Source organism: Cupressus sempervirens, chromosome 11 (assembly GCF_028749045.1).
Source record: "Cupressus sempervirens isolate cs-2001-9-10 chromosome 11, ASM2874904v1, whole genome shotgun sequence".
In the NCBI taxonomy this organism is placed as follows: domain Eukaryota; kingdom Viridiplantae; phylum Streptophyta; class Pinopsida; order Cupressales; family Cupressaceae; genus Cupressus; species Cupressus sempervirens.
In genome coordinates this window covers 647,781,072-647,925,250 of record NC_143128.1, presented here as the reverse complement: position 1 = coordinate 647,925,250, position 144,179 = coordinate 647,781,072, and the positions used below count along the sequence as shown (strand labels likewise).

Here is a 144,179-nt window from a genome sequence, read left to right as displayed (position 1 = left end):
TATGAGTTATACTTACTAAATTTACTTAGTGGTTTGTAATTAGGACTCTAAAACTCAATTTTTATATGCAACTCAAAGTCATGTTTGTTCATATGTTTTTCAACAATTATAACAATGAAGATTCTTGAGAGATAATATTGGAAGATGTTTTTCATTGGTTTTTTTATTGGTGTAATTTTACCAAGTTGTTCAAGGTAAAATTTTGGGTTGTGTATGTTTGCTCTTTTTTGTAATTTTATATCGTTTTTTATTTATAACAATTTTACTTTCTTATGCTCTAAGTTATAATTCATGTATGTGTTGAAAGGATGCTTGCGAATTATTTTAGATGTCCAAGAGTTTTGACACAGATTGTAGGTTTAGATGATCTTATAATTTTTTAGTCCTAGTCAAATTTTGGTTTATATTTATAATGGTGGCATCCTAAATTGTAAGCACTTACAATTTTCATTCTTATTTGGGTCATATTCTTGTGTTAATGTTTCCACACCCATCATGTTTGACCATACCTCGATTTTGTGCATATTTTCAAAAACCTCATCTCAAAATTGATCCCCTACCTGAAACTTGACCATTTTTCTTTCATAAAGAGTGACCTAGTTGTCCCCTACCTTAAGAGTCACCCTTTACATGAAAAATATGGAAAATTACATTATCAAACTAAAAGAATGAGAAAATATACAATGGATCAATCCTTATAAAAGGAGATCAAAACCTAAGAGGTAAACATTTAATAATTAATATAATTATTAAATGTCCCTAATGCATGCTAGGGAAATCTTAAGAAGGAAGTAAAGTTAATTTAATCAATATAATTAAATTTAATACTTTAACAACCTAGTCATCCCCTACCTTGAGAGTCGCCCCTTAGATGACAAATGGGATCCACATTTAAATCAAATGATGGTCTTTTGATTTTAAGTGAGATTTCAATTCTATGTCAACCTACTCTAAGATTTGAGAGCCAAAATGGCTAGGTGAAGTATAAGTACACGGTTAAATCCCTCACGTTGGCAAAGATCAATCTTCAATCTATCCATCCATTAACATTTCAGTCCAACAAATTATCATTCAAAACCAAGCACTCAAACATTCAAGGAGAATCTAATTTAATTCAAGCTTTCAAGCATGGATGATATGTCTAGTAATGTCTCAATCCTAGCATGTGTTAAGTTATTCATGCTCTTCCTATTCTAGATCCAAGGTTGAGACTATACCAAGACAACTTTCAAGCATCTTCATAAGAAATTTTGACAATTATGAATGTATAACATCTTGTTAATGCTTTACTACTAACAACATATTTTTCCTTTATGCAACTTCAATTGGATTTCAAGGTTAATTTTGATATATGGGTTTGACTAAGGAAAATAACTTTCTCCCACAAATTTCCTCGTATCATGTATGCACATGATATGGGATGTAGTTATGGATTAGTGCATAGGAAGTGTTAAAAGTAAAGGATCTCTGATAGATAAACAATTACAAATATTTGTCTATTAATTCTGAATCAAACAAGTAGAATAAATTTACTTATCTTCTATGTATTTGTAGTAGGTTCTTGAATTCTTCCTTCCTTAGCACTAATTGCTTTTACTGGATCAATGTAAGAAAAATGTTGAGAATGATAATAGCAATGATATTATATTGTGAATATGATTCTATAGGTACTTGTATGCTTGTTGTTATATATCCACTGCAGTTGAACGATCTCAAATATATATTCAATGAACAGCCATGACTCTGAAGAGTCATGCCTCTACGTGGCCCAAGGGCCACATAGGGACATGCCTCTTCAGAGGCATGTTCAACGTAACTATTCCATGTTTAGTTTGCCCCATAACACAAGGCATAATCACAATGTTATTAATAGTGCCAAGACACGGGTTGGAAACTCGACACAAAAAGGAATATATATGACGCGGGTTATAGCACCCTGACAATACCATCTATTGAGTGTAGCAAGAAGCCTAGCGTTAATCTTTAGTCATGGGTAATATAAAGCCTGATAGTGATATCTATCGTGGTTAATATGAAACCCGACAACAAGGTCTATCATGAGTAATATAAATCTTGACCACTTAAGTTGGTCGATTATAATGCATATATATTGTCACAATTTTATATACATAACAGGGATGTATGTATATGTACATGTATGCATACATCAGTATGAATACATGTATGTATATATATGTCTCTATCATGTATATCAGACAGTGGTGCATAGATACTTCTTTGCAATGTAAGACAAATATCAAAGTCAGAACACAAATTGCTTATATCTCTAAAATGTAATTACAAATAATAACATCATAGAAGATTTAGATTTACTTCTCTTGACACTAAACATCAACAGGAAGGTCTAACAATATGTCGTAGATCCTCTACATCTTTATCACTTTTTGGTAGAGAAATGGCACTTCCCACCATTACAGCCAAGTCTAGTAACCCCCACACTCTAGGTTACCCTTGACAGAGAATTAGGACAAGGAAATTGTGTTCAGGTCATTTAGAATTTTTTTGCTTAGATCTAGTCCCAAGTTTTGACTATTACTCCATTATTTATTTGCATATGTTCATTACCCTCAAGTGCATTCTATCCCTCCCTATTTCTTCATTTTTTCAATCTGAATTACACCAATTGGTCATCCCATTCTTAAAAAGGGAGAAACCCCTTACACACATTCAACATTTTAGTCTTCTCAATCCTATTGGGTAGTTTCTCCTTCCTAAAATAAAGAGAAAATAAATCTAGGGTGTGAGCTTGCTAGCTTGATTACCCATTAGTGAGCTTTATACCAAAATCACACTAAAATCAATCATCTTTTCTTTCATTACAATTATGTGTGTATGACACTCTCCCTCCCTATTTTTGTTACCCTGTCTACTTATATTTGTATCTCCTCACGCTCTCTCTCTCTCTCTCTCTCTCTCTCTCTCTCTCTCTCTCTCTCTCTCTCTCTCTCTCTCTCTCTCTCCCCATCCATCTTCACGCTCTCCCTTTGTCTACTTATATCTCCCTCCTCACTCTTCTTTGTTATATACTTATTACTATCTCTGCTATCTCTCCATATAACTCTTTCTCCCTCACTCTTTATCTCTGTCTCCCTATTTCTCTTTGCATACATCTCTCTCTCTCTCTCTCTCTCTCTCTCTCTCTCTCTCTCTCTCTCTCTCTCTCTCTCTATATATATATATATATATATATATAATGAGGAAAGGAGACAAAGAGTGAGGGAATTGTATGTAGAAGAGGGGAGATAGATACTAGTAAATATGAGACAGAAGGGGTAGGGAGGGAGAGAAAGAGACAAATGAGAGAGAGGGAGAAGATGTATGTATATGTACATGTATGCATACATCAGTATGAATACATGTATGTATATATATGTCTCTATCATGTATATCAGACAGTGGTGCATAGATACTTCTTTGCAATGTAAGACAAATATCAAAGTCAGAACACAAATTGCTTATATCTCTAAAATGTAATTACAAATAATAACATCATAGAAGATTTAGATTTACTTCTCTTGACACTAAACATCAACAGGAAGGTCTAACAATATGTCGTAGATCCTCTACATCTTTATCACTTTTTGGTAGAGAAATGGCACTTCCCACCATTACAGCCAAGTCTAGTAACCCCCACACTCTAGGTTACCCTTGACAGAGAATTAGGACAAGGAAATTGTGTTCAGGTCATTTAGAATTTTTTTGCTTAGATCTAGTCCCAAGTTTTGACTATTACTCCATTATTTATTTGCATATGTTCATTACCCTCAAGTGCATTCTATCCCTCCCTATTTCTTCATTTTTTCAATCTGAATTACACCAATTGGTCATCCCATTCTTAAAAAGGGAGAAACCCCTTACACACATTCAACATTTTAGTCTTCTCAATCCTATTGGGTAGTTTCTCCTTCCTAAAATAAAGAGAAAACAAATCTAGGGTGTGAGCTTGCTAGCTTGATTACCCATTAGTGAGCTTTATACCAAAATCACACTAAAATCAATCATCTTTTCTTTCATTACAATTATGTGTGTATGACACTCTCCCTCCCTATTTTTGTTACCCTGTCTACTTATATTTGTATCTCCTCACGCTCTCTCTCTCTCTCTCTCTCTCTCTCTCTCTCTCTCTCCCCATCCATCTTCACGCTCTCCCTTTGTCTACTTATATCTCCCTCCTCACTCTTCTTTGTTATATACTTATTACTATCTCTGCTATCTCTCCATATAACTCTTTCTCCCTCACTCTTTATCTCTGTCTCCCTATTTCTCTTTGCATACATCTCTCTCTCTCTCTCTCTCTCTCTCTCTCTCTCTCTCTCTCTCTCTCTCTCTCTCTCTCTCTCTCTCTCTCTCTCTCTCTATATATATATATATATATATAATGAGGAAAGGAGACAAAGAGTGAGGGAATTGTATGTAGAAGAGGGGAGATAGATACTAGTAAATATGAGACAGAAGGGGTAGGGAGGGAGAGAAAGAGACAAATGAGAGAGAGGGAGAAGATAAGATAGAGAAAAGTGATGATAGGATAAGGGATGGAGGAGAGAGGCCAAAGATAAAGAAATGTGGTGAGGAAATTTAGGAGAAAGGGAGAGGCAGAGGGAGGAGGAGAAAGGGTGGGTGAGAGTGAGATTAAGAAAGAGAGATGGAGGTACAAAGGGAAAGAGGTGAGAAAGAGATAGAAAGGAAATGAAGGAGGAAGGGAAAGGTATGTACAGGATAGAGGTTGGGAATGAGGGAGGAATAGGTATGTAAGTATTTGGTGTCCTTTAATTTTATGTTTCAAGTGAGTTGGAGTAAGGAAAAGAAAAGTAAAATCATTTTTTGACACTTACTAAGAAAAAAATGGTGTATCCTCTACTTCTATATTTTGTGTGACTTGAAGTAAGTGAACAAAAAGAAATTAGTGCATCCTTTTATTTTTATTTTAAACTGATAAACTTTACATCATCCATTATAGTATCACTATGAATTCTCATAGCATAAGTGAGGATGAGGTTAAATCTGAGCCTCAATAGATTGAAGTTAAAATTGAAAATTGTGTCAAACTATGCACTTGATGCAAGTGTAGAATTAAAAAGAGATGGCCATGAACCCAAACCACTAAATTCATTTTGAGTAAAAATATTAACTACCCCTCTACAAAACTACTCAAATGTCTTAAGGTTCTCTTTGATTTTGAGTATCCTCATAAGAGAATTTGCAACCAAATTGTATTTCAAGCCTAAGGAATCTAGGGGCACTAGGTTGTAGTACTATTACTTTTTTAAGGTTGGATATCAAGACAACATTACTAGAACAACTTCATATCCAAGGAAAAGGTGTAGATGTACGTGAGAATTTGGAAAAAATGTTGAGCTATAGTGATGAGATATGTAAGGTGTGAGGTGGTCTAGGTGGTGAAGGAAATGCACCAAAATATATTTATTTAAGGTTGAGGGTTCATTAGAGACATGGATCTACTTCCACTTTGTAGGCCAATTATACAAAGAGTAATTGTTTCTACTTTAGGAGTAGTAGAGACATGGGGGGAAACAAAAGGTGACAATTGATACTCCTAAGCCACTAACATAGTTATTAATGTGCAATTGAAGGATGTGGGAAATAGTGTTATTGCCAATTTATTATTTTCTAGCGACATTCCATAACACATGGACCATTATCCCTCTTATAATGAGGTGGTGGCAAAGATAATGCGAGCAAGGCAATCAAAGAAGACTTGAATCGGCAAGATGTTCAATTAGTTTTGGAGAATAATATTAAGAACTACATTCCTAAGAAGGTAGACCAAGAGTATAGTCATTATTTGGGTGTGAACTTTCAATTGAAAACCTAGAACATTTTGTGTTCTCAAGTCTTAGAATTGATGGGCTCTCAATTGAGTTTTATCAGATCATGTGGTAGTATAACAAAGATGATTTCTATCACCTATATTTAGGTGCTTTTCACGAAGGTTCTTTAGGACCTAATATAAACAAAGGTTTGATTAAGCTCCTTACAAAAGGAAAGAATGAGAGCACTATCTCAAGTTGGTGTCCTATTACATTGTTGAATACTTCCTATAAAATCATAGCTAAAGCCTTGGCTACAAGGATAAAACCTATTGGTAGAAGATTCATTCTTGGCAACTTGATGTTGGCCTAGGAAACGAGTAAGGCCGACAAAAAGTCAAAAATGCTTTGTTGGTTAACTTGAGTTTGATATTTAGCCTATTACAAAATGTGATGGAGGTTTACATTTAAAATGCTAGAATGGTTGGGCTTTGTTCACAAACTTTTGTAGGCATGTGTAGATGCTCTTTTAAGATGCCAATACCCAGTTATTAATAATTTTATCCTAGAGTCTTTTCCTCTTCAACGCCCAATCAGACAGAGTTGCCCTATAGCTCATTTTCTCTATGTTTTAGTTGTGGATGCACTTGGTTATTTGCTACATACATATAGAGAAATGAGCTTGATACATGGCATCTCCATTCCTAACAATATGGTTTCTCTCAACTCTCATTTTGCTAATGACACTGTGCTCTTTCATTTTTGGTGCTGAGATTGCTCATTCATAGATTGATTTATCGTTATACAATTTGATGTTGTGCCTCATTAAATTCTTAAAGTTTAGAAACTAATTCGACATGGTCAAATTACTCACTATTTGGGCATCCCTTTTGGTCTAGGTGTTTCCCTTGTTGATATGTGGTGTTGGTCTATCACTAAACTAAAAAATAAACTTTACAATTAGGGCAATAAATTTTTGTCTCTGACTTGCAAAATTCAAATGTTGAGCTGCATTTTATTAGTCTCACATTTTTTTTCCCTCCATATTGGATGCCCTCCAAGAAGGGATATGAGGATCTTAATAAAATTATCCGTCAATTCATATTGTCCAATTGGGATGGGAAAGTGGTTTCAAGGCTTGTTCCTAGTTACATTGTATTCAATCCAAAGCCAAAAGTGGCTTGAGTCTATTAGATCCAAAACTTGCAAATTGCTTTTCGTCGAACTTCATGGATCTCCCTATTCCAATCCAAGCTCTCAAGTGAGGGTTGTGCTAGGATCTCCACAATGGACTTCCAAAAGTGGCTTGAGTCTATTAGATCCTAGGAAGTCCATGAAGCTCCATTTATAGCAGCTAGGTAGTTCAACTTCTTTATATTTGATTGTTTTAAGTTTTAAGTTTTAAGTTTTACTTTTAATTTTTTTAATTCAACTTTGAAAATTAAATTTTATAATTTAACTTGATGTCAAAATATGTTAATTTAATTTTTTTTATAAATGTAACAGAACTCCTTATTGGCAGGGATGATTGATGCGGTTTCCATCTCTGGTGCGGGGTTTAAAGCCTCCAATAAGTATGAGTTGAGTGGCCCCCTCTTACTAAAAATAGTTGAGGAAATGAAACTTGAGTTGGAGGACCATAGAAAGATTTAGAGTCAAAGGAGGTGTACCATTATGATGGATGGATGGACGGATAAGAGAAATAGGACTCCTAAATTTTCTTGTTTCTAGTGGAGGTAATTCATCATCCTCTACTTCTCAAAGTTTAAAATTTAATGTATTATTGAATAACTAAAGTGTGGTTTTATTGATTGTTCAATGATAATTATTTTGTTTTATTTTCACTTCTAAGATCCACCATGTTTTTGAAGTCTATAGATGCTTCCTCACATGTCCAAAATGCAAAATACTTATGTGAGGCTATTGAGGAAGTCATAAGAGAGGTGGGGGAAGAAAATGTTGTCCAAGTGGTGATTGATAATGCAGTTAATTTTGTTGCTATAGGTAGAATTTTAACTTTCCTAAATTTTTTATTTTAGTTTTTCATTAACTTTTGAAATCTAATAGTTTTTTCACACATCTAAATTTTTAATTGTTTAGTAACTAATTTAAAATTGTTGCAGGTAAACTTTTGATGGAGAGACACCCAAGAATCCTTTGGACTCCATGTGCGGCCCATTGCCTCGACCTCATGTTAGAGGATATTGGCAAGATTGAATGGGTGAAATCGTGTGTTGATAAAGCCAAAAATCTTTGCAAGTTCATCTATAATCATCCTTTGGTCCTCAGCATTATGAGGGAATACATGGAGGAAAAAGAGTTGGCTTGTTCCGATATCACAAGATTTGTCTTTAATTTTATCACACTAAAATCTTTGTTAAGTTCAAGGTTACCTTTGAGGTGCATGTTTGTTGGTCCACAATGGACTTCCTCGTCCTTTGCTACCACCCCTACAAAGATAGATGCAACAAAATGCATCTATGATGAAGAAGGTTTTTGGGACCCTTGTAAGGAGATTGTGTAGGTAATTTAAATTTTAAAAGCTTAAGCTTAAAATTTATAAATTAATTTATCTCATATATATTTTTGTTTTATTTTCATTGTGTAACTTCAGAAAGTTTCATCATTCACTAAATTGGTTTTTTGTTTGATTGTCTTGTAGAGCACTAAGCCCCTTGTAGCCCTCTTACGAGTTGCTAGCAGGGAGAAGCCCACTATGGGCTACATATATGAGGGCATGGATATGGCCAAGGAGGTCATTACAGCCAAATATGTAGGAGTTGAGGACAAGTATGGCCCTATTTGAGACATAATTGATAGGAGATGGCAAAATCAGCTTCATAGACCCAACCATGTAGTAGCCTATTACCTCAATCCAACATATCGTTTCTGTGATGATTTCAAAGCAAATGAGTAGGTTCTTAGTGGCCTCTACACTGTGATATCGAAGATGGCCACTAATCCGACAAATATATTGCTTGAGACGGATGTTTATAATAATGCATCAAGGCCCATTTTTTTAGGCCAAATCTACAAAGAAGGTCGTACAAAATTGCAGCCAAGTAAAAATTGCAGCTTAAGCTTTATACAATATGCAATGATGCACATATATAGTTATACTTCTAATTTCTAACTTTCTAGCTTTAAATGTTGAAATGATATTAATATTTTTTTCTTTTCCTTTTTCAAAATTCAAATAGATGGTGGCAAATGTTTGAACCTTCAACAAAAAAACCTTCGACAAATTATCATTTGCATATTGAGCCAGCCATGTAGCGCTTCTTGATGTGAGCACAACTAGAGCATGTTCAAGCACATCCACTCGAAGAGGCGTAACAGGTTGTCTGTGGAGAAAATGAATAAACTAGTCTTTGTACATTACAACTTGCGCATTAGGACCAAGGAGATTTTGGCTAGTGACACCTCTCTGATTACTCTAAAGGTGGTTGATCCAGAGTCTGAGTGGATCATCGAGGCTATTGATCAGGTCTTTGATTATGAGGACCTAGAGTGGGTTGACAAGGCAAACAGAAAGGTTGAGGTCATGGCTAGGGTAGCAAAAGAGTAGAGAGCTACAGTTGATACTAGTGGCACTACCAGAGACTACAGTTGATCCTAGAGGCACCTCACAAGTAGAGGTTATGGCTAATCAATCATCCAAGACGTACCTTAGACGCCTTACTAAGAGGCATATTATAGATTACACTGAGGATGAGGAGGAGAAGCCATAGCTATAGTCTTGTTTTAACTTTTTGCTTAACATATGATTGGAACATTTGATGATGATTATTGATGTGATGGATTTCATGGATTTGATATACATTTTGATGGGTTTCACGGATTTTATATATCTATATTTTCTATTTCCTTCAGCGATTTAGTAATTTACCTTTGCACTTATGTAATCAATGTATGTTTATGTATGTGATCAAATTACCTTCTATTCCATGATGTTATTGTGTCTTTAAGCTTTATTCAAAAAATAAGTGCATGGAATGTTCTTTAAATCCTAAAAAATCTCTAAATTTCAAGAGTTTTGTCACTTTGCCGAATCATTGCCGAGTCCCTAGCGAGTCCGAGCCAAGTCACGAGTCGAGTTACCCTTGTCGAGTACTAGTCTCATTACTTTGCTTTATGCTCTTCACAAGTTCTAGGTGTGCGAAGTTAGCCTAACAGCTACTAGGGCTTTTCCCCTACATACAAGCATAGAAAGTTTTTCCCAACCATTTTCTGTCTGTTGTAATCTTTGAAAAACAAATCCAGAACGCTAGTTTGTTTAAAGTTTATTTTGTAGTAGAGTTCAGATAGAAAAATGTCCAGCCCTTTAAAAACTGTGAAAACTTTGTTGAACAAGTAATTAATTCTTTAAAACAACAAGAATATACGAGAAATCATTAATATCTGTAAAATGGTGTTTAAACAGGCAAATGAAACAATTCCCATTCAAGTGCAATTTTTGCATCTGATTTCAGATAAAGGAAACTCTTAACAAGCTTATTAATATATCTTGAATTGAATACCAGATATTAGTATTCACCTTAAATGCAGAAATACGTGGTATACTCTTTAGGTAGGGCCTGCACTTTTCAATTACAAAGTAAAGGGAGAGACAGGAGGATAGCCAAGAGGAGTCTTTGAAAATGTGAGATTTCCCGTCAAAGATTTAAATGAGGAAGATTCAACAATAGCAACTGGCTCAATCTGCTGGACTTTTAATGGCAAAATCTTATCACCCTCAACCCTACCTGTCAACTCAAACTGCAACCGTACAACAGAGGACTTTGTTCTCCACTCCGGCCAAGTTTCCATATTAGATGTATCGTTTCCAGCTTTCTTCTCTAGCTCAAATTGCACTTTGACAAAGGTTGCTGCTGCAGCTTGTGCCTTTAACAATTTTATTGTTCCTTTCTGTTGGGGAATGGGATCCAAAATTGTCCTCAGAAGTTCTTCAATACCGCGAAGTTTAGGATCAGAGCCATTAAGTGATGGTAGAGGCCACATCCACGTATCATTTGGGCCAAGTGAATTGGGATCAACCTCCAATGACACTGGAGTCGGTAACCCTTGCTCTTGGCGAAATCTCAATTCAACAGATCCAGGGGCTGGCTTCTTCACCTTCAACTTACTCGATGTTGAATCTGGCCCATTGATGGACGATGCAACAAGTGAAGTTGGACCTACAATTCGCAGAGACAGGGGTTTCTCCTGATTGCTAGAATCACGCCTTAACTTTGTGGCAAGTTCAATCAGATTGAGAGCAGGATTACCATCCTCGGTGGCAGTGCTAATGTGTAAAGGCAAATGGATGGGTTGTCTTAGGCTCAACTCTCTAGCACCTACAACAGTCACCATAGCTCCATCTGCAAGCATTACTTTCCTTAATGCCCCAGCTTCCACATCATGCTGAAAACAAGATCAGATTATAATATCAGTATGTTTCCGTCGAGAGATCAATGTATCACCTTTTACTGTTCATTCTTATTTAAAAACTTCCAATGTATTGGGAAAGCATGACAAGAATACAATATTTGCCAGATACTCATTAAGCCTATTGTTAGTTCAGACTGCATAAAACTTCGAGAATATTAACAAATGTGACATATATACAATAACGGTGACCAAATTAGAGCAGCCAAAATGTGAGAGATCAGGGAAGAGTTACACGGACTGAGATATATCTGATCCAACTTTTACAGCTTCATTACAATATGAATATATAGAGTTTGAACTAGGAATTCAAAAATAATAATTGTCGCAATAGGCAGGCCAAGATCGATATTTGAAAGTTGAAACATGAGTTTTACCGTAAAAAACAGGGTTTCAAGCATTCTCTTATAAATTTAAAAGGGTTTTGGAAAATTTCATGACCATGATTGTAAGGTGTCCAAAAAAACAGCAACCAGGCAATCGTCAAACCAAATTGTTGTAGATGGATAAGGATATCATCAAATAAGTTGTGGACTAAACAGTTCCCATAGTAGAGCACCCCACAAGTGAAAGACTAGGAAGAGTGATCCTTGCTCTTCATCCAAGCCACAAGAAAAATTTACAGCATTGCTGCCACAATAATTGCTTTTTAGGAGAGTTAATATAGCCAATTGATTGTTATGGTTTATACATGAATGAAAAAATGCATTAAATTCCCAACCATCAACCATGATGAACAAAAAAACATGGGATACTCGATATCATACTTTGATACGTGTACATCAGTGTTCCCATCCGTGTGCTTACGTTTCCTAGCTATAATGATTTATAGATTGAATCCAGGAGAAATCATGCAAAAGCTTATCAGCTTCAACACTCTAACTGTAAGAAAGCTAGATGACCGTTTGCATTTTAATTTTGCAATTACTTGCAAATGTCTTTGTAATTCAGGTTTGTTTCAGGTTGAAAAGCTTTAGTTGGCCTTCCATTAATTATTAAATAGCTTTTGCAGGAGATCTAATTCACAATAAGCTTGATGTTTGGCTACAACAAAGCTCCACAATTTTCGAGTATCCAATAAAAAATGAAAAACGTGCCACAGTACAAATCAAAGTAGGGAGTGTATACCCATATCAAAGAAACTGATAATTCATAGTTTTATGGCAATGTCACCATTTTGGGGGTTTTTCCTGGTAAGCCTTGAGGCAGAAGGCTGACCAAGAGCTCATAGATTCTAAAAGGGGCTATAGTGTAATGGTATGGAGAGCACTTGTAAGGTAGACAAAGAAAAAATGATTTCCTGTTTTAATGAATAACGGGGTATCCCCTATAAAAAATGTATCCTCAATGAGCACGCAAAACAAAAGATGCATAATAGGAGAAACTTATGTTCAACTTTCATAGAAAAAGGAATACACATAGCTTCAAGACAGGTTGCAAACATTTGATGAAGCTGTAAAACGAACACAAAGAATAGTCCAAATGAGAGACGTTCAGGACCAACATTGACCAAACAAAACAAATCATTGAAAAAAGTGGAGGAGCATAACAGATTTCATGGTACAAAATCTGGGATAGCATATCCTCGTCGTGGGTGTGAAAACTTTTTCGCTGCACATAAATACCTAAGCATAAAATATCCAGCAAAAGGATTGTGCACATACAGGTACGGAAAGGCGCATATGATCGGCATCCTGTATCCACAATTCCAGTGGCCCTGCCAGCTGAAAAGGGGATAAAACCGGCGCAAATCGCTCCTCTTCTTTCATCAGTCCATTCTCAGGCTCTTCTCCTGTTACATGTGTAGAGTCTTCCAGAAACTTCCAAGATTTTACTTCTTCGGATAGCCTCAGAGGAATTACAGTCTTCCCTATCTGTACATCAAACTCGTACAGCGTCGCGTGGCCAAACATCGGCTCAAGTTTATTTACATCCGCAATCTTCACTTCCTCGGCATTCCAGCCCATTGATCGTACGATTGAATCCGTCAACTCCTACAGAAGCAACTCAATTAAAACCCTATCTACAGGAATTAGATTAATCAAAGCCCTAACTATATCAATCAAGTCGATTAAAACCCTATCTAAAACAACGCAAAAAAACATTCAAAAAAATCCAGAATATCAATTACAGAACAAAGAAGCCCACGCATTTGATATTTCAAAAACTTAGCATTTTCATTTCAAGCAAGATCCGAAGAATAAGTGAAAGATGAAACATACAGAGACGGCGTTGGCAGTGGCGGAAGGGCCTAATGAAGATTGTTCCGATCGGCCGATAGAGAGAAAAACAATGGCCATAATTCCAAAAACTTGTTGCCTCCATGGGCATCGAAATGCCATCGCGCCTAGAAATAACCAAGATTTTCTTCAGGTGGAAAACTTCAGCGGAAAATGAGCCTCTGCGAATCGAACCTGCAACCGAGATAAAAGGACCTTCAACTTATAATACGGGAAAGAAGAATTTTACGAAGTTTCCTGTATTTGAAACGTGGCGAACACTAATCGGAGGAAAGGATATGATCTGGCGATCATTTCTATTCGTTGAAAGGTCTACCCATTGATCACGTGGCAAATAGAGTTTTTTTTAAAGAAATTTATATTGAACAAAATAAATAAAAGAAGTCAAAGGACCCTTGGTCTACTGGTGAAGTTGAATGGCTCACAAAGAGCCCACCAAGGATCAAGTATTGCTGAGTGCAAGGTCCAAAGACATCAAAAAGAGATGAGGCCATGCTCTTCAGTCTTTGGCTCTTAGACGAAGAGGTTTCAGGTATGCGTGGGCCCGTATCGGGTACCTAAAACGTCTTTGTGGATGACCTCCATCAAAAAAAAAAAAACAAATAAAAGAAATACAAATAAAAGCTATCAAAGTAGCCGAGAAAAATGAAGAATCGAGTCACAATTACGTAGAAGTTGATGAATGACCTCTTTGTTCTTTTTGCATAACTTTTGGCACCTGGGAGAGATGAAATGCCACCTAGAAAAATACATCAGAGTAAAATCTTAGAGTACCAATTGCATGATGAAAATTGTTAGAGAACATAGCAACACACTTGTTTTTCCACAATGCTTTTAATAACAACCTGCCTAATGGAATCAGCAATTTTAATACTTTTTGACATATAGGCAATCTCAAAATATATGTTTTGGGACACCCACTAATCTTTTATCAGTGCAGCCAACATCTTGCCATTTGTTTTTAATAGCAGTAGAACCAACGTTTAGGCTAAACATGGAACACTCATTCTATAATCTTTTATCTTATCTTTTTATGTAGGATGATAATTAGCTTTTCTAAATTTTCCACGTGTTTATTATCTTATGGATGAGCTCTTTACATATTTAGATAATTTTTATTAACATTTTTTATTAAATAGAGTTGAATTACATAAAATAGTAATGGTCTAAGATAGAAGATGTACATGTAAAAAATAATAAGAATAAGATACAATGAGGAACAAAAGTCTTAGTCATCTTTCTAATTAGCATGCAACATATACATCATTCTCAATTGTTACATCTGTAATATCAAGAATTTATGAAGTTGTTTAGAATAGTTGACATTTCGCTCATGCAACTATAGAAATTGGCACTTGATTTCGTCCAATCTTTTATTGTTGGCATCATTCATTTTCAGCTGAAAGCACAAAAAAGTCAATTGTAACATAATATCATAGTAAAATTGTAGCGTTTTCACTTCCTGATACACAATATGATTAGAAAACATAATAACACATCTACTTTTCCAATTATGTAGCAAAATAGTGTGTCCCACATAATCAACAATTACATCTTTATGCAAACCAATACCCAAAACAACTTCCTTCCAGTTCAAAGCACGGTCAAAAATAACAAGGACATGATCAAATAATGCCCTCCATTTCATTTTGGCCCAAAACCATCCCCAAAATCCGTGTTTTTTATTTTCATTTTGTTCACAAAAAGGACATTTATTTTTATCAATCTTCAAATGTTTAAATCTGTCTCCAATAGGTAATTTCTAGTGTGAAAATTTTCATGCCAAGAATTGTGCATTAGCCTCAACTCTAGATCTCCATATATGTAAGCTTAAACTCCTCCACCTCATTTATATAAACTTGCAAACCCATTTACTATTAAGTCTAGGATTTAATCTCATCGTAGGCAAAAGATTTAAGTAGATTTTCTTCAATGGAAAACAAAAAAAAAGGAATTCTCCCCAACCAGGCCCAATCTTTGAAAAAACTAAACTGAAAACAAAAAAATGAATTCTCCCCAACCTTGATTACTCTTATTTAAACCAAATTGGTTCCAAGTAGTATGGGAATTGGTTCAAACCAATAAGCTAAAACTCCAAATATCACTAAATTACTTCACTCCTTTCTTGAAAAGGTAGTGTGTATGTTTTGGAAAGTTGACTGTTAGAGGTTGCTCGTGGTATTGAATATGCTTGTTCCACAAAATGGAAGAAAAAGAAAAGTTAAACCCATGCTTGAAAGATTCCTTCCAAGTTAATAATTAGCAAACTTGTCACCAAGCCTTCCAAATAGATTGCAAAGGAAATGGAGTCTTCGATTGAAAGAAGGGGGCCATCAAAATCCTATAAATCTAGCCAAAATCTTCCATTTATTTTGAATAGCAGTAGAACCACTGCAATGATGAACTACTATTTCCAAGTCTCCTCCCCATTCATAGCTCTAATTATCCATTTAGTTGATCATCTTGAGTTTTAGGATCCAATAGCCCCAACCCACCTTTACTTCTAGGTTGTATACAATGTAACCAAGAGGAAGCTATAAAACTTGGCTTCCCATCCCAATTAGACCATTAGAATGGCCAAAATATTTTGTTTAAATCATCATATCCCTTTTTAGAAATCATCCAATGAGATGAAAAGTATACATGAGAAGACATAAATATGTAGTTAAAAGTTTGCTTCCCCAATTAAAAATCTTATTTTTTAGTTTAAGTAGAAACCAATGTTAGAATTCTTTAGAATAACGGGGGGGGGGGAGTGTGAATCAATTATTCAAGGTCCAAATGTACAAATAAAACTTTTCATGAATTCATAAAACATTCATGTATGTGCATGCATCCAAGCAATCACTAAAACTTGTTGGTTACTGTTAACTCAACTTGCAAAAATGTAAACATGAAACATAAAAGATTCATCAAAACACTTGACACAATGATTTAACATGGAAACCCAATTTGGGAAAAACCACCAATAACATGCTACTCCTTTTCACTCTTCTGAAGTGATGCCCTATGAAAGGCCAACCCTATTAAAGGTTACAACACACACTGTTAAATGTGACCCGGTTAAGGGATTTCAATCACCCTATTAGAAGTGAGCCTTGTTAAAGGACTTTAGGCCATTCACTTGGAATGCTACCCGGTTAAAGGATATTCAAATAACTGTTAGGTCAACCTTAATCCAAAGGATTTACCCTAAATTGATACAATTGTTAGAGAGTAACAATAGAGGTTTGATCTAATACAATTGACAACTTCTCTTGCAAATTACAGATCACTGTTGAGTCCTCAATTTTGCTTGGCTTTCATACTTTCCATTTCTGACAGCTTGTTTACCCTTCAAGCATATATCTCCTTAAGCCTTCTTGCTTAGCACGCCAATGCAGTCACCTTTTAGGTCACTTGATGAAGCAGAGTCCTTGACTTCCTCTCTATTATTTTCCTTGTCTTCTTTGACCTTCTCCTCTCTTACTTCATGACCATACATTCCTATAAATAGGAAATTAAGATACTTTTCCATTTTCCATCATCCATTTTAGGGTTTGAATAGATTAGGTAGGATACAATATATCTACCTCATATTCCACCTTTCTTTTAGAAACTTCTAAAATCCATTTGAATTCACCTAAAAACAATTTACCTCAAATTATGTGCTACCAGTTCATCAACCTTATCTTCCACCTAGTTCACAGACTTCAAGAAAACAAACTTGTCGGCTCAAATTCGACGAATCTTTGATCTTTTTAATAATGCAATAGCTCGACATTATCAATCTTCTAATGCTCGGCACATACTACGTTGCTCGGCATCAACTGTGAATTCCTCAGCATCAACTAAAATTTACTAATGCTCGACACATATTGTGTTGCTCAACATCAACTGTAGATTCACTCGCCTTCAACTGTTTTACTCATCATACACTAGAATTTTCTTTTACTCGGCTCCAACTGATTTTTTACTCGGCTTGCACTAACTTTGCTCTACACCTACTATCAACTTGATCAAGCTTGGCAGTTAGTCTTTGTGTAACTTGTTCTTCTAAAGTTTCTAAGTGTAACCAACCTTTGTAACCTCAAGTAGATTATCAATACATCATTTCATCATTGTCTTAACTAATCCTTGTACTTCATTACATAATCATAACTCAACCTTTCCTCTAAGTGTTATTGTTACATCTTATTGATTAAATCCTCTTCATCAATCAACTAAGTGATAGTACTTGAATCATATAAGCAATTGTCTTACCAGCAAGATAGCAGGTTTGACATTAGTGACAAAACAATGATTGGAACAATCTCCCTCTTTCAATAATCTTTTTCAGCAATGATCTTTTCAATCAAATCTCAACAACCAATTCCACATTTTAGCAACAGAAACTCCCAAGCCAAAGGGGATACCCAAATATCTAGTAATATAATTATGCTTAATTTGTTTCCAATCCTTTAGAATCAAAGCATAACGAACATTGTGTTCTTTCATTTTTTATGCAAACTTTGTACCCTCTACCAAACATACTCTAACTGTAGTACAATGACATTCATCAAACTTTTCCACCAAAGGCAACAATATTTGTTTCTTTCCTTCCACCCAAATAGTATAGTGATTTAATCTACCATCATGCAAAGTTTTTCTATCATACTACCAAGGTATACCCAAAAGGATATGACAACAATCCATAGGCAATTCATCATGATAATTTGTAGTTTTGAATTTCACAAGGCATTGTTCACTTACAAGTAATTATGCTCCTTCTGGATCCAAGCAACATGGTAAGGCTTAGGATGTCTTAATCTCTGCAACCACAATTTGTTAACCAATTCTTTTGATTCCAAATTTTCTAAACTTCCACTGTCAATGATTACTTTGCAACATTTTCCAGCGATCTTGCATCTAGTTTCGAACAAGCTTTTTCTCAAAATTGGTTCCTCATCAACTTCTTCATTCCACAAAATCCTTCTTAACATCAAGATCTCACCATTTTTAAGTTCATTACGTGTTTCAACAACTTCTTCACAAGCTAAAGTATTTATGCTATTACCTCTAATCTTCTTTCTAGAGTCAGTATATTCAAAGGCCCTATGTCCTTATTCACCACATTTGCAATAAGTAACTTTAAATCAAGATCTCTCTTCTCTTTTTCCACTATTATGATTCCTAGAGTAACTAGTATAGCTATGTCTAGAGTAATTCCCTCTTTTAGAAGGTTCATCTTTCCATCCTTTATCTTGCATTGTGCTATCAAATCTGCTACTTTCTACATAGGTTCTATCTTTGCTTCTTTGAAATTTGCCACCTCTTCCTCTCTGCCTTTGATCATGTCTCTTTGAAAACCTTTCTTCATATTTTAAAGCAAATTGATATGCCTCTTCCATGCTATCCATCTTAACATAGTTGATCTCATCTTGAATTGATGCTCTCAGGCCATTCAAGTATCTAGCCACTTTCTCAACTTCATCATCAACATGTCCAGATCTAATATCTAGCTTGTAGAATTCCTCAATATATTCCTTCAAACTCATGTCCTTTTGTCTCAAAATTTGCAATTTTCTCAATAAACTAACTTGGTAGTCTATTGGGAGAAACTTCTTCATCTTTCTAAGCATCTTCATCCATGTTTTGATCTTTTCTTTTCCTCTCTTTTGTCTGTCACTTTGCAAATGATCCCACCAAAGAGATGCATGACCTTTCAACTTTGTGACTACAATCTTAACCCTCTTATATCAGGAGTACCTTCATACTCAAAATAATTTTCCATCTTAGTGATCCAATCCAACAATGTATCAGTCTCAAGTCTTCCATCATAGTGAGAAACTTCTACAGTAGGTCTAGAATTAGCTTTAGACAAAACTCTCAAAAATCTTTCCTCATCTTGTTCAGCTTCATTTATAGGTTCAGGATTAGGTGTTGTCTCTTCTTCATCACTAACATCTTCAAGATGTACACCTCTTCTTTTTGTTGTCTCTACAGCTTCAAGTTTGGTTACAATCTATCTCAACATATCCATTATAGCATTATCAACATTTCCTCTACCATGAAATTTCTTGACAATAGTTCCTAAAAGATTGTAACCTTCTATAATTTATAGGTCATATTTTAGATCTGCCACCCTACAACCAATCCAATAAGGTTTTCCATGATCCAATCCACAAGAAAGAACTTTTCTAAATCCTAACTAACGTAGGGACAGGCAAATTCAAGAGAAATGAGTCCAACTTAAACCCACTTACATCCCCTGCTTCGAGTTACATATGAAAGAAACATATAAATTAATTAAACAACATAGAACAAGAGACCAGATTTCATGTAACCATATGATCTAATCAACTTTCATAACAAAGATCCACACATGCTAAACTATGAGGCCTTTCGAGTTACAACCATATACAAAGAATTATGAAATCAAGTCCAAACTCCCATCTAGCCTTCTTCTCTAGGATCTTCTCATGATCTATCTTCTACCTCATATCATCTACAATAATTATTTCCTACATCAATCCAAGCTCTTTATATAGCCAGTTAAGCCACAAGTCGGCTAGTTAGACATTTAATTGCATTATACGTCCTCCTTGGAAGAGTAAATCAAAACCATCACAAATATGAAAGAAACTTAATAAAAATTCATATTTAGGTCCACACATGATCCAAGAACATGTCCCTATCTTAAAAAGATCTCATTTCCTTATACGAAATTGCACAAAATGATAATTCCACACATTTTTGTGAAAACTGCCCGAATATTTATGTCAGAGGAAAATGACGATATCTCCTAGCTATGATTGAATTAGGACTTGTACTTTGAATTGAAGGTAGTACTCTAGGTCATCTATAATCTCTTAAGTGCACAAAGGATTGTTCATTAAGGATAAGTGTGCATCATTCCCAAAAGTCACACACAAGAATCTGTCGTGAAAACTGACAAAAACTTGATACATTAGCAAAATGGCCATATCTCCCAAACCATGATGAATTAGGACTTGCACTCTTAATCATAAATAGTAATCTAGGCCCTCTTCAATCCTTAAAATTCTAAGCCTCTGAATCATTACGCAAAATTAGTTACATTTCCCGCAACAAGCACACAGAATACAAAAAATATAACTCTAGCAACAATGCCACTTTACAAACAAAGAAATATTTTTGATTGATGCAAGATTGCTTGAAGACCTAAGTTGCTCCTGCATCAACATAGTGAATCATCAACAAAGAAATTGTGAATGAAATGAATTGGGGAACAAGAAATCTGCATCCTTGTCCACTTGTTCTAATTATGTTTTACTGCAATTAAATGATTAAAACCCTCTACTAGGCTAATGAACAAAAAGGGAGAGGGAATCTCCTTGTCTCATCCCTAAGAAGTGGGATAAAAACACATGGATAACCATTAATAAAAATAGACAACTTTTTTCCTTTTAATTAGGACATTATCCATTTACACCATTTTATGTTATCCTAATTTAGACATAACTTTTTCTAAAAAACTCAATGATATGTTTAAAACATATCATAATATTACGAGATTGAGGCTTGCACTCTACAATTGATGTCATTAGTGTGTCGCATATCCTTCATATACTCTAGTTATAGGTGGAGAAAGTTGTGGTAAGCTTTTGGTTGTGTGTTTTTATGATTGTTTTTTAACTAATAGCCCTGTGATTATTTTTTTATCTAATAGCCTTGAGTCAGTGGTTCTTTCATTGGCTTGTTTGTGTGTTTTTTCCTCTTTGAAATTTAATCCTAACCCTTCCCATTTTTCTTCCTTATAAGCTCTGCATGCATGAGACACCAATAGTTTGAATGAGTGTCATCTAGGTTTGAATAGGAGAATCTCTATCTATTGTGTGATTTCGATGGCCACCTCTTCAAATAATGATAACGTTGAAGGATTCATAAAGGATAATAATGAGGATTCATTAAAAATCAACCCAAAGATAGAAGCCATGGCAAGATTTCTTATAAGGTTGTGGTTGCAGAGCAATTGTTGCCCATTCTTGAGTCAGCAAGATTTGAGGGTATATTTGATAAAGTGCATTATGTAGGAGACCCTGCCAAAGAGTCCAACACTAATGGAGATAGACCAGGAGTTAAAAATGGACAACATGCATTCGACTCAAGTTTGAATCTAATAGGGAAAGTAAGGCCCTAGTGGAGAGTATGACCCTTTCCCTTTCTCCAAATGATGACATAATTCAAGCAATAAATTCTGAGTGGAGCATGTTAAAGAACATTGTTGTTTTCTGTGCCTGTAAGGAAATTAAATTTCAACTAGATAGAATTTTTTTTAGATCATTGGATAAATAATACTTGTGGAAAGAAGATGGTATTATTCTGAGTTTCAGTTGTATGTTTCAAAAAGGATTATTTGTTATTTTTTTCAAAAATCATGATATGCAAGAGAAAGTTTTAAGGCGAGAAAATTGGTATGTTGGCCAAACCATATTTAATGTCATCCCATTGTCTCCAAAGAATATGGCCGACCATATTCTCTACTATGCTTCCCCTTTATGGATTGAGTTGACGAGTATCAATCCTGAATTCTGGCCCTTTATTCTTTCAATGCTCAAACCTCTAGGGTCTATTTTGCAAGTGGAAGACCAAAATGCCACTCTCCCTCTTCTTAATGTCAGAATCTTGATTTATTTGAATAGTGATGTTGTTCCTCCTAAAATATTTTTTATTAAATTTGAATCTAAATCTTTTAGTTGGGATTTGGTTAAGTTAGGAGATCTAGGTGTTCGTGTTCATTGTAAAGTCAATGGACATACTAGGAAAGATTGCCCTTCTCTTTAAAAACATTTTTTTAAAAACTTGTTTCCTAACCCTAATTTAGGTTGAAGCTTCCCTAAAGGAGACATTATTAAATATAATATGCATAATGATGGTAACCTTAGCCTAAATACGTCAAATGTTAGTCAACAGACAATTAATAAAGATGATAACAAGGAGAATATTGATTAACTCTTGAAGAAATTTATGCTTCTTACTAACCCATTGTTTAAAGATGATTTTGAGGTAAGACCTGCAAGTTCTTCTAGAAATTGGGAAACACCAAACCCCTTTTCTTGTCAACCAATCTGAAGGCATGTTCAGAGGGAAAATGTTAATCCTAAAAATTCCCCAACCTTAAATGCTCAAGAGTTGGCTCTTTCTAGCATAATCTCTATTGCAATTTATAACAAGTATAAAAAAATGCAATCTATTAAAAAGAGAAGGACCTACAATGGAAACCCCTCTCATGTTATGGACAATATCATTGAATCCCTAACTATCCCTTTAGAGCACATAAACTTGGAGGAGAAAGATGACAACTCTATAGAAGTGTTTGGGAAGAAAAAGAGAAAGACCTATGAAAGTACAAACAACACTAAAATTATTGAGAAATTGAATTAAGTTAAAAGCTTTGATCTACCTCTACGCTTTGATAGATTATGCAATAATTCCACCCCCAAATAAAATTAATTTTATGATGTTTAACATCCACAACTAGAATGTAAGAGGGCTTGAAATGCCAAAAAATAAATATGTGGTTAGAAATTGGTGTAATAAAATTCATAAGAAAGACTTTATATGCCTCCAAGAAATTAAGGTCACTGGTTATCATGCCTTTAATACTCATATTTATTAGGAATAAATAGCCATGGTAGATATAAAGGAGTGCTGACCATTCTAATTGGACCTCAATGGGATTAAAAAATTATTAATGGTGTCTCCCCCTATTGCTATAGGGGAAGGAAGATGAGAGAATAGAAGTCCAATAACCTAAAAATCCTACCAAAAGTACACATGGAAGCAACCATAGGATTGCAACACAAGAGACAACATAATTTAGATTTACTAATTTATTATACAACTTGCATGGTAAAATATATGTAAAACATCTAATATTCCTGAATATGAGGCCTTCCAAGTTGTAGTCTAGTACCATGAATTACAACATTAGAGTTCAAGCTCACAATCTTTAGATTTTCCTATTATTTCCTACTAATCCAACCTTCATTCTACCTTCCTATATATAATCCAAGCTTCTTATGTTGCCAACTAGACCACAAGCCAGTTAATAAAGCATTTAATTACAATATAGATCATGTCTTAGAGGTGTAAGACATAACCCAAGTAATGGGCATCAATTTTTCATGCACTCTCGAGGGTAGGTCCAAACGCAATCAAGGAGTTGACTCCCAACTGCACAAGATGCCACATCATCATAAGAAACCACACCAAAAGAAATAGCATGCCTCACTAGATGAAAATAGTAGGAAAAAGAGACTGAAAATAACAATAGAGAACTCAAAGAATATGAAACATCAACTTTTACGCTCTTAGGGTAAGGACTGAAAATAGGTCGTAAACAAGATTTAATCACACACAACACAAAACTCAAGGCATCAACAACTACTTTGCAAATAAAAAAGTGGTACAAAAAAATATGAAATGTTTTTAGGCAATGGAAGATTTCTCAAAGACCTAATATGCTCTTGTATAAAACATCTAAGGTAACTAAATAACTAATGTCCACATCAGATAACCCCAATGCTCTAACTAAATCATAAAGATCCAACTTATATTGTGTTATCCATGCATTGTCTTCAATTAATTTATCTTTCCACTGAATAAGATATTCCATGTAGTCTTTTCCTCTGGTACACTTATTTACTCTACTATCCAAAATATTCTCAATGTTGTGAGCCTTTTTCTTAGGATAATCTAGGTTATCTTTTAATTCTTCATCTACTCCAAAGTACTAAAAGATGTTTGTGATATTGAATATTGGTGAAGTATCCATGTCTCTAGTTCATTCAACTTCAAAAGTATTTCCATTGTCAAACTTCCTCATAATTTTACAAGGAACAAACTACTTTGTCTTTAGCTTACTAGAGGTACCAACTAGAAACATGTTCTTCTTCAAATGAACTATTACTTCAAATCCAATCTCAAAATATTTATATCTCATCCCTTTATCTACTCTGTATTTATACTCAAGGTTACTTTTCTCCAAATTATTCTTTACTTCATCATACAAAGTCTTCATAAAATCTGCAAATTCCTCTACTTCGACATTTGTCTTTATCTCAGTATTTAGATCTCTCAATTTAATAGTTTCTTCATGATTTAATCCATTAACAGTCTCAAAAGGTGTCTTCTTGGCACTTTTATGCATAGAATTGTTATATGTTAACTTTGCTTATGCTAAGATCAAATCCCAATTGGTAGGCTTACCCCCAACCAGAAATCTTAGTAAGTTACCTAAGCTTCTATTAACAACCTTAGTTTGTTCATCAGTTTGCGGATGAAATGTACAAGTAAACTCTGTATCCATTTTCCTCCAAAGTGTCCTCCAAAAGTGATCAGTAAACTTGGTATCCTTGTTTGAAGCAATAGTCCTGAGAAACTGATGTAATCTTACTATTTCCTTAAATAATAATTCAACCACATGTATTGCATCAGATGTCTTCTTACATGGTGCGAAATGAGCCATTTTAAAACATCTGTAAACAATGACCAGAATATGATCATTACCTCTTTGAGTTCTAGGTAAACCAAGAAAAAATTCCATGATGATATCTCCCAAGGTTTATTAGGTATAGAAAATGGTGGATACTATTCCAAATTCTGACTAGTTTCTTTTGTTGTTTGACAAATTCTACAAATTCTAACCATCATCTGTAGATCCTTATAAATTTGAGGCCAAAAATACCTATCATAAACACACTTCATAGTTTTATCAAGTCCAAAATGTTCACCAAGTCCTCCACTATGTTTCTCCTTCATTATATTATCCCTAATAGATCCTCTAGGTAAGCACAATTGAGTTCCTCTGAACAACATGTCTTCCTGAATAATAAAATCAATTTACTTATTTTGCTCTCTCATCAATTGATTCTTACAAGATTTCCAAGGTTTTGCAAAATCAAGATTAGTTTCATACAAATGTTTCAAATCATCAAAACCAAGTACCTTAACTCTCATCCATGTCAGTGAATTCCTTCTTCCACTCAAGACATCACCAACTTTATTTGATTGTTCATTTTTATGTTTCAACACAAAGGAAAAATTATGAAACACTCCTCCCACTTCATGTGTCTCTAATTCAACTTATTTTGACTAAATACTGCAAATCTTTATGGTTAGTAAACAACATCTTTAGGCATCAAATAATGTCTCCATTTCTTCAAGCTTGAACAATAGCATAGAATTCCTAATCATAAACTGAATATCTTTTCTTAGCATCATTCAACTTTTCACTATAGAAAGCTACAAGTTTTCCTTCTTAACTCAAAACAACTCCAATGCCACTTCCACTAGCATCACAGTCAACTTGAAAAGCTTTACTAAAATCAAGCAAAGTGTAGAGGATTATCCTACTCTTTGTTTCAATGTTTCAAAACTCTTATGTGCTCCATGTGTCTACTTGAAATCCTTTTTATATCCTCTCACTATCTCAGTCATAACATTACAAACATAACTGAAATTCTCGATGAGCTTTCTGTAGAAACTAGCTAAACCATGAAATGATCTAACTTCTCCAACATTCTCAGGTGTAGACTAGTCAACAATAAATTTTACCTTTTCAAGACCCATCTTCAAATCACCAGTTGAAATTACAAAACCAAGATACACAATCTCCTTCCTTATACAAGAATATTTCTTCAAATTAATCAACGTTAGATATGTTCAAGGTGTTCTTTTTTATTTTTACTAAATATCAAAATGTCATCAAGATATACAATCACAAACATACCCAATAATTTATTTTAAACCTCATTCATCAGTCTCATGAAAGTACTAGGCGCACTAGTTAAACCAAAAGGCATAACCAACCATTCATACAAACCCTCATTTGTTTTAAAACCAATTTCCACTCATCCCCTTCTCTAATTTTGATATGATGATAACCACTTTTCAAATCAATCTTTGCAAAATACTTTGCTCCACTTAGACAATCTATTATGTCATCCATCATAGGCAAGGGAAACCTATACTTTATTGTGATCTTGTTTATAGCTATAATCAGTGCATATTCAGCACTCTTCTTAGGTGCCAACACAACAATAACAACACAAGGACTCAAACATTCTCTAATCAAACCCTTTTCAAGAAATTCTTGCACTTGTCTATTCAATTCAACATTTTCAACGGGTGTCAATCTATGTAGTGCTTTATTAGGCAAACTAGCTCTAGGTATCAAATCGATACAATGACTAATACTTCTCACAAAAGGTAAACCATCAGGTACATTACTAGAAACAATGTCTTGAAACTTCACTAAAAAAGATTCAATATTAGGTGCATGCTCAAGTTCATCTTGTTTCTCATCCTTTCTAAGAATTAAAGCAAAGCAAACATTCTACTCCTTAACATCTTTAAAAAAATCATTACCGTAAGAATCTAACTCAAGCTAAGGCACCATCTAAGAATTTTCCTAAGGTAATGAATGCAATGCCAAGATCTAGAAGCACAAGAGATAGCACAGGAGAGACAAGAGATAATCAAATGAAAATCTTAATAATGATCAAATGATAATGGATAATGAGATAAATATATCATAAAAGTGCCTTGTATAAAGGCAACCAAGATAGCTAGGAGTCATGCAAGAGATACACATAACAACTAAGCACATGTCCACCAAGGGTGGATTATCCTATATTGTGCATGAAAGTACATACACCAATGAAAGGAAAAGTGATATAATATTTGGAATAACTAACAAGGGTGGAGTGAATTAGTTATCCCTAGGTCTAGATGTACAATTCAAATACTTGTAACTTCAACAAACTTAAACCAACAATTTACTAAATGAAATTGTTCACTGCAATCTAAATTATTCATTCTGTTTTAGCTCTTTGTTCTATATGTGTCGACTTGTAGAAACTTAATATAGTCAACAATAAACTTAAACATCCACACAATGTTTAACCCTGAGATTTAACATGGAAACCCAATTTGGGAAAAAACACGAGTAACATATGCTACCACTTTTCACTCTTCTGAAGTGATCTCTATTAGGAGCCAACCCTGTTAAAGGTTACAAAACACACTATTAAGTGTGATCCTATTAAAGGATTTAATCACCTTGTTAGGAGTGGCCTTGTTATAGAACTTAAGAACATTTCATTACAATGTTACCTTGATTAAATATTTACAAATGACTGTTAAGGACCAACCTTATCAAAAGGAATTTTACTACTACCATAATGGTTAGAAAGTAACAACAAAAGTTTGATAGAATAAGATGCAACTCACTTTGCAAGTTCAGATCTCTATTCGGTTCAACTCTGGTTCATTGACTAGACTTTATTATTTTCATCATCTCATATCTACTTGGCAACTCTTCAAGCAATCCTTCACCTTACAAACTTCACACTTCTTCTTGCAAGTTTGTCCACCACTTGTCTTTGCAAATTTCTAGTCCAAAAACCCCATAAAAAATATCAGATACCTCTTTAAATAGGTAGCTTTAAACCTTTTTTGCTTAATCACAATCATAGATCTTAGGATTTATGATCAAATCCAAAATATTCAATAAATTTGTCCACCTTGTTCTTCTTCTCTTCTCAATACTTCTAGAAATATTTACTCAAATCTTAGCCTTTGATCTCTCAACTAATCATCTCCTTCCATTAAATAATGCAACTCATCAATCCTTATTGTCAACACATTTTTCTTATTCCAAGATTTCAACTATGTCAGCCACAAATATCAATTCTTTCATAAATTGTTCTTTTGGTATCACTCGATCATCACTATGTCTTTTTTCTTGGTCTTCACTAGATCACTCAGTTATAAGTGTTCAACTCAGTCGATACTGTCACTCAGCCAACATTGTTTTGCTCAGAAACACTTAATCTTTTTCTTCAACTCCTTCATTGACTGTACAATATTGATACTCAATCAAGCTTACAATAAAGCTTGCAATATCAATTTTTGATGATCTTCAACTGATCTTTTCTTCTTAATGAATGAAGAACACATTATCTTGCCAACTAGTAACTTATCAAGTGCCCATTATAATTATATCTCACTTACACATTTCAAGTCAACCTTTCACTAGGTCATCTCATCATCTCTTCTTTTTAAATCCTCTTCATCGATCAAATGATATGACACTCTACACTGTTAGTTAATGGTTCTCCAGTAGGTCTGACACTCGGTCTTACCAACAGGTGTGACGTCAATGAAAATATAATAATTGTTCCAATCACGCTCTCAACAATTGTAGCTCCAACAATATGAACACAAAGGTGTATCTCATAAAAGATGTAGTAGACAATATGTGCTCAATTGGAGTGCAAACTACTATGTTATCTACATGATAACTCATATGAATATGCAAACTCATAGGTTTCTAAATGAAACTAATTTGAAAATGCATTAACCTAAGTAAACTTAAGTGTAAATGGTAAATACTTATTTACACCAACACCCCTCTTAAATGCAACTTAGGGGAATGCACTTAAGTTCACAAAAGCTAAATAAAAATGCATGATGGGTCCCAACTACTAGGCCATGTTAGGTACCCATATAGAAGATGCAAAAAAAATGCAATCTCTCATAAATCAGAGAAAGAGGGAAGGCCACATTGGAAACCCCCTACCTCCCCCCTCCCAAAAAAAACAAAAGAAACAAAAAGCAAAAAAAACCAAAAAAAAAACTAGAGAGATGAAAAGAAACACAAGATGCATGGATGGATGGAGTAATCAAGACCCCCCATTATAAACTACACCACACATATAAAATTAGAGAATCTCCATATAGGAGAGAAGAAGTGGAAGAGAGACCAAGTACACCTATGGTAGATGCTCCAAGCTCAATGTAGAAACTTATCCATGACTGTAGAGAAACATTCCTCCCCTTAGGAAGAAACAAAACCAAAGGTGTATCAACGAAGTCTCCCCATATGTAGGAAGAAACCTCAACATGTATAGAATCTTTGAAACCTGCACAAGTGTCCCTATGTCAATACTAAAAGGTGCCTCCTCCAAATCATGTGTACTAGGCCACTCTGTTGAAAAAGACAAACCAGGATCAATTGCGGATAAAAATAGAACATGTGTCAAAGACTCAAGTGTCTCCTTTGAAGATAAAGTGATCTCCTCCAATTGTTGTATCAAAGGATCTATCATCATGTCAAACTCAAAAGAATGATCAAGTAGAGAATAAAGATGAGGGTCAACATAATCCCTCACAAAAATTGAAGAAGGATCATCTTTACCAAAGAGAAGATGAATGACATCAACAGTGTCTCCCAAATTTGCAATATTGGAGTCCACAAACAAACTTGAAATGTCAGTCAAGAAGTCATCCCAAGGAGCTGCAACTAGAAGATAGGGAATGTCTTGTTGCACTAAATCGCCTAAATCCATGGCTGTGTGAATGCAAGTATCATCAAGAATAACAATTGATGTGATCTCAATAGGAGAAGTAGGCACTACAATTGGAGTCTTTGGATCATCAAGACTCTCAATATTATTAATTTTTTGAATCTTCCATTAGGTATGCTCATCATATGGGATGTTATATGCATCATCAAGTGGAAGGAGAAAATTTGCACCTAGATCTTTTGATAACAGAGGAACATGAGGATCTCCAAAGTGCTCCCAAATAATAAGCCAACATGTGCATAGGCACTTAATAACTTCTAGCTTGCTTTCAACTTTAGAGTAGAAAGATAGGCCAAGTCTATAGGAAATCAATACCCTAATATGTAGATTCCCATCACACAAACCTAACTTTTTGAACTTTGACTTGGGATTAGGAATAAGTCCATAAAGATTAGGGCAAATTTTTATCTATCTACAATATGTAATGATTCCATTTGCTCATGATGCATAATAATCCCTATTAAAAAATACATCTATAGGATGGACTATCCATTTCATGATTTTACCCATGATGTACTTGTAAGATGAAGAAAAAATAAGATCATCAAATCAATGCACTCCCAAAATGCAATAAATCAAAGAACCCCACCAAAAAATATGCTTTGGCAATTTATACTTAGTGCATGTACAATTGCCAATTGTCAAAATGAACCAAAGTGACTTCTAATTTTGATGGTTACAATAGAAAATATGAAGCTATAATGGACTCAACTACATAAGGCACAAGATATCTCAAGGATCTAAACAATTACAAGTGCCAAAATAGGCCAAAAATGACCAAATGTTGAAAGTGAAATGCCCATTTTAAATTTCTCCAAACTGATACCAAATATGGAAAGTACATAAAAAAATCATGCACTTAAAAGAAAAATTACACTTGAAAATGTATTTGTGTGAGCCTAAACGAAGCCTTTGAAGTTATAAAAATTGAGATTTATGATTTTCAAAAGAATTCAAGAACAAAGATCACAAAAAATCTCCACCAATGTGAAGATCACAAAATTCTACCCCAAAACTAAAAATATTGCTCGAAAAAAGGAGTCCAAATGAGTGAGATATTGTTGTTTGAAAATCACCTCTGTAATTATTTTTATTGGATTGCCACCACCGCACCTTCAAAATTTAAATGACTCTAGATTTTTCCTCACATATCCAATTTGGATGAAAAAGAGTGAATTTAGGGGTTTTGGGACCTTTTCAATGTGATGCCAACATCTAATTTGCACCAACAAGCTCCAATCTTGACATACAATTTTTTATTTCTTTCTCTCCAATGGCTATGCAATGAATGCTCCTTTGGCTTTGATACCATATAAGAATATGCCTTAAGCTCATATACAATGTATGAAGTTTCCTAAGGAAATGAATGTAATGCCAAGATCTGGAAGTACAATAGATAGCACAAGAGAGACAAGAGATGATCAAATGAGAATCTCAATAATGATCAAATGATAATGGATAACGAGATGAGTACATCATAGAGGTGCCTTTTTATATAAAGGCAACCAAGATAGCTTGGAGTCATGCAAGAGATAAGCATAGCAACTAAGAACATGTCTACCAAGGGTGGATTATCCTCTATTGTGCATGAAAGTCTGTGCACCAATGAGAGGATAAAGGCACAGAGATGTATCTCATAAAGAGATGTAGTAAATATCATGTGCTCAATTGGAGTGCAAAATAATATGTTATATACATGACAACCCATATGAATATGCAAACTCCTAAGTGTCTACACGAAAACTAATATAAAAAATGCATTAACTTAAGTAAACTTAAGTAAAGTGTAAATAGTAAATATTTATTTACACTAACAATTACTTTCAACCAAACATACTCGTACTATGGTATAATGATTCTCATTAGGATTTTCTACCCAAGGTAACAATATTTGCTTCTTCCTATCAACCCAAATAATATACTGATTCAGTCTATCATCATGCAAATCTTGTCTATCATACTGCAAAGGTCTACCCAGTATAATATGATAACAATCCATGGGCATAATATCATCCAAGACTTCATTATGATAATTTCCATTTTAAAACTTAATAGGGCATTGTTCACTTACAAGTAATTTATGGTCCTTCTGGATCCAAGTAACATGATAAAGCTTAGGATGTCTCAATCTCTGCAACTACAACTTGCTAACCAAATCCTTAGATGCCAAATGATTTGAAGTTTCAGTGTCAATGATTACCTTGAAACATTTTTTAGTGATCTTACACTTAGTTTTGAACAAACTTCTTCCTAAAATAGGTTCTTCATTAGTTTCCTCATTCCGCAAGGCTCTTTTCAACATCAAGTTCTCACCATGATCCAGTTCATCGGTCATTTCAACAACTTCTTCACAAGCCAAAGTATTTCTACTATTACCTCCAATATTCTTACCAAAATTGTTGCATTCAAAAGCTCTATATTCTTCTTCCCCACACTTGAAATGAGTGCCCTTAAACGAAGATCTTTCTTCCCTTTTACCACCATTATTATTCCTGGAGTAACCAATATAGCTACCTCTAGTGTAATTACCTCTCTTTCCAGTAGGTTCTTCTTTCCATTCTATCTTTCCTTTATCTTGCATTGAATTGTCAAATCTGCTACTTTCTCCATAGGTTCAACCTTTGCTTCTTTTAAATCTTCCATGTCTTCCTCCTTGACTCTGATCATGTTTCTTTTCCAACCTTTCTTTAGCTTTGAAGCCGTACTAATATGCGTCTTCTGAACTATCCTTCTTAACATAGCTAATCTCATCTTGATGTTCTCAAACCATTCAAGTATCTAGCTACCTCTTCAACTTCATTATCGACATGTCTAGATCTGATATCTAATTTGCATAATTCCTCATTGTACTCCTTCACACTCATGTCCTTTTGTCTTAGATTAGACATTCATCTCAACATCTTAACTTGGTAATCTGCAGGAAGGAACTTCTTCTTCATTTTACCCATGTCTTGATCTTTTCCATTCCTCCTTTCTACCTTTCAGTCTACAAATGATCCCACCAAAGTGAAGCATGACCCTTCAACTTTGTGATTTCTATCTGCGCCCTCTTGTTATTAGGAGTTCTCTCATACTCAAATTACTTATCCATCTCAAAGATCCAATCCAATACAACATTAGTCTTAAGTCTTCCATTATAGCAAGAAAATTCAATAACAAGTTTATAATTTGTCTAAGACAAAACTCTAAGAAGCATTTCTTCATCTTGTTCAAATTTAGGTTCAGGGTTAGGATTAGGTGCTTCTTTTTCATAATCACTAACATCCTCAAAATGTACACCTCTTCTTTGGGTTATTTCAATAGCTTCAAGTCTTGTTACAATTAGTCTCAACAATGCCCATTATGACATTATCTGCATTTCCTGTGCCTTGAACCATCTTGACAATAGTTCCTACAAGATCATAGCCTTCTGAAAGTTATAGGTTAGCTTTAATATTTGTCATCCCACAACCAAACCAATTAAGGTTCTCCATGATATAATTCACAAGAAAGAAACCTCAAGCTCTAATACTAGCAGACGTAGGGGAAGGTAGATGAGAGAATGGAAGTCCAATCACCCAACAATCCTACCAAGAGTACACATAGAAGAAAACACATGATTACAAAACAAGAGATAACTTAATTCAAAGTTATCGATTAATTACACAACTTGCATGATAAAAAAATATAAAAGATCCAATATGTTTGGTTGTGAGGCCTTTTGGGTTGCGGCCATATACGATGAATTACAACATTAGAGTCCAAGTTGGCAATCTTGAGACTTTCCTATCCTTTCCTACTAATCTAGGCTTTATTATACCTTCCTACATCTAATCCAAGATTCTTATATAGCCAACTAGACCACAAGTTGGCTAGTCTAACATTTAATTACAATATAAGTCTTCAATTGGAGGCGGTAGCCATAACCCAAGTAATGGGCACCAATTGTTAACACACTCTTTAGGGCAGGTCCAAACACAATTAAGGAGTCAACTCCCAATTGTGCAATATACCACATCATCATAAGAAATGTTCCAACATAAAGAACATGCCTTACTGGATGAAAACTATAAAGAATGATACAAAACTCGAAGAATATGAAACATCAACATTTGTGCTCTTAAGGTAAGGACTAAAAATAGATCCCAAGTTATTGTAAACTACAATTAGAACAATTGTTATGTTGTCATTGACGTCAAACCTATTGGTAAGATAGAGTATCAAACCTAATGGAGAGACATTTACTAACAGTGTAGAGTGCTACATCATTTGATTGATGAAGATGATTTGAAAAGAAGAGATAGCAAGGTGAGCTAGTGATGTTGTTAAGAATGAGAAGTTAAGTGTCATGTAAATATAATGGACACTTGATAAGTTAGTTATTGACAAGATAATGTGTCTTTATTCATTACATGAAGTAAATAAGGCAAGTGAATTAATGCATGAAAGAAATGACAAGAGTTGATTTAAACTCTAAGCTTGACTAAGTATTAGTATTGGTTAGTCAATGAAGCAAGTGACTAATGAAATTAAGTAGAAGTCGAACAAAAAGTTTAAGCCAAGTGCTAGTTATTGCCGAGCAAGTTGATGAAGAAGTGTAAGTAGCAACCAAGTGTAGTAATGACCAAGCGAGCCAGTTGATGTCAGGAAAAATATAATAGTCTATGTTGAGCTATACAATGATGACCAGGAAGAAGAACATAATGATTTTTGAGTGACAATAAAAGTTATAGTTTGTGAAAGAATTGAGTTTGAGGCTGACATAGTTGGAATTTCAGATTAGTAAAAGCATGTAAATGGTAAGGATTGATGAGCTGGTGTATTTAATGCACAAATAGAGTTTTTTATGGGATCAAACATAAGGATTTGATTAGAAGTTTCTATAAGAAAAAGGAAAACAAATTGATGGAAGGATTTGATGAAGTTGACCTAACCCTAAGATCAATCATTATGTTTAAGTGATAAAAGATCAAAATTACCTATTTAAGGAGGCATAAGAGATGTTTTCTAAGGTTGATTTGTTGTTTATTGGAAATCTCAAGGAGAATCTATGAAGAGAAGAGAAATACAGGAGAAGTGTGAAGAGTTTGGTGAAGTGTGATTGCTTGAAGGGTTGCCAAGAAAATCAATAATCGAGATGATAGCACAAGCCAATCAATGAACCAATAGATGAGCAAATGGATATATGAATTTGCAAAGTGAGTTGTATTCTATTGATCAAACCTATTGTTACATTCTAACCATTGTGGCAATCCAAATCCTTTAATCAAGGTTGACCTAATAGTCATTTTGTAAATCCTTTAATCAAGGTGGCATTCTAATAGAATGACCCAAAGTCCTCTAACAAGGCTACTCCTGACAAGGTCATTAAATCCTTTAATAGGGTCACGTTTAACAATGTCTTGTATAACCTTTAACAAGGCTGATTCTTAACTGAGCTCACTTTGGAAGAGTGAAAATTGGTAGCATGTTACTTGGTGGTTTTTCCCAAATTGGGTTTCCGCATTAAGTCCCAGAGCCAAAGTGTTAATTACATGTGTGGATGTTTCTTTATGCATGTTAATTTTATAGTTGTTTATTTACTAGCAGTCGATGCATATAGGAAACATAGAGTTAAGTAATTGCATGAAAAGTTGATTTGTTGATGATATGCTATATAAGCAAAGCTATCTTATGAGAATGATTAAGTTGTTTGAGATTGTTAAAAGTTGAATCGGTAGATCTAGATGTAAAGATAATTGATTCACCCCCCTATTAGTTATTCTAAATCATTCTAAAACTTAAAAAGATGATAACCGGGCACAACACAAAAATCAAGGCAACAATGACTACTTTCTGAACAACAAACTAGTATAGAAAACAAAAAATGAGTTTGAGAAATGTAAGATTGCTCAAAGACCCAAGATGCTCCTGTATCACCTACCATAGTGCTATTTGGGTAATTATTAAGCACCAGGATTATATTATTGGTTTATGCAACACCTATGCTCCAATGATTTGGGATTGGTTACATGAGAATCTCCTCAATGCTTAATGGATTCTTATTGGTTACTTCAATATGATTGAAAATAACCAAGACACATTTGGAGGTAACAACTATGAATGGAAAAGTCATGAATTCTATTTTTTGAATAAGCTTAAGATGAAACTTAACATCAATGACCCCTTGAATAGAATGAAGAAAGAGTTTAACAAAATCTGATATATACTTGATGCAATAACCATTACAATAAAAAATTATTTAATATCGATTGGACAAAATTCACTTGAACTCTATTATTCTTGACTTTGTTCATCAAAATGGGATTAATCCAATTTGTGCCCAACAAGCTAGTATCTCTGATCACTCCCCTATTGAGGCTTGCATTAAAGTGAAAGATTTGAATTCTCGAGATAGGATTCATAGAAACTCAATACTTCTCTTCTGTAAGATGGTGACTCCACGGAGGCCATTAAAACTATCACTATTCTCTCTAATTTTTGCTCTTTTGAGGATAATCCTAGAAGTAAATGGGATCAACCAGTGAAAATCTAGAGGAAGATGTTCCAAATGATAGGAATAAAATAAGCTATTGATAGAAATGATAAAGAGAATTATTATCAAATAAAACTTAATACCATAGAAAAGGACCTTCAAGACAAAGGAGATGATTAGGCGCTGGTTCAAACCTCATTTATACTAAATCTCACTCAGAAGAACTCAAACCTACAATATTCATGGTCAAAAGGTTAGATCCAAGGCTAAATGGATTAAGGAAAGTACAAGATGAACAAAATATTTCTTTAATCTGATCAAAGCTAAGCAGAGTAGAGAAAAAATCAATGGGAATCAAACTGAGAATGGGTTCACTAATGATACCAAAGAAATCCTTAATACCTTTGTGCAATTTTATCCAAACTTGTTTGCCTCTTAATTTGATTTCATTAACAATATTGCTATGGAACAATGTGTCAAACTTATCCCAAAAAATTGAGCCAAGTCCAATCTAATCTCTTTTAAAGAAATATTGATGTCAAAGAAATTGAGGATATCATTATGTCAACAACCACTGGGAAATTCCAAGGGCTTGATGGGTTGCCTGTAGAGTTTTATAAGATTAGTAAAGATTGGATTTCCCAAGAATTGCTTGAGTTATATGGTTGTGCTTTTGAAATTGGTACTTTGGGGGATAATATTAATAGGGGTCATTAAGTTGTTCCCCAAGTCTAATGATGTCTCTTTGGTTCGTAATTGGAGACCTGTAACATTGTTAAATATTTCCTATAAATTTTTGCAATTTTTTTTGGCAAGAATAATCTCTGATATTCTTAATGATACTATCTCTAAGACCCAAACTAGCTTTATCAAGGGAAGATACATCCTTGATAGTCTTTCAACTAGTTAGGAAGCAATGCATTGGGCTAAGATGGATGGTCAATCTATCTCCATGATTCTATGTGATTTTGAAAAGGCCTATGACATAATTGAATGGGATTTTGTTATTGAAATGTTGAAGGCCTCTAATTTCTCACCTTATTTTTGTGAATGGGTAAAAATCCTCTTCAATGATTCAAATACAGTCATTGAAGTTAATGGGGAGCTTTTAGACCCTATACCTCTTGGCAGAGCTATTAGACAAGGTTGCCCTTTGGCACCTACTATTCTTGTAATTGTTGTTGATGCTTTGTCTTCCATTCTTAGAAGCACTTAGATGGACACTCCTGTTAAAGGTTTAATCTTTCCTAAAAAGGAAGATCTCTTGATTGAACAATTTGCTGATGACACAACCATTTTTGTTGATATGAATGAAGAAAATTTTGGAAATGTGCTTGACAAAATATATTTATTTTATTTAGCTTCAGGAGCTAAGATCTCTCTTACAAAATCCATTGTCTTGGGATGGTTAGATAGTTCCCCAAGTTGGATCATCAACAAAGGGTGGCAATGACAAGGTCCTAATGATATTGTGAGATATTTGGGAATCCCTTTCGCTTTAAGCCCTTCAACTAAGGAAATGTGGAACTGGATTTTTAAAAATATAGAGAGAAAACATATCAAATGGAAAACTCATATGTTATCTATTATAGGTAGGGCTCAAATTATTCAAAATGTTTTATCTTCCCATGTTGTTTATTATACTTCAACATGGATGCTAACCAATTACCAAACTAATAAGTTGGAGAAAATTTGGAGGGACTTCCTTTGGTATGATGGTATGAGAAACAAGAAAAGTCACTGTGTTAAATGGTACTGACATTATTCTCCAAAAAGCATGGGGGTGGGGGGGGGGGGTAAAGTTAAAAGATCTTAAAATGCAAGATTTAGCTCTTGCTTCCAAATGATTCATTAAGGCTCTAAATCAAACTAAATCTTGGAAAATCTTTATGAGAAACAATATTAAAATGGCCTCTATTAGAAAAGGTATAGATTGACATAATACTCCTTTGCTTGATATTGTTTTTGGGGACTTTGGCATTAAAGTTTTTGGATCTAAGGTTTTCTCTTCCATTTGGAAGGAATGGTGTCATGAAGAACTCATCCCATGTTGTGCTAGATAGATCCATTTGGTGGGTATTTGTCTTAATAATAAGCCTCTTTCATTAACTCAATGTTGCTCTACTAAAAGATGGCATAATCCAAGTATCTCTATTAATTAAGATATGATGGTTGACAAGAACTTGGGGTCTTGGGAGGAAATCAACATAAAATTCACCATCCCAAACTCATAGAAGATGACCTTATATGCTCTTATCTCCAAGGTAGTGGGTAAGTTCTTTCCTAGCAAAAAATTGTACTCACATCGGTGGTTAGAATAGGTTGAGTGGACTAATGGTAATAGTTTGAAGACTTGATAAGTAGGAGAAGATTTCCACAGCTAGTCAAATTGTGATGTGAATATCAGGATTTAACTGTGTGATTTTTGAGTCAAACTTGATGACCCATGTTTCATGAGTAGTGATTCAACATGAATCCATCTCTCATGAGAATAAATGGAACACTTAGCACTCATTGGATCACTACTCATTGGTCCCAGTGCTTCACCCCTGTGAGCATCACCTAGATCTAATGAGTGCTAAGTGTTCCATTTATTCTCATGAGAGATGGATTCATGTTGAATCACTACTCATGAAACATGGGTCATCGAGTTTGACTCAAAAATCACACAGTTAAATCCTGATATTCACATCACAGTTTGAAGACTTGTTCTTATAAGTAGATTTATAATATGCTTAAGCATAATGAAGAGATTATCAATATAATTAATCATGTTTGGGGTGTTTACCTGGAGAACACTAGATGACACTTTATCTTTGATTTATTTTGGCACTCCCATGTTGAGCCTGATGTTGTTTACGTTGGATGAATGTTTTTTCTTAAAAAGATTTCCATTGACTCTTTTCTTTCTTCTTGTGGTGTTCAACCCATTGTTTGTTCCTTGTATAATTGTCCCATTGTCTATTCCTTATGTAATTGTGCAGAAACCTTTGAGCACCTCTTTTGTAATAGTGTGTGGTCGATGTTTTCTGGTCATCCCATTATTTGGAATTGCAATAGTGGGCTCTCTTGGCATGAAATCCTTGTAGGATTTGTTCTTGATTTTGATTTTAAGCTAAATAGATTTTGGTTTGTGTTAACTTCTAAAATCATGTGGATCATTTGGAAAAAATGGAATGAGGAGATCTTCCAAGACACCAAATGGGACTCTACTAAGTTTAACTTCAAACTCACTTATTCTTATATTGTCTCTCATGTTTTAGCCACTATTGAAGTCCCTAAAGATAGATTTATGGAGCTGCTCAGAGAAGGGGCTATGATTGTCTTCAAGAAAGAGATTTAGAGCTTCATATCCTTCGATGGTGAACATGTGCAAGAAATCTATGCAACCACTGACACACTAGAAAATCTTCACAACTCCAATTTGCTTAATCCTTCAACCCATGACAATGCCAACAATATTTAAGATGCCAACAACTTCAATCCATCCAACAATGAGAGAAGGTTTTTTGATGGATGGGATACTTCATATGGATGTGATTATTCATATAATTGGCACAATGAGTCAAAGTGACACAAAGATCACAATTGGTAGCTTGATTACAGTGTAAAGAATGAGAATTTGTCATACAACTGTTTAGAGTTTTGGTGTTGAAAATTTTTGCTATCTTTTTGTAATATGCTAGTCAACCTTGTTGTACACTCTTACTAACTCCCATCTGGTTCTTATACTTCTCTCTTGTTATTAAACTATCCTAATAGAAAAAAAATCTCGAGGAGACCCTATTAGACGCTTTGATCATGTTAAGTTTAAGTACCATTGCTTGATTTTTGTTTTCCTTAATGGAATGAAAACCCTCATGTGCAATTAAGACTCCTACCATGTCTCTACCGGGAACAAAACCCCTTGTTACTGGGATATAATCTATAATCTTTAGTATACATTCTAAATTAATATAAATTTAATCTTATAGATAGTATAAAAATACATAATATAAAAACATGCATATTATAACATAAAATATATTTATCATAAATATATAACATACATAACGTGTATATATATATATATATATAAGTAACATACCTTATAATAAATATATAACATAACTTATATTATTAAATGAAATATTATATTGCCTATGATAAAATTTGACACTATATGCCTTAATCGACATTTACTCAAAATTTGGCCGTTGTGGTCAAAGACATTGATTTTAAAGCTGCTCTAGCCTAACGATCTAATTTCAAGATTTTAAAACGACATGGTCGGGAAACTGGTAAAAATTCACAAACCAACCATGGCGGTCTTCCACTTGTACATCATCGTAATTGCAGTCTTTGGTTTGGTTTTCCTGGTTTCTGGCCATGAGGATAGTGCCATTCCCAAAGATACCCATGCGAGAGAGCTCATGGAGGCTGCCAACAATGACATTGAATGGTTAAAGTCAATAAGGAGAAGAATTCACGAATACCCAGAGCTGAAGTTTGAGGAATATAACACAAGTGCCCTTATCAGAAGCGAACTGGATAGGATTGGGGTATCATACGAATGGCCATATGCAAAGACTGGTGTGGTGGCCCAGATTGGTTCTGGATTGCCTCCTGTTGTTGCGCTCAGGGCTGACATGGATGCCCTACCTGTGCAAGTATACATTCACATCCATGGTTACATATTTTTAACAATGCAAATTATGTCTATGTTGTGTAAGGTTTTTGTTATTTCTATTGTTTGTTAAGGCCATGTCTTATGTATTCGAAGGAGCAAGTGGAATGGGAGCACAAAAGCAAAATTGCAGGAAAAATGCACGCATGTGGGCATGATGCCCATGTTGCAATGCTTCTTGGAGCTGCCAAATTGCTTCACCAAAGGAAGGACAAGCTCAAGGTTAGTACTATTTCATTTTTTGGTTAATATGGCTTTCATTAATCGTAAATACAATATGATGCAAAGCTGCTAGTTCAAACAAAAACAGGGGCAAAAACCCTCGTATCCAATTCCAGAGTGTCAATAAAACTGCAATCTCAACATCATAAACTTGTAGTCGCAGTCCAACATTAAACAGTTAAATTGAAGAATTAAACGCCTACAAGCCTTGTATTGCTTCACGATCTAACAGAACCCTACAATTTGATGAGTACGGAGGCGAAGGTACGAGAATTATTACCGTCAGGCTTTACTCCTACCGTGCTTAGCTCTTTCGAAAATTATAGTGGACATCTTGGGAAGAGATGCTATCCCAATAACGTCGCGTTGGCGACCGTTGGTCTTTTGTCCCAATAAGCTCCGATTCTTCTTTCTTTGCCCAATTTTGAATCTGCCTAAACAAATTAAAAGTTACAGTGACCCTCTTTAACCATATCAGATAAATTTCAAAGTGAAAAATTATGGATCACATTATTCTATTCAAATGCAAGAAAACTAGTACTTCAGACAGATGACATCATACATGTCATACGTATCGTCTGGTTTTGGGCCGATTGGCTGAATCTTAATGAAAAGCAACTTTTTGGGAGATGTGATAATATTGAAATGGTTAGAAAATTGAAGAAACCCAATTGCAAGGGGGCAAAAGGCTTAGAGTCTATGTTAGGCTGGACATTTGGGACAGGACTGGCCAAGACGTGGGAGCAATGGTCCTACCAGCTCTGGCAGACACATGACGAGGAACACACACCCCATGGATTTAAAGGGCTTTCAAACACATATTCGATTTGATTTTCCAAGTATTCTGAGAGGAGTGCAATTCTACCATTTATTATAACTGTCTTATATGGAGCAGATGGATAAATCATATACAAGAAATGGCAGGTTTATAATGCCAAAATGAAAAGTTGGAACTCCACTGCTAGTATCTTAGCCAACAACTTATGGAGAAAGGTATCTAAGATGGGATCTTAGATTGCAGTGGCTGTTATATAACGATAAATCTTTTGAACTCACTCCATGGAATCTAGCTCTGATCTGAGAGATAATAGATCTTTTTTCACTCACGTTACAATCCAAACTCTTTAGATCATATACTTGAAAAATTGTGCTGCCTTCAAGTTCAAGTTAGTCTTTAGTCACATCAGAGTCTATAAAATAATTTGACCTTGAATTCGCTTACATATATAGCCCGTCTATATCTTGTCATGATCAGGCCTAAGTGAACACTACGAGTCTCAGAGTTCCTTTGAATTCCATCATTTAGTCTTGAGTAGTTTTTGTTGAATCTAGGAAATGTTTGCCCTTAGTCATAGAATACAGAGGACTGGAAATCTGGTAAGTTTGGAGCATTGTTTATAGTTAATTTACAACCCAATGTCACTGGCTCTTAACATTTTCTAAGTCCCGAGTTTTATGGATTACACATCTGCAAAGTAGTTTTTGTGTGTTTTCTAGCTCTTAGCCTGGCCTTTTCGTTGTACTACGTCCTGCAGCCTGCATGGTTGAAATTTTGCCTAAGTACATGTTTGCAGATTTCCCATTGTAAGTTCCTTCCCTCCCTTGGTCTAAATCTAGTTAATGCGTTCTACTTCTCAATTGTAGAATAAGAGCTTTGGGATGCAGAAGCTTCTCATTATTAGAATACTAATGTAATGTTCCTATTGGTCATTCTTTAGTAGGTTTAGTTTTATTAGTTAGTTTTCTTTTCTTGTATTCAGTTAACGATTGTTTCATTTAGAAACATCTTCTTGTATTTCTCTATTCAAGGAGATTGGATCTCCATTGTTTAATATCGACATATTGAACTATCAAGTTTTATAACATGGTATCAGGGTAGGTTCATTGGGGTTTTCCAGAATTTGGTGAATTTTGAAAATAAAATTCGTTGCCTCTTGTTTTTTCACAAGTTAATTTAAGAAAGTTTGTGGGTTTCATCATTGGTTTTCTCTGATTTTTAAAGGTTTCAGAGGGTTTTTGTGAAAGACACGATTTTCTGCAATCGTGGCTTTTAAAGCCCACATTTCCATCTGATTTTTTCATCTGTTTTGGGCACAGGCTTTTGGAGATATTTGTGTGCGTCATTCTTTTCTTAGGCTTGAGAGTTTTTGGGAAAAACATATTGTCTGCAAATTGCGGCTTTTAAAGTCCGCACTTTCATCTAGATTTCATCTATTTTGGGCTCTGTTTCTTTTTGGAGATTCTTATGTGCGTCATTCTTTTCTCAGTCTTGAGCATAGTCATTATTGCTTTCAAAAGATTTCTTTGTGTTTTTCTTTTGTGGGTCACATTATTTTGGCATGGTGTTTTAAAGCAGCATTTGGTATTTTCAATGAATTGTGTTTTGTTTTTCTTGCGACTCGAGTTTGCTCTCTGTGTGCTCACATTCTCAAGCCTGCATGACAACTCTTTCACATGCCGCTTTTTCCTGTTTGGGTACTTGTTTTTGTTCGTGTTTATGCCCTCCATTTTTTGTCTTCTTCGACTACAATCTTATGACGTCTTTATGTCACGTCTGTGTTGTGTTCTTATGCTTCGTGCACAACCTAGTATTTTGTTGTTCATTCTTGGTGTGCTTTGTTCAAACAGATTTGGTTTTTCCATGCCCACAACTAGGGTTTGTCAATGCAGTTCAAGCTGGAAGGGAGGGTATTTTAATATTTTTGCATAAAATAATAATTTGGTGAGTTTTTTCTAATTTTTCTTGTTAAAACAAATTCTAAATGGGTTTCAATAATGTTTTCCCTTAAATTGTTTTGGGAAGGTTCTATGTTTTTTGTCCATAAAAAAATAGTGGGTTTTGTGCATTTTTTTTACCTTTGTAAAAGGGTTTTAGAATTTTTCCTTAAAAATGAAGTTTCGTATTATGATCCATGTCTTCAATTTTGATTGATTTTTCTTCTCAAAAATCGTGTTTGGTTTTTTGGGATTTATTCTAAAAAAATGTTTTTGGGTTTTGTATGTATTTGTCCTAAAAAGTCGTTCTTGTTTGAAGGGTTTTCTAAATTTTTCCACAAAATATTATATCAGGTGTTCCTATTTTAGTGTTTTTACCTTTTTTCCGAGTACAATGATGCTTTGTAAACTTTAGTTTGAGGGCTTGACAATATATCCACAAAAGTTGTGGTTTTTTGTAGTTTGTTTTGGGTCACACCTAGAGTTGTTGGGGCAATGATCTACAACTTGACAAAATCCTGTTTGGAGGGTTTGCCGAGAAAAGATAAGATGTTGCATGCACTAAAGAACAGAGACAAGATGCAGGAAAAAAGCTTCTCATCGGTCCCAAAAAAACACTTAGAGACAAAAAAACAAGCACGATTGTTTGAGGTATGAAAGAACAGCCATAAGACTGGTCCAAGAGCCAATGAAAATAAAGATACGGGCCTATGTTGGCAGAAAGGAGTCTAGTTGTGCAAGCAGGCTGAAAATGGTAGATAGTATAAACTTTGTGAAACACAGACAAGAAATCCCCAACCTAAAATTTGGCCCTCCAGATTCAAATATGACCCATACCTTGCACAAAATAGGGCACGATGGGAGCCACAAAAATCTGCAATAAAACCTGAATCGCAAGAAAGATCTCATGTTTTGGAGATTTAAATTAAGGAAAAAAACTTTAGACACTGTAAGAAACGTTATGATAGAGCAAGGAACGAGAAACAATCCAAGTAAGTTAAGTGTGAAACAATGTTACCATGAGATAAGCAAAATCCAAGAGCATACACCAAGATGGTTCAACAATGGAGACAAGGATTTATAAGGGGAAAGCAAGGAAAACCCCTTGTGAGTATTATGAATGAAGGCAAATGCCTAGAGAAGAGAGAGAGAGAGTGTTGGAGCAGAACAGCTCAATACAATAACATCAAGTGCTAAGAGTGAAGAAGAAAGGAGGAGGAGCATCTCTTATAAAGAGATGAGAAAGGAGTTGCATGTGTAGCTCCCATTTCTATGAATGCCACATTCATAATAGGTGTGTGCAAAGTGTCACAATCCTCTTAAGGAGGATAAACTAAATTCCTTAATAAATGAATTATAAAAATGAGTTGTCCTCACATGTGGAATAAAGGACAAACAATGACATGTCCTCCACATGTGTACAATAGGACAAACTACATTTAGGGATCCTTGGAATATCCCAATTAAATACATCCAAGGGAAGATTAACCTTTCTAACACCCCCCTTTAATCTTTACTTGGGGAGTTTACATCAACGGGTTGTAAACCCAAATTTTTACAATGGAATTGAAATCTCTCTTTAGAAAGTGGTTTGGTTAAAATATCAGCCACTTGATCTTCACCTTTACAATAAAGAAGAGTAATTTGCTTGTCTTCAACTTGTTCTCGAATGAAGTGATGTTGAAGTGAAATATGTTTGGTTCTTGCATGAAAAACTGGATTCTTTGCCAAGGCAATAGCACTTTGATTGTCACAATGTATAGGGGTAGGTGATTGTTGAGGTAGACCCAAATTGTCAAGAAGTCTTCTAATCCATAAAGCTTCCTTAGTTGCATTGGTACAACCTTTGTATTCAGCTTCAGTTGAGCAAAGGGAAATAGAGTGTTCTTTTTTGCTTTTCCAAGAAATTGCACCTGAACCAACAAAGAAACAATAGCCACAAGTGGATTTCCCATCATTGGGATCTCCACCTAGATCGGAATCAGTATAGCCATGTAAAATAAATTCAGAATTGGCATCATAGAATAATCCCATATTAATAGTTCCTTTAAGGTACCTTAAGATTCGTTTAGCAACTTTAAAATGAGTTTGTTGAGGTTTAGACATAAATCGAGAAACTAAACCAACACTATAAGCAATATCAGGTCTAGTAAGAGTTAAATAATTTAAACTTCCTACTAACTGTCTATACAAAGTTTCATCAACAAAAGGAGTATTCATATCAGCCATTAATTTAGTTCCTAATTCACATGGAATTGAAACATGGTTAGAATCATTCATCTTAAATTTTTCTAAAAGATCATGAGCATACTTGCTTTGAGAAAGAAAGATATCCTTAGGAGTTCGGCAAATTTGCATACCTAAGAAGTAATGTAAGATACCTAAATCAGTCATCTGAAATTTCTGTTTAAGTTGAAACTTGATATTAGAAATCAAAGCATCTGAACTAGAAGTGAGAATTAGATCATCTACATAAACAATAACAATGATAATATCATTGTTAGTATGTTTAATATACAAATTAGGATCATTCTTACTTCTAGAAAAACCTTGAGAAATAAAGAAAGAATTAATTTTAGAATACCATTCTCTAGGTGATTGTTTAAGACCATAAATAGATTTTTTCAATTTGCAAACCAGATTTTCACTACCTTTCTTAACAAATCCGGGAGGTTGAGCCATATAGATTTCTTCATGTAAATCACCATTTAAGAAGGCACTTTTAGCATCCATTTGATGAATGGGCCAATTCATGTTAGATGTTAAAGCAAGAACTAATTTGATAGTAGGCATTTTAGCAACAGGAGCAAAAGTTTCATTATAGTCTAATCTTTCAATTTGTGAAAAACCTCTAGCAACTAGTCTAGCCTTAAATTTACTAATTTCATTATTAGTATTCAATTTTGTTTTGTATAACCATTTACATGAAACTATATTCTTGCCATGAGGTAACTTGACTAAGTCCCAAGTTTGATTAGCAATTAAAGAATCATATTCCTCTTGCATGGCTTTTTGCCAATGAGGTTGAGAGTTAGCTTGATCAAAAGACTTAGGATCGTTAGAATTCATAATAGTAGTCATCAAAGCATAATTACAATAACTAATCCTTCTATGTTTAATTCCACCAAATCTAGAAATGTAGTCATCACCTTCATTGATTAAGTTTTGAGCCCATTTAGGTTTACGTTTAGTTGCAATGGAATTATCACTAGAGGAAGAATCATTAGCAATAAAAGCATCATTAGTAGCTACATGAATATCATTATTTGTAGGAGCAGAAATAATAGGTGGTACTGGAGTTGAAGGGTTAAGAGGAGGAATAGGGTTAAGAGAAGGAGGTTGGTCCTCCACCAGCACAATTTTAGTGCCACTGAATTCTGCATCATGTGCAGTAGAACAGTCATGGACTCCAGTTTCTGCAATACAAACATCTCTAGCAACTTGAACTTTGTTAGTAGTGGAATCATAAACACGATAACCCTTAGTGTTTTCATCATAACCAACAAACATATAAGGAGATGACTTAGCATCTAATTTATGCCTTTTCTGTTTAGGAGTATGAACATAAGCAACAGATCCAAAAATCCGCAAATGATGTAAATTAGGTTTCCTACCAGACCAAGCCTCTTCTGGAGTAATATCCTTGAGAGCTTTGGTAGGAGTCCTATTAACAATATAAGTTGCACAAAACATGGCTTCAGCCCAAAATTTATAATGCAGATTCTTAGCATGTAACATGCTTCTAGCCATTTCAACAATGGTCCGATGCTTTCTTTCCGCCACACCATTTTGTTGTGGTGTATAAGGAATAGTAAGCTCGTGTTTAATTCCACATGATTTCAAATAAGAGTGAAAAGCATTATTCACATATTCCTTTCCATTATCAGTTCTGAGAATTTTAAGTTTAAATCTAGATTGCCTTTCAACATATAACTGAAATTCAATGAATATATCAAGAATTTGATCCTTGCTATGTAAAAAATAGATCCAAGTTTGTCTAGAAAAATCATCAACAAAGGTAAGTGCATACCGAGAACCTTGGATGGAGTTATTCTCCATGGGGCCCAATAGGTCACTATGGACAAGATGCAACTTATGAGTTGCCCGCCATGATTTACCACTTGGAAAGGGCTCCCTATGCATCTTACCACTCATACAACCTGTACAGACAATCTTAGAAGGAATAATGTGAGGCAAGCCATCAACCATATTGTGTTTTTGCATGAAAGTAATATAATCCGAATTTAAATGGCCAAGTCTTTCATGCCATATATTGAAATCAATAGAAGTATGTAACGAATATCGTGAACTAGCAAATTCATGGAATTTAAACAAATTGTCATTATCCATTTTAGCATGAGCAATCACTTGTTTAGTTTGAGGATCTATGACATAACATGTATCTTTATAGAATTCAACTTTATAGTCCTGACATAACTGTGAAACAGAAAGCAAATTAGTATAATACATTATGCAATTTACCATTAGGAATAGTTACATCACCTAAACCTTCAACTTTACAAGTCTGATTATTAGCTAACTGAATAGGAATGTTAGCAATATCAGGTTGCAGAGAATCAAAAATTTCTATATGAGAAGTTACATGTTGTGATGCACCACTGTCAACAACCCATTCTAAAGGTCTACAAAGATTAAGGCTACAAGTAAAAGCATGACGAGAATTAGAACCAGTAGAGTTACCTTTTTTATGATTTGATTTTTGATTATGGTTACTGTTGTTCATAGGTTTTTTATCATTTTGCTTTTTAAAACAGTTATTGACAATATGACCATCTTTGCCACAATAAGAACAATGAGGTTTGGAATTGGATTGATTCCTTTGATTATTAGTATTACGATTGTTATTATGATAATTTTTATGATGATTGTTATTATTGTTATATTTTGCATGAAATTTATTGTTGGAATTATTAGAATTAGTATTATATTGTTTGTTGTTATTATTATTATTATTGGAACGAAAATTATTATTATTTGAATTTCGAGACATAAATGCATGTTCAATTGGTTTAAGAGTACCAAACTGAATTAGCTTAGCTTCTTCCTGTCTTAATAAAGTTTGAAAAATAACATAAGTTAACTGAGTAGTTAAAGTAGGAATAGTAAGCTGTGCATGAACATTAGTTATAAACTGTTGAAACTGTCTAGGAAGACACTTTTTAAGAATAAGGTGAATTAAACGAATGTCCTCTAATTGAACACCTAAAGCAATAATTTGGCTTTTAAGAGAATCAAATTTTAACAGAAATTCATCCATACTCTTAAAATCTGTATACTTGAGATCTTCAAGTTGATCCTGCAATTGTATTTTGTGGTATTCATCTCCACTGTCGTACTTGGTTTGCAAGATGGACCATGCATCATGAGCTTTAGAACAGTGAGCAATTAACACATATAAATTTGGAATAATGGAAATACCTATTAAACCTAAAGCTTCGTCATTTTTAGTTTTCCAAGTATCTTTTTCGTCTTGGGTAGCCGTTGAACCAGGTTCAACAGAAGGATCAGTGGCTATCTCGAAGAGGTGTTTAAAACGAAAAATGAATGAGATATGAGTTTTCCAGGAATGATAATTAAAATAACTAAGTTTTATTTTTGGAATTAAGGTTGACATTTTTATAAATAAAAAATGTCCCCCCTAATAGAAATATGACTTATACGTTAACTTGAATTAAAACAAAACGTGATGATGGAACTATGAATAAGTTTCTGAAAAAAAAATGATATAACTCTGCAACGAAATGTTAGTACAAGGATTAATTTGAACTAAAAAAGAATCTTGCAGAAGCGTTTTTAGAATGATTATAGCCTAAAAAACAACGAATCCAATTTTCTATATTTAGGATGGCTATATTAATGATTCCTAATGATTAAAAAAAATGTAATACAGCATTTAAGTGTTTTTTTTTTATTGAAAAAAAAGAATCTAATTGCTATAATTAAGATGATATAGAATGATTGAAAAACGTAAGAGAAAGTTACTGCCAAAAAGAAAGAAAAAGCTGCTAAATAATTGAAACCACTGACATGTAGAGGTCCAGGGCGGCAAAATGACAAATGCGAATAAACAAAAATGAAAAAGTTATGAAGCAGATTCCGACTCAGGCAAAAGGACAAGTGGCACACAAAAAAATAGTAAATAAAACTTGCAGATTTAATGTATTCAAATTAATGATTCACTGCCGATTGCCAGTGAATCAAGCAACCGCAGTCTATGCTCGCAGTCTACGCCGATTTCCTTCAATTGGGGTCTGAAGGAAATACATGGAATGCAGGCAGGGAAAGGTTTATAGAGGCCCTCCGAGTGGGGTTTCAAGGAAATTTTAAAACCGAGTGTATTTCCTTCCGATTTGACCTGGCAATATGTGCGTAAGAGGTTTCTGAAAGGATGGATGGAATACCAGTCTACACAGTAAGCAATTCCGCTTATGAATTTGTTTTGGTTTCAGATATGAACAACCAGAGGTCTCTTGCGTTGTTTTGTTTCAGGAAAGAGGATGCAGACTCTCTTCTTTTCCAAGAGAAAAACGGGTTCAATTCCTCCTGCACACGCCTAATTCCATGCAGCGGCAGAATCTCTGAGGCAACCTACCAGGGGTTGCTGTTTGCTAGAGGAAACGACAATGAAAAATTTGATGAACCCTTTCCTTTGATGAAATATCTAGATGGGTTTCTATTTAGTGAAATGAGATTTTTTAAAGAAAACTCCAATCGATCTACAGATATAAGGGGAAAGATACTAAAAAGAAGTGAATGTAGTTATTGAAAGAATGAGAATCTTTTAAAATCTCATAGATTTAAAAAAAAAATTATATTTCAACATAGATGTAGAAATTTATTTATTTTTCAAATATGAATATGAAATATTTTAAATTTCAAAATTTAAAAAAAAAAAAAAAAATCTATGTGAGTTCTAAGGTTTTATTACAACACTTAGAATTATGATTCCCTTCACGAATAATAAGAAGAAAAAAAAAAAAAAAAAAAAAAAAAAAAAAAAAAAAAAAATATATATATATATATATATATATATATATATATATATATATATATATATATATATATATATATATATATATATATATATATATATATATATATATATATATATATATATAAATATTTAAAATTTAAAAAAAAAAAAAATGCACAACTTTATAATAAATGTGATATGAAGTAATATTTCTTGTTTTGGCGGCACGCTTTCCAAAACAAGAAAAGAAAAAAAATTTGAAATTTTTATAAGAAAACCCTTTGGTGGCAAGCCTTCCAAAGAGGGTTAGTAAGCAATGATAAAAAAATGATACACTAAAACCTGCACACAAAAGATGTTAGAATGAGCAGAAAATTGCAACACAGACTTCTCCTCTCAATGACATCTCCAAATAAGGTGTGCTCCAATGAATGGCAACCTTCAACACAAAACTTAAAACAAGGATTAGATAGCCAAGCTCTGATACCATGTAAGAAACGTTATGATAGAGCAAGGAACGAGAAACAATCCAAGTAAGTTAAGTGTGAAACAATGTTACCATGAGATAAGCAAAATCCAAGAGCATACACCAAGATGGTTCAACAATGGAGACAAGGATTTATAAGGGGAAAGCAAAGAAAACCCCTTGTGAGTATTATGAATGAAGGCAAATGCCTAGAGAAGAGAGAGAGAGTGTTGGAGCAGAATAGCTCAATACAATAACATCAAGTGCTAAGAGTGAAGAAGAAAGAAGGAGGAGCATCTTTTATAAAGAGATGAGAAAGGAGTTGCATGTGTAACTCCCATTTCTATGAATGCCACATTCATAATAGGTGTGTGCAAAGTGTCACAATCCTCTTAAGGAGGATAAACTAAATTCCTTAATAAAAGAATTATAAAAATGAGTTGTCCTCACATGTGGAATAAAGGACAAACAATGACATGTCCTCCACATGTGTACAATAGGACAAACTACATTTAGGGATCCTTGGAATATCCCAATTAAATACATCCAAGGGAAGATTAACCTTTCTAACAGACACCAAGAAGGAATTTCAAAAAATTTAAAAAATGTAATAATTTTGGAAATGGATTATGAATTTCTGAAAAAATTAACTTAGCTATGATACCATATTACATAGGAAATTGGTAAAATATTCTACGAATAAATAAATGAATAAGATGCTGATATATAGATTACAAAGATGATGTTTCAATTACAAAGCAATCATTGTTATTTGAAACATTCTAATGACAAAAGAAAAAAACAGTATTAGAAAGATTCTAATATTTACAAGATTCACAATATATGCGGAGATATAATTCTAATAAATACAATATTGGCACTTAAATTGTGATCAGGCACACTCCATACCAACGACTGCTTTGGTATGACTTCTGTCATTGATGTATCTAGCGTCACTATTCTGACATCCGTTAGACTTACCTCGGCCAAGGATTTTCCAAATCTGGAGTCAACTTCCCACCTTCCTGACAAACATATGGTTGACATGAATGCACTGGTTATTGAATAGGTAGGAGTCTATATTTCTTCCTAGTCAGCAGGTCTGCTGCATAACCAGAGGTGGTGCTGTAGCCATACTGTTGCAGCTATCATTTTTCCTTCCGTCTTCTATTGGCCTTACTAGGAATGTGTATTATACAGTGGTTCAGCTAACTCTAGAGAGCATGAATTACCTGAGTTTTCTATAGAGTGTCAGATAAGTTGGAGATATATTGTCTGAATGATTACTACTTGGTTTTCGAATCTATTTTCTGGCTTAGAACAACCATTCTGTAAAACCTGTCAGATAGTCGTTTTCTTGATTAGTTTCAATTACTTTAAGCCTATAACAGGCCATTTAATCTTAACTTCGAATGGCTCTTGAAAGAACAGTTTGCTCAAGGTATTTAGGAGATTGACAGTCTCCGATATAATCGAATGGGTCCAGCAGTTTTCTAATTTTAAAATCAGCGTAGTCTTCGAACCTAGTCTTAACTTGGAGTTGAATGTTGGCTTCTCCATGAGACCTTTCTAGTTTAGCCTCAACGAGACTTGCAATGTTTCGACCATGCTTGTCAATGAGGAGTATACGTTGGCATTTCACCAATGGTGGAATAAGTAGGAGATATTTCCACAACAAGTCAAATTGTGATATTGCTATCAAGATTTTACTGTGTAGTTTTTGAGTCAAACTCATTGACTCATGTTTCATGAGTAGTGATTCACACATGAATCCATCTTTCATGAGAATAAATGGAACACTTAGCACTCATTGGATTTAGCTCATGAAATATGAGTCAATCAGTTTGACTCAAAAACTACACATTTAAATCCTAATAGCAATATCACAATGGTGGAATAGTTCATTTTTCTCTTGCACGTAGATAGTGTCAATTGGGTGTACAATTCGCCAACCTGAACCTAATCTTTGTGGCAAGAATTGATGTTGAAAGACAGGTTAAAACAAATAACGAAGCCCTTTTTTTTTCTTCTTAAAAGCTTAATAAGAATTAAGGAAAAGCTCTAATCTTAAGCCCAATTTGCCAAGAATGCTTATACACAGTTGCGGTTTAATCACAAGCTCTGTTATTTCTTATTCCTATTCATGTAGAAAAAATTCGAATGTCTAGGAGCAAAGCATTAAAGGTTTAACATTCCAATGAACAAGAACCAAAAGTGGAGGGAGAATCTTGTTGCACATACTTAAAATAGGTAGTAGGTAGCATGGACTTGCCTGAGTGTATTGGATGTCTTCTACATAGGTTGGTAGTACCACTGTATGCCTCAAAACCTCCAAACGAAGTGCCCGGCTGCTACTAAGAGCTTGGATTCTCATAGTCTCCACCTATCAAGAATTGGTGTAACCGTTTCTTCCTACGTCGAGCCAGTGGTTAATGACCAATTTGCCCTCGCCAATATGATTTTGTCTACACTCTTTGAATGTCAAGGGACCCCTATAGATCTTGACCGCCCAAGGAGACACATGGCTACTTACCCTTGCCATCTTCATCATGCCAAAATCTCTTAACTGATTGAGGTGTGGACTATTTTCTAATGCTTGTGAACCAAATAATTTTCTTCGCCTCCTATTAAATATATCGTAATAATTATAGTGATCGGGCGGAATTAAAATGGAATGAAATGTTTGCCGCAAGTCTTAAATCCAGTCATTAAAGTTGGAATCAATATGGAAATTGTTAAGTGATTAAAAGAAGGGAAACACACCAATAAGAGAATAATTTCCAAGTTATGACAAATAGTGAAACGAGGATCTTAACCAAGTTGGTGTGGATTGATATAATTTTTTTAATGTTTCCACTATGTTAAGACTTCATCCAATTTTAATTAAATTTTATGTTAGCGAGAAAATCCTCATGATTGGAGGAGTCAGAATGACTATAGGATAGATTACTAGTCGACCTTCATGACTCTGAATTGATCAAAATTAGTTTTGAGATAGTAATAGTCATAGATTATGATAAGATGAAATGATGAGTCCCTCTAATTTAACTCACCTGGCCATCTAGGTGTAATTTGCTAGATCTCACGATTTTCAGGATTCAAAATTGATCATCCCATATCCCCTTTCTTGGTGATGCCTCCTCCCCCCTTTGGGTCTTTCACGTTCTTCCTACGTCCAATCCGAGTAAGTGGTTAAACCTTGATTATAATAAAAAATAACAAGATCTTTATCAATGATCACATTACCATATCAGTAACCATCTTATTAATATTAAGTCCAAGTACTAACCAGTAAATTAAGCCATGCTTTATGTATAATCAAACAAATCAAAACCAAGTCTTAAACCATAATTACCGTAATTTCCGAACCCTAAATCCGCTTAGTGCAAATTTGTCAATATTACGAGTTAATTGGTAAATACTTGCTTATTAATAACAGAGACCGAAAGGTCAATTTATACAAAAGAATGAGATGATGTTTCCTTAGGAAACGATCGTAAAGAATAGAAACATTCTATTCCAGAGAAAGTAAAAAAAACGAAAGCAAACTAAAGCTAAAGATATTTACAAGATAACCATTAACTAATAATAGACGTCTTATCTATTATTGTAATACCCTCCCTTAATGGTTAATCTATCTAACACACCAAGCTGTCCTTTGAATTTGACAAACTTATCAGAACCAAGAGGCTTGGTGAGAATGTCTGCAGTTTGATCTGTGGTAGGAACATACTGCAAATCTATAGTCCCGTCTTCAACCAACTGTCGTATGTAATGACAATGAACATCCACATGCTTGGTTCGTTCATGGAAGACTGGATTTCGTGCTAACTTGATAACGCCTTCGTTATCAACAAACAGAGTAGTCGGTCCTGCTGGTGACATCTGCATATCCCCAAGCATCCGACGAAGCCAGACAGCTTCACATCCTGCTTTAACAGTCCCTCTGTATTCAGCCTCTATAGAAGAGAGAGAAACTGCCTGCTGCTTCTTGCTGGTCCATGTGACTGCACCGGATCCCAAACTGAACACATATCCAGATGTTGACTTTTTATCATCAACAGAGCCTGCCCAATCTGAATCTGTGAACCCACTAAGTTTAGGATTAGAACTCCGAGAATACAGAACTCCATAATCAGAAGTGCCCTTCACATAACGAAGCACACGCTTTGCTGCCATCCAATGAACAGCCTTAGGAGCTGTCATAAAGCGTGAAATATAGCTGACTGCGAAGCTGATATCAGGCCTAGTAGCAGATAGGTAGATGAGGCTGCCTACTAGTTGCCTATATGTAGTATCATCAACGGAAGGAGAATCAGACTTGAACACCAGAAGACTGTTGCCAAACTTCAACACCTAAGCAATAATGCATGAGCCCAAGGTCAGTCATATCAAAAGATTGGCATAAGTGTTGTTTGATTCCCTGAATCAAAGATGCTGAACTGCCGGTGATGATCAGATCATCCACATAGATAACCAGAAGGATGATGTCACTGTCAGTAGTCTTGATGTACAGATTTGAGTCTGAAGAACTCCTCTTGAAGCCTTGATCAGTGAGGTACGTATCAATCTTGATGTACCATGCCCGAGGGGCCTGCTTCAAACCATAGAGAGCTTTTATCAATTTGAGAACCTGATGGTCTTTACCAGCAACTTTGAAACCAGGAGGCTGTGTCATGTAGACCTCTTCATGGAGATCACCATTCAAGAAAGCACTCTTTACGTCCATCTGATGGACCTTCCAGCCAAACTGTGCTGCCATGGCTAGGACTAATCTGATGGTGCTCATCTTTGCCGTAGGAGCAAAGGTCTCCTCATAATCAATGCCCTGACACTGAGAAAAGTCCTTTGCCACTAAACGAGCTTTGTACTTATCCAAAGTACCATCTGATTTGTATTTGATTTTGTAGACCCATTTGCAGCTAATGGGTTTCTTCCCTGGGGGAAGATCAGAAAGGACCCAAGTGTTGTTCTTCAGCAGGCTCTGGTGTTCAGATTGCATGGCCTGTTCCCACTCTGGAATTCCTTTAGCCTCGGAATATGTTTGAGGTTCAAACACACTGTGAATGTTGGCCATAAGAGCAAAGTTAACAGAATCTGTAGTTTTGCTCTTTTTTCGAGCAGTTCTCCCATCAATGAGCTCATCATCATGAAGATCAGCAAGTGTCTTAGCCCACCACTTAGGCTGGAGAGGAGAATGACCAACAGTAGTACTAGGAGATGCTTGATCAGCAGGATCCTGATCAGAAGAATCTGGATCAAACTCAGGTGAAGCATCTTCAAAATGCGGTGATCCTGCAGGAGAAGCCGGAGGTGTCTGTATAGGTATCACTGGCAGGACTGGAGCTGTAGGAGCTACTGGAGCCCTCCCATCAGGTGGACCTAATGGAAGCCGAACTCCCAAATCATGAACCTGCATAGGCTGGTCTGCTGGATCAGGAACAGGAGAAACAGGCATGAATGGTCCTCGCTGCTCATCAAAGACTACATCGCGGCTGTATATGAGATGAGATGTTTTAACATCAATAAGGCGGTAGGCTTTGTGAAGACTGCTATATCCAGCAAGCATCAGTTTCTGACTCTTGGCATCCAACTTGGTGCGTGAAGCATCAGGGATCCAAACAAAAGCAAGAGAGCCAAAAACCTTCAGGTGACTGATTCTGGGCTTGCGACCTGACCAGGCCTCTTCCGGAGTTTTACCTTTGACCGCCACTGTGGGTGACCGGTTCAACGGATAAACTGCAGTGTTAACTGCTTCTGCCCAAAAACGCTTCGGAACATGTCTGTGTTCGAGCATGGAACGAGCCATCTCGGTGATTGTCCTGTTCCGACGTTCAACTATACTGTTCTGTTGTGGCGTGTGGGGTGTGGTGAACTGGCTTTGGATGCCATGTGTATCCAAGAAGCTGGAGAAAACATTAGAACAAAATTCCCCCCCATTGTCTGATCTAAGAGTAATAAGAGATTTCCCAGACTCTTTTTCAACTAAGGGTTTAAACTTCTAAAATACAGTAAATGCATCGGATTTCTTTTTAAGGAAATACACCCACATTTTTCTTCTGAAATCATCTACAAACAACAGAAAATACCTGTACCCAAGAACAGAAGGAGTGGCCATAGGGCCGCAGATATCAACATGAACAAGCTGAAGTACTTGAGAAGCTCGCCAAGAATCGCCACTGGGGAAAGGTGTGCGATGTTGCTTCCCAACCTGACATGCGTCACAAACTCCAAGGTGTTGGGTTTGAATCTCTGGCAAACCAAGAACAAGCTCATCACGAGCAAGTTGTGAGAGATAATGCAAATTTAAGGGCCCATATCGCTGATGCCAAAGTGTGCTGATGGAAGATCACCGAGCAGCCATAGCTAAGTCCTGAGAATCACCAGAATCAGTAAGTCTAAAAAGACCATGATCCTCAAGACCAATTGCAACAGTAGACTTAGTCGCCCGATCAGTGATGATGCACTGATGTGAACTTAAGGTGACTGCCAAGTGTGGAGAATGTCGCAGCAACTGACTGACCGAGAGTAGATTTAGTTCCATCCCTGGAACGTAGTACACATCAAGGAATATGAGCTTCCTCCCAACAGACTGAATTTGAATGTTGCCTTTACCAACAATCGTGTACTCTTCTCCACCACCAAGGATAACAGAATCTGAATAAGGCTGGTAGTCAGTAAACCAGTTTCTGCGGTGAGTGAAATGTCGAGAGGCACCTGAATCAATGTACCAGGTAGATGACTGCACATGATCTGCGGGTCTTTTAGCCATGAAGGCGTAAAAGGCAGATTTCGCCTGCTCAGTGTGCTCTGCACTGTTCGCTTTGGCTTGCGAACCTGATTGCTTAGACTGGGCAGCTAAGCGTTTCCGACATGCAAGCTTCATGTGACCATACTTGTGGCAATAGTTGCATTGAATGTTCTTCTTTTTGGTACCATCGGATGCTGGAGCAGAAGACTTCTGCTGAGATGGTTGCTGAAACTTGCCCTTATCCTTCTGAAAGGATTTCGCAGCAAAGGCTTGCTCAGTGGAGGTGGAACTGGAGCTGCTACCGAACTGTTGTTTCCACCGATCTTGCTGAAGTAGCAGGGTGCAGAGATCAGTGAACTTTAGATCAACACCAGTAGATGTGATGTTGAGAGTCTCGATAAAATGCTCATAGGAATTTGGTAAACTCCGAAGAGTGATTACCACAATATCCTCTTCCTCCATCTTGCGACCGATGGCAAGTAACTGATCACGGATTTCCTGAATCCGATTCAGGTGTGCCTGGAGCGAGGTGCGCTCATCCATGACAATAGAAAACAGAGTGTTTTTCAGAAAGAAGGCTTTGCTCTTGTCGGAAGTCTCATGAAGACCTTTGAGATGTGTCCAGATTTCGGCAGCTGTTTTGCCGGATGGAATCTGAGAAAGCTGGTCATCAGCTACAGATAGTTTGAGAAGCATTATTGCCTCTCGATTATTCAGATCCCATGTATCTTGATCAGGACCTGGAGAAGTCGGATGCTGCGTAACACCCAGAACAAGTTGATCGGTGTTTCGATATTCGAAGATTGCGATGATGCGCTGCTTCCAGGTTCCATAATTGCGACCATTGAATTTGGAATTATGCTCGAGCAGAATATTTGTCAGAGATGCCATGGCACGTTTTTCAATGGAAAACTGTGAAAATCTGTGAAGGCACGTTCTTCGAAGCAAAAATACGGAAGACCCAGAAGAATCAGAGAATGACCCAGAAGAGAGCTCGAAAAACCCAGAAGGAGAAGGAATCTGTTGTCGTTTTCTGAATCCGTTGGCTCGAAAATCGAAGCACCCAAAAAAAACGGACAACAACCCAGTTGAGCTCTCGAAAAACCCACCAAGAATTTGCAAACAAAATTTTTTTCGATCCCAAAAATTAGGGTTTCGAAAAAAAACGGCCCTAGCTGAAAAAAACTTGAAAAAACTTCAGATTTCTTGATGAAAAATGGTCGAATTTGCTTCCCAGCAAATGATTAGAGACTGAGACATTGCAAGACAGAGTGTGACCTCCAAATGATGGCAGATTTGCAAAGGTTTATAAAAAAAACGCAGAGCCGCGACTGATACCACGTGAGCTTGCTGAAGAGAGAAGCCACGATTTTCACCAAACACAGAGCCGTGAGTCTGAAGGACCAGACAATCCGTGGTAAAAAATACCAATAAAAAAACGCGATTTGCAGAAGATGTTAGGCAAAAGAAATCGTGATTTTTAGATACCAAGAATGGTACAAAACGACCACGATTTTCATGCAATTTGCAGACCCGTAATTCGGGAATTTCTCCAAGCAGAAAACCCTAGGTGGGTTTTGGAAAATTTAGCTGAAATAATTTTGGAAAAATTTAAACAAATAATTTCAAGAAGAAATTATAAATTTTTCCGAAAGAATTTAAGTATTTAGCTTTGATACCATATTACGAGGTAATTGGTAAATACTTGCTTATTAATAACAGAGACCGAAAGGTCAATTTATACAAAAGAATGAGACGATGTTTCCTTAGGAAACGATCGTAAAGAATAGAAACATTCTATTCCAGAGAAAAGCAAAAAAAACGAAAGCAAACTAAAGCTAAAGATATTTACAAGATAACCATTAACTAATAATAGACATCTTATCTATTATTGTAATAGTCAAAACCACTGTTAGTCCACAAAAATCGCTTAGGGCACAAAAGTTATACCACTATATAATACTTTTCAGAAACCATTTAGAGCAACAAAACCATTGTTTTGGTTAGATCTTTCCCTCTTAGGGCACAAATACAAAACAATTAAAGAAATAGCAATCTCATCTAGGGCATCACTTTAATAAGGACATGATTATAAATGTATCAAATACAAAGGGGTGTGACTCTTTCTTCAGAATGTTTCTATTTCTCTCTTTGTTCGTTATTCATTTATTCTTTTTGTTTAATAACACATTCATTATTTTACCATAATATGGTATCAGAGCTATTTTTTTTGGAAAATAATAATTTCATTATTGAAATTTTTAGAGTTATTTTTCAAAATCGATTTTAAAACCTTTAATTTCTTCATGAAATTTTAGACTCAAGATTTTCAACATCCTTTGCCTGAGTGTGTTCAAAATATGTTTGTAGGGATATTTTCTAAAATTCGTTTAGGGTTTCTGTATGTAAATTTTTTTTTGTAGGCGGCTTTCCTCCTGCAACTTGTGCATCATCTGTCTTTCCCCTACTCGTTGGGCCTGCATTTGACATATTTTTGTGAGCTTGTTTTTTTTTGCAAATATTTGAGCTTTCATGACCACGTCTGGTTTCTGCACTTTCAGCTAGGGTTTCTACTCTTTAGATCAAGCTGAAATTTTATTTTAATTGCAGATTTAAACTTGGTTATTCCAAATCTCAACTGGGTTGGTCTTCGTTTTTTGTGGGTGCATCGTTTTTCGTGCCTTAATTTTTGAGCTAGCGGATTCAAAATCTAATTTCAAATTCTTACTAGCTTTTTCATTCTCTTTTCCTTTCATTTTTTGGGTCTTGCATCAATCTGCCTCGAAGTTTGTGCCTTTTTAGATATACACTTTTTTTGCATAAAATACGTGACATGGCATCTCTCAATCTTCTCTTGGAAGGCAATCAACGATTTAACGAAAAGAACTACTACACCTTGAAGTAGAGAATGATGATGATCTTTGAGTACTATCGCCTTGAGGTGGTTGTTCTGGGTACCAAGACTCATCCTACCATAGTCAATGCTACCACAGACCAATATTGCAAAACATGCAGAGCTCACCGATTAGCCCAAGTCTACCTTTTACACATTTTGAGGATTCTCTTGCAATTTTTTTTGTTTTGAAGTTAGATTAACCATTAAGACAGGGTATTAGAGTTAAATCTCTTTATTTTTGTTTCTCTCTCTTCCATAGATTTACATCTATTTCTAATGGTCACTTTTCTTCTATGTTTCCATATTCTCTCTGTTCAATATGGAAACTATCTCTTTTTTTTTTCAAAATGATTTTATTTCCCTCTCTTTGTTCATTATAGAAACATTCTTATGTATGCTTGTATATATAGATCATTTTGTTTAATAATACATTCATTATTTTACCATAATATAATGGTCATTGAAGGATTCCTTTTTTTTTCGCCAAAATAAGACGAAACTTTGTTACCCTGCCCTTTTAGATCATATCACAACAAATAAGTAGGACACTTTTGTTATGGTCTTCTTTTGTTTCATAGTGCAACAACTTAAATATTTGAAATTTAGACAAACAAAACCAAGGTTAAAAAAGAAATAGTATTAATCAAGGTATATAATATATTTAATGTAGAAAGAGAGGAAAAGGTTTGTAATCACCCTCTTCTAGAATACTTCTAGAATTTGCAACACTTGACCCAACTTTTATGGCCATGTTTTCAGCATCACATGTCAATTTCATAGAGAATCATGTAACGTTTTTAGGGTTTTCAATGTCAACATCGTTTTTAGGGTTTGAAGCAATGTTTTGTGGATTAATTGTCACTTTTGCCAATTAATTGTCGTGTAAATCGCAAAAAAACACTAAAATCATGTTTGGTTTTAGCCTCAAAATTTGTTTTTGGGTTTTGCATGTATTTGTCCTAAAAATTCATGGTTCTTGCTTGGAGCGTTTTCTAATGTTTCCATAAAACAATATATTAGGTGTAGGTTTTTACCAGTGTAACTTGGGTGCGCGCACCCACCCTAAAACCCCTTGCACCGGGTGTGTGTACGTCTTGGGTGGGGGTATGTTGCGCAACCAAGTACTGCAACCATGGCCAAAATGTGGCCGCACTGGTCCATGCACCTGAGCAGGACTTGGGGACACAAGTGCATCTCGAGTGTGGGGGTGTGTGCTCGACGTACGTCCGATGATTAGCTGAAAAAGTTAAAAAAAAAGAGAGAAAGTTTCTGATTTTGTTTTTGAACAATCAATTTTGAATCTTTCATCTTTGTCATTTGATAAATTGATAGTCAATGGTTTTTACCTTTTTTCCCAAGAAAATAATACTTTATAAACTTCAGTTTGAGTGTTGACAATATTTCCATAAAAATTGTGATTTCTTGCAGTTTGTTTTGGGTTGCACCTAGAGTTGTTGGGGTGAACATTTAGAAACGTTTGCCAAAATTGTGTTTGGAGGGTTTGTTGAGAAAATAAAAGACGTCGCGTGCATTGAAGAGCAAAGATGCAAGAGAAATGCTTCCCATTGGTCCCAAAAAAACACTGAGACAAAAAACGCGCACAGTTGTTAGAGGTATGAGAGAACAACCATAAGAATGGTTGCGAGAGCTAGGAAAAAGGAAGATATTGGGCTTCGTTTGTAGAAAGGGGTCTGGTCGTGCAAGCAGGCTGAAAATGTTAGATAGTATGAACTTTGTGAAACATAGACATAAATCCCCAAACTAAAAAGCGAGCCTCCAAATCTTTTGGGGAATAAATCTGTGCAAGTCGTTGACCTAAAATTCTTGATCTTTTGGGGGAATAAATCTGTGCACATGTTGACTCTCGATTAATCGCATATAATCACGATGTTTTGCCCTTTTCTGCTTCTATGTTGTTAATATATATTAATAGTTAATAATAATTTAAATTTTGAAATTACTTTGTAATTTTAATAAAAAATATACGATTTCACCGCTTCCTCGTGAAAGGGCAATCTATAATTGTGCATGATAGTTATAATTTTAAAATTAGTGTATAATATTAATTATATATTTGATCTCATTAGAATCTATGGGGTGAGGTGTGCAGAGTGCTTAGGTCATATATTGAAACCACGACTTAGAACAAAATAATTAGTTGCTTTGACACAGTCTTGCATGTCCTCTATAATTTAGGATGATTGACTCCGTTTCAGATTTTGTTGATGACCACTATTGCTCCTCCTGCTCCTCTTTTTAGGTTTTCCAAAGGTCAAAAAGAAATTAAATTTCTTTCCATGTTGATTCCACATTGACTTTGCTTCCGTCCTAGAATCGATCCTATTTTAGAGTGATTTGTCAATTTTGTGTGTTTTTTTGTGGGGTGGGTATCCTAGGTTTTTGCAATGTTTTTTACGTTTTTGGCCATTTTTAGGCATTTTAATTTATTTTAAATGCAAAAAGGTCATTAAAAATCAGGTTAACGATTTTTCATGAATCGAGATTTTTTAATGGAAAACATTAGTTGTCTTTAGGATTCAGGATTAATCAGGATTTGGTTTTGCAGATTTTTGCTTCTATGCTTCAAACCATAGGTCAAAATATTGGCAAATATCAAAGATCAGTTGGGACTTCTCAGCATAGTATTGGGAACTTAAAAAATTGATTAAATTTAATTAGAAATGCATTTTTTTTGCAAAATTCAATAAGGAGACGCATCTAATGAGATAATAAATGAGTAAACAAACCAAAAATCACATCCTCATGTGGAAGGCTGATGGCTCATAGCAATAGTTTGAACTCTAAAGCAAACTAAAAATAACAAATTGTCTTTCAAAAACTATAAGCAAATACAAGTGTCAAGTACAATATCAAAATAGTCTACATCTTTCTCTTCCCCTTCCTAGTAGCTCTAGTAAAAACTACTAGAATGGGAGGAGCTCCTAACCCTTGAAGTCTGATGCGGCTATGGCTGTGATTCGACCTCCATCTTGCATTTAGATGGTTCTAACACTAGCAATGACTCATTATTTGTATCCTCCTCACTCTTAGTGCCCTCATCCTCCACGTCTCATGAATGTCATCCAATCCCACTGCGAATCGACCCTCCTTCATACAGATCTCATCCTCTGTGAACAATGAAGGCTGCTTTTGTGAGGTCCAATCACAATAAGGAACATGTCATCGAAGTCAAGTGGACTAACTGATGTTGAATGAACCTTTCTCATGTGCAACTTAAGGTTATATTGCACAAAAGACCAGGTCACTGAGGCATTTCTGTGTTAGCTTGTTTCTCTTCTTTGTGTGAATGGCCTTGAATAAGCTCCAATTATCTCACAACTAGATGAGCTACAAGGTTGACATAGGATGCAAATGGCAAGTTTTTGCATAATTGGACATTTCCGCCCCAATTTTGCCACCAAGCATCTACAAGATAAATACTAAAGAGTTAGAAAGCAAGGTGAAAACATATTTTAGTTACTTAGTTTTTATCCACTTATCATGATTGTGGAAGACTAAAAATCCAAATATTATACTTGGGGTTCGTGTATTTCCTCCTTGCAATAGCTTTCTCGTCACATTCTAGTGCACTTCCATCTCTTACACAATGAGGTCTCTTACCTCAACCTTGGGTTCCATCCTTTGCATGCAATTAGTGAAGCTCTCCATGACCTCTCCATTGGGATTTGCATAGGATGGAGAGAAGCAAAAAGTGAGGGTTGAGGAAGTACCTCGTTGCATGAATGGATTGGTTGAGCTGATTGTTCCACCTTTTGTCATTAATGACCCGTATGGGGTCAAATTTGAGGCTGTCCCCTTTGTAGAAATTTTTAATAGCCTCTTTGGCCCTACTCATTGGGGATTGAACCCCCTCTATCAAGTGGAGAACTCTAACCAACTACTGTCACCGACAACTGAAAAGTAATAAATATTTATCCTTTGAAGTTTCCAAGTTACCTTCGCAATTTTTTGTAGAACCTTCTAAAAAGTGGTTGTCAAAGATGATGTACGCAAATCTCTTTCCATCAAGCATCTTTAAATAAGTTGAGTCTAACCATGGTTGACTTATAAACATTTGCTTCAAAGAGGTCAAAGAAGTGATAACACTTTGCAATCTTAAGAAAATCATTGCAAATCTTGTGATTGCAGGTTTAACTAACTCCTTCCCACGGGTATGTTCTCTCATCAAGTAGAGAGCCCAAGGGTGATTGTAGATATATTTTGTTATCTTTCTTGCATCCTCTACAATTAGTGTCACCCAATCTAATTTTCCTATGTCCTCCAAAAGAAGGTCAAGGACATGCGCCACACGAGGAGACCAAAAAAGCATGTGCTGTGAAGTTTTCACATCATTGCCGCAAACTTTTGGGGACCCCCTTTTTTTCAGTTGCCTTAGCAAGTTTTTCGGAGTTGTCTAAAAGCTTTCAATTTGAAAATTTTACACTTTGGACGCCTTCAGGCCAGGAAGGATGTGGTTGGGGTTTTTTTTTTTTTTTTCACCCAGTCTTAACTTGATTTTTTGGAGCATGTAATTTTATCCTTAGGTCAAACAAATTTCAAAGACAACATTTTTGATGGTTAGAACAATATTCGACAGGATAAATTTGCAAAATTTTGGATTTAGACGGATTTTGGAGACTTGATATAATTGTATAGACTTGAGCATTTTCAAAATGATTTTTTTAAAGATTTAATTATTTTGGAAAATCTTGAATTTTTTAGCGAAAAAGAAAATTTTTGATAGTGAAATTAAAAATTGGAAAATCAATTTTGGATGCTAGAAAAATGATTTATTTTGGTTAAAAACATAGTTACACCGCCCTGGGAGACGAGGGGATGGGGGGACAAGTTTTTGAGACGGGGGGACAAAGGGGCCTTGATTTGGGGACGGTAGGGGGATGGCGGCGGGGGATGGGGGGGTGGCGGAAGGAGCAGGGGTGTATATACTATACATATGGTACTTAAAATGCTAGTTATGAAAAGATGTACTACAATTATACAATATAAGATACAAAGATGTAAAAAACTTAAGCATTGAACATTGCATTGAAGTCTTCAATTGGAATAACATGATTCATAATCAAATGACAAACAAATAATGAACATTGAACATTGAACATCAACAAATAATAAATATTAGTCTAGAGTCTATATATCAGTCTTCAGATCAATAGTATGAGCATCTAGATTTAACTATCTAATAGTAATCAATGATCATGAGTCATGACATAAAGATGATTACGATAAGTATCATGTGCCATGAATCATGATATCAAAATAAGTATATAATGCAAATAAAAACTATAAGTCTCCAAAAGTCCAAATCAAAATGTCAAATCAATGAAGGAGACTCCTTGGCGTCCCCTTGCAATGAAGGAGACTCCTTGGCGTCCCCCCTCAATGAAGGAGACTCCTTGGTGTCCCCCCGCACCCCCACACTCAGAGACGTCTCACTGTCTCGGAGACGTCTAGCCGTCTCACTGTCTCTGGCGGCGGTGTTGATCTAAGTGGCACCGCCCGAAACGTTGAGACACCGTCTCCCATCCTAGGAACGTCCTCGTCTCTGAGACGGCCTAGTTTTGGGGGGGGACGCGTATACTCGTGTTACACTGGTTAAAAATTAAAATTGCATTGCAAAATTAAAAGTGGATTAAATTGCAAAATCTCATTAAATCGGTTGAAATATTGCTTAGGAGATTTTTAAATGTTCAAAAGAAATTGGTAAATTAAAATTGAAAATCGATTTAGGCTTGCTAGAGTTGATTTTAATGATATTTTAATTGCTAAAACATTTTTAAATGAAAATTTAGACATCTCCTAGGCTTTCTTTGTTTTATTGTGCAATTTTTGATCACAATCGACAATTAAATGGGTTAATTTCACTTTGAGCTAAGTAAGTTTTAGCATGGTATTTAAATCTGGGCCATTAATAAAGATGTTAATTTAATTTTGTTTTCCTCTAGGGCAAGTTGGCCAGCTTGGAGGGACAAGGAAATTTTGATATAAGAGGGGCTCTCCCCTCTCTCATTTCCTCATTCCATCTTCCTCCTCATGTGTTGAGTGATTTTTCTCTAGAACGACAGTTTGCAGATTTGGGCAATTTTCTTGGGCAGATTTTCCCTTGCTTGGCGTCAATTTTTTACTTCCATCTTGGGCGAATTTCTGCCCTAGGTCAGATTTTGAAGCAGATTTGAATTTCCTCTAGCTTTGATGGTTTTTTTGAGGTTTGATTTTCTTTCCAAAGGTTGCAATTTCTCCTCCCAGATTTAGGCGATTTTGTTTGGTGAAGAGGCTATGTGATCCAAGGTTTGATTTTGGCAAATGTGAAAAATTTCAAGGAGACAAAATTTTGATTTTTGCTAGGGCATCATTAGTTGCAAGGAGGCTTGAAATTTCCGAGATATGATCCAAATTCGAAGAGAGCCCGATTATTGGTAAAGACAAAATTAAGGTAAAATTCTATTCATTTTAGAGGTGAAGATTGGTTTAAAGGCGGATTCCACTCATTCTTGCTTGGTTCGTTTATTTTATATTCTTCTTGCATTCATCATCCACCACTTCATCATTTCGTTGATAGGTTGAAGTTTGGAGAGATAAGTGTAGATTCCATAATAGGACACTTGGCGAGGTAGAAATAAGCTAGACCACCCTAGGTTGAAGTTGGGAGATATAAGTGTAGTCCATCCTAAGGTAACGAAGAGGCAGAAATAAGTAGTAGTTCCACCCCTAGGTTGAAGGTTGGAGATTGATAAGTATAGAGATAGGACTTGGCGAGGCAGAAATAAGCTAGATTCCATCGATAGAAAGAAGGTTGGAGATTGATAAGTGTAGTCCATATCATTTAGAATGAAGGGGCAGAAATAAGTGTTTAGGATGACAGATGTTAGTGCAAGCAAGAACCCAAAGGGAACGAATACCAAAAAAGACATGATGCCTAAGACCACCTTCTTCTTGAAAGTGAGGCGAATAGGTGACACCAATATCGGTACAGTGAACATGATATAGTTAAAGGACAAATTGAAGGAAGGGCAATCCTCCATGACAAACAAAATCTATAAAAGCGGAATTGTACACGCGGCGACCTTCCCTCCTACCTTGCCTTCTCCAGAATTGGTAATGGAGTGTGCATCTTGATTTGATATTGTTATCAAGTCCATCATTTTTGATGAAGGGAAGAGAGTGTTGGCCAACATCGGTGGAAAAGTGGTCGAAGAAGCATTTAATATTTCCCAGTGTAAAAGCATGACAGTGGTAATGATGGATCAGGCGGCTAAGTTATTTTGGGATAATCAGGAGGCTTGCTTCATTCACCTAAAACAAAATTGGTTGCACGAAGGCAAAAAGGGAGTTACCAGATCATCAAGGCTCACCGTGTCAGATTTCAAATCGGAATATGGCGACCTCATTGTGCTTCTTAGTCGGATCATGGGTTTAGCTCAAGATATACAATTCAAAAACTGGATGTATTTTTTAATTGCTGGAATTGAAAATGGAAAGAGAAAGTTCGATTGGGCTAGGATTATAAGCGAGAATTTATAATTGCAACTTAGGACCATACAAAATCAAAAGCAATTCTAGATGGGGTCCTATCTTTTCTATCTGATTGCGAGATTGTATGAAAATCCTGGACTTAAGGCCTTAGGAGTAATTGGCAATGAGCCGGGGCAATGTTTGGTGCATGAGTGCTAGCCACAACTTCATCTACACAACACCAAAGATTATAAGATGTTTTCTGACGCCTTTGCCATGAAGACGGTAAGGATATTACAAGGGACACTTGCTAAGAGGCTCCTATAAGAACCAGAAGCAAAAGTTAAGAAGTGTGGGAGTTGGTTCATCCAATTTTCGCAATTCACTTATATTAGAGTTGCAAGAAGTACAGTATGTCCCAAGAGACTTCCAAGGTACCCACTTGACAAGGTAGTTTTGATGGAATTGGTTAGGCAACTTGAGTATTATGACAAAATGATGAAACTTAAAGGTGAGACAGGGATTACCTTCTCATTTGGAATTGGCAATGATAGTTGCCCCAATCTTGTCGCCTTTGCAGCTGCGGAGAAAGAATTAAAATGGTATCATCTAGCATGGTATAGACTCTAGAGCAAGGCAAGGATTTGATCCTAATGGTCTTATCAAGGCATCTCATGGAAATACATTCAAACATGTTCCTACTATAGAAGATATTTTGGGCCAATGCCCAGGATAATTTTCATGTGAGAAAGCTAGCTTTCTCAAGATTGTCAGTGAACATGATGAGAGCAATCAGATGGAGAGGCCTTGGTATTCCCGATCAACTGGAAGATGATGAAAATGTGCTAAGAGAAAATTATGATACGGTGGATGGTACAGAGTTGAGTCCAGTGGATTGGGACAATCATTAGGGTCCTTCCTTGGAAGCAGTTACAATGATAGTTGATCTGCACACCGAGTTGTGATACAATGGTAAGTTGAGGCAATTACAAAGTCAGAAGGTACGCCTTACTTATGAGAAGATGAAACCAAAGGAAGGTCCAGCAGAATCAGTCGGACAGAAAGGTGAGGGAAGTAGCTAGCAGCAAAGAACAGTTAAGAACATGAAGAGAAGTTTGGAGGTCGAAAAAGGTAAAGAACATCAGGAACCTCCAGCAAAGAGACAAAATGCAGCACCGTCAAGGGAGAGCATAATTGAGGTTAGAAGCCAAGAAGACAATACAAGTGGACAAGGAGCCGCGATAGAGGTGAGCTCTGATTCAGAATCAAGTGGCTACAACGACAACACCGAGTACTCTCCTCTCTCGAAGAACCAACATGGAGAGGATGTGACAGAAGAAGAGGATCAGCCAATTGATATAAAGGAAATGAGCCAGGCACTCGAGGCCGTTGGTGATGCTTTGCCAGTTGAACCAAATCTAGATTTGGGGAGATGCATTGCACCACTATGGTTGAGGCAAATGCTTATGCGAAGAGGCGACGTAGTGACTGCTCGAACAATTGAAAATATCCAAGGATTAATGGAAAAGGGTGATAGCGGGAACTAGAAACAAATTGCAAAAACGGTGGCAAAGGTAATCAGGAGCGACAATAATGGTTACTGAAAAGTTCAGATTGCTATACCAATGGTTAACAAGGCATTGGATGAGATTGTAGCTCAAGAATATGAGATAGTAGAGCATAACTTGGGAAGAATCACGGATAACATGGAATGTGAGGAGATCTAGGAAGGCATAGTTTCAATTAAAGAAAGGTTGAAGAAGGCAAACGAAAGGATTGTAAAGTTGGAGGCCGAAAATAGGTATTGGAGAGATTGTCAACCTATCCAACAATCGCTATTAGAGATAAATTCAGAATATTTGAAGGTGAATGGAAGAATTTCCTTCCAGTTAAGGACTTAGCCATTCTGAGGCTACAGACATTCATTGAGCTACTAGAGAAATATTTGGAAAGGGCCAAGTTGGTAGAGGAAGGAGGATTGAGTATGGTGGAGTCTTGGTTTGTTGCCTTGACTATAAGAACGAGAATACTTGAAGAGCTACAGGATGAGATTGCATAGCACAGCTCAGGCGTTGACACTTCCATTTCAACTATGATGAGTGATGTTGGGGCTATGCTTGATTTTGAAGATATCAAAGAGAACGTCAATGAGACAAAATTTGGATCAAGATTGGATGAGTTGGGGAAAGTTGCCATCAAGAAAAAACATTTGGGCACCCTTACCTCGCTCAATGCTTTTATCGGATACGTGAAAGAATATGAGAAGGATCATGAGAAAACACTGCAAGCAGTGCAACATGATGAATTCAGTCGAGCTCAAGATGAAACATGCACTTTGCCCTCCCATGAAGGAAGTCAACGACAAACTAGCCAAGTTCATTACTTTGGCTAAAAAGATGTAAGAAAGGGGTAGAACTATATTAGAAGATCATTTGATGTAAGCCTAGGTGGCAAATTCCCCTTCTTCCTGGGTAGGATAGTGTTGGTGTAAATACGTATTTACTATTTACACTTTACTTAAGCCTACTTAGGTTAATGCATTATTTTATTATTTATTTGGTGAGACACTTAGGCGTTTGTGTACTTTTATGAGTTGTCATGTTGACAACACAGAAGTAAGCAACTCTAATTCAACACATGGTGTCTACAACACTGGAGTTTGCATCATTAACTAAGCTGTCATGTAGACAACATAGTTATTCGCACTCCTAATTTAGCACATGGTGTCTACAACATTATTTTGCATGCTACACCTTTGTAGGCTTATCCTCACATCATCGCACTTACTCCTGTGCTTAATGGAGGATAACCCACTTTTGGTGGACATGTGCCTGGTTGTAAGACTTATCATGTTGTTGATTCCTATGCATTCTAGAAGCATTCCAGAGGCCTTTATATACAAGCACTCTTAGTGTACTTTCACATTGAATTGAATAGCAATAAATCAATTGTGGATATTGTTATTTTGATCATACCTTGTTGGTCTACTGTTGTGCTTATGTTTGAGTTCTTTGATCTTGGGTGCAAATTCTTATAGATAAGTGTCTGATTCTGATTGGCTACCATTTTGGTGCTTTCTCATTGGTTGCCACTTTTCCTTTCTTTTCATTGGTCCATTCATGAGATGGCATGTTTTCTTTGGCCAATGGGGTGGCAACCCTAATTAGGGTTTCTAGGATACTGTTGGTTGTAATTTGGCCTCTATATAAGGCCATTTGCTCTCATTTGTAAAGGGTCGGAGAAAATTATTGCTAAGATAATATCAAAATTGCTTCTCTTTATCATTGTTGCGACTTAAATGGTGATTAAGAACATTTGGTGTTATTGCATTTTTTCTACTTCCAAATAGTTAGAATTAGATTTCCATTGAAGCTGTTAAAGTAGATTTCATTTTGAGAAAGTTGCTAAGTAAGAGTAAGAGTAGATGGATAGTTGCATGGTGATATTAGTGGATGTTTGATAGGGATCTATAAACTAGGCCGCTAGCATCCTAGCGGCTTGTTAGGAAGCCTTGCGTGGTAAACTAGTCTTTCCCCTTGAATCATTGCATCTATGGAGGTAGAGCCGTTGGTTAGCTTTCATCAGATTTGATTCCCGTTCATTTGCTAATCTTTTTATTAATAGGAGTAGGAGTAGAGTAGCAAGCAGTTGATTAGTTGGATTTCATTCTAAGAAAGTTAGGAAGGTAAAAGTCATTAGAGCATTATTGCCCCCATCATCGCAGCCCTCAACATTATTTGGTGCTACACCCTCCACCATCACTACCATCAATATCATCTGGCACTCATACCGAATCAACACCATCACACCCAAAATCCAAGTCATCCTTGAATGAACTATGTAAGGCTGCCTATGTGATTACCAGTAAATCATATTGATATAACTGAGTTATTATCCACAGGTGTAAGGGACATTGTAGTTTTTCTCATGTCTTCATGAGTATTAACTTTTCAAGAGAGGAATTGAGTGTTTGATATCCCATATCAAGTGTTAAATTGCTATATGTTATGTATTGGTACAAAACCGACCTCAACAATATGCTATACTTATCTTGAAGGATCCTATCCGCTACATTGTCAGTTCTGATTTGCACCACATTATTAATCCCCACTTCCATTGCAACTTGCTTTAACATTAGATCCAAAGTTTCAATTGTCTTTACCTTGTCTGAGACATCCAAGTATCTCAAAAAGACCACTTAATCCTTTCAAGAAACCAAAGAAATGATGATGGTGTGGTTTCTTCCATCCGCTCATCCATCTTAAAGTATGGTATAGCCGAATTCTTTCCATTGTGATCTTTGGTTGTGTACTGCATCTTTGGCCCAAGAAACAACATATTTGAGCAACCTTCAAGCACAAAATAAAATTAAGTACACAATATTGATTAAAAAAACTTACATTAAACAAAATAAGTAAATTGTAAAACATTTAAAAATTAAAACAAGTGAACGAACCTCCTACTCAAGTTTGCAGGAGTAGACGCCTTATAGCCCTTTCTTGTTGCAATAATTCTTGTCACAAAGTTTAGCCAATAAGGACTTATTCTAACATTGAATAGGATGTTAAAAAACCAAAAATCAACACATTGAAAGTCAACTTGCCGATGCACATGTTCCACCTAGTACTCTCTAGGGATGGTTGTGCTCTTGGTGTGTTTTTGTGCAGAAAAAAACTATTTATAGAAGATGCATGTGGCGGGGATCTCCTAGAACCAACATAACTGGAAGTTGAGGGGATAGTAGATTTGTGGGTCTGTAGGCCACGATGAGAGCCCATATTACGATAATAGATAATTGTCTATCATTAGTTAATAGTAATCTATTGTAAATATCTAGTTACCTTTAGCTTTTTTAGCTGTCTCTGTTAGAATAGCATGTTTCTATTCTTTACGATCGTTTCCTAAGGAAACATCGTTTTATTCTTCTGTATATAGTGATCTTTCGGTCTCTGTTAATAACAAGTAAGATTTTTACCAATTACTTTGTAATATGGTATCAGAGCCTATATTAAATTTTTTTTCGAAAATCATAATTTCCTCTTCGGAATTATCAGACCCATTTTTGAATTTTTTTTTTATGTGATCCTTGCTTCATCGTATCAAAATCCTTTGTTTTTTGAATGAGGATTTTGTATTAGGGTTTTTGCTTGGGACTCCATGAGCAACAAAAATCGCGGTTTTGCCTCTGCAAATCACGTCTGAAAATCGCGAGCTTCAGATTTCATTTTTTCTTTTGTCTCATGACCTCAATGTGGCAGATCAGTGGCATTTTTAACTACTGCAAACGTCTGATAAACTAATCCCTATTCTGCCGTTTGGAGGTGGTATCAAAAATCACGACTTCTTGCAGCAAAACGTCTGATATGAATCATGATTTCTACCTACAAAAATCACTTCTTGCAACATTTGGGGTCGTTTCTTGACTGCTACAACCTAAATGCCTCTTTTAGCACCAACATAGTCCATTTTTGGGCATCTTTTTACAACATTATGGCCATTTTTTTTGCAAATCCGAGCTTTCATGACTACCTATTGCTTTTTTTTGAAACCCTAATTTTTGACCTTGAAAAAAAATTGATTATACTTGAAAAAAATTGATTATAGATTCAGGTGGGTTTTTGAGAGTTCAACTGGGTTGTCCGTTTTTCTAGTTGCCTCATTTTTGTGCCTCGATTTTTGAGCCAGCGGATCCAAAAAACGACAACATATTCCTTCTAGGTTTTTCGAGCTCTCTTCTAGGTCACTTTGAATTTTTTGGGTCTTCCATTTTTTTCCTCGAAGAATGTGCTTTCATAGATTTTCATGTTTTATCATTGAAAACGTGCCATGGCATCTCTAACAAACATTTTGCTCGAGTACAACTCCAAATTCAATGGTCGAAATTATGGCACTTGGAAGCAACGGATCATCGCAATTTTTGTATATTAGAACACTGATCAACTTGTTTTGGGTGTTATGAAGTGTCTGACTTAACCTAGCCCTGATCAAGATACATTTGATTTGAATAATCGAGAGGCGATGATGCCTCTCAAATTATCCGTGGCTGATGATCAGCTTTCTCAGATTTCATCTAGTAAGACAGCTGCTTAGATTTGGACACATCTCAAAGGTCTTCATGAGACTTCTGACAAAAGCAGAGCTTTCTTTCTGAAGAACACTCTGTTTTCTATTGTCATGAATGAGCGCACCTTGCTCCAAGCATACTTGAATCGGATTTAGGAAATTTGTGATTAGTTACTTGCCATCGGTTGTAAGATGGAGGAAGAGGATATTGTGGTTATCACTCTTCGGAGTTTACCAAAGTCCTATGAGCATTTTATCGAGACTCTCAACATCACGTCTTCTGTTGTTGATTTGAAGTTCATTGATCTCTACACACTTCTGCTTCAGTAAGATCGGTGGAAACAACAGTTTGATAGCAACTCCAACTCCAGCTCCACAGAGCAAGCCTTTGCTGTGAAATCCTTTCAGAGGGATAAAGGCAAGTTTCAACAGCCATCTCAGCAAAAGTCTTCTGCTCCAACATCAGATGGTTCCCGTAAGAACATTCAATGCGACTACTACCACAAGTTTGGACCCATAAAGGTTGATTGTTGGAAACGCTTAGCTACACAATCTAAGCAATCAGGTTCACAGCCCAAAGCGAATAGTGCAGAGCACACTGAGCAGACGAAGTTTGTCTTTTATGCCTTCATGGCTAAAAGACCTGCAGATCATGTGAAGTTGTTTGCCTGGTACATTGATTCTGGTGCCTCTCGTCATTTCACTCATTGCAGAGACTGATTTACTGACTACCAACCTTATTCAGACTCAATTATTTTTGGTGGTGGAGTAGAGTACACAGTTGTCAGCAAAGGCAACATTCAGATTCAGTTTGTTGGGAGGAATCTCATATTCCTCGATGTCTACTATGTTCCAGGGATGGAACTAAATCCACTCTCAGTCAGTCAGTTGCTGCGACATTCTCCACACTTGGATGTCACCTTGAGTTCACATCAGTGCACCATCATTGATCAAGCAACTTAGTCTACTGTAGCAGTGGGTCCTGAGGATCATGGTCTTTTTAGACTTCTTAGTTTTGGTGATTCTCAGGACTTCGCTATGGCTGCTAGACAGTCTTCTGTCAACACACTTTGGCATCAGCGATATGTGCACTTAAATGTGCATTATCTCTCACAACTTGCTGAGGATGAGCTTGTTCTTGGATTGCCAGATTTTCAAACTCAGTAGCTTGAAGTTTGTGATGCAAGCTAGGCTGGGAAGCAACATCGCACACCTTTCACCAGTGGTGATTTATGGAGCTTCTTAGGTACTTCAGCTTGTTCATGCCAATATCTGCGGCCCTATGACCACTCCTATTCTTGGGTCCAAGTATTTTTTGTTGTTTGTTGATGATTTCAGTAGAAAAATGTGGGTGTATTTCCTTAAAAAGAAATCAAATGCATTTCCTATATTTTAGAAGTTTAAACCTTAGTTGAAAAAGAGTTTGGAAAATCTATTATTACTCTTGGATCAGACAATGGGTACTTCAGCTTGTTCATGCCGGTATCTGCGGCCCTATGGCCACTCCTTTTGTTATTGGGTCTAGGTATTTTCTGTTGTTTGTTGATGATTTCAGTAGAAAATTGTGGGTGTCTTTCCTTGAAAAGAAATCATATGCATTTCTAGTATTTTAGAAGTTTAAACCTTTAGCTGAAAAAGAGTTTGGGAAATCTATTATTATTCTTAGATCAGACAATTGGGGGGAATTTTGTTCTAATTTTTTCTCTAGCTTCTTGGATACACATGACATCAAACCCCAGTTAATCGCACCCCACACGCTACAACAGAACAATGTAGTTGAACGTCGGAACTGGATAATCACTGAGATGGCTCAATCCATGCTCAAACACGTACATGTTTCGAAGATGTTTTGGGCAGAAGCAATTAACACTGCAGTTTGTTTGTTGAACCGGTCACCCACAATGGTGGTCAAAGGTAACACTTCGGAAGAGGCCTGGTCAGGTCACAAGCCCAGAACCAGTCACCTGAAGGTTTTTGGCTCCTTTTCTTTTGTTTGGATCCTTGATGCATCACGCACCAAATTGGATGCCAAGAGTCAAAAACTCATGTTTGTTGGATACATTAGTCTTCACAAAGCCTACTGCCTGATCGATGTTGAGACATCTCGTCTCATCTACAACCCCTGATGTAGTCTTTGATGAGCTGCGAGGACCATTCATGCCTGTCTCTCCTATTCCTGATCCAACAGACCAGCCTATGAAGGCTCATGATTTAGGAGTTCGGCTTCCATTAAGTCCACCTGATGGGAGGGCTCCAGTAGCTCCTACAACTCCAGTTATACCAATGATCCTTGTACAAACACCTCCGGCTTCTCTTGCAGGATCACCTCAATTTGTAGATGCTTCACCTGAGTTTGATCTAGATGCTTTGCTTGTGGAACCTGATTACCAAACATCTCCTGATACTAATGTTGGTCATTCTTCTCTCCGGCCTAAGTGGTGGGCCAAGACACTTGTTGATCTTCGTGATGATGAGCTCATTGATGGGAGAACTGCTCGAAAAAAGAGCAAATCTATAGAGTCTGTTAACTTTGCTCTCATGGCCAACATTCACAGTGTGTTTGAACCTCAAACATATTGTGAGGCTAAAGGAATTCCAGAGTGGGAACAAGCCATGACATCTAAACACCAGAGCCTGCTGAAGAACAACACCTGGGTCCTTTCTGATCTTCCACCACGGAAGAAACCCATTGGCTGCAAATGGGTTTATAAAATCAAGTACAAATCGGATGGTACTTTGGATAAGTAGAAAATTCGTTTAGTGGCGAAGGGCTTTTCTCAGCGTTAGGGCATTGATTATGAGGAGACCTTTGCTCCTACTGCAAAGATGAGTATCATTAGATTAGTCCTAGCCATGGCAACACAGTTTGGCTGGAAGGTCCATTAGATGGACGTCAAGAGTGCTTTCCTGAATGGTGATGTCCATGAAGAGGTCTACATAATTTAGCCTCCTAGTTTCAAGGTTGTTGGTAAAGACCATTAGGTTCTCAGATTGGTAAAAACTCTCTATAGCTTGAAGCAGGACCCTCAGGCATAGTACATAAAAATTGATAAGTACCTTAGTGATCAAGGCTTCAAGAGGAGTTCTTCAAACTCAAATTTGTACATTAGGACTACTAATAGTGAAATCATCCTTCTGGTTATTTATGTGGATGATTTGATCATCACTAGCAACTCGGTATCTTTGATTCAGGGAATCAAACATAATTTTTGCCAGTCTTTTAATATGATTGACCTTTGGCTCATGTATTATTGCCTAGGTGTTGAAGTTTGGCAACAGTGTTCTGGTATATTCATCTCTTAGTCCAAGTATGCCAAGGTCCTGTTGGACAAATTCCATATGCAGGATTGCAAGCCTGCATCTACACCTATGGAGAAAGGTCTCAAGTTATTTGCAAAGTCTGATTCTCCTTACGTTGATGATACTACATATAGACAATTAGTAGGCAACCTCATCTACCTCTCTGTTACTAGGCTTGACATCAGCTATGCAGTCAGCTATATCTCATGCTTTATGACAGCTTGTAAGGCTGATCATTGGATGGCAGCAAAGCGTGCGCTTCGTTATGTGAAGGGTACTTTCGATTATGGACTTCTGTACTCTCGAAGTTTTAATCCTAAGCTCAGTGGGTTCAAAGATTCAGATTGGGCAGGCTTTGTTGATGATAAAAGGTCAACTTCTGCATATGTGTTTAGTTTGGGATCCAGTGCAGTCACATGGATTGGAAAGAAGCAACAGACAGTTTCTCACACCTCTATAGAGGCCGAATATAGAGGGACTGTTAAGGCAGGATGTGAAGCTGTTTGGCTTCGTCATATGCTTGGGGATATGCAGATGTCATTAGCAGGACCAACTACGTTGTTTGTTGATAACAAAGGCGTTATCAAGTTAGCACGAAATCCAGTCTTCCATGAACGAACCAAGCATGTAGATGTTTACTATCATTACATACGACAACTGGTTGAAGATGGGACTATAGATTTGTAGTATGTTCCTACCATAGATCAGACTACAGACATTCTCACCAAGCCTCTTGGTCCTGATAAGTTTGTCAAATTCAGAGGACAACTTGGTGTTCTAGATAGATTAACCATTAAGGGAGGGTATTATGATAGTAGATAATCGTCTATTATTAGTTAATGGTAATCTATTGTAAATATCTAGTTAGCATTAGTTAGCTTTAGCTTTTTTAGCTTTCTCTGTTAGAATAAAATATTTGTATTCTTTACCTCTATTAGAAAAGAATGTTTTTAGCTTTCTCTATTAGAATAAATGGTTTCTTTATTTCTAAATGGTGCCCTTCATTTGTAAATGGTGCGATGACCTCTGCCTGATTGCTCTATCACGATGACCTTTGCCGTGACCACCATTGGTCTTGCGTTGCATCCTCTGTTGCATGCCTTTGAGTTCTTTCTCTCCCTTTACGCGCGGGTATCTTGCATGGTTGGATGCTCTTTGTTTTACGTTGTCGTCGTCGTCATCCTTTGTTTGTCTTTCTTCATTATTCTCTCCTCGCGTGGTAGCTCCTGACTGTTTCTTTTTTTGGGCCTCTCACCTGGTGTTTCTGTGTTTTTAACCTAGTCTACTCAAACGATCTTGAGCTCTTGACTCTTTCTTTTAACGAACCTCTTGTTGGTGTTTTTGCGTGTTTAACTTGGAGTGTGGTTTGAGCTCATCGTTTCGGTTCTATTCTCAGACATGGTTTATGCTCGGGCTGCCGGAGATTTTAGGGTCGTCTTGGCAGATTTTGCCCTACTTTCTTAGGTCACGGGGTTGTCTCTGTTCGTACGTAACTTTTCTTTGTCTGGACCTTGTTTTTCCGTGCATGCAATTGGTGCATCTGCTGCTGTTCTCTGACGTCTAGGGCATACATATTTCTATATGTGCTTAGTTTGCTATATTTAGATACACCCAACTCTACGATGGTGGATCAACCAGTTGCTGGAATGACCATAGCTGATAGCTGCCCGCCATTGAATCAACCATTGACCTACCAGAGGTTATGTGAACATGTCAATAAGCTTGAGGCGGACAACATATTGCTTAGAGAACATGTTGACACATTAACAATTCAAATTTTAGAGCTCAAATTGGTTACAAAACTGAATACCTCGCATATCAAAAACTTCTCCGATACCTTCATCTCCGAGACAACAGGTTTGAGATCCAATCTTGAATCGGTTATTGAACAACTTGATGGGCTCAATAAAATCAAGGAACAACAAAATGATGATTGCTTAAACCGAACAAAAGGAGAAATCATGGGCCTCTTTATGCACCAACACAGATACTAGTGCACCTTGGTTGAGCATAGACAAGATTGTCTAGGTGAAGTCAACTTGCGGGTTTGTGGTCTCCCATCAACTTCCGATCCTCTTGCTGCTGGACACTTTTTCCTCTCTGACCAGCTTGGTATCTCCAATATCAGTTTAAACAAGTGTTGGTTTGGTATGGGGGATACCCTTTTCATCAGGTTTTTCTCTTTTGTTGACTGGCTTTGTGCTCTTAGAGCGAAGAGAAAGCTGTTCTCTCTCCCCTCTAAAATTTACCTTGATGAAGATCTCACTAAGGCATAGGTTACAAAGTTGAAACTTGCTCGGGGTATTGTGGCAGAGGCTAGGTGGGCTGTTAAATGGACGGTGATTAGAAATCTTAGAGCATTTGTTCGTGATTCTCCTCCTAGTGGATGGGAAGTGAGGACAACCTCCAAAACCGCATGACGATTTCAACAGTAGTCTGACAAGAGGAAGTTCCCTTCTCTTCTTGTCGACTGCTGGAACGGTAATGGCTCTTTATGGTCATTACTTGGTCTCTTTCATGATGTTGTGGGGTTTGTCGATATTTTGGCTGTTAGTGAGACTCACAAGAGTCCTATGTGCCCTCTTCCATGGTATCTTGATCAGTGGTTGTTTGTTTGTAGAGAGGATGTCTGTACTTTTGGTGGGGTTTGTGGGTTCGAGGGTGTTGTTTGATTAGAGATGATATTTTCAGGTCCACATCAGTTGTTCACTCTGACGCCTTTGCTAGATTCATGTGGGTTAGTATTGGTCGTTGGAATCACCAGCGGAGGGACATCTTTCTTGCTGTTTGTTATTTTCCACCAACCTCTTCTCCGTATGCCATTCAAGATGTCGAGGATGGGGATTCTTTTGTTGACCTTCAGGAGAGCATCTCTCAGTTTGCAGCTTTAGGTGATATCATTATTCTTGGTCACTTCAATGCTCATACCAGGAATCTTTAGACTCTTATACATGACCATGGCTTTGATTTGATTTGTACTTTTGAGATAGATCCAACCAGTATAAGACTTCAATGTGCCTTAGATGATGCCCTTGGGCCGCTCACTTGTTATGGCCCCCACCTTCTCCAGCTCTGTGATTCTTCTGGTTTGTTGATTATGAATGGTTTATCCTTCTTCCCTGGCTTTGACCTCTTTACCTATTGGACGCATTGTGGTGGTGCGAGTGTTGTGGACTATGTCATCACCTCTTCCTCCATTTCATCCATTCACAGTTTCACCATTTCTCGTCTCCCCTTTGCTGATCATGCTCTCCTTAGCATTGCTATCTGTGATTCATCCCGTTTATTACCTTCTCCCTAGCCCTCCCACATCTCGCCTAACACTGCCTGCACCCCTACTTGCTTCCGCTACACCGAGGGAGATGGTGAGCTCTTTTCATACCATCTTAGGAGACTTCTGACACTTGCTACTTTCAGTGATTCGAATGTAGCCTCTGCAATGTATTCACTTGCCTTTGCCATTTGGGCTTCCGCTCTCCTTTCTATCCCTCACCGCTCCCCTCCCTCTCTCCGGTCTAAGCATCGGAATACATGTCCTATGAATCAATGGTTTGATCCTTATTGTAAAGCGTTTCATCGTTCTGTTTGCTCTACTTTCGAGACTCATTCTCCTGCCTTCACCCACTTGCGCTTATCTTATCTTCGTTTTCTTTGCCATAAGAAATGTTCTTTTGCCTCTTCGTGGTGCAAATCCCTTTGTCCCACGCTTATTTAGAATCCACAAATCTTTTGGCACACCCTTTTTCCTCATTGTCCTCCTCTGCCCTCTACTCTTGACTTCCACTCTCTGACCTCCCACACCATTACACTATATGATATTTCAGGGCAGCCACCTCTTCATTCCACTTTACCTCCCTACTGCCATTTGTTCACCCCCCCCTAGAATTTATGAGGCCATTAGATCCATGCAATTTAGTAGAGCGGCTGATGAGGAAGGTTTTAGGCTGAACTTTTCAAACTTGGTTCTTCGGTTCTTGGATCCTACCTTCCTACACTTTTTATTAAAGTGGTTTGCACTGGGTTTCCTGATTCTTGGTCGAGGCATGTGATTTACCCTATTCATAAGTCTGGACTTGTTTCTAACCTATGTAACTATAGGGCTATCGTGATTGGGCATATGTTTACAAATTTTATGCCACTGCTCTGAACACCAGGCTATCTAGAGAGCTTGATAGAGCTGGTTTTTAGGCAAACTATTAGACTATGGATCATATCTTCACGCTATATGCTATTATTGAGGAGGCTAGACATCGCTCTGAGAAAGTCTATTGGTTTTTTGTGGACTTTCGCAAGGCTTTGGATTTTGTTCTTAGGATGGCCTTATTTTAGTGACTTAGTGAGATTGGGATCTCTGATATGTTGTTGACTGTTATTATGAGACTATATAAGAAGGTGATTGGTAGATTCAGGACTCCGGAGGGCTTTTCTGTTTTGATTCAGAGTACTATTAGGGTGAAGTAGGGTTGCCCTCTGTCTCCCACCTTGTTCGAGTTGCATATTGATGAGCTTGAGGATTTCCTTGTGAACTTGCAACTTGGCGACAGGTGCTACTTACATAAGGTTTTGATCTCCATTCTCCTTTTTGCAGATGATGTTGTTCTCTTGGCCTCTTCTTCCGACAGTTTACAGACTCCTTGATTGTTTGGCCTCTTTTTGTGATTAGCATCCACTCGTGGTCAATTTAAGACTCGGGTTATGATTTTTAATTGTTTAAAGACCTCTGATCTTCATTTTTTCTTCCAGGGGCAGGAGGTTGAGATCACTTCTTACATGTATCTCAGAGTGAAGTTTTTGGGACCCTGCTTTAGCTTGAGACTGGCTATTTAGTCCAGAGTTAGTAAGGGCACGGGCTCCCTTGCTATGCTTGGAAGACAGTGCTTTAGACATCATTTCCAAGACATTTCATCCAAGTTGTTCCTCTTAGACTCCTTAGTTAGGCCAACCGTTCTCGATGGTTCGGTGGCTTGGGGACCTTCTTTTCTTGCTTTTGATTGAGCCTCTGTTGAGTGTGTTCAAACGTTGCTTCTACGACGTATCATTAGATGTCACAGTCTCACCCCCACAACATTATCTTGGCTAAGTTTGATGCTCATCCTTTCAAACTTGTGGCCATTTTTGATTTGATTTGGTTCCTTCATTGAGTTCGAGGCTTTATGGATTCAAATATCAATTGACATAGATACTCTCATCTTCATCTTTGTTCTTCTGTTGCGGTTATGAGGTTTGACACTAGTACTTAATCTCGTTGTTGGTACACTGAAGCCACCTCTTTGTTGGGTTTGTTCAAGATTGATATTAATTGTCTTCCTCCTTATCAGTTCTTGTTGGATGCTCTTGCTCACCTCCTTCACTCAAGACAAGCATTGAATGAGCATGTTAGATAGGATATCTATAGACAGTACATTATCAATACCTGGCGTAACCCCCCATGGGGTTTGTGCCCTAAGATGGCCTTCTAAGTTGAGCATTTTCTTGAGATTTAGAATGGTATTATTGTTCGCCTTGTTTATCTTTATCGGTGCTAGAGTCACACCCTTTGGTTCTCTTTGGGCTCTTTCAGAGTTCGCTCTCATCGGCTTCGGGTTCGAATTGATCACCATATAGATAGGGTTGATTGGATTTGTCAGCTGTGTACTTTGGCAAAGGTTGAGACTGAGATCCATTTTTATATTTTAGTGTCCTATCTACTATGAGATCAGAGAGAGATTTTACTGTCTGTTCAAAGATTGTTTTTCTCTTTCAGCATTCTTTGACTATATTGACCAGCGGTATCTTGCACTTTATCTTCAAAAGGCCACCCAACTTTGGGAGAATACCCTACAGTCATTCATACCTCAGGGCTATATCTTGGATCAGCTCATCATCGCCTTTTTCTCTCCCTTGTCTCCACCACAGGGTTTGACAAGGCCATCCAGTACTCCTCATTCCAGATTGGTCAGACACTGCACCGGTCTTTCCAAGCAGCGACACTCCTATAGTGGTTCTCGATGGCGGTCAAAGACTATGGATCGTCCACGATTATTTCCCTCTATTACTGATTTCTTTGTAACAAGGAAGGTTCCTTAGTCCTTACCTTGTTTTTCTCTAGTTTTCTGTCTTATTTTGTTTCTTCTCAGTCACCATTTGGTGCTCCTGCTTTGGCTAACTCTTCTACTTTGGCCTTTTATGCTGAGCATTTTTTAAAGATTTAGAATGGTACTATTATTCGTCTTGCTTAACTTTATTGGTGCTGGAGTCACGCTCTACGATTCTCTTTGGGCTCCTTTAGAGTTGACTCTCATTGTCTTTAGGTTCGAACCGATCACCATATGGTTTGAGAGGATCGGATTTGTTGTTTGTGTTCCGTTGTCCTATCTACTATGAGATCAGAGGGAGATTTTACTGTGTTTTCAGAGATTGTTTTTCTCTTTCAGCATTCTTTAGTTATATTGACCAACGGTGTCTTGCACTTTATTTATGGGAGGCCACCCAACTTTGTGAGCATACCCTGCAATCACTCATACCTTAGGGTCATAGTTCAGACCAGCTCATCACTGCTTCCCCCCCCCTTGTCTCATCCACGAGGTGTGAAAAAGCCATCCAGTATCACTCATTCCAGATTAGTCAGACATTGCACTAGTCTTTCCAGGCAATGACACTGCTCCAGCGGTTCTTGACGATGATCTAAGACTCTAGATCATTCACGTTTATATCCTTTTGTTATTGATTTCTTGTACGAAGGACGGAACTTTAGTCCTTACCTTGGTTTGTCTAGCTTAGTGTTTTGTTTTGTTTCTTCTCAGACACCGTTTGGTGTTCTTGTTTTGGGTGGCTCTTCTATTTGTAAGCTTAGTCCCATAAACCCTTGTGGTTTTTTGTTGGACATTTATATTATTATATTATCTTATCTTACGATCGTTTCCTAAGGAAACATCGTTTTATTCTTTCGTATATAATGACCTTTCAATCTCTGTTAATAACAAGTAAGATTTTTACCAATTATTTTGTAATAGCCCACTATGCCCTCAAGTGCTTTTTCTTCTTCAAGGTTGACTGAGATACCTAGTCATAACCCACATTATTTCATTATGGTCATTGCTTTAGCAAAATCTAAACTAATAATGGCGATTGTAAAATAATAAATGATTCTTAAAAAGGAGATAGTGTGAGATACCTTGCATTCAGAAACGACTGCCCTCATGACCAATTTTGCCCTTTGCATTCATCTCTCTTTATTTCATTTGTGGTGAACTGAAAAACCCTTGTATCATGCTTTGTGATCTTTCCACGGTGGTATTTGAAACGAGATATGCCTCCACTAACTAGTTTTTCACATTTCATGCATATCACAGTATTATACTTAGGTCCTTCAGAACTAGAAGCATACTACCCATGCCTTGTCTCTAGTCCCTTTAGGGTGCACTCCTACATATTCTGTCAAACCTTGCAGCTGACCTACTTGTAAAGGTATCCCTATTTGCCATTTTGATGAAGAATCAACCTACACATGTTAGATACAAATTGAGGGCTCAAATCTAGAATTTTAATAAAGAAACTTAGAAAGAAATTAATTCAGTTTAAAACTTTAAATAAGCTTAAACATTGTTGAAACCTAAAAGAAAAAAACTAAATGTGTTAGGTTATGAAATATTTAAGAAAATATGAAATTTAATGAGAACTAAGAAAAATTTGCAATATTTGCAGAAAACCGGTGTTAGATCTTATTTGTTATGTTCTAAAAGGAGATAGAGTAGATTGGAAATGGTGTTATAGAGTTTGTATAAACTCGGATGCAATTAATGCAATGCAAAATAATTTTAAAACAAAAGAGAATTTTGAAAAGTTATTTGTGAATCCGAATTCGCTTGAAAAATATTTTTGAATTTGCTTCAATCCACAAGAAATTGATCTAAAATGCATCAAATGATGACCTTTCTCCTCCCAACCTTTTCTAAGCTCTCCAAACCTCAGCCGGCAATGAAGAATAGTGTTTTAGTCCTTTGGTGTAGGCCATCTGTTCTTAACAAGCATGCAGCGAGATAAGTTTGTTACTTATCATCTTAAGTTGGTGATATTTTCCAAACTTACAGGTTGTGATATCTTGACAAGAATTCTCGGTGACAATTTGAACTATACTTCGAACAATATTATCAATGTCAAATATACAACTCCAAGAAGATAAAATATATGTCTCCATCATCACAAAAGTTTCCGCAACACAACCCTTAATTAATCAAGCCTTTAGAAAATTCAACCCATGAACATTGTAGATTGGCTGACTTGGCACACAAACAAGAAGACAACAAAACCAGACACTCAACCAACTCAACTAGACAACCAAATAGCTCAAGCACAAACAAACAACTAGGCAACTCAATCCAAATCTTTATTACTTAGAGTAATCATTTGAGATTTATATGACCTTGAGCATCGACCATTGACATAAGTGGTAACATATATCTCAAATGAGATGTCATATTTTCTTTCAATAGTTACATGGCAGGATGGTGTAACAACCACTTTTTTCGAATCTTAACTAACAACTAGCATATCAAAGAAATACAGTTATTACTTTATATTCATGGGAAGACAGTTATAACAGTTATGTTCATGTGAATGAGATTAATGGTTAAATGAAAATTTCATAACTAACAATTGATAGCATCATCAATAAATTTATTTTATGTTCTTTTGAGTTTTACATATCCTAAATTCTGAAACTGCATTCTGCTTAGGGCAACATCTGTAAAACCCAGGTTAATCCACATATACCACTTAGGGCACAAATAGTTATACCAGTATCGAAATGTCAATTACTAGTTAGGGCATCAAATACCACTATATCATCCTTTTTCTTTCCTACTGCTAAATATGACAATTACATATAGTTAAAAGATACATTCATTTTCATTTTTCACGTAAAAGGAGGACAGTTATAACATCCATCAAGTAGGCCTATCTTCAAGCATACATATATAATTCATGTCCAATTGGAAGATCAACTGATCTAACCGATTACCATTTACATTGACGAGAAAAGCTGATTTCATTGAAGGAAATAACTAATTCAATGATATAAATCAATCTAACATATCTGCAACTTGTAATTTCAAATATCATAAAAGTAAAATACCTATTACCTACAAATGTTGAATGCATAACTTGTCTCTGTCTTGTGCATGTCTTGGCATCTGGTGGAGAGGGGAAACATGTGCATGTCAAGGGCTTAACCTCCCAATTGCGGACCCTCATTTATCCCCACACAGTCTCATCCAAGAAAGACCCTCCCTAATTGGATATAGACATGGAACACCTTGTCCAACCATTGAACATCCTGGTATGTAATTCCACCACTCAACTTGACAAATGAGTATACTTTGACAATCATAAGCTGACTTGATTTTTTAATAACCATCTTTAAAATTTAATGTTCATGTATGGAAGTTCTGATCATGATGTTTCTCTCCTTTGCAAGAATCCTCTCCTCTCTACCCACTATCATTGGCTTCATCAGCCTTGGTTGAGTCCTTAGAGGCTATCACATTATACTGAGATCTAATCACATGTTTTCTTTGAACAATTTATTTGTAGTATACAATGAGTACTAGCATGTATGATAGAATATCATGATTTGAAATCAGATTTTGTTTCAGAACTCTCATAAAGAAAGTAATTTGAATATAGAAGGAATGTATGAGATCCCTATGGTTATATGACCTGCATATCGATGCTTAGAGATGTACTCAATATCATGCTCGATTGATGTGCTTCTAATGCAACTGAAAACAAATTCTATTAGCAATGATGCTCAAATGGAGCACTTAGAATGGAGGGAATTTCATAACCTGAGTGAAATATGTCAATGGTCAATTTGAAATCGGCTTTGTGTGATGCCACCCCCGTGTGGTTCTGATGGCCTGAATTGCTGGTGAAATATGTGAGAAAATAAAATCGAAAAGAATAGATGGTAATTGTAGTGTCAGCAGGTCTGAAGTTATGTGTACAATAGAATACCATCTCTATTCATCCACAACCGTGGATTCTTGTAGCTCCTTGACTTGGTACCACAATGTCGGTTTTCAAAATCATCTATTTTTTAAAAAGATTATTGGTTTTAAAAAGGTTATCGATTTGAAAGATGGGCACCAACTTGAGATGGCCGCCTCTCAATGAGAGAAATTATAATGTTTATATTTCCATGGTTTAAAAAAAAATAAAAAATATATATATATATATATATATATATATATATAAATATATAAGTAAATATATTAAGTCATCATGCTATGGTGCTATATCTATAGTTGTACCTATATTTACACATATCTATATAAGTGTGCGATTTAGAGAGTACATATAATTTATTATATCTTCTCTATAAATGCACGCGCACACACACACACACACACACACACACACACACACACATATATATGTATGTATAAGTATAATTCATAGATATCATCAGAGTATCATGGTAACATCATGTGTGTGTGTCAAATTCATAATGTGGATCACTTTCGAGGTCTCAAAGCAAGAGAGAGGTAATAGTTCCTAACATGATATTAAATGTTTAGTATTTTTCTTGTTATAAAAATTGACCAAGTAGCTCATGCTATTGCCCAACACACACTCTTGCTTGCCTAGTCGTTTACCCTTTAGCCATGGCGGTTCAAGACTCGTACCTATTTGCCTAGTGATGGTGGTGCCCCTGTGCCCAATTCCTTTCTGACAATGCTTCCACCCCTTGATGTGCACCTGCAAGGAAATTCTCCACAATTATATCATATTCTTCAATATAATAACAATTACCATAACAAGTTATTAATCATAAACTATCATAACAGCCCAAGTCACAAGGTTCGCTGAATTTTCAGCTTGAGGTTTGAAATTATAGTTTATCACCCCACTTTTTAGGGTTTGACTGATTTTTTAAGGGACAGCGGCTAGGGCAATGTTTCATCCATGTTTCTAAGCATCAACTGCAACATTTTTGAACTTCTTTGCAACTCTTTTGTGTTGCCATCTGCCAGATTGTGGGCTTTTCTGCATTGTTTATGGACTCTTCTTTGGTTGTCTGCCAAATCATGGACTTCTATGATTGTTTGCATAAAATTGCAAATCAAATCTGCAACTTCCGTCCATTGTTTCTGAGATTTGTTTGGTTTGCAGTCTCTGCAACTCTCGTCCGTCGTTTCTAAGATTTGCCCCGCCCAACTCCATCTATTCAGCACATCTTCTTTATAGCTGCCGCTGTCACTTAAAACATTTAATAGTCCTAAGATTTTATTTAGTGTTTTTAGTTTGATGCAATAGTTTATTTTATTAAGATTTTCATTTATTTCACTAAGTTTGAATATAATTTATTGTAATTTGTTATAACAAAATACCCCATTCCGTTGATAGGTATTTTAATTTGTCTTTGTTATTAACTTAAAATTTACAATTACAATATTAATAATTTATCTCTTTATCAATATTAAAAATCTTATAATTTGTTTTGTTATAATATAAATTTTATAGATATTTTTTATTTTGTACACTTTAAAATTGTTAAATGGTTCACATATGAAACATTATACTCTTGTTGTATATTCAAATATTATAATTTTTAAACTGAAAATATTTATATTAAAATATTATACTTATTTTGTAAATTGTAAGTATTATTATGATTTTTATTAAATATTTATTATTTACTTTTTAGTTTGTAAATTGCAAAGCAGTAATTTATTATTTACAGATTTATTTATTATATATTATTTTGTTTATTATTTTTAATTACTATATTTTCTCTCAAATTATCCCAAGTATCTAGTATGGCTGTTGTGCTAATCGCAAGGAGCATAGGGATGAAGTTGGTAAAGAAAAATATAAAATTATTATATTTGAATTTGAATTATACTTTTTAGTAAAGGAAAAATAAGAAATTTAATGTATTTTTATTATATGTATTAAAATGTATTGTTTAGTGGTTTTATATTCATTAACACATAATAATAAATAGCATATACTTATATTTTTTTGAAAATTTCATAAGGCGAATTTAATGTCGATTTTTTTGGCTTGCCGAACTTTATCCAAACGTCATAGTTGTCGAGCTCGAACTCAACTGAAACCTTGTGACTTAGATAACAGCTAACTGCCATTTCACTTCCCATGAATTCATGATGAATAACCAACTTCTCAAAATAGCATTAAAATATCATCATAACAGTTAACTAGTATGCCAACTTCATATGAAATTATAACGATTAACCATCTTACCATTTCATATGATAGTAACTAATTTTACTTGTCAATTGACTTCACATGAAACCTCAACGGCTATATGAACATTTCAAATGGAGCCAAAATTGGGATGTAACATACCCTCCCTCTTGTGATTCATTGTCCTCGATGACTTTTTGAAATTTTAGTGAACACTATAAGGGAGCATTTAAAATTTGGGATGTTACAGATGATTCTAAGTTTGATCAAACTACAGTGAAGAAATTTTGTCTAATGCTGTCTGACTCAAGGGAGATTTTTGTGCGACTTAACAAGGCTTTGAATGTGTACTGGTTTGAGTCTAAAATGTCAAATATTTTTGATCTTGTTTGGGCTAAGTCTGGTTAGCCCAAAAAAGCTTGTATTAGATGGTTGCCCACTCTTTAAAAAGATAAGTTTATTTGAATTGCAATCCGTTGGTGTCTCTGCTGATTTTTGTTGTTTCAATAAACAAGTAGAGACTTTTTACCATTTGTTCTTTGATTAAAAAGCTGCTGTCACTGTATGGTCTTTATTTATGGGTAATTCTTTGGAGTGGAATAAATAGGATGGCTTTTCTTGGTTTGAAATTTCAGCTGGTTATGAAATGGTTTTAAATCTGATCTTTTTGGATGGTGTTAACTGATGAAGTTCTTTGGTTTATTTGGAAAAAGAGGAATGGAGAGATCTTCCAAGGAAAAAGGAGCCTTTAGTGAGTTTCACTATGAACTCACCTATCTTCATGTTTCTTCTAAGGTCTTAAATATTATAGACACATTTAGAGAGCATTTCATGATATTTCTTAAAGAAGGATTAGTGATCGTTTACAAAAATGAGATCAAGAATGCACACATCTTTCCTCAGGGAAGAAACAATGTGAACAAACATGAGCTGAATATTCTTAAACAGTATGTGGACAAGAATACCAAAACCTAAGCAGATTGAAGAGATGGTCCTTTCCACTAAGAAATTGAAGTACGATCCCATTGTCAAAGATGTAGACCTGCATGATCAGATTGTCACTCTTTTAGGAACCCGTGATAGTGATCAGTGTGAGACGAGCAGCAATGTTAAAGGGTTGTGTAAATAGTAGACGTTGCTTAGTTTCATGCATTGCTATATGTCATGTTGTCTTATAATCAGTATTATATTGTATATTGACTGATATATATCAGTGAACAGTAATGCCCAGATCTTTTGTGGATGATGGATCGATAATGTTATGGAGCTCTAGATCTTTATATTCTCCCTCTCTCTCCCTCTCTCTCTCTTTGTAGATGATATTGGATATAAAAATAATTGTACTTAAACAGAAAATTGCAGTTTATCGTAAACTGCGTTAATCCAATATTTCATAATTTATGTACTATTCTACCCCTAACTTATTTTTTTTCTCAAATCTGATCTGCTATTGGCTGTGACAGTTTGCGTAATTTCTAGACTGTTTTTGATCTAATATTATCTGCTAGTTTGTTGCAAAGCCTTTCTGATGCGAGTTTAATAAAAATAAGTCACAATTGTTACTGATAATTGGGAAAGGATATAGCTACTGTTTAGACTGTAGGGTGAATTTATGCCAAAGATCTCTGCTTTTTGGAAAGAGAAAGAGTTGTAATCCTGCCAGAAAAAATCAGCCTGAACATGGTTGCAAAAGATTGACACCATTCTTTTTGTTAAACTCAATGATTGAAGATGAGGCTATCAAATTTGCCACTTTTTTCTTGAAGGGGAAGGGGCGGCTCACGAATGGTGGTGTTGCAGGATAATCATCTATGTACACAACTCTATCACTATCTTAGAATATTTTTGGGTGAATTTATTGGATTAACTTGGAAGGAATGATCCTAAAATTTATTATAGAGAGTGAGCCCAATTGAAATATAATTGATCCATAGAAGACTGTGTGACTGTTAGGAGTCACAGTACAAGATGTTTCAGGAAGAAGAAGCATACTAATTCTCATTAACCTCTCATGGGTGTTGGAAATATTAGAGGAGTAACTGAGAGGGGAGTGGTGAATCAGTTACTACAAAAAAAAATCCCAGATCCTTTAAATGTCAGTACAAAATGCAAATAGATAACTGAATACTGCTGAAGCTTGGTAAACACATAGAATGTTGTAACTCGGTAATAATTGAATTAGCTCGGTAAATGATTAACAAATAAACCTTTAGATGTTATCTGTGATTACCATTACTTTAACTTAGTTGCAAACACATAAAAAAAAAAAAACATGAACACATTTGACACTAGGATTTAACATGGAAACCCAATTTGGGAAGAACCACCAATTGCAACTAGATACTGTTTTCCACTCTTCTGAAGTGAGCCCTGTTAGGAGCCAACCCTGTTAAAGTTTACACAACACACTGTTAGGTGTGACCCTGTTAGAGGATTTAATCACCCTGTTAGGAGTGGCCTTGTTAGAGGATTTGCAAATAGCTGTTAAGCCAACTCTGTTAGGAGTAACAATGAGATGACATGATTTGAATGCAACTGATTTGCTGATTACAGATCTCTGTTTTGGCTTGTACTTGATCGAATATATCTTTGTTGCTCCACAAGGATATTCTGCTTATCCTTCAAATTTGCTTCCTTTTCTCATCATTAAATCTTCAATCACATCATCATGAATTACACACTTTGAAATCACAACTTGACTTTATATCTTCCACTTTGTCAAGTTGGCTCAAAAACAACTTAGAATAATCAATATTTATCACCTTAGTTGGCTGGAATCAATAGATAAATCAATCAAGCTTAATATGCCAAAAGAAGAAAATCCTTCGTTAGCCAACCCAGCTTGGTAGAAACTAACTTAGAAACTATTTCCCGTGTTAACCAATAGAAGCTTGGTTAACATTGCAAACTTGCGAAAATCCTTTGGCAATCGAGTGAGCTCAGTTAACACTCACTTTCTGCAAATTTTCCTTTGACGCCCGAGTGAACTCGGTAGACACTGCCTTCTGAACTAGGCAAACACAGGAACACTCGGTAGGCACTGAAAACTATCTTCACTACTCGAGTGAGCTCGGCATATAGTAACTAATAATGATATGACATTTATGTAACATTAAAGACAACACACAATTAATTAATTGTATCCATCAATCTCCCTCTTTGACATTGATGGCAAGACATGTCATAGCACAATGAAATTTTGGATTTTAGATTTGAGAACTCCCTCTGTCAGTATGAGCTCTTCCTTTCACTAGATTCTGTTTGCAGTAGCTGCTACCAAGTTCATTCAGAACATTCTCCCTCTTTCAACAAACTTCTCCCTCTCTGGTTCTTTACTTTATTTTGGTTCAAAAATTTCTCAGAAATATGACAGTAAACTTCTCCCTCTTTGACAACACATGCCAAAGACAATAATTCTGTAAATACCAATGTACCTTAAGTACTGATTCATTTGCAATATGCCCTTGCCAATTTTGCACCAACTTATTGATCTTCAACAGGTTCTGGTTGATGCATTCACTAAACTTCATTTAGTGAATTTCAGATAGGGGAATGACCCCTAGCTTACCTCTTAGATACAGAAATGCATCCTTAGGTAATGGCTTGGTGAATATGTTTGCAATTTGTTCTTTTGTATTCACATATTCCAATCTGACTTCTTTATTTTGTATTAATTCTCTCACTTTCTGCAACTTTTACTTTGACGCTCGAGTGAACTCGGTAGACACTGCCTTTTAAACTAGGCAAACACAGGAATGCTTGGTAGGCATTGAGAACTGTCTTCACTACCCGAGTGAGCTTGGCATATACTGACTGATAATGATATGATATTTGTGTAACATTAAAGACAACACACAATTAATCAATTGTATCCAACAATGGGCTTAGCCTTTGATCCAATAACACTTTAGGATGTAGTCAAAAAGTCCCTAGATCTAGAATATTTAGAGCCAAGGAACAAATTCGTTTCTGCAGCACCTCCTTTGAATCTATACAATGTTAATTTTAAAAAGAAACGCTATAATAAAAAGGTATGTGAATTTCATTATTGAATTGAGAAGTAAGTCTATTGTGCTTCAATTTCTAGGAGTTATGGGAACCTAGTTATTAAATCCATATTATATTGAGGCTGCCTATGATGATGAGCCTGAGATAGAAGAGCTAAAGCTCATAAAGAAGAGCAGGAACCTGAAATAGTGAGAGGAGGAGCTAACTACAGCATCTTGGCTGTACTTTGAAGACCTCCCAAGGGACAAGTTCCATACTCTCTCAAAGTTCGCGGAGTCTTGCTAAGACAGGGCATCACTATTCTTATAGACAATGGGGCCACACATAGCTTTCTTTATTAAGGATTGGTGTCTAAGAGGGGCCTTGCATATTTTGTAAGCCCACAATAATTATGTTTCAATACTACTCTTTTTTCAGAATATGGTGGTAGCTGTCAGTTTTTACATATATGAAATGTGTAACTTTGATTTTACAGATATTACTATCTGAGGGCATCAGGTTGGGGATGTCCTAATCATTTTACAAGCTAGGCACAATGGGAAGGGGACTTTTCATCCTCATCCAGATTAGTAAAATAATATTGCAATTTTAGTTATAAATTTATAATGGTCAACTAAGCTGTTACGATAGACTTCAGGAATATTCTTTATTCTTTTACTTGTCATCTTTTCTTAGTTTTCAATCTTATCCTTATTGGACATGGTTTGTTACTCTTGTTAATTGGGACTTTCACTCCTTTATTAATATTGAATCTCTAGGTAATCATTTTGTGTGTCATTACATTTTGCAATACCCCTGTCCCCGAGATGTTTTGAATATCCAGGCATTATATGAATTCTGGCCATGCATCCACATGGCATTTCATTTTAAGCCACTAAAATCTGTATATTCAATGATATACTCCTCGCTAATTAGTTTCTGAGAAAATAGATACTAACAATTCTTTCATGTCTTAGTGATCTACCACTATGTGCATATTGAGAACCTTGCGATAATTTTCTGGTTGTAAACACCATGCTTGGCAAAATGGACAGTTATAAAGAATGGCACACTCTCAACCAGACTGATCTATGGAACATTATTAATTATAATATGCACTTGTTTCTGAATACCTGGGATGTGATTATGGATTTCCTATTTGATTCGGTTGTTAGGACTTCATTTTTTATTGCTACTAGTCCTGTTTTTCAGGCCTGATCTTTCTAATGGTTGTTTTCTCACATTGAAGGGCACTGTGAGACTCATATTCCAACCTGCAGAAGAAGGGGGAGCAGGTGCAGCTCATATGATCAATGAAGGCGCACTTGCAGATGCTGAGGCTATTTTTGGAATGCATGTTGATGATGTGTCAAATACTGGTGCCATTTCTTCAAGGCCAGGCCCATTTTTCGCTGCTGCATGTAGGTTTGAAGCAACAATAGATGGCAAAGGTGGACATGCAGCATTTCCACACATGAATATAGATCCAATTGTTGCTTCATGTTATATTATTTTGAGTTTACAGGAACTCATTTCACGAGAAACAGATCCTCTTGACAGCCAGGTATGCCACTTTACTGTTTGCAGATTTGCTTACCCAATACATAAATAACTGGGATACTAATCATTGACATTTGATGCATATGTTCAAAGGTCCTTATATGTTTATTGTAAATTTTAATGTTGACTCGAATAGTTTTATCATAGTGTTTTGTACTAAGTATATGTTTATTTGATTTTGTACTACAGATATTTTTCTATTTACATATGGTGATATTCACTAATATCTTGCTTGATAGAATTCATTTGTTTTATCTGTTCTTTGAAGCCCAAATACGCTTTGTTCTACACAAATACTGGTTCAAACACCTGCTTGAAAGGCACTACAAAATGAAATAAATGTCAAGGGCCTCATCAAACACCTCGCCTTGGCCTTTTGATGTCAATTTGCAAGTACAAGTAAAGGTGTCACAAGTTCAGTTTCTTTGGAATGAAGTAAAAGTATATATACATGCCTAGAGTTGAGGAACAAGCAAGTCCTTGCTTCTCTCACTTGAGACATGTTGGACTAACCACCAATGTTCCCTTTCAGGATTCATGACATGGCTTAACCACCTCCTGTGTTCGATAAGTCTAGTGGTTGTATCAGGCATTGATAGGATGATCTTTTGATGCAACAACAACCCTAGCTTGTAACAAGTGGTACCAGAGCTCGGTCATAGGTTCAAATCTCCTCGGGTAATGCTAAGGGGGTGATTGTTTGACTAACCACTTAACGCTTCCCTTCAGGATTTGTGAGATGACTTAACTGCCTCTTGTGTTCTATAAGTTTAGTGGTTGTATCAGGCATTGATAGGTCAATATTTGGGTGCAACGGCAACCCTAGCATTTCATAAAATGAACTAGAACTATACATTGAAAATACAAACTAGAACTCAACAGGCTGTAAGTGGTGAATTAAACTTTTGAAGATTGAAAGTTTGGCAATGGGAACTGTGCAAAGTAGAAATGTTGAAACAAACAATGCAAATTGGAAATGATAAAAGTATACATACATGCTCAGAGTTGAGGAACAAGCAAGTCCTTGCTTCTCTTGTCTGAGAGAACAGATAATAGAATGACCTAGAATTATACATTGAAAATACAAACCAGAACTTTACATGCTGTAAGTGGCAATTTAAACTTTTGAAGATTGAAAGTTTGGAATGGAAACTGTGCAAATTAAAAATGTTGAAACAAACAATGCAAATCGGAAACAATAAAAAGTAATTGTGTAACTGGAAATGTTAAACAAGAATTCTGTACTTAAAGAAGATTTTCAGTCAGTCTATCAGCAAAATGACCGTCTGCTCTTTCATTATGATCTTGCCTTACATGCATCTGGCTTTTAAACTCAAGTAGTTCTTTATTACACAGGTTAGGACTTGACCTGCTCTGATACTAAATTGGTCCATAATATGCCAGCTGTATTTAGCAGCACAATTCGTCACTACATATTATGTTCTTGGTTGTTTTTTTGTCTGTTGTAATCTAATATAAACATGTCATTCATGTATCATAAATAAGTTTGGTGCATGACATAAACAACCATAAAATGAAATGCTTTTTTATGCAATTGAAATAACTACGGAAAAGGCTAGGAGTTACAGTAACCAGAAATGTAATTCATCCACAAGATATATAGCCAATTTTACCTGGGGAAACCCTCTAGGAAATTGAACTGCATAATATAAAAGAAAGATCTACTGGTTGCTGTATTCACTTTGGAATGATTTACAATAAGGATTCAAGCATTTATTCTCTATGGAACTTAGAAAACCATGATTCTGGATGCTACAACAGTTAGTTGAAGAGTCAAAACTGCTGCTGTTGTATAGTACAATCTTATGTATCCTGTGTTATAGTCTGCAACAATCCTGTGATTCTGAAAAGCTACAAAAGGGAAAAACTACTGTTGTGACTTAAGATATAGAGATATCTTCTATGTGTAACATTTTGTACTGTGACTTCCGGCCATTGCAAATACAGTGATATTCTTCGTCTCAGACACATTAATTGGCTTATACCAACATGTGTAGTGAAAATTGGGAATTGATCATGACTAATCCCGATTAATTGGGAATTGCTGACTGGCCCAATTTTTGCCCCCCAAAATTGGGGAATATTGGTCAATAAAGTCAGTGAGTGATTGAGGTGAAAAATTATGTTCAATAAAAAATCATGTTTTAATTGTGATTAGTTGTTTTTCAGAAATGGCACCAAAATAAGTTGACCTAAACGGCGCCAAAAATGTCCATTTTAGCTATATATTGCTCCGGTAGAACCTCTGGACTCCAAGTCTAGTGGGAGTCACTTATTTTCACTAAACTGGTTTGAGCATTTTCTGTTCATTTTGTATTTTGAATTTACATAGTTGGGAGTCATTACCCCGGTTGCAAATCTGACCTGGACACTACTATGGTGGGTTTACCAACAGGAACTACTGATGTGGTCTGGTCAGGTCTTACCAGCTTGTTTGATTCTTTGTTTTGGTAATTAATCCTTCAGTATTTGCTTCAGTGTGTGCTACGAGCCTCGAGCAGGTGCCGTATGTTAATGTTTTAAACCAGAATAGAATAAATGCAATAATCAGAAACTTTTAAAAATGCAAGAATACAATGAAATCAAAGATATCCTGGGAAAACCCTCCTACTCGAGGGAAAATCCCAGCCACAACTAAGATATATCCTTTATTGAATAATCACAAATACTGAATACAAAGCTCAATAGCTTTGACTGGAGGATGAATTCTACTCTCAGATTGCTAGCACTAATAGAAATGGTTTATTACAATCTTTGATACAAAACTCATCAATCACACATATGATGATAACAAAGAAATAATCTCAACAGAGACGTACTGCAGAACAATATGAATACAATCACCTTTTCAGCCTTTGAATGATATTGACTTCTGAATATATTACCCTTTGAATCACAGAACATAAAACACTAGTCACACAAAGATGGTACCTTTTAAATATTATATGGGCGAGTAATACTATATAACTATCTTAGACCCATATATGCCGATCAAAAAGAACTCGTTTCTCTTCCATGAGACACATATTGTGAAGTCTTCCCTAAAGGTGAAAGGTCTCCAAGATGGAATACAAGGAGACAGCCATTACCAATCATAACCAATCCACCATTAGACAGATGTATACGCACCGGACATAATTTCGATCCACCTCATGATGCCTAGATATTGCACACATGGCGACATGGAGTTTGAACCCAGTGGTAAAGGAGATATTCAACACAGGAACAATATAAGAATGAAATCTGATCATAATTGACCACCTCAACCAAGGGAAGTAACATGATATCTTAGCTGGGCGGTGACGATAAAAGATGCAAGATGGTGATAGGCCAATCCTGGGGCAAATAATGAGAAAGATTTAGTACTTAAAATGATTTTCAGCTTGGTCTATTCATGTCGTTCCGAGGGTGTAAGCTTGTGAAAGGTGTCCGAGCAATATACCAACAAGGGGTGTTTGTTGTGAACTGAGTGACAGAACACTATCGCTACTGCACTTCAGCAGCTTACAGGTGCTATGTAGCAGCTAGCTCCGGCTCATAGGAGAGCACCGAGTCATCACAATGGAGGTGGTAGTGTAGTAGGATCACTTCAAGCTGCTAGGGCCCCTACACGGAATACTGACAGGCCGTTGATGCCCATTTTTGCTTAAAATAATGCCAAGAAGTAGCCCAACCCGTTGCACTAGGCTTACTTCTAGATAATGTTATGGCTATGTACAATGAATGGGATCTGTTCCTTGATCAGGTTAAACAAAAGTTGTCCTTTGTTCAATACATGAATAAAAAATGTGAAACAAAAAGACCACACCAGGACAGGAGGCCTAGGGCACATAATAGGGATTTGAAACACGCCATGAACAAGTTATCTCTTCCCACCTTTGATTGTAGCAGTAAGACATTTGCTAGAGCTTGAATTCACAAGCTAGATACCTACCTGTTACTTAAGCCCATTTCAGAGACAGAAGCCATTAGATTCGCCACAATGCATTTAGAGGGAGTAGCATATGATTGGTGGCATCATGGGCTGGTCACCTAGGATCATGGTCTTATTACTTATGAGAATTTTAGCTCTAAATTGATCATACGTTTTGACAGGAAGGACATTGAGGTCTATTATAGGGATTTGATGTAGTTGCGATAGGGTGGATCTCTAGATGATTTCATTGATGAGTTTCAGCAGATTTCAGTGATGGTTCCGTATATGATGGAATAACGGAAGGTAATGCTGTTCATTGAGGGCTTATAGGACAGATTTAGAGGTTTGGTCAAGGTCCTTAAACCAAACACTCTGGATGATACCATTAAGATTGCACACGATCTAGACTTACCTTCTTTGATACTACAACTTCCTAAGAAACCTTATAAGGGGTCTACTTCATTTTAGAAGAACAAGAACCAACATAAGACTACCCCACCTAGATTGGACTTCAAGGCTTGGAATTAACTCAGGAGGAAGAAGTTATGCTTCATGTGTAGGGAGCCTTGGACACTAGATCACAGATACCTTGGCAAAGGTAAAATACATTATGTCGAGGTTATGTCGGAAGAAGAGGATGAGCAACAGGAGGGCAGTGAGGTTGATGGCAGCGATGAGGAGCAGCCTCCTAAAGAGCGGAAGAAGAAATCCACTTCGGAATAGTCCCCTATCATAGCTTCCCTTTTTAGCGATCCCATAGGTCACCCCTTTCGCTTGAAGAGTGTAGTTAGAGGGCAGTGTATTGTGTGTCTTTTAGATATAGGTGCATCACATAACTTATAATTACACGTTGAGTTTTACAGAGGAAATTTCAGGTTGATGATATATCCGAGTTCAAGGTTGGAGTGGCTGGAGGCGATAGATTGAAGTGCATAGGGAAAGTACCAGGGCTGTCGATTCACTTTGATGACTTCCTTCTAGAGGCAGATTTTTATGTGGTCAATTTAGATGGATTAGACACCATGTTGGGAAGACAGTGGTTGCAGACTAACGACAGGTACACAATTGATCATGATAAGATGCAACTTGAATTCTTACAGGATGGCTGGCTAGTGATTATCAAGGCCATGATAGAGAGTGAACCCTGGTTGATTTTAGCTCACAGGATGGAGGCTATTATGAAGCATGATGACATGGAGTAGGTAGCATACTGTTTCATTTCCTCTAAGGCTACTTTAGACCCAGGACAATAGATTCATGTTGACATTCAGTCGGTGCTTGATAAGCGCAAGAGGATTTTTGAGGACATACCCTAGGGCATTCCCCCAGATAAAGGGTTTGAACATATCATTGAGTTAGAGGAGGGCGCCAAACCTGTCATCACCACACCTTATCGTCATCCTAGGCACTATAAAGAGGAAATAGAAAAGACAATTAAGGAACTCTTGGACATGGGATACATTAGACCTAGCTCCAGTCCCTTCGCTTCTTCAGTCGTTTTGGTGAAGAAGGATGGCACTCTTCGCATTTGTATTGATTACTGTGCTCTTAACAAGAGAACTATTAAGAACAGGTACCCTATCCCTTGCATTGACGAGTTACTTGTTACATCCCAAATTTTTGACCTAATTAAATTTTTTCTCATAACCTTTGGATTTAACGGATTTTTCTTTCATGATCATGTGAAGTAGGTAGTTATTTATATCCGTTGTATTAACTGTTAATGAAGATGGTCGTTAACTATTAATTATTACATGATGTTAGCAGTTGCTTGATTTTGGAATTATGATTAATAATTTAAAGTCTTTCAAATGTTTATATGAAAATTATTATAGAAATGTTATTATGGCAGAAGTGTTTTTCATGGGTGATTGCAAGAGAAGATGAAGGGGGGAAATCATTGCTAAACGGGATCATCGGAATGGGATGCTCGCTTAGTTCAGTTAACAAGAATGACAGGTATGACCTTAAACTTCTTTGGTAAGGATTTGACGGACTTGAACACAAGATACATCTGTGGGACCCGCATGAGCTATTTAAATAAATAATTTGAGAAACATAAAATAATTGAGTTAAAACATAAAACATACCTCAAAGGATTTTAAATGATCTTTCACCATATTATTATAAAATATATGTATATACGTACATATAGATATAAAAGTGAAATGACACCATTATATTATAATAATTGAATAAGTGATGTTACATCATTAATATATTTACATGTACATATTAAAATATAAAATAATAATATTCAAAATATAATAACATTCGAATTATAATATTATTCAAATTACAATCTTCCAACTCTAATTCCAATTTTATTCTTTCTTGCTTTTAACCGATTAAACACTTGGCATGATAAATTGGAAAATAATCTTTAAACTTGTGGAAGCCAAGAAGTCATTATTTTGTTCTTATAATATGGAAGCCGTGAGAAGAGACAGACATATAATTCATACACCTGACTATCTTCTGCTGCGTTTCCAATCTTCTCTTCGCCCTCCATAACACTCGACTATCTTTTGCTACATTTCCAGTCTTCTCTCCGCCCTCCATAACACCCGACTTCCAGATATTTCATGTGCCTATTTCACTATTATTTCAATCTGCACTTTCCATTCACAAGCAGTGCCTTAGAACTCTACCATATGTGATTCAATCATTACTGAAGACTAAGTATCTCTGCATTTTGGATATGTCCACAGCAACTGAAGGAGAACTGGTTACCAAGTCAATTTGCAAATACTTCAGGACAAACCCAAACTTATATCAAGTCACGTGAAAAACCATTCCAGTTCATGTTATTCCCACGATATTTGTTTTTACAAGCAATTTCCATAGCTATAGCTGTAATTTACCATAACTTATAACTATAGAGAGTTGCTTAGCAATAAGCATATTGATGTGTTATAGCATGGATTAATAAACCATTTGCCACTAAATTTTAAAGTTGGTTGATAAATATTTATGCAAGTCTCTTTCTTTAAAAGAAGTTTGTGAAATGCTGGAAGATTGCAATATACATGAATCAATAAGAGTCAGATGCTCTAAAATTCTGAACACCTAGGACTCATCGACTGTTAAGCCATGGAAAAAGTGAAGAGGTGAGATGAGATCCTGTAAGGATTAGAGAGTAAAATCAAAATTGATACATTATAAACAAAATGAATAAATCTTACTTAATAGCTCATGCTTGTCCCTAATAATGTAACCTGTTGTCAAGTCGAGCGGTGGTGATTGAGTCGTTGAGCCCATTAGAAAATCTTTGGCTAAGGTAGTTTAAGGCATGGTTGCCATCTAATGATCACTTGATGTCAGTGGTGTCAGTTATGCAAGCATGTCCGTTTCATAACTGTACGGACATTCTAAACCAAAGTAACGAGAATCAGAATCGTATCAGAATCGGCACGGCCAAATCGAATCGTGAATCAGGGGTGAATCGTCGGTGAATCAGCGATGAATCGAAAAATTTGAAAAACCCTTTAAATGTAGAGATTTTAACAATTTAAGACTTATTTCATGCACCCTTTATTGAATATAACTTAAACACACTATAACATCATCAAATAAAAGTTAAAACTTAACATACATAAACATGAAACATAAAATCCATCACATACGTAACTATGTTATCATTATGTACTAAAATGTAAATTGTAGGCTAGCTGAAGTAAATAAAAATAAAATGATCATAATGATTCAAATCATAGAATGTATGTAAGATGAAATCATGAAGATCTATAAGACATCAAATCATTAATGTATGTATAAATCTAAGATGAAGAGCCATGAAAGTTTGAAACGTATGTCTATTAGTGATTCAGTATCACTATCAATATCTATACAATGTAAACAAAATATAAAACCAAGGCTCCAACTCAAGCCTCTTCTTCTCTCTCATTTTTCCTCTCTTCTACTCATGCTTAACAAATAGAAGGCCCTTTAGGGTTATAACAAAGAGAATAGGTCAAAAAGAAAGTAAAAAAAGCAAGTTATTTTTTTAAAATTTACAACTCCATACTTTTCTGGCCACAGGTGATTTCTTGCCGATTTTTTCATTTGATTCATGCGATTTTTTTGATGAATCGCTAATACTGGCGATTCATGCAATTCATCCAAAAAAATCGGGTGTGGCGATTCTCGACTCCAAAAAAATCGCCCAACTCGAATCTTATTGCTGAATCGCCGATTCACGCGATTTTCGAGCGATTCTTGTTACTATGTTCTAAACACCAGGATGCTTAGGTGGTTGGACTAAGAACATCCCAAGCCTGATCTCGAGGTAGGGAGGGTGATGCAGAGATAAACTCAATGGAAGCAAAAACAAAAGGAACCAGCACTAGAAAGAGATAGATAATAATATTCTTCTAATTGATTCATCAAATGAACAGTATATACACTTGCTCTCCTAAAGATTTCTTCTCCCTGTGACTTTGTATCCAAAAACTTTTCTAAACCTAAACCTAAAAACTCTATTTATACTTGCTAGGATGGTCTACGAAACATTCTAAATTATTACAAAATAGGAAAACTGACCCAAAGAGATCTCTTGCCAAAACGGCTTACAAAATGTTCTAGATGTTGCCAAAATGGCTTATAGAATGTTCTAGGTTATTACAAAATAGGAAAACCGACCCCACAATGGTCTAGGCACATCCCAAGAAAAAATCTTTATGTGGGTGCTCCTGCACCATACACCCGGGGACAATAGAATCCAAGTCCCTTGGATTGTCCTTCCTCTTTCTTGTCTTCCAATTCCTTGGTATTTGCTGTTTGTACTCTAGCCAAGTACCCAAGTCAACTTTCATATTTTAATAAACCTCTTCCACATAAAAATTCAGGTAGAACTCCTATAAACCTGCAACAAATGGGACCTCATCATATATGAATTCATCAATTTGGTTCATTCTAGGAACCTTTGCATCTGTTTTTAGTATTTACAATGTCTTTATGCTGCAATATCTCCATGCTTGGAGACAAATTCATCACTATTTGAGCCTTCTCTATTCTCTTAGCTTCATCATAAGTCTTCTTCCTTGCTTCAACTATTCTCCTTTTGATAGGCCATACCACTTTCTTTCTGAACTTCAAATGCCATCTATTGGTTCCATTGAGAACCAACACATCCACCACTTTTCCATCTTTACGAACCTTTTCATCACAAGGCTCATCAACAATTACCAGTTCAACCTCTTTCCTATCTTCAAGAATCTTTTTATCATAAGGTTCATCAACAACTATTTGCTGCAAACTTTTTATATCAGCATCAATTTGTTCATTTTGTCCTTCCAATGGACACGTCTTCTTGTCATTGCCAACCAAATTCTCTATTCGATCTTCACAAGCTTCTGTAATCTCAATAGATTGTTTCTCCAAATCACTATTTTCTTTTTCCATACTTTTCTTCAACTCCTCTTTTAGTCTCGCTAAATTTTCTTCCCCTTTTTAAAGTTCCCTCATTAGAAATCTCATTTTCTCTTCTATCTCTTGATTCATTCTAGTTTCCTCTTTCTTCTTTTTTTTCTCTTCCTCTCTTTTCTTTTTTCGGAAAATCACAATATGAAACCCATGCATCTGAAAGTATCTTCTTATCATGAGATAAATCTCCTCTTGTGACCATTTTCTCCTGTCTGAGTTCTCTTCACTCAACCTAGTCTTTTGGCCACTCTACAGGTTCTCTTCCCAACCTGTCACAACAAACACAAACTCACAATTCACCTTTGTCCAGACCTTTTGTTGAGCTCTGATACCAAAAATGATGCAGAGATAAACTCAACGGAAGCAAAAACAAAAGGAATCAGCATTAGAAAGAGATAGATAATAATGTTCTTCTCATTGATTCATCAAATGAATAGTATATACACTTGCTCTCCTAAAGATTTCTTCTCCTCGTGACTTCGTATCCAAAAACTTTTCTAAACCTAAACCTAAAAATTCTATTTATACTTGCTAGGACAGTCTATGGAACATTTTAGATTATTACAAAATAGGAAAACTGACCCAAAGAGATCTCTTGCCAAAATGGCTTACAGAATGTTCTAGATCTTGCCAAAATGGCTTATAGAATGTTCTAGGTTATTACAGAATAGGAAAACCGACCCCACAATGGTCTGGGCACATCCCAAGAAAAAAACTTTATGTGGGTGCTCTTGCACCAGAGGGCCTTTCTAATTCAATTGATTGTGTGCGGATAAGTATCGTCTGAGGTTGGGAGGTTAAGCCTATGTCAGTGCTTGTACTCTTACCAAAGTCGAGGCTTGCACAACTAGTGAAAGACCCTTTGAAAAATACTTTAATGTTTCTTTTCTTCTTTCCTTGATAAGCATTTACTTGTATGTAGAAAGGATATTTAAATGATAATTCAGTTATTTCAGTTGATCATTAATCTAGTTATTTCAGTTGATCATAAATACAATTATTTTCGGTTGATCGTTAATATGGTTAAATCAGTTGATCATAAATACAATTATGTTTAGTTAATCGATAATCCAGTTATTTCAGATGAACATGGATACAATTATCTTTAGTTAATCGTTAAATTAGTTATTTTCAGATGATCATGGATATGGTTATGGTTATTGTAGTTAATTGTTAAAACAGTTAGAGTCATATGAAAAGGATTTAAGTTATCCATCAATGAATGTTGGAAAATCTTTATTTAAACTGTCTTTGTTTTTGATATGAAAAACCGTTTGTTACATTATTAGATGAACTACATGGGGCAGTTTATTTCTCGAAGATAGGTCTTAGATCTAGGTACCATCAGATACTGGTTCGCGAGGAGAATGTGCATAAAACTTCTTTTTGATATCACTATGGCCACTATGAGTTCTTGGTTATGCCATTTGGACTCACCCATGCACTAGCCACAGTTCAGTCATATATGAACCATATTTTTAGAAAACAACTATGCAAGAGTGTGTTGGTCTTTTTTGATGATATCCTAGTTTTCAGCAAAATTGGGGGGAGCATCTGCAACATCTAGATGGGGTACTTAGTATTATGGAGGAACACTCATTGTTTTCATAGAAGTCAAAGTGTGAGTTTAGATTGACAGAGATTCTTTATCTTGGTCACATGATTGGTGCAGATGGGGTGAAGGCACAACAAGAAAAGATACAAGCAATACTAGATTGGCCCCCGTCGAGGAACATATCAGATTTGAGGGGCTTCATTGGTTTTTTCTCTTATTACAAGAGGTTAGCTAGAGGCTTCTCACAGAAAGCAACTCCCCTTACCAATCTCACATGGAAAGGGGCATTCTGGTGGACAGATGATGCAGAGGTGACCTTTGATAAGCTCAAGAAGGTGATAAGCACACGCCCGGTTTTGGCACGCCCGAGTTCTCTCACCTTTTTGTCCTAGAGTGTGATGCTTCAGGGAGCGGAATTGACACAGTTTTGATGCAGGATAGGCATATAATAGCTTATGAGAGTAGGAAGCTCAAGGACGGTGAGAGACTATACTTCACCTATGACAAGGAAATGTTAGCTATTATGCATGCTTTAGCCAAGTTTAGACAGTATTTGGTGGGTGGCAGAGTTACAATTAAGACGGACCACAACAGTTTGTGCTACTTCTTAGAAAAGGACCTAAATGAAAGACAACAAAAGTGGGTCAGCAAGATTCAGGCCTATGATTTTGACATTGAGTATGTCAAGGGTAAGAACAATGTAGTTGGTGATGCACTTTCCAGGAGACCTTCAGTAGTAGAATGTAGTTGGTGACCCTTGAACCATTGCGAGTGACAAGGATAGCAAGTTTCTTAGCACTTTCTAGCAGGAACTATTTAGATTGGCATGTACGGAGTTGACACCCGACATGAGTTACCACCCACAGACGAACGGGCAGATTGAGATAGTAAACAAATGGGTGGAGGGTTATCTTTGGAATTATGTAGCAGGGCAGTTGAGAGCTTGGGTTAAATGGTTATATGTAGGGGAGTACTGCCTCAACTCCTTCTACCACATGTCCCTTTGGATGACTCTATTTTGAGCTCTCTATGGCAGCGAACCTTTGTTGTTCGTAGATCTGACTTTGTAGGAAAATAGGGCACCACTAGCTGGGGATTGGATACAGGACCAACAGGACATTCTTAGATCTCTTCGAGAGAACATTCTACAGGCTCAGAATCAACAGAAGATGTATGCTGATCGCTGTAGGACAGAGCGAAGTTTTGAGTTGGGTGATATGGTTTACCTTCCTCTCCAACCTTATAGATAGAGCTCCTTGAAGAAGAGTGGGTCAGAAAAACTTCAGCCTAGATTTTATGGTGCCTATCACATTACTCGGAGGGTTGGAGAGGTTGCTTATGAGTTGGACTTGCCTGATGACAACAAATTCATAACGTGTTCTATGTTTCTTGCCTCAAGAAAGCGATTGGTCAGCATATAGTACTGTCTATTGGATTGTCCCCACTTGATGTCGAAGGGAAGCTAGTTTTGGTCTTAATAGAGGTAATTGAGATCAGAGAAACGAAGTTGCGTAATAGTTCCATTAGGGAGTATTTGATTTTCTGGAAGGATTCGCCATATGAAGATGCCACTTGGGAGGGTGAATTAATCCTACAGCATCCGACACAGATTTCTTGAGGGCAAGCAATCTTGCGAAGGGAGGATTGTAAAGTCCCCTTCTCCGCGCTAGACCTTATGGTGCCTTGTTGGTCTATTTTTCCATTCGGATAGGCAAATGACACTTATTTTGAGGATGCAAGTCAGTTAAAGGAGTCTTGTGGCTTCGTCAAGGAGATATTAAATGGGTACTTCCTATAGCTAAGTCACTTTATTTTATAAAGTTGATTTATAAAGTACTTTATCTTTTAAGTCACTTTATGACAAAAATAACTTGAGTGACTAAAAGACGAAATAGGCTTTTTATCCCACATTGCCTAGATGTTTGCAACTTCCCTCACTCTGAGGTTATAAATGCAAGGGATCTACATTGGGATTGGCACCATGAATATAATATTGTGGAAAATTATAAATGGTTGCTTAAATGTGACTGTCGCTCTTAAGGACGAAAACCCTTAATAGAAAAGTGTGAGGAGTTGGACGTAGCCCTAGCTGTTCCTTGGAGATTTACCTTGGATAAGAATTTTGTGGAAATCTATTACTCATATTGGGATTGTAACAAAAGAAACTCAGCTAAGACAGGTACGGGCCTAGTAAAGTATGATAATGCATGTAGAAGTCGATTTGAATATAATAGTGCAACTGTAACTTTGGAGATAGCAATACTGGGAATTTTCGTCCTTCACCGTAGAGATATTGGAGAGATAGGAGCCAATTAGTAATCAGAGAAGGAGCTCAATTCGGGTACTGTTGGTTATCAAAACTGTTGATTAGAATCCTACGTGCCTTGCCTGCCTGATGCTGAGATATCCAACCGGTTAAGGCCAACTTGACGAGATTGATCAATGCGATCCAAATCCCCCGCTCTATTGGCTCTGCAAAACCAAGGCGGGCGTACCTAATCTTGGACAAAACACTTAAATCTAAGACGCTTATAGCAGATTGATTAAAATGCGAACGTATTGAAAGTTTCCCATAGGGCAAGTATTATATAAAATCTTAAACTTGCAAATTATGAATTAAGAATAATAAATGAATATATGATTGTTTTAAAAATAAAATAGGTATAGATTAATGCAACAAATGAATATATTAATTCTTCAAAGGAAAGATATGAAATAATTGCCAGCGTATGGATTATAAATCAAGAGTAAAAGACTAGTGCTTAATTAAATGGGCAATCAGAGTCAATATTATTAGTTGAAACATACAACTTTATAAAATTCAATATATTTAAAATATAAACAATTTTAATAATTTAGACGCAACGGATTAATTATATAAACACAATTTTAAACTAGTCTAGGATGCATTTTACCTCTATGATATGGAGACAAACTAGACAAATATAGACATAATTAAATATTTTACAATATTTATGTTTATCAAATTTAAAATGCAATAATGACCCAGTCCACTTATCCGAATATTAAAATATTTATAGAAAAAAAATAAAATATTTATAAAGGGCACAACTTAATAATAATTTAAAACTCTAATGCAAATAAATTAAAATAAATAATTCTTACTGATTCAGAAATAAAATTGTACTGGAGACACTCCTTACGGATGATCCATCTAATATAGTTCGACTCCAGAATCGCACAAGAATTTATTTGATAATCCATGATCCACAGGCTTAGTTCAAAACTTCATTTATTTACCATTGAAAGAATAAAATATATCAAGTGCATACATGTGTAAAAATTTGTCAAAATATCAATCGTATCTTGTATTTCCAATAACCTATATTTATACACTTTGAAGGGTGTCCATAAAACATCGCACCCCTTCAGAACAAATAACCACCAACATAAAATTTTAATATAACCCTAATTGAAACAATTGGTGGTTTAATAATTTTAAGGCCTTGTATATCTTAGCAATGAAAAAGTTGATTTGAAAAGTTAAATATTGAATTCTTCAACTTTGGACAATACTCCTCTCCCCTGCACATGTTTATATGCGTATTCCCTACTTTTACACAGTTCTTCAGATATCAAGTCTTCCGGTGGAAATTACTTTCATTATGCACTCATATGCCTAGACCTGCAAAACCAAATGGCGTCGTTAGATACAAATCGCTACAGAACATCAGCTATGATTAATGAATAAGATTCATGGCTTTTATTCAATTGCTATGCTTGGAAATTGATCCTGATGCGTGCCATCTGGAAATATTCACATGCCAGACTCCATCATTATGCATATCCAACACTTGTTGCTATTCTGAGTTTATTCCTTTAAATATTCTCGTGTGAACTGGACAAAGGCAATTTATAGGGACCCCTCCAAATGATTCTAACTGTTCCATGTCGGGCAGCATGCAGATATTCTCATACTCCAAAACACTAGCATCTAGGAGTCTCCAGTAGTTACAAGGAATATGCACGCCTCTATATTTTAGAAGACATCGAGCAAGGTTGACTCCAATCACCGTGCAACTGGGCTATTCCTGCAGTGAACATGTCCATTAGACAATGGTTTCCCCCTGTGGGGATTTTGCTTTCCACTCAAGACTTTTTGGTTCTGCCTACAATGTGAAAGGTCACACTAAATGTTTCGTGCTCAAAATTTCTGAGACACTAGCACACTCAATGACTCTTCCACACCGATTCATTGTTTCTGCCCGAAGATGTATAAAGACTTTTTGACACATTAAAACCTCCAAACAAGGGTCATTACGTTACAGAAAAGGGTTGAGCTAGAATCTACAAACACATGTCTGGCTCTGTATTTTCAATCTCTTCTATTCTCAACATTTAGTTTGGTAGTCAAAAAGTCTTCACGAACAGCCATCTGCAAAGTCTATTAATGAGGTTGCTGTAGGTGACAACATCAGGTGTATGGCCTCTGACTGACAACATCTTTAGCCTCTGCCACTTATTTTGTTTGCACAACTGACGAATCAGTAGGTTGTGAGTTACAGTTTTAGGAAAATAACCTTGGCACTTCCTCTCATTTCTTTAACTTGGATGCCTCCTGCACCTAACATTGCATATTAAGATCAAGGTTTGAAAACACTTTACCATAGCAGCAGCCCTATCTATATTGGCATCTTTGCAAACATTTGTTTGAATCTATCTTATTGTTTTGAATTTTGAATTTGAGTGCTTGCAGATTTGACTGTCACCGTTTCAAACCTGTCTTTTATCCATATGAGCAGAATGTTGTTTTTTTGGATTTGTCTCTTTATCCTGCACTTATGACACCCTCTTGACTTTAGACTCATACAACTGGTAATACCAAAAGGCATATACCCAGTTGAGCAGATTCAATAATAAAAAGATAAGTATTTCAATGACCCTGCTGATTAGGTTGTTGACTGTGTATGTATTTCACGTCTTTGCCTTTGAGCTCTGTGATCATATGGATTTTTTATCTCCAACATTATAAATGGAACCCTGGATTTTCCCTGAAAAATAGGGCTCCATCAGGTACCATGGGTTACACAGGAATTTGCGGGCGGTGGTAACATTGATATAGGGGTTCAACGTCAGAACTGGACGTGGAGGAGTATAGGAAAATGATTACATCCAATCTACATTAGCTGATTTGAACATATAATAGAGACCAGATAACATAGGGAGGACGTATGACAGAAAATGTGAAGGTTAGGAGATTAAGCAGTCATGGTTGCAGATATTCCTACGGGCCAGTATATGGGTTGCTAGAAACATTCGAGGATAGTGATAGTCAAGGGACCCTCATCGGACGTGTTGTTCACTAGACTTGGTCATGTAGATTGCTACTTCCCCATCACAACAACTGACATGTTATTTCAATTTATTGTATTTTTGGGGTGTTGTGAAAACATGTGCAGGTTTTAGTTCATGTATTTGATTATGTTTGGTATTTTATGAAATGTCTTGCAATTACTCATAAATTAATAACAGTGGTATAATCATCCTGCCATAACGTGAGAGTTAAATTGCTGGTTCATAAGCACATTGTCATTTCTATATATATATTTTGAATGGTGAACTAGTGCTGTGTATTTTCTTCGTAAGACAGATTCTTAAAATCTTCCTATAGGTTATTTGACCTGGGACTACTTGAGATGACTAACATTTGTGATAAAATGAGCTCTATAGACTGTAGTCTCAATATGCTATGAATGACATTTCATAGATAACAACTTGATGACTGTCATATCTATGTCTCTTCTTAGAACAATGTGATACTTAGAATACTCTTCATAGAACATTATGACCTCTCTTCTAGTACAAATATCATTTGAAGTTTATTATGAGTCTCTAATGGCTTATTTGTAAATTGTCTTTGTTTGCTGCTGTACAAAAAGGTCTTTACACATATCTAAATTGCTTCTTTTTGAGTGTATAGGACCTTGAAGTGTGTCTAGAATTTGGATAAGGCTTAAGGTGTTCTTAAAGTAATGAAATGGCCCTATGGTTTTAACATGGTTCTAAGCTATTATCTACATATCACTTCCCCTATACACTCGATAGATTGTTGAAGGTATTCATTTGACACTCTTGCATGTTATGGTAAATCAATGATATTGTAGTTCTATTAAACAAAGGTGATGAAAGCTTCTTATATATATTTACAAAGACAATGTTTTTAAATGGAACAATCATGAACTAAAGATGAAAATAGAAACTACATAATAAACTAAACACTAAGAAAGATGAGCACTAAAGAAACATTATAGAATTGTAATACCCTCACTTAATGTTCATTGTCTAAATGCTATCTTTTGCTCACAAATTCTTCAAAACATTTTTGCTGCTGGTGAGATGCTCCTTGGATCTGCAAATTGTCAATGACCAAGAGTAGCAAAAACTCGTCTAGAAAGGAATAGAGAAGGGTGCCCCTTAGAAAGCTTTGCAAAAAGAGGCAATAGCCTTCCACTAGCCCTGCTATTAACCCTCACAAAATCAGCAAAACGCTTGAGCTCAAATAATCAGAAACAATCCAACTTGATGTTGGATAATGGAGCTGCTCTTCCTTGGAGCCAGAGACAAACATTGAGAATAGCTAGCACGATTTTGAGGAAAAATCAACAAACCCTCCAAGCTTTGCAAATGAGCAAGATGCCCCAAATTAGATTGCAAAAAGACAATTTTAAAAGGAGAAAAATCAGAAAAACTAGACATGATTTTTGAAGTGAAAAATCAATCAAAACTAGACAAATTTGAGAGCGGTTCTCATGGAGAGGGCTCAAGGATGATGTTTAGATGTATGTTAGGGAGTGTGCAGTTTGTCAGCAGAATAAGGTACAGAATACGTTTCCCGCAGGTTTACTACAGCCCTTGCCCCTTCCAGACAGGAAATGGGAAAGTATTTCTATGGACTTCATCACTGGTTTACCACAAGCGCAGGGAAAAGATTGTATTTATGTGGTGGTAGACAAATTGACAAAGCTTTCTCACTTCTTTGCTATTCCTTCTACTTATACAATAGCTCAGATGGTACATTTATTCTTCAGAGAGGTTTTCAGGTTGCATGGGCTACCTAGATTTATTGTTAGTGATAGAGATGGCAAGTTCATGAGCATCTTTTGGCTTACAAGTATTCACATCTATATGGTAATTTTATCAAACACTTAGTTTGTAGTGTCTAATTTTCCATTATGTGCTATTACCCTTATGGCTCAAAAAGGATTGTTTGTATTGTGTTGTGTTTGGCATGTGACATATATCACATATAGGAATTGGAAAAAGATAACATATATCACAGAAATAACCAGCACACTATAATTTATATTGATTTTCAAGAATTAATAACAAGTGCAAAGCTGATTCATTGAATACTCTAGCAATAAATCAGAACAAACATTGTTTACACCAAATAGTTGAGGGCGTGGCCCTTGCGTGGACTTGCTGCAAAAAATATGCAACTGCTACAGTAATTCGGTTGCTATAGTAACTTGCTACAATAACTCGGCTGCTACAATGATGCGGTTGCTATAGTGTTACGACTGCTAGAGTGACATGACAGCTATGGTAACTTGCTATAGGAACTTGGTTGTAGTTGGAAATGCACCCAATCTGCCGGATATAAAGTTGATAGCAATGAATTCCAAAGGCCAAACCCCAAGAGAATGATGTTTAGAATGTCACACGAGAGGATAGATGTCCTCTAATGCCAAGAACAGATCTGCAACTTGCACATCCATTTTCTTCTCATATTCAACCTGTCAAATGAAGCTGCTCACGCTCCCTTTTATTCTTTCTCCAAGGGTCGATTCCTTTGACATGAACAATGTGGGATAAAAGATGTGTGATGTAAAACATATTAAAATAATGACTTATGTCTCCCTTAGGCGCCCCTTTTGATTTGCACATATTTCCATCAAATTTAATATTAAAGTAACACTTTAATATTTTACAACTAAATTAATTGTTACTTTAATAATACTTCAGGCATAAAAATATATTAGCCATTGGACTCTGAATAGCATGAGTGATAGCTTGTCGGAAAGCTCTTGCCGCAAAGTATCAAATTCAATTACCAAAACTAGCCTCCCTTGTGTCCCACTGACTTACTAAAAATAATAAGTATGCCTGAGACTGAGTAAATCAATTCCGTTTTGGCCCAAACTGGAGGTGACTAGGCCAAAACACTCCAAGATCCCTTTAAACTCTTCGTTAGCCCTCGGGACCGTGTAGAACTAGGCTAACGCATGCACACTTGGTCGATTGCTAAGTGGGGACATTACAAATTATTTACTCTATCCTCGTTTTGTTCACATAAAAGGCATCTTGATAGTCCTTTAAACTCAATTTTCTTAAACCAACTTGCTGTTAATATCCTTTCTTGCATGACTGCCCATATAAACATTCCTTCTTGTGGGAGAGAATTTTTATCCCAACTCAAATAGAGGGGTTAATCTGATTGGGGAGCTTCTCTTATTTGGCTGATCAAATGATATCTTGCTTTAATTTTGTATTCTCCTGAATTTTCTCTACCCTAGATTAGTTTGTCTGGTTTATTAAAGTCCTATATCTCTGGAAGCTAAAATGTTTCCTATTTCTTCTTTTTCTATTTCAGTTAAAGGGGCGTTCTCTAAACTCCTCAATTTCCACCCCATGCTTGGGTTATAATATGGGAAAATTATATAATCTCTAAGTTTGATCGTCTATAGATCTTTTAGAATGTCTTTAATTCTCTTGTTATTTATCATGGTCTCTATTTTTGGGTAACTACCCCATGAATCTTCCCAAAAAAGAGCAGAATCCCCTAGTCTTGTATCCTAGGTTATGTGATTAGAAAGGATATCTCTATAGTGGAAATTGAAATTCCACACTCTTGAGCCCGTAGGGAGTTTCCACGTTCTGAAGATGCTAGTTAGGTTGTCTTCCCTAAGATACTTATTGAATAAGATTCTTGCCCACTTCCTATTTGATTCCTAATATAATCTCCATACTAGTTTTGCTTCTAATGCTATGTTTTGATTTTTTATGTCCTTTATGCACACCCTTCCTTGTTTCAATGGTTGGTATATTTTCATCCAATTGATAAGTGCCAGTTTTCTCTTCTTGGTCGTACCCTGCTAGGAGAAATCTTTGAGCTTTATTTCTATCTTTTGCCTTGCTCCTTGAGATAGGGGTAAGAAGGACATTTGATAGTTGGTAATGCTGTTAGAACTGATTTGATCATAGTTGCTCTTCCAACGTTTAAGAGCATTTCGTATTTCCAACTTTACATTCTTTGTTCTATTGTACTTAAGATGGAATCCCATGCTTTGGATAGCATAGTGCTTTTTTCAATTGTCATGCCTAGGTATTTGCAAGGAAACTCCCCTATCCTGAATCGTAATTCTTGACTAATTTTTGTAGATATACTATATTGATTGTTTAGAAAGGAGATTTCTGATTTTTTTACGTTAACATTTTGTTCCAATGCTATTTGATACCAATCCAATACTTCCTTTTAACCTTTTGGCCTCCAAAGTGCTACTTTTGCTAGGAAGAGTTGCATCATTTGCAAATTGTTGGTGGGTGATATTTTCTACGCTTTAAAGTTATTTTGATTCCTGAAACTTGACCATCTAAATGTGCCTTACTAACTCCTTTTTAAAGAGATTTTGCCATTATAACAAATAGGAAAAGGGATAATGGGTCTCCTTGCCTTAGTCCTCTAGAAATATCAAAGGTATCTTTAGGAGTTCTATTTACAAGAATAGAAATTTTGGGAGTCCATACGCAATTGAAGATGAGGATGATCCATCTTTTGAAAATCGAAAAGCTTATAAGCATATACATAAGAATCTCCAATCTACCCTATCATAAGCTTTATGAATATCGAGTTTGATTACTATGCAAGGTTCCTTTTTTTGTTTTATTGAGTGCACTAATTCTTGCATTATATTAATTCCATTGAAAAATTATTTGCCTAGAACAAAACCTGTTATTGTTAAATATTATGGATCTTTGATAAATAAAACAATTACAAAATAAATGCTTGCAGAGAATATCTTACTTGAATAATGCAGAATGTATTTGCTTTTCTTTTGGCAGCGATCACAATATTATCTTCCTCCTTCAAACTATAACTGTAACAATTTAAGTGATGTATAATAGATGAAATAATAATGATAACAGTGAGCAATGTTTATGCAATATTGTTTGTTGACTGCAGGTACTTTGAATGCCGTGAATTGATTGCTTTCCCTGCGGCAGCATGCTCATATATATAGGAGAGAGGGACATGACTCAGAAGAGTCATGTCTCTACGTGGCCCAAGGGCCACGTAGAGACTTGCCTCTTCGGAGGCATGTTAGTTTGTAATAATAACAAACAAACTTAATATGAATGTACCCGATAATAACATGGCACGATAATGAGTTGTCTCCTGAATAACAAAGGAGCCCAATCATAATGAAGGCTGTAGATCAATCAATAAAACATGATGCTGATAATCCATATAACATTACATGGATGTAGGCATATATATATAGGTGTACGTATATTAATATATGCACATATATATATGCTTCTATCCTTGTGATTTATGGAATCAGCAGTAATTTTTAGTATATCAAGTAATCCATGTTTTGCTTCTTTTGACGCTAAACATTAACACTCCCTCTTTAGCTAGGGAGAAGTAAAACATCAATAGGTTAGAATCATCATGTAATCAACACAATATGAATAGTAAATGATCTCTACTTGCACTTAAGCAATGTCTAAAGATATCCATTGTGATTAAGTTTCCACGATCTCTACTTGCACTTAAGCAATGTCTAGAGATGTCCATGATACACTCATAATCTCTACTTGCACTTAAACAATGTCTAGAGATGCACATATAATCTCTGCTTGCACTTAAGCAATGTCTAGAGATGCCCCATATAATCTCTACTTGCACTTAAGCAATGTCTAGAGAAGCTCATATAATACACACATAGGTTTATTATTTACAAGATCGTCACTTTGTAAATAATTTCCTTCAAATGAATATGTCAATGAAAGATCGTCACCTTTCATTACATATCAAATGCCACTAAATAACCAATAGAGGCATAAACTCAAAATGAAATAAATATTTTATTTCAAAAATTTATCATTACAATTAATCATACCAAGTTTTTCTCTGAATTATTTCAGTTTCACTTTAGCAAGAGGCTTGGTAAGGATATCAACTGTTTGCTCATTTGTACATATGTATTTCAATTGAATAACTCCTCGATTCACCATATCTCTGATGTAATGAAATGAAATTTCAATATATTTGGAGTGGTTGTGAAATATTGGATTAGAAGAAAGCTTAATACAACTTTGATAATCACATTACATCATAATGGGCTTCAAATGTCTTTTGAAGAGATCTGATAGCAACTTTCGTAGCCATACTGCTTCTCTAGCACCCAAAGAAGACACAATGTACTCAGCTTCGGTGGAACTCAATGGTATTGAAGTTTGTTTCTGACTAGACCAGGAAATCATACCAGATCCAAGACTGAAACAATATCTTGAAGTACTCTTTCGCTCAACAGAGCTTCTGGCCCAATCAGAATCTGAATATCCAAGCAGTTCAATGTCGACTCTGTCATATTTGATTCCCATTCCAATAGTACCTTTTAGATATCTCAATATGTATTTGGCTGCATGTAAATGTATCTTCTTAGGAGCACACATAAACTGACTCAGGGTGTGAGTTGCATAGCATATGTCAGGACGAGTATTGACCAAATACATTAGGGATCCAATAATTTTTTTGTAGTAAGTAGGATTTGCAGCCTCAGATTTGTTCATATCATTTTTTAATTTGTGTAGATTTATTTCTATAGGAGTAGCAGCCGGTTTACATTCCATCATTCCAAATTTGGTTAATATATCAATTGTATATTTTCCCTGATTTAATATAATGCATTTCTCTAGTTGCCAGAGAAAGTAGTGAAGTAACTCTAAGTCTTTCATTTCAAATTCTACAGTGAGTTCTTGCTTACATTTCTTTATGAGATGTTCCTCACCTGTAATTAGCATATCATCAACATATAATATAAGAATAATCATATCATCACCTTTAGTTTTGAAGTATAGATTTGGGTCAGTTTCATTTTTGGCATATCCTAATTTTAATAGGTGATTATTTATTCTTTCATACTAGGCTCTGGGAGCCTGTTTGAGTCCATAAAGTGCTTTTTTTAATTTACAAATGTGAGTCTTGCTGTCATAAGTATTGAACCCTTCTGGTTGTTCAATATAAACTTCTTCTTCAATCTTACCATTGAGAAATGCTGTTTTGACATCCATCTGATGTACTTTCCATCCTTTAGATGCTGCAATTGCTAGGATTGTTCTGACTGAAGTGTATTTGGCAACAGGGGCAAAGGTTTCTTCATAATCAATACTTTCTTTTTGAGAGAAACTTTGGGCTACAAATCTTGCTTTGTATTTTTCAATACTACCATCTAAAGCATGTTTAATCTTGAACAACCATTTGGAAGAGACAACTGATTCGTTCTTAGGTCTTGGTACAACATCCCATACATCATTTTTCAATATAGAGTTATATTCCTCAATCATTGCTTCCTTCCATGATTGATGTGAAAGTGCTTCTTCAACATTAGTAGGTTCAGATTTTATAAGTTTAGATAGTAATGCAACATAGCAAGATTGATTTCTGGCCCTTTTGCTTTCCTGAATTACTTCATCTGGTTCAACTTTATTTTCTTCTAACATTTTTCTGGCCCAAAGAGGTCTCTTTTTATTGTTATTGTTGATGTTTTCAGGTTCTATATGATTAGACATGGAAGAGAAGTCAGAAACATCCTCCCTCTCAATTTCTGTGGTTTGATCTTCTTCAGAAATAGATTCATCACTATTACTAGAAATTTTAAAGGCTGTGTCTTCTTCAAATATTACATCTCTACTAATTTCAATTGTCCTTTGCCCAGGAATTTAGATCTTGTATCCTTTTGTAGTTTCACTATATCTAATGAATATTCCCTTTTTCCTGGATGGTTCCAATTTCGTTCTTTTCTCTTTTGGTATGTGAAGATAGATTGGACATCTGAATATTCTCAGGTGGCTTAAATCTGGTTTAATGCCTGTGAATACTTCCTCTGGGGTGGTATTCTCTAATATGGAGTGAGGGCATCGATTTTGAATGTAGACAGCTGTATTAGATGCTTCAACCCAAAACGAATAATGGAAATTTTGATCATGTAACATAGCTCTGGCTGATTCAACTTTAGATCTATTTTTCCTTTTAGCTATTCCATTTTGTTGAGGATTATAAGGTACAGAAAACTCTCTCTTAATCCCATTAGAAATGCAAAAGTTTTTAAAGATATTAGATATGTATTCACCCCCATTGTCTGACCTCAGGGTGTTGATCTTTTGACCTGATTGGTTTTCAACTAAGACTTTGAATTCTTTGAATTTGGATAAGACTTCAGATGACTCTTTTTGCTTTAGAAAATAGATCTAGGTTTTCCTAGAGTAATCATCAATAAAGATTATATAGAAAAGGCACCCATTAAGAGAGGGGACTGACATACGGCCATAGAGATCTGTGTGAATAAGTTCAAGAATGGATTTGGATTTATGATCACTTTTAGGGAAGGAATGTTTAGTATTTTTACGTAATGCACATCCCTTACAAATACTTAAATGATCAGTTTTTAGATTAGGTAGGCCTTTTACAATTTTCCCTATAGAGGATAAAGCCCGATAATTAAGATGACCTAGTCTCCTATGCCAGATTTCAGAGGAATTTGACTGAACATTACTAATGGTTAAGTTTAGACTAGGGTTTTGATTATTACAAAGCTTATAAAGACTCCCATTTCTAACTCCAATAGAGATGGCTTTCTTAATAGTTGAGTTCTTGGGCGAGGATAGAACTCTATCTTCTTGAAATGCAATTTTGTATCCTTGTTCAGCAAGTTTGGAGATGGAGACAAGGTTTCTCTTGATTCCTGGTACATATGACATTCTTGAGTTGAAGTGTAATTCTAGAACTCAGTTGTATAGAACAAGAACCAATTCTTTTAATAGGATAAGAGGAGTTATCTCCAATGGTTACTTCTTCTGATGCATGATTAGAAAAAGTTTCAAACTTATCCTTAAATCTAGTGATGTGACGAGAAGCTCCACTATCTATGATCCAAGTATTGAGGTTAGTGTTTAATTCACTTGAGAGAGAGCTAAATAGAATGCATAATTTTCTTTTTCTACTTTTTCAATATTTTCATCCTTAACTTCTGCTAATGCTGCTTGAATTTTTTGCTTTTCTAGACATACATAATAGGAGTGACCAATCTTGTCGCATTTAAAACATCTAACTTTGGACCAGTCACGTTGTTTGTGATATTTTTGATTTTTGTTGAATTCCTTCTTGTTATGTTTAAACTTCCTTTTTTTGTTTGATTTAGTAAACATTGCTTGGATGTCTCCCTCTTGATTTGTAATAAGTCCTCTTGAAGCTAGTCTATACTCCTCTTGAGTACATTTATTCTTTAGTTGATCAAATTTCGGAAGTTTGGGTTGTGAACTTAAACCTCGAATGAAGGTTTCCCATGATAGAGGAAGACCTCTAAGAGCAATCATGCTTAGTTCCTTATCATCCACTTGATTTTTCATAGTTGCAAGTTGATTTTTAATTTAGTAATTCTTAAGAAATATGAGGTTATGGATTCTTCACTTTTCATCTTTATATAAAGTAGATCTTGTTTTAAAGTTAATAATCTACTTGTATTGTTAATTTCAAATGTATTTTGAATGGAGGAGAACATTTCATATGCAGTTTGAAGATTAGCTATAGGTGGAAGGATATGATCCTTTATTGGGTCTATGATGATCTTCATTGCTTTATTATTATGTCTTTTCCATGTTACTTTCTCAGATTCACTTTCAGGCATGGGTAAATTTGATTCAATGTATTTTTCTAATTCCATTTCTGTTAGCACTATTAATAATATGATTTTCCAAGATGAAAAGTTTGATGCTCCATCTACCCTATCTTCAATTCTTACGCGATTCACCATTTTAATGCTTTGATTTTAAAACCTCTTTCTTTAACTTTTGAAATTTAGATTATAATGAATACTTTGCAAAAGTTTTCCTATCAGTATAGCTCTGATGCCATGTTAAATATTGTGGATCTCTGATAGATAAAACAATTACAAAATAAATGCTTGCAGAGAATATCTTACTTGAATAATGCAGAATGTATTTGCTTTTCTTTTGGCAGCAATCACAGTATTATCTTCCTCCTTCAAACTGTAATTGTAACAATTTAAGTGCTGTATAACAGATGAAATAATAATGATAACGGTGAGCAATGTTTACCCAATATTGTTTGTTGATTGCAGGTACTTTGAATGCTGTGAATTGATTGCTTTCCCTTCTAGAGTTTTAATTGCCTTCCATAGTTCATTGCCTAGAAAATGCCAACATTTCTAGAGGAAACTTGCTTGGAATCCATCAAGCCTTGGAGTTTTGTTGGGATTTTATTCAAAAAGAGCTTTCTTTAGTTCATCTATTGTTAAGCTTTGATTGATGAATCTGTTATCTGCTTCTATTATTACCATGGGTATATTATCGATCATTTGATTTTGAACTATTAGATCAGACCTATCTATATTATTAGAAGAGTTTTGGTAAAAGCTAACCTGTTCATTTATGAGGTCTACTAGGTCTTCTGACATGCATCTGTTAGTGCTTATAATCTTCACAATCCTATTGGTTTTCCTTCTGACTTTGGTGCTATTATGGAAAAATTTGGAATTTTTGTCTCTCTGCTAACCAAACCTCTCTTGATTTTTACCTTAAGAAAATCTATTCTTTTGATAAGAGATCTTCATGTTTTTTCATTGAGAATTTCTCCTTAAACTAACTTTCGTTGCCCATTCCTTCCTTCACAATTTCCTCGTCCAGTTTTGCTATTTCTTTTTCTACCTCCACTTTCTCTTGAAAGATGTTTTTAAAGTGTACTCTATTCCATTCTAACACTTTTTGCTTGACATATCTCAGTTTTGACACAAAGTAGAAAAGCTTAGAGCCTTTATATGAGCCTTCCTTCTACCATTGTTCCAATAGATCCATTAATTTCTCAACTTGAAACCACATCTTTCTGAATTTACTTTCCTCTATTATTTCTTAACTTATCGGCAAATGATCTGACCCGACTAAATTCAAAATAGCTTCTGAAAGGTATGATTACAAGTGCTGAGGTCTCCTTTCAGAAAGAACTTGTGGATTTCTATTATATTATGACAATTGACCCATTCTTGAAGATCTTTGAGGGCTTGAGGTTCATAAGAGACTCGCTTTTTTTTTCTGCACTGTTTAAACATGCATTGAAGTCTCCCCCAATAATGAAATTATTCTCTCATTTAATCAAATGGTATCTCAATTTCATTCCATAATGCCTTTTTACCAACAATAGTTACTGGGCCATATAGGTTTATTATGAAAACTTTAAGGTTGCTGTTAATTTAACTAAGGCATCCTCCTATCCAATTGTTCCTTTTGATATGAGCTTCAAAATCACTTTTCTAGGGTTCCATAGGATTGAAAGACCTTCTAAAGCTCCTTGTGCTTGAATAGCTTCTCCTTGCCATAAATCTACCTTCTAAATTTTTCAACTTCTAATGATAGCTTTGTTTCTTGGATTAGAACAATTTATGAGTTCATAATTTGGAAGGAGTGTTTAAGCAAACACTGTTTGTTAGGGATGTTTAAGCCCCTAGCATTCTAGGATGTTAACTTCATGGCTTTGTGGGAAGTTACGTCCCCTTCCCATTTTGAAAGATAGATGTCAGTTTTGATTGATTCTCAACCAAACTTGCTTGTAATCTCAATTCAGCCGAAGACTTTCTTCCTCTTTTCTTGAGAGTTTTTCCATAGTTGGGACTTGTTGATGTCAGTTTTGTACCACTACATAATATATAGCAATTGAACACTTGATATGAGATATCAAACATTCAATTCCTCTCTTGAAAAGTTAATACTCACGAAGACATGAGAACAACTCCAATGTTCCTTACACTTATGGATACTAACTCAGTTATCGATGTGATTTGTTGGTAATCATGTAGGCGGCCTTATGTATTCATTCTAGGATAATTTGGGTTTTAGGTGTGATGGTGATGATAATGGATTTGTAAAATATACGAATGCCAGATAATGTAGATGGTGGCGATGATGGGGGTGTGTTTACCAATGATGCTTCTCCTAACTTCTTTCCTCAAAACTCCAAATACTAAGCTACTCACTGCTCTACTTCTACTCCTCTGAATGGAAAGATTAGCAAATGGACTGGGATCGAATCTAATGAACGTTGACCAGCGGCTCTACCTCCACAGATGCAATGATTCAAGGGAAAAAGGACTAGTTTAGCACACAAGGCTTCCCAACAAGCCGCTAGGATGCTAGTGGCCTAGTTATAGATTCGTATCAAACATCCACTAATATCACCATACAACTATCCATCTACTCTTACTCTTAACAACTTCTTAAAATAAAATCTACTTTAACAACTTTAAAGGAAATCTAATTCTAACTATTGGAAGCAGAAACCATGCAATAATACCAAATGTTCTTAATCACCATGCAAGTCACAACAATGATAAAGAAAGACAATTTTGGTATTATCTTAGCAAAAATTTTCTTTGACCCTTTACACATGAGAGCAAATGATCTTATATAGAGGCCAAAAATTTCAAGCAATGGTAGAGATTAAGAGGAAAAACCAACGATCCAAATTGGATTCTAGAAACCCTAATTAGGGTTGCCACCCCATTGGCCAATGAGAAGACACCACCTCATCAATGGACCAATGAAAAAAAAGGAAAAGTGGCAACCAATGAGAAGACACCAAAATGGTAGCCAATCAGAATCAGACAGCTATCCTACCCAAGAAGAAGGAGAATTTGCCACTTGGGCTTACATCAAATGATCTAATATAATTCTACCCCTTTCTTTCATCTTTTTAGCCAAAGCGATGAACTTGGCTAGCTTGTCATTGACTTCCTTAATGGGAGGGCAAGGTGTATGTTTCATCTTGAGCTTAGCTGAATTATCATGTTGCTCGCTACTTGTAGTGTTTGCTTATGATCCTTCTCATATTCTTTTGCGTATCCGATAAAGGCATTGAGGTAGGCAAGGGTGCCCAAATGTTTTGTTTTTGATTGCAACCTTCCCTAACTTATCCAATCTTGATCCAAATTTTGTCTCATTGACGTTCTCCTCTTTGATATCTTCAAAATCAAGCGCAGCCCTAACATCGCTCATCATGGTTGAAATGGAAGTGTCAATGCCTGGGCTGTACTGTGCAATCTTGTTCCATACCTCTTCAAGTATTCTCAATCTGATAGTCAAGGCAACAAACCAAGACTCCACGTACTCAATCCTCCATCTATCAACTTGGCTCTTTCCAAATATTTCTCCAGTAGCTCAATGAATGCTTGTAGCTTGGGAATGGCTAAGTCCTTGACTGGAAGGAAATCCTTCCATTCACCTTCAAATATTCTGAATTTGTCTCTAATAGCCACTAATGACCTGAATGTCGAGACAAAGAAAGACAAGAAATTTTGCCCATCTTGGATTGTATCATGGATCCAATTCTTGACTTCACATAGCTGAGCTGATATCTCTTCTGTGTTGCTTTTGTTGTCTTGAGGAAGGGCTACCTGGTGCAACTGTTGGATAGGTTAGCAATCTCTCCAATACTTGTTCTCGGCCTCCAACTTTACAATCCTTTCGTTTGCCTTCCTCAACCTTTCTCTGATTGAAACGATGCCTTCCTGGATCTCCTCACATTCCATGTCATCCGTGATTCTTCCCAAGTTATGCTCTACTATCTCATATTCCTGAGCCACAATCTCATCCAACGCCTTGTTAACCGTTGGTATAGCGATCTGAACTTTTCGGTGACCATCATTGTCGTTTCTGATTACCTTTGCCACCATTTTTGCAATTTGTTTCTGGTTCTCGCTATCACCTTTTTCTACTAATCCTTGGATGTCTTCAACTGTTCGGACAGTCACTACCTCGCCTCTTGGCATAAGCATTTCCCTTAACCATAGTGGTGCTGTGCATCTCCCCAAATTTGGATTCGGCTCAACTAGAAAAGCATCACCAACAGCCTCGGGTGTTTGGCTTATTTCCTCAATATTAGTTGGCCTATCGTCTTCTTCATTAGTGACTGTCATATCTTCTCCATGTTGGTTCTCTGAGAGAGGAGAGTACTCGGTGCTATCATTGTAACTGCTTGATTTTGAATTAGAGCTCACCTCTACCGTGGTCCCTTGTCCACTTGTATTATCTTCTTGGCCTCTAGCCTCAATTATGCTCTCCCTTGATGGTGTTGTCTTTTGTTTCTTTGTTGGAGGTTCTTGATGTTCTTTTCCTTTCTCAACCTCCAAACCTCTCTTCTTGCTTCTAACAGTTTCTTTCTGTTGGCTACTTCCTTCAGCCTTCTGTCTGATCGACTCCGCTGGACCTTCGTTCGGTTTCATCTTCTCATAAGTAAGGTGTACCCTCTGACTTTGTAATTTCCTTAACTTCCCATTGTACTACGACTTGGTGTGCGAATCAACTGTTCTTTTAACTACTTCCAAGGAAGGATCCTGATGATCATCCCAATCCACTAGATTCAACTCTGTTCCATCCACTGTATCACAGTGTTCTTTTAGCACATTTTCATCATCTTCTAGTTGATCAGGAATATCAAGGCCTCTTCATCTGATTGCCCTCGTCATGTTCATTGACAATCTTGAGAAAGCTAGCTTTCTCACGTGAAAGTCATCTTGTGCATTGGCCTAGAAATCCTCTATAGTAGGAACATGTTTGAATGTATTTCCATGAGATGCCTTGATGAGACCACTAGGATCAAATCCTTGCCTTGCTCTATACCATCCTAGATGATACTATTCTAATTCTTTCTCCGCAACCGCAAAGGCGACAATATTGGGGCAACTATCATTGCCAATTCCAAATGAGAAGGTAATGCCTGTCTCACCTTTAAGTTTCATCATTCTATCATATTGCTCAAGTTGCCTAGCCAATTCTATCAAAACTATCTTGTTGGGTGGGTACCTTGGAAGTCTCTTGGGACATACTATGCTTCATGCTACTCTAATATAAGTGAATTGTGGAAATTGGATGAACCAACTCCCATACTTCTTGACCTTTGCTTCTGCTTTTGATGAAAGCCTCATAGCAGGTGTCCCTTGTAATATCCTTACTGTCTTCATGGCAAAGGTATCACAAAATATCTTATAGTCTTTGTTGTTGTGCAAGTGAAGTTGTTGATAGCACTCGTGCACCAAACATTGCCCTGACCCATTGCCAATTACTCCTAAGGCCTTAAGTCCAGGATTTTCATACAATCTCGCAATCAGATAGAAAAGATAGGACTCCATATAGAATTGCTTTTGATTTTGCATGGTCCTAAGTTGCAATTCTAGATTTTTGCTTATGATCCTAGCCCAATCAAATCTTCTTTTTTCTTTTTCAATTTCATCAATAAAGAAGTACATGCAGTTTTCGAATTGCATACCTTGAGATTGCCATACTCTGATTTGAAATCTGACATGGTGAGCCTTGATGACATGGTGACTCCATTTTTGCCCTCGTGTAGCCAATCCTTCTTTAGATGAACGAAATAAGCCTTTTGGTTGTCCTACAATAACTTAGCCGCTTGATCCATCATTACTACCGTCGTGCCTTTGTACCGGGGGATATTAAATGCTTCTTCGACTACTTGTCCGCCGATGTTGGCTAACACTCTTCCCTTCATCAAAAATGGACTTATTAACCAAATCAAACCGGGATGCACACTCCATTACCAATTTTGGACAAGGCAAGGTAGGAGGGAAGGCCGCCATGTGTACAATTCCGCTTCTGTAAATTTTGTTTTCCATGGGGGATTGTCCTTCTTTCAATTTGTCCTTTAACTGTATCATGTTTATTGTGTCAATATTGGTATCACTTATTCGCCTCACTTTCGAGAAGGTGGTCTTAGGCATAATGTCTTCCTTGTCTTTTTTGTTATTTCTTCCCTTTGGGTTCTTGCTTGCACTAACATTTACCATCCTAAACACTTATTTCTGCCCCTTCATTCTAAGTGATATGGACTACTCTTATCAATCTCTAACTTTCTTTCTATCGATAGAATCTAACTTATTTTGGCCTCGCCAAGTCCTATCTCTACACTTATCAATCTCCAACCTTCAACCTAGGGATGGAGCTACCACTTATTTCTATCTCTTCGTTACCTTAGGATGGACTACACTTATATCTCCCAACTTCAACCTAGGGTGGTCTAACTTATTTTTGCCTCGTTAAATGTCCTATCATGAAATCTATACTTATCTCTCCAAATTTCAACTTAACAATGGAATGATGAAGTGGTGGATGATGAATGCAAGAAGAATATAAGGGAAACGAACCTAGCAAGAATAATAAATAGAATCCGCCTTTAAACCAATCTTCACCTCTAAAATGAATAGAATTTTACCTTAATTTTGGCTTTACCAATAACTAGGCCCTCTTCAAATTCGGATAAGATCTCGGAAATTTCAAGCCTCCTTGCAAATAATAATGCCCTTGCAAAAATCAGAACTTTGTCTCCTTGAAATCGCCCACATATTTGCCCAAAATCAGACCTTGGATCATGTATCCTTCACCAAATAAAAATCGCCCAAATCTAGGGCAAAATTCGCAGCCTTTAGCAAGAAAAATCAGACTTCACAAAATTGCCAAATAAGAGAAAAGTTCATATCTGCTCCAAAATCTGACCTAGGGTAGAAATTTGCCCAAGATAGAAGAAGAAAAATGCTGCCAAGCAAGGAAAATCTGCCCAAAAATTGCTTAAATCTGCAAGTTGCCCTTCTAGGGAAAAATCGCTCAACAGATGAAGAGGAGGAAGATGGAATGAGGAGATTGAGAGAGGAGGGAGCCCCTCTTATACCTAAATTTCCATGCCCCTCCAAGTTGGCTGACTTGCCCTGGAGGAAAACAAAATTAAATTAGCATCTTTACTAATGGCCCAGATTTAAATGCCACGTTAAAATTACTACGCTCAAAATGAAATCAGCCCATTTAATTGCCGGTTGTGATAAAAAAGTGCAAAATAAAACAAGGAAAGCCTAGGAGATGCCAAAATTTTCATTTAAAAACGTTTTGGCAATTAAAATATCATTAAAATTGAATTTAGCAAGCCAAAATCAATGTTCAATTCCAATTTATCAATTTCTTTCAACATTTAAGAATCTCCTAAGCAATACTTTCACCAATTTAATGAGATTTTGCAATTCAATCCACTTTCAATTTTGCAAGGCAATTTTAATTTTTAACCAAAATAAATCATTTGTCTGGCATTCAAAATCAATTTTCCAATTTTAATTTCACTATCAAAAATTTCTCTCTTCACCAAAAAAAATCAAGATTTTCCAAAACAATTAAATTTAAAAAAATTCATTTTGAAAATGCTCAAGTCTATACAATTATTTCCAATTTCCAAAATCTGTTTGGGTCCAAAAATTTGCAAATTTATCCTGCCAAATATTGTTCTAACCATTGAAAAATGTTGTCTTTGAAATCATTTGGCCTAAGGATAAAATTACATGTTCCGGAAAATCAAGTTTCGCACTGGGTAAAAAGTAAAATCCAACCACATCCCTCCTGGCCCAAAGCATCCACGGTGTAAAATTTTCAAATTGAAAACTTTTGGACAACTTCAAAAAACTCACTAAGGCGACCAAAAAAAAGGGAGTCCCATTTTGGGGCAATGGTGTGAAAACCTCACAACAAGACTCTTCCATCATAAATGTTTGCAATCCCTAATATGTTTTCTTGTTCTCTTTGTTCTGTAACTTCAATATCCATAATCTGAGTGTTCATTTCTTGTTCCTCTTGTATTATGATGTTTTCTAGAATCTATGTTTGTCTATTTTGATCTGATTCCATAGCTCCTTCTATGACTAAATGATCATCAATTGTTTCTGTGACATCCATTATATTATAAATGGCTTCCAGCTCTGTTGGAATTTTGTTCTTGTTTTGTTCACATTTATCCTCCTTCATCGTGTCTACTCCAATGTTATTGTTAAGATTGATCTGTGAGCTAATGTTTCCATTGTTGATCTTAATTTTATCTTGTGTCTTTTATTCTTTTAATGTTTCTTCTTCCCTCATTGCATGCCATTCCTTCAGATTTTTCATTGACTTCATCTTGGATTTCTATTTCCTACTCTTTAAGATTGGATAGGAGGTTCAAGTTGGTTTCTCACTTTTTGATAACTTCTTGCTTCGCTGATGCAACCCCTTTTGTATCGTTGGAGTTGGGCACTTTGTTATCTTGCCTTTTTTTCTCAATTTCATTGTTATGCTTGTGTTCCCTATTAACCTCCCTTTTGTCTATTTAAAGAGGTGGGACAATTACTTTAAATCCTTCTCCATGCTCTGCAAATTTGATTTGTTACAAAATTATCCTTCAACAATTTGGTACAAGGATCAAACCCTAGCAAATTCAAGATCTTAGTTGGATTGACAAAAGCCTTGGACCACATAACCCTACTATTATCAGTGGGGCCTAGATAAGTTCTTGGATGGGTTTCATATTCCCTGAAGCTCGTTGATAATATGATAGATTTGCTCTTGCACAGGCGGTTTACCTCTACTAATATTTTAAACTCCCTTGTATCGAAACTAGGTTGTTCAAAGGCTAAGAAAGAGCCTGCACTATCCCCTATCAATTTTGAGATATCTCATTTAAAAAGTTCTACTGGAAGATGACCCAAACTGAACCAATGAGGGAAAATTGCCAGAGAGAACCTTTTCACATTAAAATTTGGGAACCAATTAACACGAAAGGATAGCCATTATAGAATAATTTAACCTTTGAAAAAAGTAACTCTTATAGTTTTTCTAGCTTACTTTTTGAGAAGGAACTTTCTGGCTGTGTGAGTAATACTTACCTGGTCGCACAAGGATTCTTTCCACCATTTTTCCATTCCCTCCATACAAGAGATAGGCCCATTCACATGGCCATCAAGCCTATCTTTCTTAATTGTTGATAGTATGGATCTGGACAACCCCCAATTTCATCCATAACCTTACGTGTGATTCTTGGTAGATTCCTCAGGTCTAGATGGATTCTAAAATTTGAGGTTTGATCTCTTTTTTAAAGTTTGAGAAAAGCTCCCTCAGTTGTTGTTTGGATGCAGAGGTAGCATAAACCATGAAACTGCTTGTGGCAATTTGTGCCCTATTTACAAACAGTTGGCTCCAATTGCGAAAGCAGGCATTGAGGAGGTCAGTGGCTCGCTGGGGCTTAGATTTATATGTAACAGATGAGAATCCATCTTGCTTGAAGCTCGTTGACGAAGGATTCGGAGTGACTGTTTTGCCAAGGAAACCCTAGTGGACTCCATTTTCTGCAAGATCTTCTCTGCTTAAGTGATTCCTGATTTAAACTTTTTAATGTAGATGCCGAGTTTTGCTTTTGCCATCTTTTCTTCCTTAACACCAGATTCTGTCCTTCATGAGATTGCAGAGGAGATGGATGAGAAGTTTTTAGATTGTAGGACAATTTCGTAATTCGCATTTTTCTTTATTTTTTTCAATGTTTTTGGATTTTATGCTTTTTGAATGTTTTCGGATTTCTTCCAAACAATTAATTTATATTTAATTGTTTTCTCTATTAACTTTTAATATTTGCATTAAAATATGTTTTGTCATAACTTTTAATTATTCATTAAGATTTGAAAAATTAAAGGTGAAATTGAATTTTTTATATTTATCAAGTGTTGATTTTGATTTAGATTTAGTTCTTCAGGTTTTGGTTTATTTATTTTTTATTGACATTATTGATAATCTAATTATATCTTGATTTGTATACATTTTTGTATATTGTAAAATATTAAATCAACTTATAATTATTTATGTAGCACTTAAGTGTCTATATTGCTTTTAAAGTAACGCAAATCTTATCTAATTAAACTTGGAAAATTTTTCTGAACATGTGTTTAATGAATGTTGTATCCTGCTGTATCCATGTCAGTGCTCTTAAAAAATGACTGTATACGTATCTGAAACTATGTCCATATCCATATCTGTATCCATAGCCATGTCCGTGCAAGTTTGATCCTTACAAGAAGTTCCTATCTTGTTTGGATTCCCAGCTTTAAAACTCTCCCTTGAGGCAGAAAGAAGCAAGTGCTGAATTTGTATCTCTCGGTTCCATCATACTTTAGTCTTTAATTGGACTGAGTGAACCCTGCATAACATTCTAAGGGGTAGGAGCAACTGGGGATTCCTTAACTCCCCTAAGGTTCTAGTACTTATTTCTCCTGCCAAACCTCCTATAATAACTCTTCTGAGATGGTTTGCCAACCCTTTTAACTGGAGCTTGAGAAGGAATTGTGTGGTCCTTTTGTTCTCCAAACACGCTGTGAATTATTGTGGTTTATTGTTTAGGCATCCTGCTGCAGTATTACTCACTTTGAGGTAATTGTTACAAACCATAAGCACTCAGTCAAATGCCTCCAAATATCCATTTTTGAGGATAAATAGGCCTAAGAAGCAAGAACCTTGTCCACTTCCACAATAACACAGTGCCCAGAATTTGGGAAGTTTATTGAACCATAAATCTTTTCTAAAAACATAGTTTGCTGCAACTGTTTCTTTCTTGGATCTGCAGTTCAACCCTCAGTAAGAACCCATTAATAATACAGACAAGACTTAAGAGAATACCAAACTTTACCAGCAACTGTATTGTCATTATTTCCTAAAACAACATGAGTTACTTGTGACTTCATCTTCTTAAGCAATATATCTGACATTTTTGATTAGCTTCGCAGCATTCTATTTGTTAGGTTGGTATCTTTTTTCTGTAAATGGATTTTTTCTTTTCCATGTTAAGGAAAGTGGAAAGCTCATTCAACTATCTTTAAACAAGGTTGTCTCAATTGGGTTTATTAATGGTGGAGAGGGACATAATGTTATTCCTCATAGAGCCAAAATTGGAGGATCATTGCGAAGCTTGACAACTAAAGGACTCACTAATCTTAAGAAAAGAGTGAGAGAGGTCAGTTCCCACTCTTCTCATCATCAATTGGAAGTCGACAATTAGAATATATTTACCTTGGTTTGGAAAATAAAATTTCTCACGGATTGCTTGTAGGTAATTGAAGGCCAAGCTGTCGTACACAGATGCATGGCTTTTGTAGACTTTTTTGAAGATGTGCCCATGTACCCTGCTGTGGATAATGACAAAATTTTGCACAATCATGTAAAAGCAGTTGGTGCATCCTTGCTTGGTTTAAGCAATGTAAAAACTGCACCACAGATAATGGCAGGTGAAGACTTTTCATTTTATCAACAGAATATACCGGGCGTAATGTTTGGTGTTGGTATAAGGAACCAAAGTATAGGCGCAACTCATTCAGTACACTCTCCATTCTTCTTTCTGGATGAAGCTGTACTTCCTTTAGGAGCAGCTCTACATACTGCAATTGCAGAAGTGTATTTTGAGAAGTATAGGGACAAGGGACAAGACCCTATTGAAACAAGACATACTGAACTTTAAGTTTCTAACATTGCATTGGTTTCCCCATAACCAGCATAAAATTTGTATTAATTTTTATGACTAGGGTGGATTGTTAAACTCGATGTAAGTTTTATATTTTCCAGATATAACCACTTTGTATTGAATGAGGAATCCTGAAAAGATTAGCAGTTATTTAATTGTACAAAATGTACTGTAATTGTTAGGCTGTAATATTATTTCTCTATTATTGTTTTTGTATGTACTTTTTGATCTTAGAAATGTTGCATTAAGGAGCTTCCTAGACATTATTTTGCCCCGCTCATCCATACCTATGTCTTTAGTCTTCTGTTTATTTTTTGCATATTGTTTTATAATAGAATCACACAATAGTAGCATAAGAGAAAGGGAAACCCCATTATATAACTAGATTTAATGATGCGAGAGCTCAAACCAATTCCAATGCATCTCTATTAATATGCTGGGTACATCTTTTACATCTCAACTCTGAAGGTGGTTTCATAAAGTAAACAATGATTACAATTATGTGTACTCAAAAGACTTGATTATACTCTCCTAATTTAGCATCTCTTAATTGCAATGTGTTGTAAAGGAAAGGCCTAGTCAATTCGTTGTTTTGCTTTTGTGAATATACTAGTTGAGCAATGAAATAATATTAATATAAATAGAAACAGTAAAAGTTATATGTGATGGATTGGTCTCTTTGTTCTTGCAAGACATTCTTACAATTATTCTCAAGGAATCTATGCAAGATATCATTGTTATGGAATAATTCCATGATTGATTTTTCTATTGAAATCCTAAACTCAATATAAATTTTGGTATTCATTAAACTTTTCTTAAGGCTTTAAACCATATAATTAATGCTACTAAAGCTTATGAAATTAGAGTTAGGTTAGTATATATGTGATTAGACTATTCTAGGATGATGACTGTGATGTTTGTCAAAGCTAAATCTGATGCTTTTCAGTTATTTAAGTGGCATTTAGCCAGAGTTGAAAAAGAAACAAGGAAGAGTCTGAAGTGTTTGATATTTGACAGAGGTAGTGGATTTATTTCCAATGAGTTCAACACATTCTACAACGATAGAGGAATTAAAAGATAGATGTCAGCACCAAGGACCCCTCCTCAGAATGAGATAGATGCAAGGAGAAACAAATCAATAATGGACCGAGCTTGAACATTGATGATGGAGAAGAATGCATCACAAAAGTATTGGAGAGAAGCTATCAGTACTGCCTGTTTGTAACTTAAACATAGTACAAGTCAAGAAAGGTACAAATGCTACACCTTTTGAACTATGGTATGGATATGCTCCTAATGTGAAATATTTTAAATTTTTTGGAAGCAAATGATATATATTGAAAGATAATAGGAATGAAAAACTTGATGCAAAGAGTGATGAAGCTATATCCCTAGGATATTCCACCAAAAATAAAACTTACAAGTGTTTAACCTCTAACACTAATAAAGTTGTGGAAAGTGCAAATGTGAAAATTGATGAATTTGTAGAAAGAAATGATGTTGGATGTAAGGAAGAACTTGAAGACTATAATACATTCATATATGTGGATGATGGTACTCCCAACACTCCTACATGGCAAGAAAACAAAGCAACAGCTTCCTAGCAGATAGGGAATGCTGAGGTGAAAAAATGGGTTGCCGAGCAATAGACAGTGGGTGTCAAGCATCAGGTAGAAGATGCCGAGTCATAGAGAGGAAATGTCGACCATTAGATAGATAACGCCGAGCGTACATAACCAAAACCAGAACCAGAACCAAAAAGAGATAATGAGTTTGAGATTATTTTTCATTCAGCCTACAAAAACTTAAAAAGTATATTAGATGGATGTCGAATTCGCATTTCTGAATGGTATACTTGAGGAAGAAGTGTACATAGAACAACTAGAAGGATTTGTTGACCCAGACAATAAGAATATGGTATGTAAACAAAACAAAACTCTACATGGATTGAAACAAGCTCCAAGAGCATGGTATGAAAGACTACACAATTAGTTGACAAAGATTGGTTTTGAAAGGACATCAGATAGCAACAATGTATACTTGAAGACTGGTTAGAATAATGAGGTACTACTATTTGAAATTTTTGTTAATGACATTATATTTGGAAGAAAAGAGACATTATGTAAATCATTTTCTGATGAAATGAAGAAGGAATTTGAGATGTCAATGTTTGGTGAGATAAAATTATTTGTTGGCTTGCAAGTATGTCAAATGAAATCTGGTATTTTCATTACCCAGTCCAAATATATCAAAGAGATACTAAAAAAATTTGGAACGTAGGAATTAAGACCAGTGAACACACCTATGTGGAGGTGCATTCTTTCTAGGAAAAAAAATGGTATCATAGACAAGCAAGAAACATAACTGTATTTCCCAATCAAAATCTGAGGCCGAGTATGTGGTAGCTGCAGTGAATTGTTCAAGCATTATGTGGATTAAGCAATTACTGAAATGATTGATGAAAGAAATTGCATATCCAATGGTTATCTATTGTGATAACACAAGTGCTATCAACATATCAAAGAATCCTGTGATGCACACAAAAACAAAGCACATTGCTATCAATTATTACTAATTGAGAGAATTAGTTCAAGACAAAGAAGTGAAGTTACAATATGTACACACCAAAGAACAAATTGTTGACATATTCACTAAAGCCTTACCTAAAGATACTCATGAATATCTTAGAGATAAATTAGGGATGATTCCCCCAAGCAAAGCTACTTAAGCTACAAAGAGGCATTGCATCAAATGTGCTGATAAGAATACCTTACACATTGATGTAGATAGTTCTACTTTAGGAGGTGCCTAAGGTAGTCAAGCAATGAAGATGAAGGAGAACAACATAACAAATCAGTCATACACAGATGATAGAATTCAACCCTGACATGTACTTATCTACATAATCAAGATATATAAAGGAAATGAAGCCAAGAGAGCTAGCGTATTTGGCATTTTTGTCAATGAGGGAGAGATACCTAAAGAGAGAGAGATACCTAATGCTAGAGGGAGAGTATGTATTCAAGACATAAGAGGAAGTTTGGACTTAGAACTTAGAGGGAGTTTTTGAGATTGCATGAATGAGATAAGAAGGAAACTAAGGATATTGGTCACTCGTCGAAGTGAAATCTTTTGGATTGTACGGTAACAAAGAGGGAGATTCTATTTTCAAATATTTAAAGGGTTGCCATCAATACCAAAAAAGGAGATTGTTGGAAACTACAATTGGAACAATTGTTGTATTGTCATTGATGTCAAATCTACTGATGAGACATGTTGCTATTTGATCTAAATGTTATATCTATTTGATTGATGAAGAGGATTTGAGAAGTTGCTCATAACAAAAGCACCTAGAGGAAAGGTTGAGTTATGAAAAGGAAGCTATAATGGCCCTTTGATTAGTTACACTTTGACAAGACAAAGTGATTGTTTAAATCATGTTGATAAACAATAATATTCAAGTCTTAACAATACAAGCCGAGATACATCACTTATGTAAGACTTGATCGAGCAACAAAGTAAAAGATCGAGGAATTTTGAAGTTTGTGCTGAGTGATGTTGGTGTCAACTGGCCCAGTGCAAATTTAGTGTTGACCGAGCATCAATATCGACCAAGTAACAAGTTGATATCGAGTTAGAAGTTCTATAGCGACCAAGAAAAATTAGTGATGACCGAGTGTCAGAACTTAGTGTTGGTTGAGCAACAATATTTTGAATGCTTATGAGAAATCGTGATTCCCAACCGACTCAGTTGATTTCTTGGATGTGGAAAACGTGGTAAAGATAAGATTGATGAGTTGGATCATTTAATTCAAGGTGAGGATTAGGTAAGATACCTAATGAACAAATTCAATGAGAAGTTTCTAGAAGCGAAAGAAAAGGAGATGAACATAATGATGATTAGATACAATGAATCAGTTGAATCAAATCGCAAACCCTAAGATCTACGGTGAGTGTGAAAATGACAAATGACCAAAATTACCTATTTAAGGAGGTACATAGACGAACTTTAAAGAAGGGGAGATGAGTGCAAAGTGTGAAACGAAAAGAGAAGAACGTAACAAAGAAGTTGTGTGTGTTTCTAGTATGATGGAACAAAGTTGCTGAAGTTGATTAACGAATCTAAGAAAAAGGCTTAAGTTTGTTGTAGAGAGAAGGATGAGTGCTTGAAGGGTTGCTAAGTAAATCAAGGATAGAGTTGACAAGGAAGGCTTATCAAAGAATCAACACATGAACTGAACAAAGATCTGAAACTACGAAATGAGTTGTAAATCATATGGATCAAATCCTACTGTTTTCTTTATAATCATTGTAAACAATTTGTATTGAATTTTTTTTTTATCAAAGGCTGACCTAACAATCATTCAAGACTTAATAATCTTTGTAAATCCTTTAACAAGGTGACATTCTAATGAAATGATCTAACACTCCTAACAGGGTGATTAAATCCTCTAACCAGGTCACGTTTAACAGTGTGTATTGTTATCTTTTACAGGGTTGGCTTCTAGCAGGGCTCACTTCAAAAGAGTGAAAAAGTGGTGACATGTTGCTGGCGGTTTTCTCCGAATTGGGTTTCTATGTTAAATCCTTGTGCCAAACTTGTGTTGAATGTTTTATGTTGTTTTACATTTACATGTTTACAATTCTGTTTTATTAGGATAATGAACCATTAGTTAATTTTGTTAATGAGATTACAGTAGAGACCAAGTTACAATAGGATAAGCAAAACAAAGAATGTTTAATTGTTTGTTTGTTCAATTGGTACTTATGGATCTCGAGTAACTGATTCACTCCCCCCCCAAATTATTCTAAACATTCTAACATAGAGGACTTCCACAAAAAAATAAAAAAATAAAAATACAAATGTGTTTATTTTATATAAATTATAATAAATTCTTTACAACTTGAGGCACCAAACCCTCATTTAATTCATGAGCGCGAACTCATTAGAAGCACCAAACACTCATTGAAATTTTCCACCTAGTAAGGATGGTGGATTTATAATTTACAATAAATCTTTTCCAAAAATCAACTATAACATCTTCCTCAAATCTGCTATGAAGTCTTCCTCAGTTCTGCTATAAAATCTTCCACAAATCTCTTAGAAGATGGCATTTATATCTATAAAAAATTCTGCAATATACCTCTTATTTAGTTCTCCACACGTCTGCAATAGTCTTGAACATCATCACACGCTAACATTCCATTTCTGATCTCCATATATATGTGTTTATCTAAGAGTCATACCTTGTTAAATTGACATGGCCTTGTGTTATATTTTTGTCTAAGAGAGAAATTATATCATTCCATAACCAATCATAACCTTTGCAGAATTTTCTTTATAATTTCTATTAACAAACATGACCGCTCCTTCGAGATTAGTATCACACATTTCAGAAATTGTACAAAACTTATTTGTTATTATTCTCAACAGTAAACTAATGTCTGGTTTGCTGACTACCAAATCATTGTTTGTCCATTGCTTTGCATGGTGCTCCATTGCTTTGCATGGTGCTCAACTCCTTTATTGCATCTGTTGTATTTGTTGATTATTAATTTAAATATGATGTTCAGAATATTAAACTAACCCATCGTACTTATATGAATGGGCTCTTAAAACAATTTCATCACACCTTCTGCTTGTACTATCGCTGGCCTCAGTATTTGACAGCTGCTATTAAAACTGTATAATCTTTTTTTGAAATGGCAACCTTCTCATGATGAGTGATATTATTAGTATCTCCAAGTTATCAAGGTTGGCTTAAACTTGCTAACTTACCGCTCATTTCTATCTTATCGCTGTCTTCTGTAGTCAAATAGAATACCATCATATATCGATGTTTCAGCATAGTATTGTAGTCTTAGATCATATAGACAAACTCGTATTTCACTAAATAAGTCGCAGCTCTCAATCTTTATATATGACACGATGGTCTATGCCTTGCTCATGAAAACATGGATGAATATTACTGTCAACTAATTATATTTCAGCTCTATGGTACACATCAATGACAAACTTCAACACCAATAAGAGTAGTTTATCATTTGAAGAATGTGGGTGGAAGGGAGAGTTGGGAAAGGTTTGAAAACTAGAGCTTAAAGAATTCGTAAGGTTCATGAAACAAGAATCACTTTTCTGGCCAACGGTAATGTCGAAGGAAACTATTCAATTAATAAATGTGCTTAAGTAATTATTCCATGTTTAACTCCTAATAATTAATGGGATAAATGGAGTGTAATCAATGCTGAAGATGATGAAAGGGATAAATATATGAAATAGATGAATGAAATGAAAACATGAGAAGTACCTTTTTCCAGTTGAATTGCTTGAGAGGAAAAATGTGGTTGCTCAAACTAAACAACATCATGATATGAGAGGATTATTCTAAAAAACAAGACCAAATGTCCAATTTGTAAATATTTGATGAGAATGGTGGCTATGATTCAATGATTAGTGGATGGCTAGAATTAATTGGAGGAGATACATGGATTAAAGATTTAACCTTGTTGGAAGTGTCAAAGAAAAGAGAGGTGTAGAAGCACACATTGGGAAGAACATGAAAGAGACATGCCTATGAGATGTGTAAGAGATAGGGTGGCTTGGAAAAGTGACATGTATAAGAGATAAGGTGCCTATGATGCGACATTTCATATTCACAGGTGAGAAAGAGGAGGGTTGGGGCACTTGTCACATGATAAGTTTAGATTTTGATGAGTGCAAATAGATACAATGGTTAAGATTTAATGGACAAGGATTGAGGGTGGTGTTGAATTAAATAATAGAAAAATAAGTAATATGGAGTAATTAACCTAAATTAATTAATTATATGGGTATAAAAAATTTGATTTAGTTGGAGAGTATATGGGCTAAGGTTAGACATAAATAAACAGATATGATTATATCTATTTAGAGGTGAAGGATTACGATAAATGAAAAATTAAATAAATAATAAAAATTTATTGATTTGGCTAGAATGGAGATGAAGACAACATGGTCATCTATGAATAAATTTAGGAGTCTATTTTTTGCCTCTTTGATTTAACATCGTGAAGTGACATGATATTAAAAAACTGAAATATATTGAATAGAAAGGGATAAGGACTAGTAGCATGATGCCTTAGTCACTAATAGGATGTGAAAGGATGACGAGGAGGTAGTGATATACCCCTTCAAGAGGACAAGTAGATTCCAAGAGTACGAGTGTGCTCTCAAAATGATTTGAATTATTATAGGATGAAGGATGCATAAAGAAATGATAGGAATGATGAAACGTGAGAGTAATAATGTAGGAGAATCAAGTTTTGGTGGTATAAGCAAACTAGATTTGATTTTGAATTTGACATTATGCACTAAGGGAGGAGGAAGGAGGATGAAAATGTGCCAAGGGTGATAAAAAAAGGTCAAGTAAAACACATGCCTTCTAAAACTATGATATGGCAGGCCAAGGTGCCTTTGTGACAATAGGTGTTGCAATGTGGAGCCTAATCGAACTCAAAGGTTAATTTTTTCCCCACTTCATTTAGCGTGATTTCCCCCTAGATTTTACTACGAGGGTTTGGGGTCAGTGCCTCCATGCTTTAGGGGTCAAAGGGCAATGCCCCTTGCGAGGTCCTGGGGCAGTGCTTTAGGAGGGGGTTGCCCCTTACAGGGTCTTGGGGTTAGCGGCCCCAATGTGCTCCTTGCCATGATATAGGGTGGTGTAGAGGGGCAACACCCCTAAAGCCAAAAATGAATTTGCTATTGTAAACGACGTCAAAAGTTATATATATATTTCTATTGGTTGGCTTATTCTAGCCCTAATTTGTAAGTGGCAAAAAGCTTGTATAAAATGGCTTAGGGTGAGGGATTTCATTATGTATGATGAGATAGTAGCTTCTTGCGATGATATTGAGTTGTAAGGGATTACAAATTGTAATCAAGTTGTAATCACTGGATAATAAGAATATTGGACTTGATGTTTGGTGGATGTAGCCCAATGATTGGGTGAACCACGTTCAATCTTTGTGCCTTGTGTTCTCTCCTATGCGATTTATTATTTTCTAATATTGGTTATATTTGCATGTAATTGTTATTTCTGTCTTGTTAATCCTAACAATAGGATTCAAATGCTTTGATAAATAAAAACAATGGCAACACACACATGCAATAAGAAAACAAGAACCCCAAACCAAAAGCATACCAAGAAGTTGCCAAACAAATGATTAAATAATTCATGGATTAATTAATGAAGAGGATAACAATGTTAATGTTAAGAACAATTCATACTCCAAACATTCAAAATGTTTACATTTCACGATGATAATTGAATTAAAGTTTGATCAATAGGATATTTGTTGATTTGGTTTTTGGATTGGAGGATAAATGGTTTGCATAGAATGTGATTACATGGAGGATAAATGGATAGAGGAAGGAGTGGGAATTAATGATAAAGGAGAATTAAGGCTTAGTAAACATATGAAAGGATTAGGATATTACTTGGACATTATTTTGTTAAAGAGGCCAACAATAAGCTATACCTTAGGTGGTCCTTCGGTTATCCAAGCAACTTGCCCAATTTGCATTTGTATACAGTGTTAGTGTAAATTCTAATTGTCTTGGATACCATAATCCCATATCTTATGTTCCTTTCAAATATATGATTTTTTTTTTTCACGGCCATAACAGTGATTTTTTTGGTTAACGGCTAACTCCCCTTTATAAATCACCTAAAACTAACCTTGATAGGAAAGGGGTACAAGGAATGCTTGAAATGCAACTTAACACTAGTAGTTGTTACACCAATGATTTAAATTGGTATGTGTTAGTGTAAATAATTAATTATTATTACACTTTATTTAAGTTTACTTAGGATAATGCATTTTTATATTGGTTGTCTTGTAGACACTTAGGAATATGCATAGAAATATAAGTTGTCTTGTTGACAACACAAGAATTAGCAACTTATTTGAGCACATGGTGTCTACAACATCTCTTTATGAGATACACCTATGTAAACTTATCCTCTCATCATCGCACAAACTCTTGTGCTCAATGGAGGATACTCCACTCTTGGTGGGCATGTGCTTAGTTGGTATGCTTATCTCTTTGCTATCTCCTAGTCATATCAGTTGCCTTTATATATAAGGCTCTTATATGATGTGTTCATTCAATTATTTGGTTACCAATCATCTGATATCCACTATTATCTTGATCATTATTGAGATTCTCATTTGATCATCATTAGTCTCTCTTGTGCTAGTGGTTGAGCTTATTGATTTTGGCGTCATTTTGCCCTAAGAAAAATTCTTACATGGTATCAGAGCCATAGGAGTTTCATAACATAGCCATTGGAGAGATTTTTTTTTTTGCAGGTCAAGGTTGGAGCTTGCTCATGCAAATCAAATATTGGTATCATATTTAAAAGCTCAAAAAACCCCCAACTTGACTTTTGTTTCATCAAAATTGAACATCTGAGGTGAAATTTAGAGTCATTTGATTTTTAGAGGTGCAACAACGATGATTCAGGAAAAATAATACAAAGGTGATTTTCAAGAAACAATATCTCCCTCATACAGACTCCTTTTTTCAAGCAATTTCTTTTTAGGGTAGAATTTCGTGATCTACACATTGGTGCAGGTTGTTTGAGATCTTTGTTCCTTATTTTTTTTGAAAATCACAAATCTTGATTTTTGCAACTTCAAAGGCTTAGTTTGGGCTCATCTGGACACACATTCAAGTGCTATTCTTTTTGAAAGTGTATGATTTTTTGTCTACTTTCTAGATTTGGTATCAGTTTGGAGTAATTTTGGGTAGACATAGTACTTTCAAATTTTGGTCTCATTTTGGCCTATTGACACTTGTAATTAATTAGATCCTTTAGAAGTCTTATGTCTTATCTTGTTAAGTCCGATATAGCTTCATGTTTGTTGTTGTAACCATAAAAATCAGAAGTCCACTTACGCCCTAAATTGGCAAGTGGCCATTGTAAGCACACTAAATATAAAGTGCCAAATCATGCATTAGGGATTTCTTTGATTTTTTTTGCATTTTGGGGGGTGCATATGTATGCACCCAAAAATGGTCGCCTAGACTATGGGCCCCTATTATTCAATTTATCAATTTATCAAATTTTCCGAATCAATGGTTTGTAATATTTTATTAAATCAATTCAAATCAATTTCCTTGATCAAATTCGATTTATTTCATTTCTAAGATTGATCATTTTATTTCAAGTCTCATTAAATTAAAAGAAAATATATTCTTTTAATTAAATAAAATAAAATCTCCATTTAATTAAAAGAAAACCTCTCTTTTAATTAAATAGTTCATCCACATTTAATTAATTAAGAGAAAAACCTCTCTTTTAATTTAATTAAATATCTTCTATTTAATTAAAAAGAACTTGCTCCCTTTTAATTAAATAAAAATCTCACTTAAATATCTCTTTTGATGAAAAAAAGAAATAAAATAAATTCTTTTTATTTAATTTCTCTACACTTAAAAATGTGATCTAAGTGAGATTTATCTTTCCACTTTCTCCTCAACCACTCCTCTTTTCTCATTGGTGGAATTTTGTCTCACATGGATCAAGCTCTATTATCCCATATTAGTTGTGAGAAGCCTCTCAACTCCATAACTTCCTTTATAAGGGAGAGCCCTCTCCTCATGTTAGACACCCATGATTATGCTATCGTTATGCTGCAGGTTTGAAGACCAATTTTTGAAGGAGTTTGAATACAAAAGCTTTTTGTGGAGAACTTCTATTTTCTTGTCTTTTTCTCTCTTGCACCCATCATGGGCTTTTAGCTTAGATCTTGCATTTATAAATTAGATTTTGCTTTCATAGATTAGATCTTATTTTCATAGCTTAGATTTTGCATTGATAGATTAGATCTTGCTTTCATGCATATTTGAAGATCATGGAGACTAGCATTCTTGCTTTTTCCTCTTTGAATCTCTCATCTCATGGTGTACTTGCATGGGCACAAAAATAGGTCAAACTGAGGGCCTCCATTGCAAACCCTTGCACTCTATGAGTAGAGAGCTATGGATCGATTTGTGAGGGCTCATTCTTGAGTTTTCTTACATGTAATGATTCATAGAAGTG

At 35.8% G+C, this 144,179-nt stretch overlaps 2 protein-coding genes across 3 annotated transcripts; one reads left to right on the top strand and one right to left on the bottom strand.

The window, feature by feature from the left end:
* Positions 1-10,255: 10,255 nt before the first annotated feature.
* LOC149531433 (protein TUNICAMYCIN INDUCED 1-like) lies at positions 10,256-13,632 on the bottom strand. Its single transcript, XM_089808604.1, has 3 exons — positions 13,439-13,632; positions 12,881-13,210; positions 10,256-11,192 (listed from the first exon to the last, which is right to left on the bottom strand). The coding sequence occupies exons 1-3, from the start codon at positions 13,556-13,558 to the stop codon at positions 10,380-10,382; spliced, it is 1,263 nt and encodes a 420-aa protein (XP_089664730.1). The 5' UTR covers positions 13,559-13,632; the 3' UTR covers positions 10,256-10,379.
* Positions 13,633-40,443: 26,811 nt separating this feature from the next.
* LOC149531432 (IAA-amino acid hydrolase ILR1-like 5) lies at positions 40,444-133,247 on the top strand. Of its 2 annotated transcripts, none has more exons than XM_089811756.1 (5): positions 40,444-40,932; positions 41,046-41,171; positions 95,252-95,566; positions 132,460-132,588; positions 132,685-133,247. In XM_089811756.1, exons 1-5 carry the CDS (start codon positions 40,549-40,551, stop codon positions 133,087-133,089), a joined length of 1,359 nt encoding a protein of 452 aa, XP_089667882.1. In that variant the 5' UTR covers positions 40,444-40,548; the 3' UTR covers positions 133,090-133,247. The 2 variants fall into 2 exon arrangements, with proteins under 2 accessions (XP_089667882.1, XP_089667881.1); XM_089811755.1 differs by having other exon boundaries at positions 40,446-40,932; positions 132,424-132,588.
* The last annotated feature ends 10,932 nt before the right edge of the window (positions 133,248-144,179 follow it).

Excerpts from the sequence above, each read along its gene's own strand:
- LOC149531432 (XM_089811755.1), top strand. The coding sequence starts at position 40,549 with ATGGTCGGGAAACTGGTAAAAATTCACAAACCAACCATGGCGGTCTTC. Across the intron at positions 41,172-95,251 it reads AAAGGAAGGACAAGCTCAAG|GGCACTGTGAGACTCATATT; the intron begins GTTAGTACTATT and ends CTCACATTGAAG. Across the intron at positions 95,567-132,423 it reads CAGATCCTCTTGACAGCCAG|GAAAGTGGAAAGCTCATTCA; the intron begins GTATGCCACTTT and ends TTCCATGTTAAG.
- LOC149531433 (XM_089808604.1), bottom strand. The coding sequence starts at position 13,558 with ATGGCATTTCGATGCCCATGGAGGCAACAAGTTTTTGGAATTATGGCC. Across the intron at positions 13,211-13,438 it reads CCACTGCCAACGCCGTCTCT|GAGTTGACGGATTCAATCGT; the intron begins GTATGTTTCATC and ends TTGCTTCTGTAG. Across the intron at positions 11,193-12,880 it reads ATATGCGCCTTTCCGTACCT|CATGATGTGGAAGCTGGGGC; the intron begins GTATGTGCACAA and ends TCTTGTTTTCAG.